We start from the raw sequence: 144179 nt of genomic DNA on the forward strand, positions 1-144179 counted from the left end.
TCCTGTCTTTCGTGTCCTTGGGCAACCGCCGTTCCGGGACTTGCCGAACAGCTGGGCTCCTCCAGGACAACGCCTCTTGAATGCCTCAGCTGTTCGGGAACGTCGCCAGTAATCGCAGGGCTCTCCAGGATAACGACTCTTGAAACCACAAATCGATCCACCGCTCTTCTTCACGCCAGGTCCTGCTTGCTCGGGCAAGGTACGCTGGGTCTTAGACAACTTCCCTCCCCGAGCTCACGGTTCCTTGTGGCAGACCTCTTTCGCTTGACTCTGACAGACCCGGCTGGCGATTCGCCAGGGTGTGGTCGTGACAAACCGAGTTGGAAACCAAACGCTTTGACTTCGCCGTGTGATTTGGACTTTCCTGATGTCCCAATCCCGAACCTTTCGACGTGGCGATCTTGCTCGCCTTGTGGCTCCCTTGTAGTTCACTCGGTTGACTGACTGTTAACTTTGGAATTTTGACTGATCTTGATAGTTTGACCCCTCGTGATCGACTGATCCTTGAACCTTTTTGGTTGAATGGGGCGACCTGCGTACAACAAATCAATCAACAACAAGCAGCTTCGTAGTTGTGCTTTCCAATTTTTTCACGCAATAATGAGGCAAATAATGTTGATGCGCTGCCGCGTTTTTAGGTGCTAGAGACATGTGGCCAAGGTTGACGTAATTCCTTATAAAGGCTGTGTACTGCGACTTCAGATCTAAATTTCTAGCTAATTTAGCTTCGAGTGTCTGAAACCGAAGGAGCGCACGAATTTCCAAGAACTAGTTGTAACTAGTTTCGGCAGAAAGCAGAACCGAATATTGGCCAGATTCCAGCCGAGTGTACTGTTGTTGAAATAGCTGCTCGCAAAGAGCTTCCTCCTTCGATATCGACTCTGAGTCCGGCTGGGTTCCTGGACTGAAGAAACTAAAGATGAGCGCGTAGACGCTCCTACCTTTAGACACCCTGAGATGATCCAGCCTAGTCTGGTTTTCTGAAGGACGGGTAAATGGTTTCTTAAACGAATTTGTCCAATACAAAGCAGCTCGAAAAATAACGTTGCTCCAATAAGCAAGTCGATGCGCCGACTTTTGTAAAAGAGATAGTCGGCGAACTCGAGATTTTCCTGTGTCCCTTTCGTGGGTAATTTAAACAAAGATGAAACCTTTTCGCTTCTTTATACCGCTGAGGGGCAGTCAATCCTAAAAATTGTGAGCATTTTGACATATAATGTTCCTTGTACTCGCAAAGGGTAGCCGCCGTATCTGGTAGCCGGCAGGCCACCATGTATAATTGTCGCTGCAATTTGTTAGTTATTCAACTCCACACAGTATATTTACCAGCGCCGTTCTTAATTTACTTACGGGGACTAATGCAGGGTCAACTATACGCCTTTTTAGTTCGGTCACGACGTTGATGATTGCTGCCTGCGTTCGCTTGATGTGTCCCGCTACTAGTGTTAGATCTGATATTTGTGCGAGATTTCCAGTCCTAATGGCATTTTCAAACTACATTAAGTCATTACTAGTTTTCATGATGTTCCTTAGCGGATGTGTGTTGTACACTTCCTTTGCCATGATCTGGCGGATAGTGTCTTCCATTTTGGGAATCTAGCACCCAAAACGGCCATTAACGAGTGTTTCAAGGTGGCATTAATTTATGACACCTTTTAAAGCGAATTTTTAACAAAACGTATGCGATGCCGGAACAGTGCTGAATAAAAAGCTGAGAGTTTTTGTTTTTATGTAAGTGTTTATTTCTGCAGCGATGCGACTGAGTTCCGAAAACGATAACGAGCGAATGCAAGATGAGCGGAGATCAGCGACTGAACGCGCTTATCTCATCTTATCCATACGTGCACGCATACAAAATAGATAATTCAGGAATCCTTTGTTTACATTCTTGTTGTCAGTGATGCTGACCAAATAACAAACAATCAGTGATTTTACTTCAATTAAGTGATTGCTCCTGACATGCTCCCCCCGTTGGAAGAGCCATACTTCGAAGTGAAGTGGTTTCAAGGGGCAGGACAGTTAACTTCCTCGTTGCCCTTTGCCATTTGCTTCGCTCCTGCAGCAACGAAAAGTTGATGGTGCTCCAATTGCGCCGGAATATTTGCTGCATTTGGCACACATGTCAGACGTCAGGTTCGTCCATTGAGGTAAATGTAGACCAAATGAGAAAGTAAGCAGGCGTCAAAACGTCGATGTCATCTGGGTTCTCTGAAATGGGAAAGTGTGGCTGTGAGTTTAACATTGCAGAAAATTCACAAACTAAGGTGCGCAGCTCATGAAATGTAAGTAACGACTTTTCAACAACGATTTCAAAATGTTATTTCGCGGATTTTACCGCGCCTTCCCACAAGCCTTCAAAGTGTGGGAAACTTAATTTCCATCGAAGTAAGGGAACTCCAAAACTCGCTGCTTTGAGAATCGCTGAGGAACAACTGCCGAGGCTCAATAACCTCATTTTCGGCTCCCACAAAATTGGTTGCGTTGTCCGACCAGATCGTTTGAGTCTTCCCCCCTCAGGCTTATAAATCTTATTAGCGCTGCAATAAAAGATTGAGTTGAAATATCCTCGACTTCTTCCAAGTGTGTAGCCTCAATGACGAAACAAAGGAAAATGGCTATGTAGCATTTCATAGGAGGCCTGTTCCTGACCTCCGACAATGAATTGAATGGGTTAACAAAAATCAACTTCAGCGATTACAAATGGGCGTTTCGGCTGAACACGATCCTCTAAGAGCAGCACCATGATGTGCTCTACTAGTTTGAGCTTTAATCTGAAGCATTGAATGCACTTGCTGATGACAGCAGAAACCGTTTTTCGTCCTCCAATAGGCCAGAACCTGGCTGAGGTTACGCGATGAAACTTTGGGAGAATCATTGGGTGCTTGGCATCGAAATCCAGCTGAGAACTTTGAAGGCGTACGCCTTCATCCAGAAATGGGTTCAAAGAAAGAAGTCTGCTCTTTGGCGACAGCTGCATCTTCGAAGTTAGGGCCATATGCTTCTCGGCAAAGTGCACACGCTGAATCCCTTTAATGAGCAGATGAGTACCGCCTTTAATTTAATCGACTGTAAGAGGTTATGCCTAACCCGATCTTTGCTGCGCGTTAGATGGAACCGATATATGTACCCGAAAACTCTCAGCAACTCTTTGCAACTATACGAAATATCCATTTCCTGTGACAGCACCAATGCGCTGCGTCGACGCTCAGGGTCAGGGACGCTCGACTGAAGGTGCGCTTTCAGAGCCTCCAGTTCATTCCTTTAGTTCTCTCTTGTATCTGTGAAGTCCTGCTTGAGACAAATATGTTAAAGTCTGACGGAGGTTGACGAATCCATGCCAAAACGATTTTAGAATCTGACCAACAATGAAGCGTGCACGCTGAAGGAAAATTCAGAGATGAGCTTGGACAATAAAAGGGCTGCGGATAACTTTAGCTTCGGAATGGTGAGGGTCTTCAAGAGCGTAACTCTTGAGCGCCGTAAGCGGCCAAGCTTGCGTCACAAAATCCTTGTACTTCGCAGAATGAGTAATGCTGCAAAATAATCCGTGGAAACTTCCAGTAAGCTACTTTTGCGATCTGTGACATGTGCGCCAACAAAGGCGGGTGTAGTGACTGCGGTAAGGACTCTTCCCAGTCAAGCTTATCCTTCCATAGGACCTGCATAAAAATCTTTAGCTTGGTGATGATCGGGGCCATTAATCTAGCGATGGTCGACAGTATGCAGCGCTTGGTTGCGGGCTAACCTGTCCACCCGCTTAAGAAGCTGAGGAGCTAATTATCCGATAGAGTATCCCAAGCCAAACCCAACGCCTTTGTATCATCCGCCGCGCTTTTATTCCATTTAGCGCCGCAGGCTCGTTGGAGCACCATTTGGTAATCGGAAAATGTCCCCTGTCCAAGAGTTCCTTAACTTGTTGACGAATTTCAACAACCTCTTCATAACTGTCTCCTCCTGAGATTAGATCATCAACGTATAGGTTTGTGCGTATGATCTTGGCTGCAATTGGAAACTCCGCTTCATCATCACAGGATAGCTGCTGCATTGTACGAATTGCCAGAAAAGGCAGCAGGCTTAGTGCCGTACATTTGGTGTCAAGCGAGTATACTTGAAGTTCGTCTTCGGGCCTATAGCGCCATAAGATGTATTGAAGAAACTGGTGGAGATACGTAATTCGAAGCTGATTTGTTGGTCTGCTCGCTACGAGATTCGTGCTGCTAGCTCCTAAGATTGTATGTTCGTCCCACCAAATTTATATAACGTGACTGCCCCGTAGATCAATGAGAAAACACAGGGTTCAAATGGTAACAGTGGGTTTTATTCTCGATTTATTAATACAGCGAGTGTGTGACTGGGCTGGCCTCGGTACCTCCACGCTCTGGTTCTACTGGCTGATGATGTTCCTCGTCCTGGCCTATCGACGCGTTGACTTGACGACTGCTGGCTCCTGTGTCTCGAGATGTTCGTAGTGGCCGCCTCTGATCGCTTGCCGACGCGCTGCCTCGGGGTCGATTGTCGCGCCTTAGACTCGCAGAGAGTTCGGCCTTGCGGGCTTAGGGAAGCGTCACCGTTCTCAGACTAGGATAAACCAGCCTTGCTCTCCAGAGAATCGCCTTTCGAGGCAATACCTGTCCCTTGCTCTGTCCCGGACGGTCCCGCTAGGTTGTTGCTCAGATCGCGCTGACAGTCAAGGCTAACGCCAGAAAGCTGCCTAGCAGTTCACTTTGCTTTATGAGCTCCGCGCGGCGATGGTGACGTGGCTGCCGGTGATGTCTGCTGGCGTCGCTGCCGATGTCCTCTGCGCTGTTTCCTGTCTTTCGTGTCCTTGGGCAACCGCCGTTCCGGGACTTGCCGAACAGCTGGGCTCCTCCAGGACAACGCCTCTTGAATGCCTCAGCTGTTCGGGAACGTCGCCAGTAATCGCAGGGCTCTCCAGGATAACGACTCTTGAAACCACAAATCGATCCACCGCTCTTCTTCACGCCAGGTCCTGCTTGCTCGGGCAAGGTACGCTGGGTCTTAGACAACTTCCCTCCCCGAGCTCACGGTTCCTTGTGGCAGACCTCTTTCGCTTGACTCTGACAGACCCGGCTGGCGATTCGCCAGGGTGTGGTCGTGACAAACCGAGTTGGAAACCAAACGCTTTGACTTCGCCGTGTGATTTGGACTTTCCTGATGTCCCAATCCCGAACCTTTCGACGTGGCGATCTTGCTCGCCTTGTGGCTCCCTTGTAGTTCACTCGGTTGACTGACTGTTAACTTTGGAATTTTGACTGATCTTGATAGTTTGACCCCTCGTGATCGACTGATCCTTGAACCTTTTTGGTTGAATGGGGCGACCTGCGTACAACAAATCAATCAACAACAAGCAGCTTCGTAGTTGTGCTTTCCAATTTTTTCACGCAATAATGAGGCAAATAATGTTGATGCGCTGCCGCGTTTTTAGGTGCTAGAGACATGTGGCCAAGGTTGACGTAATTCCTTATAAAGGCTGTGTACTGCGACTTCAGATCTAAATTTCTAGCTAATTTAGCTTCGAGTGTCTGAAACCGAAGGAGCGCACGAATTTCCAAGAACTAGTTGTAACTAGTTTCGGCAGAAAGCAGAACCGAATATTGGCCAGATTCCAGCCGAGTGTACTGTTGTTGAAATAGCTGCTCGCAAAGAGCTTCCTCCTTCGATATCGACTCTGAGTCCGGCTGGTTTCCTGAACTGAAGAAACTAAAGATGAGCGCGTAGACGCTCCTACCTTTAGACACCCTGAGATGATCCAGCCTAGTCTGGTTTTCTGAAGGACGGGTAAATGGTTTCTTAAACGAATTTGTCCAATACAAAGCAGCTCGAAAAATAACGTTGCTCCAATAAGCAAGTCGATGCGCCGACTTTTGTAAAAGAGATAGTCGGCGAACTCGAGATTTTCCTGTGTCCCTTTCGTGGGTAATTTAAACAAAGATGAAACCTTTTCGCTTCTTTATACCGCTGAGGGGCAGTCAATCCTAAAAATTGTGAGCATTTTGACATATAATGTTCCTTGTACTCGCAAAGGGTAGCCGCCGTATCTGGTAGCCGGCAGGCCACCATGTATAATTGTCGCTGCAATTTGTTAGTTATTCAACTCCACACAGTATATTTACCAGCGCCGTTCTTAATTTACTTACGGGGACTAATGCAGGGTCAACTATACGCCTTTTTAGTTCGGTCACGACGTTGATGATTGCTGCCTGCGTTCGCTTGATGTGTCCCGCTACTAGTGTTAGATCTGATATTTGTGCGAGATTTCCAGTCCTAATGGCATTTTCAAACTACATTAAGTCATTACTAGTTTTCATGATGTTCCTTAGCGGATGTGTGTTGTACACTTCCTTTGCCATGATCTGGCGGATAGTGTCTTCCATTTTGGGAATCTAGCACCCAAAACGGCCATTAACGAGTGTTTCAAGGTGGCATTAATTTATGACACCTTTTAAAGCGAATTTTTAACAAAACGTATGCGATGCCGGAACAGTGCTGAATAAAAAGCTGAGAGTTTTTGTTTTTATGTAAGTGTTTATTTCTGCAGCGATGCGACTGAGTTCCGAAAACGATAACGAGCGAATGCAAGATGAGCGGAGATCAGCGACTGAACGCGCTTATCTCATCTTATCCATACGTGCACGCATACAAAATAGATAATTCAGGAATCCTTTGTTTACATTCTTGTTGTCAGTGATGCTGACCAAATAACAAACAATCAGTGATTTTACTTCAATTAAGTGATTGCTCCTGACATGCTCCCATACTTCGAAGTGAAGTGGTTTCAAGGGGCAGGACAGTTAACTTCCTCGTTGCCCTTTGCCATTTGCTTCGCTCCTGCAGCAACGAAAAGTTGATGGTGCTCCATTTGCGCCGGAATATTTGCTGCATTTGGCACACATGTCAGACGTCAGGTTCGTCCATTGAGGTAAATGTAGACCAAATGAGAAAGTAAGCAGGCGTCAAAACGTCGATGTCATCTGGGTTCTCTGAAATGGGAAAGTGTGGCTGTGAGTTTAACATTGCAGAAAATTCACAAACTAAGGTGCGCAGCTCATGAAATGTAAGTAACGACTTTTCAACAACGATTTCAAAATGTTATTTCGCGGATTTTACCGCGCCTTCCCACAAGCCTTCAAAGTGTGGGAAACTTAATTTCCATCGAAGTAAGGGAACTCCAAAACTCGCTGCTTTGAGAATCGCTGAGGAACAACTGCCGAGGCTCAATAACCTCATTTTCGGCTCCCACAAAATTGGTTGCGTTGTCCGACCAGATCGTTTGAGTCTTCCCCCCTCAGGCTTATAAATCTTATTAGCGCTGCAATAAAAGATTGAGTTGAAATATCCTCGACTTCTTCCAAGTGTGTAGCCTCAATGACGAAACAAAGGAAAATGGCTATGTAGCATTTCATAGGAGGCCTGTTCCTGACCTCCGACAATGAATTGAATGGGTTAACAAAAATCAACTTCAGCGATTACAAATGGGCGTTTCGGCTGAACACGATCCTCTAAGAGCAGCACCATGATGTGCTCTACTAGTTTGAGCTTTAATCTGAAGCATTGAATGCACTTGCTGATGACAGCAGAAACCGTTTTTCGTCCTCCAATAGGCCAGAACCTGGCTGAGGTTACGCGATGAAACTTTGGGAGAATCATTGGGTGCTTGGCATCGAAATCCAGCTGAGAACTTTGAAGGCGTACGCCTTCATCCAGAAATGGGTTCAAAGAAAGAAGTCTGCTCTTTGGCGACAGCTGCATCTTCGAAGTTAGGGCCATATTCTTCTCGGCAAAGTGCACACGCTGAATCCCTTTAATGAGCAGATGAGTACCGCCTTTAATTTCCTCGACTGTAAGAGGTTATGCCTAACCCGATCTTTGCTGCGCGTTAGATGGAACCGATATATGTACCCGAAAACTCTCAGCAACTCTTTGCAACTATACGAAATATCCATTTCCTGTGACAGCACCAATGCGCTGCGTCGACGCTCAGGGTCAGGGACGCTCGACTGAAGGTGCGCTATCAGTGCCTCCAGTTCATTCCTTTAGTTCTCTCTTGTATCTGTGAAGTCCTGCTTGAGACAAATATGTTAAAGTCTGACGGAGGTTGACGAATCCATGCCAAAACGATTTTAGAATCTCACCAACAATGAAGCGTGCACGCTGAAGGAAAATTCAGAGATGAGCTTGGACAATAAAAGGGCTGCGGATAACTTTAGCTTCGGAATGGTGAGGGTCTTCAAGGGCGTAACTCTTGAGCGCCGTAAGCGGCCAAGCTTGCGTCACAAAATCCTTGTACTTCGCAGAATGAGTAATGCTGCAAAATAATCCGTGGAAACTTCCAGTAAGCTACTTTTGCGATCTGTGACATGTGCTCCAACAAAGGCGGGTGTAGTGACTGCGGTAAGGACTCTTCCCAGTCAAGCTTATCCTTCCATAGGACCTGCATAAAAATCTTTAGCTTGGTGATGATCGGGGCCATTAATCTAGCGATGGTCGACAGAATGCAGCGCTTGGTTGCGGGCTAACCTGTCCACCCGCTTAAGAAGCTGAGGAGCAAATTATCCGATAGAGTATCCCAAGCCAAACCCAACGCCTTTGTATCATCCGCCGCGCTTTTATTCCATTTAGCGCCGCAGGCTCGTTGGAGCACCATTTGGGAATCGGAAAATGTCCCCTGTCCAAGAGTTCCTTAACTTGTTGACGAATTTCAACAACCTCTTCATAACTGTCTCCTCCTGAGATTAAATCATCAACGTATAAGTTTGTGCGTATGATCTTGGCTGCAATTGGAAACTCCGCTTCATCATCATAGGATAGCTGCTGCATGGTACGAATTGCCAAAAAAGGCAGCAGGCTTAGTGCCATACGTTTGGTGTCAAGCGAGTATACTTGAATTTCGTCTTCGGGCCTATAGCGCCATAAGATGTATTGAAGAAACTGGTGGAGATACGTAATTCGAAGCAGATTTGTTGGTCTGCTCGCTAAGAGATTCGTGCTGCTAGCTCCTAAGATTGTATGTTCGTCCCACCAAATTTATATGACGTGACTGCCCCGTAGATCAGTGGGAAACACAGGGTTCGAATGGTAACAGTGGGTTTCATTCTCGTTTTTTTAATACAGCGAGTGTGTGACTGGGCTGGCCTCGGTACCTCCTCGCTCTGGTTCTACTGGCTGATGATGTTCCTCGTCCTGGCCTATCGACGCGTTGACTTGACGACTGCTGGCTCCTGTGTCTCGAGATGTTCGTAGTGGCCGCCTCTGATCGCTTGCCGACGCGCTGCCTCGGGGTCGATTGTCGCGCCTTAGACTTGCAGAGAGTTCTTCATTGCGGGCTTAGGGAAGCGTCGTCGTTCTCAGACTAGGATAAACCAGCCTTGCTCTCCAGAGAATAGCCTTTCGAGGCAATACCTGTCCCGGACGGTCCCGCTAGGTTGTTGCTCAGATCGCGCTGACAGTCAAGGCTAACGCCAGATAGCTGCCTAGCAGTTCACTTTGCTTTTCGCTCACCGCAGACGAACCTTCCACCCGGCTTCACCCTAATGCTTGACGTCCGCGACGCTCCTGCTCTCTCCAATGAGCTCCGCGCGGCGATGGTGACGTGGCTGCCGGTGATGTCTGCTGGCGTCGCTGCCGATGTCCTCTGCGCTGTTTCCTGTCTTTCGTGTCCTTGGGCAACAGCCGTTCCGGGACTTGCCGAACAGCTGGGCTCCTCCAGGACAACGCCTCTTGAATGCCTCAGCTGTTCGGGAACGTCGCCAGTAATCGCAGGGCTCTCCAGGACAACGACTCTTGAAACCACAAATCGATCCACCGCTCGTTCTTCACGCCAGGTCCTGCTTGCTCGGGCAAGGTACGCTGGGTCTTAGACAACTTCCCTCGCCGAGCTCACGGTTCCTTGTGGCAGACCTCTTTCGCTTGACTCTGACAGACCCGGCTGGCGATTCGCCAGGGTGTGGTCGTGACAAACCGAGTTGGAAACCAAACGCTTTGACTTCGCCGTGTGATTTGGACTTTCCTGATGTCCCAATCCCGAACCTTTCGACGTGGCGATCTTGCTCGCCTTGTGGCTCCCTTGTAGTTTACTCGGTTGACTGACTGTTAACTTTGGAATTTTGACTGATCTTGATAGTTTGACTCCTCGTGATCGACTGATCCTTGAACCTTTTTAGTTGAATGGGGCGACCTGCGTACAACAAATCAATCAGAACATCCCGAAGTGGACTTCGCTGAACCATCGAAAACAACTAGCAGCTTCGTAGTTGTGCTTTCCAATTTTTTCACGCAATAATGAGGTAAATAATATTGATGCGCTGCCGCGTTTTTAGGTGCTAGAGACATGTGGCCAAAGTTGACGTAATTCCTTATAAAGGCTGTGTACTGCGACTTCAGATCTAAAGTTCTAGCTAATATAGCTTCGAGTGTCTGAAACCGGAGGAGCGCACGAATTTCCAAGAACTAGTTGTAACTAGTTTCGGCAGATTCCAGCCGAGTGTACTGTTGTTGAAATAGCTGCTCGCAAAGAGCTTCCTCCTTCGATATCGACTCTGAGTCCGGCTGGGTTCCTGGACTGAAGAAACTAAAGATGAGCGCGTAGACGCTCCTACCTTTAGACACCCTGAGATGATCCAGCCTAGTCTGGTTTTCTGAAGGACGGGTGAATGGTTTCTTAAACGAATTTGTCCAATACAAAGCAGCTCGAAGAATAACGTTTCTCCAATAAGCAAGTCGATGCGCTCACTTTTGTAAAAGAGATAGCCGGCGAGCTTGAGATTTTCCGGTATTTTCCAATCGGAAGCGTTAAGGTCCAAATGCGGGTGATAATCGGTAATTAATTGGGTAACAGCAGTTGCGACCGACGCGCTGTAATTTGCGTTACTGAATTGTGCAAAAATATAATCCGATTTATTCGATGCTAGCGAGGATATGGAAATGCTTGAGCGATGGCTTTTAAGTTGAAGTTGATTGGCGAAACGAGAGGTGACGAAGCTAATTTGAGAGACATGGTACGAATACGCCAGAGCTGTTTTTGACATATACTATGGCGGTAGCAAGCATTATTTGGAGACAAGGCTACAGGTGCTGTTTTGGACAGGGCTGAAGAAACTAAAGACGAGATATGTGGTGGCATTTAAGGTCCAGGCTGCGGAGAGGGTGCAATGGGATTCGATTCCATATGAAGAAGGGTATGATGCTTCTGGTGGCAGTTCGTACAATTGCCAGACCTGCATTGCTGTAAGCTGTGTCCCTTTCGTTGGTAATTTAAACAAAGATGAAACCTTTTCGCTTCTTTATACCGCCGAAGGGGAGTCAACCCTTAAAATTGTGGGCATTTTGACATATAATGTTCCTTGTACTCGCAAAGGGTAGCCGCCGTATCTGGTAGCCGGCAGGCCACCATGTATAATTGTCGCTGCAATTTGTTAGTTATTCAATTCCACACAGTATATTTACCAGCGCCGTTCTTAATTTACTTACGGGGACTAATGCAGGGTCAACTATACGCCTTTTTAGTTCGGTCACGACATTGAGGATTGCTGCCTGCGTTCGATGTCCCGCTACTACTGTTAGATCTGATATTTGTGCGAGATACTACTACTACTAGTTTGGGCTTTAATCTGAAGCATTGAATGCACTTGCTGATGACAGCAGAAACCGTTTTTCGTCCTCCAATAGGCCAGAACCTCTGCCGTAGAGCGGCCAACAAGCTCCGCTCTCCCGCACGAAGGAACTTGCGATGGAAATAATTAATAATGGCTCAGGTTACGCGATGAAACTTTGGGAGAATCATTGGGTGCCTGGCATCGAAATCCAGCTGAGAACTTTGAAGGCGTACGCCTTCATCCAGAAATGGGTTCAAAGAAAGAAGTCTGCTCTTTGGCGACAGCTGCATCTTCGAAGTTAGGGCCATATACTTCTCGGCAAAGTGCACACGCTGAATCCCTTTAATGAGCAGATGAGTACCGCCTTTAATTTCCTCGACTGTAAGAGGTTATGCCTTACCCGATCTTAGCTACGCGTTAGATGGAACTGATATATGTACCCGAAAACTCTCAGCAACTCTTTGCAACTATACGAAATATCCATTTCCTGTGACAGCACCAATGCGCTGCGTCGACGCTCAGGGTCAGGGACGCTCGACTGAAGGTGCGCTATCAGTGCCTCCAGTTCATTCCTTTAGTTCTCTCTTGTATCTGTGAAGTCCAGCTTGAGACAAATTTGTTAAAGTCTGACGGAGGTTGACGAATCCATGCCAAAACGATTATAGAATCTGACCAACAATGAAGCGTGCACGCTGGAGGCACAATTCAGAGATGAGCAAGGACAATAAAAGGGCAGCCGTTCCGGGACTTGCCGAACAGCTGGGCTCCTCCAGGACAACGCCTCTTGAATGCCTCAGCTTGGCGTTTCTGGCACTCGGGATTTTGGGATGTTGCTGTTCGGGAACGTCGCCAGTAATCGCTAGGCTCTCCAGGACAACGCCTCTTTAAACCACAAATCGATCCACCGCTCGTCCTTCACGCCAGGTACTGCTTGGTCGGGCAAGGTACGCTGGGTCTTATACAACTTCCCTCCCCGAGCTCACGGTTCCTTGTCGCAAACCTCTTTCGCTTGACTCTGACAGATCCGCCGGGCGATTCGCCAGGGTGTGGTCGTGACAAAGTTGGAAACCAAACGAAACAATGAAGCGTGCACGCTGGAGGCACAATTCAGAGATGAGCTTGGACAATAAAAGGGTTGCGGATAACTTTAGCTTCGGAATGGTGAGGGTCTTCAAAGGCGTAACTCTTGAGCGCCGTACGCGGCCAAGCTTGCATCACAAAATCCTTGTACTTCGCAGAATGAGTAAATCCACGATCTCGTATTGGCAGAACGCCGATTGAAGATACGCGAGATAGCTGAGACAGTATCCATGTCAAAAGACCGCGTGGGTCTTATCGTGCATGAAATTTTGGGCATGAGAAAGCTGTCGGCGCGATGGGTGCCGCGTTTGCTCATTCCGGACAACAAACGCAACCGTGAGATAGCGCAATCCGAAGCAGTTTCTGCGTCGTTTCGTGACCGCCGACGAAACATGAATCCGCTGGTACACACCAGAGACCAAGGAACAGTCGAAACAGTGGACTTCGCCCGGCGAACCTGCTCCGAAGAAGGCGAAGACTGTCTTATCGGCCGGAAAGGTGATGGCGACCGTTTCTTGGGATTCACAAGGTGTGATCTACAACGACTACCTGGAGAGGGGCAAAACGGTCACAGGGCTGTACTATGCCGAATTATTGGGCCGATTCGCCGCCTAATTGCAGAAAATACGGCCCCATTTGCCGAAGAAAAAAGTGCTCTTCCACCATGACAACGCACCGGCTCACACTTCCGCTCTCGCCAAGGCCAAATTGGGCTACGAACTGCTACCCCATCCACCATATTCTTCAGATTTGGCCCCGTGTGACTTCGTTTTGATTTCAAACTTGAAAAAGTCACTCGCTGGACAGAAATTTGAGTCGAATGAGGAGGTCGTCGCCGCCACAGAGGCCTATTTTGCAGACCTCGAGAAAACGTGTTTTTCAGACGGGTCAAAGAAGTATGAGCATCGCTGGGTGAAGTGTATCGAGCTAAAAGGAGATTATGTTTAGAAATAAGTCGCCACTTTTCCAAAATTTTCGTTTTTCTTTTGGAGGCTAAGTACTTATCGCACCACGTGTTACGTGGGCGTATTAGTGCCCGAGTCCTGACAAGGACTTGGGCCGAGGGAGAGGCGTCCGATGTTCAGGCACCATTTGCCGGCATAAGCTACGTCGTATTCGGTTCGTGGGATCTTGGTAAGCCTCTCTCCTCTCCAACATAACGAGAATAAATAGTAAAAGTGCCTGGAAAATAATATTAGTCACAAAGTTCGTCAGTCATCAGTCCACACTGCCCAGCAAGCTTAGCTGTCGCTTGATCGCAATACGATCGGGCTGTGTTTTGGCCATATTCCCTCCCCTTCACACATTCGTGTGCCAATGGATCGTAGCGGGCCGCGCAATACGATCCCCTATTGTCAAGGTTGTCCGTCGAAAGTTATGTCATTGTTCTTGACCTACTTCACTCCTCGCGTCAGCACACCCCCTTTGTTATAGTTCTAGCACGCCATGGTTTTCAATTCTTTTTCACATTATAAATTTATTAAATAATATTTATGTCGGCGTGTGCCGGTGTTGAATAACATAATATTGGTTAATTCATATAGGGATTAAATTAATTGACAATTACTGTATTAGCGGAAAGTATAGATTTTACCACCTGTGAAGGTGCACACATCAGCAAAATGCTGACTATTTACGACTACAAACGTCGCTCAGAGGGCTCTTGCAATTATCAAATAACTACAAGGCTGATACTCGCCGCTGCAAAAGTTTATAGTTTTCTATAAAACTGTAGGATACTGCACGAATATTTATATATGTATGTTTATAAGAAAGGAACCGTGTCCCGACAAACTTACCCCCTCTTTAAATCCTGGGCGATGAGATCTCGACGCTCCGGATCCTGGGCTTTGGGAAAATATTATGTTGGATATATATATATAAATATACGTGCACCAAAATACGGCTGTTCTTAAATATATCAATTCACTTAAACACAAAATATATATATATTATGCTAGAGGCATGCGACTTCTTCAACGGCTGGGGGAGATATTCGTCCTTTCTAATTGTTTATCATGATTCGCACTTTGTCTATTGATTCGGTTGGTTTAAATATATTTCAATGCATGTTTGAATGCTTGATTTTCAATTCTTATCCAATTGTATTATTTGAGGATATTGGTCCTTGGTTATGCATGAGTTCACTTTAGCTTTGGTTGGCTCGATTAACACATTTATATTGCATCACTACTTTCTCCGACGTATGCTATTGGTCGCTACGCTCTGAACGGATGGTTCCTACAGCTGAACAAATTTCAGGAGCATGGAGATCACGGATACTGCGTCCACAAACATCGCAGTATGTCGGATGTCTTCCTTATTGTTGATCTTCTCCACGTTCTTTGATGGCAATAGCGGCGCTGGTTCGACACAAGATTATTTCGAGCTGCAATTGTGTTCTCCTCAAGGACTGTTGGATATGGTGGCTGGTCCTGGTGGCAGAAGACTCCATGGACGACTGCCCCAGGGAAAGTCGCCTTCCCTCGAAGCTGCCGGCTTCCGTCAGCAAGACACCCAAATGGATTCTCTCTCTTTTTCTATTTGTCTAAGGTCTTTTATACCAGACTAGAGCTTTTTCTTGGCTGCGGGTACGGATCGGATAAACTAGGTGTTCCCACCTAGAATTACTGTTTCTTGATATCTGCTATCTTGGCAGTCAACGGCCGGCTGTTGCCCTTTGCCAGCTACCGGAGTATGGTTACCAATAGGTCGATAGTGGCCGTTGTTCTGGTCACGCGACACCCGAGAATTGCCGAATTGCTTTTTCTTCTGCCTTTACCAGTATGAGTCTGGTTAGTCACATGCACCCCTCCCCCTGGCTAAAGATTCGTCGTTGTTTCTCTATGTGAATCTTTCTATGTGGAGGGCGTACGTAACACACCCTCTTACATTTTACATTTACATTATACATTTACATTTGTTTAAAATCCAGTAGAAAATAAATCACATTTTAACGCCAAAATAATGCAAAATAATCCGTGGAAACTTCCAGTAAGCTACTTTTGCGATCTGTGACATGTGCTCCAACAAAGGCGGGTGTAGTGACTGCGGTAAGGACTCTTCCCAGTCAAGCTTATCCTTCCATAGGACCTGCATAAAAATCTTTAGCTTGGTGATGATCGGGGCCATAGTGGCCGCCTCTGATCGCTTGCCGACGCGCTGCCTCGGGGTCGATTGTCGCGCCTTAGAAGCTTAGAAGCTTAGGGAAGCGTCGCCGTTCTCAGACTAGGATAAACCAGCCTTGCTCTCCAGAGAATCGCCTTTCGAGGCAATACCTGTCCCTTGCTCTGTCCCGGACGGTCCCGCTAGGTTGTTGGTCAGATCGCGCTGACAGTCAAGGCTAACGCCAGAAAGCTGCCTAGCAGTTCACTTTGCTTTATGAGCTCCGCGCGGCGATGGTGACGTGGCTGCCGGTGATGTCTGCTGGCGTCGCTGCCGATGTCCTCTGCGCTGTTTCCTGTCTTTCGTGTCCTTGGGCAACAGCCTTTCCGGGACTTGCCGAACAGCTGGGATCCTCCAGGACAACGCCTCTTGAATGTCTCAGCTTGGCGTTTCTGGCACTCGGGATTTTGGGATGTTGCTGTTCGGGAACGTCGCCAGTAATCGCTAGGCTCTCCAGGACAACGCCTCTTGAAACCACAAATCGATCCACCGCTCGTCCTTCACGTCAGGTACTGCTTGGTCGGGCAAGGTACGCTGGGTCTTATACAACTTCCCTCCCCGAGCTCACGGTTCCTTGTCGCAGACCTCTTTCGCTTGACTCTGACAGACCCGCCGGGCGATTCGCAAGGGTGTGGTCGTGACAAAGTTGGAAACCAAACGCCTTGACTGCGCCGTTTGATGCCTTCCGGACCTCAGCCACTTGCGTCTCAATTTGGAGTTTCCTGATGTCCCAATCCCGAACCTCTCGACGTGGCGATCTTGATCCTTGTAGGTTTCCCACGGCGCTGCATCCGGTGATTCGCCTTGTGGCTCCCTTGTAGTTTACTCGGTTGACTGACTGTTCACTTCGGAATTTTGACTGATCTTGATAGTTAGACTCCTCGTGATCGACTGATCTTTGAACCTTTTTGGTTGAATGGAGGGACCTGCGTACAACAAATCATTCAGAGAACATCCCGAAGTGAACTTCGCTGAACCATCGAAAACAACAAGCAGTTTCGTCGTTGTGCTTTCCAATTTTTGCACGCAATAATGAGGCAAATAATATTGATGCGCTGCCGCGCTTTTAGGTGCTAGAGACATGTGGCCAAGGTTGAGGGAATTCCTTATAAAGGCTGTGTACTGCGACTTCAGCTCTAAATTTCAAGCTAATTTAGCTTCGAGAGTCTGAAACCGAAGGAGCGCACGAATTTCCAACAACTAGTTGTAACTAGTTTTGGCAGGAAGCAGAACCGAATATTGACCAGATTGAAATAGCTGCTCGCATAGAGCTTCCTCCTTCGATATCGATTCTGAGTCCGACTGCGGCTGGGTTCCTGAACTGAAAAAACTAAAGATGAGCGCGTAGTTGCTCCTACCTTTAGACACCCTGAGATGATCCTGCCTAGTCTGGTTTTCTGAAGGACGGGTAAATGGTTTCTTAAACGAATTTGTCCAATACAAAGCAGCTCGAAGAATAACGTTTCTCCAATAAGCAAGTCGAGATTTTCCGGTATTTTCCAATCGGAAGCGTTAAGGTCCAAATGCGGGTGATAATCGGTAATTAATTGGGTAACAGCAGTTGCGACCGACGCGCTGTAATTTGCGTTACTGAATTGTGCAAAAATATAATCCGATTTATTCGATGCTAGCGAGGATATGGAAATGCTTGAGCGATGGCTTTTAAGTTGAAGTTGATTGGCGAAACGAGAGGTGACGAAGCTAATTTGAGAGACATGGTACGAATACGCCAGAGCTGTTTTTGACATATACTATGGCGGTAGCAAGCATTATTTGGAGACAAGGCTACAGGTGCTGTTTTGGACAGGGCTGAAGAAACTAAAGACGAGATATGTGGTGGCATTTAAGGTCCAGGCTGCGGAGAGGGTGCAATGGGATTCGATTCCATATGAAGAAGGGTATGATGCTTCTGGTGGCAGTTCGTGTAAGCTGCATTGCTGTAAGCTGTGTCCCTTTCGTGGGTAATTTAAACAAAGATGAAACCTTTTCGCTTCTTTATACCGCTGAGGGGCAGTCAACCCTTAAAATTGTGGGCATTTTGACATATAATGTTCCTTGTACTCGCAAAGGGTAGCCGCCGTATCTGGTAGCCGGCAGGCCACCATGTATAATTGTCGCTGCAATTTGTTAGTTATTCAATTCCACACAGTATATTTACCAGCGCCGTTCTTAATTTACTTACGGGGACTAATGCAGGGTCAACTATACGCCTTTTTATTTCGGTCACGACATTGAGGATTGCTGCCTGCGTTCGATGTACCGCTACTACTGTTAGATCTGATATTTGTGCGAGATTTCCAATCCTTATGGCGGCGCCATGATGTGCTCTACTAGTTTGGGCTTTAATCAGAAGCATTGAATGCACTTGCTGATGACAGCAGAAACCGTTTTTCGTCCTCCAATAGGCCAGAACCTCTGCCGTAGAGCGGCCAACAAGCTCCGCTCTCCCGCACGAAGGAACTTGCGATGGAAATGATTATTAATGGCTCAGGTTACGCGATGAAACTTTGGGAGAATCATTGGGTGCCTGGCATCGAAATCCAGCTGAGAACTTCGAAGGCGTTCATAAGACCTCCTTCATCCAGAAATGGGTTCAAAGAGAGAAGTCTGCTCTTTGGCGACAGCTGCATCTTCGAAGTTAGGGCCATATGCTTCTCGGCAAAGTGCACACGCTGAATCCCTTTAATGAGCAGATGAGTACCGCCTTTAATTTCCTCGACTGTAAGAGGTTATGCCTTACCCGATCTTAGCTACGCGTTAGATGGAACCGATATATGTACCCGAAAACTCTCAGCTCTCAACTCTCAACTCTTTGCAACTATACGAAAAATCCATTTCCTGTGACAGCACCAATGCGCTGCGTCGACGCTCAGGGTCAGGGACGCTCGACTGAAGGTGCGCTATCAGTGCCTCCAGTTCATTCCTTTAGTTCTCTCTTGTATCTGTGAAGTCCTGCTTGAGACAAATATGTTAAAGTCTGACGGAGGTTGACGAATCCATGCCAAAACGATTATAGAATCTGACCAACAATGAAGCGTGCACGCTGGAGGCACAATTCAGAGATGAGCTTGGACAATAAAAGGGCTGCGGATAACTTTAGCTTCGGAAAGGTGAGGGTCTTTAAGGGCGTAACTCTTGAGCGCTGTACGCGGCCATGCTTGCATCACAAAATCCTTGTACTTCGCAGAATGAGTAATGCTGCAAAATAATCCGTGGAAACTTCCAGTAAGCTACTTTTGCGATCTGTGACAAAGACGAGTGTAATGACTGCGGTAAGGACTCATCCCAGTCAAGCTTATCCTTCCATAGGACCTGCATAAAAATCTTTAGCTTGGTGATGATCGGGGCCATTAATCTAGCGATGGTCGACAGAAGAAGCTGAGGAGCAAATTATTCGATAGAGTATCCCAAGCCAAGCCCAACGCCTTTGTATCATCCGCCGCGGAACTTTAAAGTCTTCTCCCGATCCGACGCTTTGACTCCATTTAGCGCCGCAGGCTCGTTGGAGCACCATTTGGGAATCGGAAAATGTCCCCTGTCCAAGAGTTCCTTAACTTGTTGACGAATTTCAACAACCTCTTCATAACTGTCTCCTCCTGAGATTAAATCATCAACGTATAGGTTTGTGCGTATGATCTTGGCTGCAATTGGAAACTCCGCATCATCATCACAGGACAGCTGCTGCATTTAACGAATTGCCAGAAAAGGCAGCAGGCTTAGTGCCGTATGTTTGGTGTCAAGCGAGTATACATGAATTTCGTCTTCGGGCCTATAGCGCCATAAGATGTATTGAAGAAACTGGTGGAGATACGTAATTCGAAGCTGATTTGTTGGTCTGCTCGCTACGAGATTCGTGCTGCTAGCTCCTAAGATTGTATGTTCGTCCCACCAAATTTATATGACGTGACTGCCCCGTAGATCAGTGGGAAACACAGGGTTCGAATGGTAACAGTGGGTTTTATTCTCGATTTATTAATACAGCGAGTATGTGACTGGGCTGACCTCGGTACCTCCTCGCTCTGGTTCTACTGGCTGATGATGTTCCTCGTCCTGTCCTATCGACGCGTTGACTTGACGACTGCTGGCTCCTGTGTCTCGATATGTTCGTAGTGGCCGCCTCTGATCGCTTGCCGACGCGCTGCCTCGGGGTCGATTGTCGCGCCTTAGACTCGCAGAGAGTTCGGCCATGCAGGCTTAGGGAAGCGTCGCCGTTCTCAGACTAGGATAAACCAGCCTTGCTCTCCAGAGAATCGCCTTTCGAGGCAATACCTGTCCCTTGCTCTGTCCCGGACGGTCCCGCTAGGTTGTTGCTCAGATCGCGCTGACAGTCAAGGCTAACGGCAGATAGCTGCCTAGCAGTTCACTTTGCTTTTCGCTCACCGCAGACGAACCTTCCACCCGGCTTCACACTAATGCTTGACGTTCGCGACGCTCCTGCGCTCTCCAATGAGCTCCGCGCGGCGATGGTGACGTGGCTGCCGGTGATGTCTGCTGGCGTCGCTGCCGATGTCCTCTGCGCTGTTTCCTGTCTTTCGTGTCCTTGGGCAACAGCCGTTCCGGGACTTGCCGAACAGCTGGGCTCCTCCAGGACAACGCCTCTTGAATGCCTCAGCTTGGCGTTTCTGGCACTCGAGATTTTGGGATGTTGCTGTTCGGGAACGTTGCCAGTAATCGCTAGGCTCTCCAGGACAACGCCTCTTGAAACCACAAATCGATCCACCGCTCGTCCTTCACGCCAGGTACTGCTTGGTCGGGCAAGGTACGCTGGGTCTGGGACAACTTCCCTCCGCGAGCTCACGGTTCCTTGTCGCAGACCTCTTTCGCTTGACTCTGACAGACCCGCCGGGCGATTCGCCAGGGTGTGGTCGTGACAAAGTTGGAAACCAAACGCCTTGACTTCGCCGTTTGATGCCTTCCGGACCTCAGCCACTTGTGTCTCAATTTGGAGTTTCCTGATGTCCCAATCCCGAACCTCTCGACGTGGCGATCTTGATCCTTGTAGGCTTCCCACGGCGCTGCATCCAGCGATTCGGCTTGTGGCTCCCTTGTAGTTTACTCGGTTGACTGACTGTTCACTTTGGAATTTTGACTGATCTTGATAGTTAGACTCCTCGTGATCGACTGATCCTTGAACCTTTTTGGTTGAATGGAGGGACCTGCGTACAACAAATCATTCAGAGAACATCCCGAAGTGGACTTCGCTGAACCATTGAAAACAACAAGCAGTTTCGTCGTTGTGCTTTCCAATTTTTGCACGCAATAATGAGGCATTTGCCTTGATGCGCTGCCGCGTTTTTAGGTGCTAGAGACATGTGACCAAAATTCAAGCTATTCAAGATATTAAAATTTCAAACTCTCCAAAACAAATAAAATCATTTTTAGGCCATTATGGATTTTATCGTAAATTTATAAAATATTTCGCAAAAATTGACAAACCAATGACTCTCTGCTTAAAGAAAGGAGAAAAAATAAATATAAACGATCCTTATTACATTGAAGCGTTTGAACAATTAAAAACTTTAATAAGTAGCGATCCAATTCTCATATATCCAGATTTTGAAAAGAAGTTTGATCTAACTACAGATGCAAGCAACTATGCATTAGGTGCTGTACTATCCCAAGAAGGGAAACCCATTTGTTTTGCCAGTAGAACTTTAAATGAACATGAGTTAAATTATGCAGCTATTGAAAAATAATTATTAGCTATTGTATGGGCGACTAACTATTTCCACCCCTATCTCTTTGGAAAAAGTTTTAAAAAATGCTCTGACCATAAACAACATGTTTGGTTACACAATATAAAGGAACCTAACATGAAATTACAACGTTGGAAAATAAAACTAAGAGAGTTTGATTATGAAATAAAGTACATTAAAGGTAAAGAGAATCACGTAGCAGATGCTCTATCTAGGATTACAAAAAAGTAATCAAAAGATAACCAAATTGAAGAGGTATTTCAAAATGAAGATGATGTAGATACTACTGCAGCAACAGTGCGCAGTGCACAAGATAATGGTGATTGCATACAAATTACCGACGAGTTAACGTTTTTAATCACCAACTTATATTTGAAAAGGGAAATCAAGACACTAACGAACTTACTCACTACTTTAACAAAACTATTAATAAAATTATTTACAGTGACATGACTGAAACTTTGGCGAAAGACATAATTATAAAATTTATATGTGGACACAATTTTATTATGTACATTAATAATGACGAAGACTTTGCAATTTTTCAACGAGCTTATATGAAAATAATTAAACCAAATACTGGTACGAAATTAATAAAAACTTCAGTAGTACTTCCCAACTTTCCCACATATGCAGACTTTCATGAAAAAATATTAGAAATACATGAGAAAACAATACACCAAGGTATTCAAAAGACTTATGAGACTTTTGAAACGAAATACTACTTTCCAGACGCACAAAAACTTATTCAAGACATTATTAATAAATGTAAAATTTGTAATTTATGCAAAGCAGAGCACAGAAAAGTTGCTCTTCCGTTTGAAAAAACTACAGAAACTAAAAATGTTCGCGATAAATATGTTATAGACTATTACTTAATTGACCAACGTAAATTTTTAACATGCATTGATATTCATTTTTTTTTTTTTTTAAATGCTTTGCTAATTTATTTATTGAATCTTCTCCCTTTGGATACTAACAATAAGTGTATCAAATCTTAGACTAATTAATCTAACTCACAGTCATATGACTGATGTTGTGCTAAAGGGGCCCGAAAGTTATAGCTGGCTTGGCAGGTCGTTGCGTTGTAGACGCGATCGGCTGGAAACCCAAGTCAAGCCTCTTGCGAGGCGATTGGGGTGCACAGAGAGTTTTTCGTTGTAGGACGCTTTTTGTTTGTCTATTTCATCTTTAACGGTAAGAATGCTTAGGACCCTGTGGATGTTTTGGTTGCGAATATACCATGGTGCCCCAGTGATAGTTCGCAGGATTTTCGATTGAACGCGCGTTCCCCCATAGCTGGGAGCCATATTTTCAGATGGGCTTGAGAGTGGAGTTGTAGAGCAAAACCTTGTAGTCCAGACGCAGGGGCGAACGAGCGTTAAGAATCCAGTGGAAGCTGCTGGCCTTTAGTTTAAGATGTACTTTTTTGTGTTCGATGTGTCTTCTCCAGGTTAGTCGTCTGTCAAGGTGGACGCCGAGATACGTTACATCGTTGACTTGGGGAATCTGCGTATTATTTATTCAATAATAGTGGAGGGCATGTTTGCGTGTTGAGAGTAAACGTTATGTGTTTACATTTTTGTTCATTTATTTTAATCCGCCAATCAGATAGCCACCTCTCTACTACGAGGAGGTGGTTTGCTAGCTGTGTTGTGGCTAGGCCTGGGCACCTCGAGCGACTTAAAATTGCGGTGTCGTCAGCGAACGTAGATGTTGTTAGCTGCTCGTTCGTGGGAATATCCGCTGTGTATAGGAGGAACAGAGTAGGCCCTAGCGCGCTTCCTTGCGGGACTCCAGCTTTGATAATGTAGTCGTCGGATGTTGTTGTATTGCACCTTACTGCGAAGGTCCTGTTGTATAGATACGACTCAAGAAGCTTGTGAGTGTAATCAGGTAAGTGTGTTTTGATTTTGTGCATGAGGCCAACTAACCATACTCGATCGAAGGCTTGAGATACATCGAGGAATATTGCGCTGCAGTATTCCCGATGCTCAAAGGCTGTGCTTATTTCTGATGTTATTCTGTTAACTTGTTCGATTGTTCCATGGTTTTGACGAAATCCAAATTGATGAGCAGGGATAACATTGTGTGCTCCTAGATATGGTGTTATGCGAGTTAGAAGGCATTTTTCGAACAGCTTAGACAGACACGAATTGGTCTGTAGGATGACAGAATTGTGTGGTCTTTTCCGGGCTTCGGTATCATAATGATAATAGACTTTTTCCATTTTTTCGGATAGTAGCCGAGAGTTATAATCCCATTGAAGAGCTTACAAATAACCTCAATGGCAGAGTTTGGAAGTTCAATTAACATTTTTGGGGTTATTTGGTCACCGCCAGGGGCCTTTTTCGGTTTCAGTTCCCCAATGACTTTCGCGATCTCCTTTGGCTGAAACAATGGTGGTAGGGAAATAGATTCAGATTCGATTTGTGGTAGGAAAAATGAACCAGTGGCAGGGTTCGGCTGGAAGACGTTTCTTAGATGTAAAGCAAAAGTTTCGGCTCTATCTTCGTCGCTGCGGGCCCAGATGCCAGATGAGTTTCTTATCGGAGTGACTGTTTCGATTGGAGAGCTCAGATTTGGGTGAGCCCTCCACAGAGGATGTTTTGTACTGGTTGGCGATAGTTTTTTAATGTACTGCAGCTGTGCATTTTCTGTTTCTTGCTTTAGAGCTCGATTTAGTGAGCGAGTGGCTTCCTTAAGACGTTGTTTTGATGACGGCGATCTGTTGGTTTGCCAGGCACGTCGCAGGCGCCTCTTTTCTAGGACTAACCGTTCAATTTGCAGATTAGTTTTGAAGTGGTTGGTTTGCGCGTCCCTGCCTTGTGGTGTTGAGATAGTGGCTGCCTCCACGAATACTTCTTCAAGAGCATCGGTAGAGCAGTCGATGTCCGCTTCGATGTTGAAGTGAGGGGTTAATTGGATGTGTGAGCTTACATACTTTTTATATTTTAACCAGTTGGTTCTGTGCGACGTCAGCCTGAGGGGGTGATCTGTGGTTTTTGTGCTTTGAAGAAGAGTTATTAGTACTGGCGAATGGTCTGACGACAGGTCCGAAAGCGCTTTGGCGCTTATTATATTGCGGGGAATGTTTTTTGTCACCGCAAAGTCTATTAGGTCTGGAACTTTCCTGGGGTCTGTTGGCCAGTATGTGGGGCTGCCAGGGGAAACATAGTCTAATTTGTTGTTCGGTTTTATGATTGCATTGTATAATTGCCTTCCTTTGGGAGTCACAAGTGCGTGTGTTTGGCATTATAGTCTTTTGCAGCTATAAAGCGGTCTCCAAGCAAGTTGTAGAAGTCCATGAATTGTCCTTCAGAAATTGTAAAGCGAGGCGGTCAGTAGACAGCGGCTATGGTGAGGTTTCCGTTGCCTGACTGCACTTTGATAGTAGCTTTTCCTAGCTTCCTCCAGGTATTTCGATACTGCTCGGAAATGTTCTTCAGATTTGGTCTGAAGCTTGGTTTCATGGATATCCCCTTTTGTGACCGGAACAACATGAAAGTTTCCGTCCCCGGTCAGCGCAACAATTTTGTTGACCAGGGCGTTCGAGATTTTCTCCCTAATGTAAATTGGTGGGGGCTTAGGTTTCGGTTGGGTCTCCTGAGCCCGTCCTGATTAATTTTCTGCTAGAAGCGCAAATTGATTGCTGTCGGATCTCCCGGGTAATATATCTTCTACTTGGATACGGTTTATTTTTGACTTGTTACCTACCGCGGTGTTCTGCGGGCTAATCTTACGCTTGATATGGATGTACCGATCTAGTCCGGTCTGTATGGCCGGACCCGCTTGCTGAACTTTGTTTTGGTTTTGATTTGTTGTTGTGGTTTTTGTTGTCGTAGTATTTAGAGCTGCGGTTGCAGTTGATTCCGAAATAATAGTCGTAGCTGTGGTTGTCCTTGGTTTTTTTGCCGTAGCTGTAGTTGCTGCTGACAAATTTAGTGCGGATGCGCTATATTCATTAAAAATTCATTTCTATTATTGAAACAAAAACCACAGATTGGATTGAAAGTAAAAAAGCTCTTTTTAAAATCTTTAACATGATAGGTAAACCGAAAACCATTAAAATGGATCAAGATCCTGGCCTAGTATCTAAATCATTACAAAATTGGTTACAAAAAGAAAATATTAATATTGAAATTACAACTAGCAAGAATGCTATAGCCGATATAGAAAGGGTACATAAAACAATCAATGAAACACTTAGAATTATTAATACACTTACGGACGCAACATACGTTTATAATCACGAAATAACCCATGATACCACAGGTAAAACTCCTGCTGAAATATTTCTTTATGGAATAAAACCAAGCAAAAATATGCAAAAACAAAAAGAATATAAGATAGATAAAATTAATAAAGACCGCGAGGAACATGAAGTAGATCTGGAATACACTAAAGTCGAAAAAGAAATGAAACGTAAAGCTAAATTAGTAAACCCATTCAAAAAGACAGGAGCGTTAGAACAAAATGACGAAAAGCACTGGCAAGAAACTAATAGGGGTCATTAAGTATTCCTTAAATATATTCCTAGAATACATTTAAGATTTACAAATGAGTTTACAATTAACAAGAGTTGGAATATTTAATCCTAAAATACTTAAACATGAAGAGTTAGAGAACATAAACGAAGAAAAATTACTATCAATCAACACTTCAGCTTGGTTAAGCAGTCAAACTAGAAATTTTTATTCTAGCCCATATACCCACTTCATTTAAAGAAATACAAAAATATAGAATTTTTAAATATCCAGATAATATGGGCGGACAAAATGATATAAATGATAATTACGAATGTTTTGTAAATGACGAAAAGAAAGTATTTTACTTGGAAAATTCACCAAATTCATTAGCAAATATATTAGACCAAAAATTTATAATCACTGATCAATGTATCTCTCAAATCCTTACTAATCAATTTGCTAAATGTCAACACACTTTTGTATCAGAAAACAAGGAAGAACGCTATAGTCGAGTACCTCGACTATCAGATACCCGTTACTCAGCTAAAGGGACCAAAGGGAAATGGAGATATGCAAGCAGCAAATCGAGATTTAAATACGCCATTTACCGGCGGTAGACAGATTTAAGCGTTATGGGCGTTAGAGTGGGCGTGGCAAAATTTTTTGGATCAATCGATAGGTATTGACGAGACCAATACTTTTCAGTTAAAATTTTTTATCTGGCATGAAAACCGTTGCCCTCACAGGTTTGGGCGGTTTGTGGGCGTTAGAGTGGGCGTGGCAATTTTTTTTCGGGTCACTCGATAGGTATTGATGAGAAGAATACACTTATGTTAAAATTTTTATTCTAGCATCAAAACTGTAGGAGCCACAGTTTTGGGCGGTTTGTGGGCGTAAGAGTGGGCGTGGCACATTGCTGAAACAAACTTGCGCTGCGTAAGAAGCTCAGGAATCTGCACGCCAAATCTCAATAGCCTAGCTCCCATAGTTTCCGAGATCTCAGCGTTCATCCGGACGGACAGACAGACGGACATGGCTAGATCGACTCGGCTAGTGATCCTGATCAAGAATATATATACTTTATGGGGTCGGAAACGCTTCCTTCTGCCTGTTACATACTTTCCGACGAATCTAGTATACCCTTTTACTCTACGAGTAATGGGTATAAAAATACAATTGGCCCTGTTTAAGTGATTAGGGTAGCTAGAATTAGACCATGAAACAGAACTAAAAGTAGATTGGAAGAATTCAGCAAATAAATCTGCAATTTCGGGATCCGTAGATGCCTCAATAGAGTTTAATCGTACGGATGATGGCAATGCTGAAGACTTTCGCTTAGCATTGACAAAGTTATAAAATTGCCTAGGATCCTTTGAAAATTCAAATTTACATCGGTTCAAATACATGGAATGACTGTTAAGTACATTAAAATTAGTACGAGCCACCACATATCTTGAAAAATCGGATGGCCTATCCGACTTTTTATAGAAGTTTGTTTTTAGGTTTCTAAGTCTTTGCAACTGATTGGTAAACCAAGGTGGCTTGTCTATCTTAGGAGGAAAACTATCAGGAACACATTCACAGAAAAAAGCGTTTAGGACACTATAAAATAGTTCCGTAGCACTTTCAATATCCAAGCAATTATATAAATTTGTACAGTTATATTGTGAAATCAAGTTGTTGAGTTTACTAAAGTCACATTTACGAAAGCATCTACATTTATTTGGAGAAAGTGAAGGAGAGAGGGTATCAACGCCGGGAAGACAAATTGTAAGTTCTAATGTGGGATGATACTGGTCTTCAGGCACAACTAGTGGGCCAATTCTAGATACAGTGACTTCAGACGGATCTAAAACAAATACAAGATCTAATTGTCTGTTTAGTGAATTACGTATAAAGCTAAATTGTTGTAATGATAATTCTAACAGACCGTCAACGAAATCATGGTCAGATAAAGGGGTAGAGACAAGTGAGTCAGTGGAAAGGGACCAAGAAATGTCAGGGAGATTGAAATCACCCAAAACAATTAAAAGATCCCTTTCGGAAAGATGAGATAAACCAGTTTTTATTACAGACAAAAGTTGCTCATAAATTGTTAATTCGGAACCAGGTGGAATATAAGAACAAGTTATATAAATAGAAAAAGATTTCAAAGAAACTTTAGCACCAACGAATTCTATGTCATTGGGATTAAGAAAGTATATTCTCTCCGATGATAAAGTAGAGGTAACGACAACCAGCACCCCCGATCAGTTCTATACGTATTAAAATTTTTGGACAGAACTTCGGAGTCTGATATCTCCGGTTTCGGCCAAGTCTCAGTAAAGGCCAGAATGTCTTCAGAAAAGGCAGAGGAGTCAGCATAAAGCTTAGGTCTCTTCCCCTAACATTTTGATAGGCCAAAAATAAACTGCTCAGTTTTTTGGCGCAGGTACAGTCGTGGAAGGCCTATTATTAGTTCTCCGTCTGTTTGGAACCAATTCTTTAATGACCAATTCATCATTAAGCCAAAAACTTTTAGAATTTAGTACATTAAATACTTTCGGAGGAGCAGATATTTTAAATGAAGATATCCTACGGACATATGGAAATTTAAACTCCTCCACTGCGATGTTTTGAGATGGGAATTCCTGTTGTATAAATTCCAAAACATCTGCAGATGTGGTTTCAGGTGTTAAACGAGACACAAATAATTGCTTCCTATATGGAACAACCGAGAGGCTCTTTCTTCCACCACCAGCAATCTGAACATCGTTCGTCGAGACAAGGGACTCCTATAGAGCTAACTTCACCAGTAGGCACAGAAAGCTGCGTAGGGCTTGACCCCTTAGGCTGACTAACAGAAACAGGGACTCCTCCTTAATAAATAATAATAATAATTGGTCAGCGCAACATAGCCATCCAAATCACGGTCTATTTCAACGCATGAGGCACAAGTCCACGAAAAACCAACACGCAGATCAATAAAATCTTTTACTCTGCCAACAAGTCCAGTACATTTTGGATGTATGACTGTATTGCAGAGACGACAGTAAATAAAAACGTCATTAGGTGACGATCCAAACTGACAGTCTTTCTTGGAACAAAAAAGAGCCATTTTAAAGTATTTAAATTTAAGAAAAAAAGTTATTTATAAAACCAAAGAATCAAAAGAATTATAAATACCTCACTTAATTTGACACTGGGATCAAACAATAAAAATGTAGACACACAAAAACACAAAAGTATAAGAGCGCGAAGAGATTGCGAAAGCGAGAGAGCGCGACAGAGTGGCTGTCGACTGAGCGTGGCTTGCGAAACACAAACAAAATATACACGTCAACAGTTGAGACGACAAGAAACGGGAGAGAGATTACAAGAAAGTTATGGGAAACAACAACAAAAGCTATTGAAACAAATGCACCGCAGCGTACAGAAGTTACAATAACAAAATGCACAGGTTAAAAACAGAGTTAGGTTTTGCTAAAATTGCTACAATAAAATAGACAATTAAACATAAACAGACGATTTAAAACAGAAGCACGGCTGGTTATGTTGGACTAAGACACAAAGCAAGGCGCCAGTAACACAGATATTAATGACAAATTGACAAAAATCACAGAGCACAAGATAAACTCAACCGGTCACAAGCGACGCTAAATCGACTATTATATCGATTATATATAATAAAATTGAATCTGGTTTCTGCTTGCAGTCAGACACGCCAACGTTCATGAGTTACTCTCTTCAGAACATGTCCTTGGACCGAATATACTCAGTAAACGATTTAGGTGTTCTCCTAGATCCTAAACTTAAATTTGACTCCCACATAACCTCTACTGTAAATAAAGCTATGAGTGCTCTTGGGTTTATAAAGCGTTGGTCTAAAGAATTTGATGATCCATACACTACCAAATTATTATTTACCTCACTTGTCCGTCCTTATTTAGAATACTGTTCTTCCGTTTGGAGTCCTCAGTATCAAGTGCACATTGACCGTATTGAGTCCGTACAGAACAATTTCTTCTTTTTGCCTTACAAGGTTTGAACTGGGATCAAAACGTCGGGTTGCCTTCTTACTCGAGTAGATTGCTATTAATTAATTTGCCTACTCTAGTAAGCCGTAGAATTATGCTTGGTACTATTTATACCCGTTACTCGTAGAGTAAAAGGGTATACTAGATTCGTCGGAAAGTATGTAACAGGCAGAAGGAAGCGTTTCCGACCCCATAAAGTATATATATTCTTGATCAGGATCACTAGCCGAGTCGATCTAGCCATGTCCGTCTGTCCGTATGAACGCTGAGATCTCGGAAACTATGAGAGTTACAATACTGGGATTAGGCACGCAGATTCCTGAGATTCCTGCGCAGCGCAAGTTCGTTTCAGTAGAGTGCCACGCCCACTCTAACGCCCACAAACCGCCCAAAACTGTGGCTCCTACAGTTTTGATGCTAGATAGAAAATTTTAACTGAAATGTATTGTTCTCATCAATACCTATCGATTGACCCAAAAAAAAGTTTGCCACGCCCACTTTAACGCCCACAAACCGCGAAAACCTGTGACGCCCACAATTTTCATGCTAGATAAAAAAATTTTAATGAAATGTATTGGTCTCGTCAATACCTATCGATTGGTCCACGCCCACTTTAACGCCCATAACGCTTAAATCTGTATACCGCCGGTAGGTGGCGCATTTTAATCTCGCTTTGCTACTTGCATATCTCTATTTAGCTGAGTAACGGGTATCTGATAGTCGAGGTACTCGACTATAGCGTTCTTCCTTGTTTTATGAATAATCTTATCAGAGGCGATATTGATTCTGTAGATTTGGTAAGCCGCCTAAGTTTCAATGTTCCTGTTAGACTAATGCGAAACTACCATCCTATCAACTTGCCACGATGTTCATCAAATTTTAGTCAGCATGAGCCCTTTCGCGTTCTATCTAATAATTATAACAATTTATATCATTTAATTTGTTCCTCAAATTCTATCCCTGTACTAAAAACTAAAATCTTAGCTCATTTGCTTTAATCTTGTTGATCTATGTTTTGTCCTGTCTTTATTTGTTCTATGTACCTTCCTCGCGAACCGTACTTGCCCGAAATAAAAATGGGCCCGCGCGTAACAAGCACGTGCTTGGTGTCGTTTGGGCCACTTGTTTGTACTGCTCTTAGTGCATCAACGTTCAACAATACAATCTTTCTTCACAGGATTTGCTTCTTCTTCCAGCGTCACAGGAACTTCAGCTTAATCCAGCTTCATAGGATTCGCTTCTTCTTCCAGCGTCACAGGAACTTCAGCTTATTCCAGCTTCACAGGATTCGCTTCTTCTTCCAGCGTCCCAGGAACTTCAGCTTCATCCAGCTTCACAGGGTACGCTTCTTCTTCCAGCGTCACAGGAACTTCAGCTTCATCCAGCTTCACAGGATACCCAGCTCCATCCAGCTTCACAGGATACTCAGCTTAATCCAGCTTCACAAGATTCGTTGTTTCCAAGACACACAATATATCTACTTCATTCATTGAGGAAACAAGTCACACAAGAATCGATTTACACAATCGATTACTAGACACCCAAAACGATCTGCAAGGGAAAATCCAACAGCTCATTAAGAATTATGGCAAGGATTCTGCCGACCGACGCCTCCGAGACGGCTATTATTCCGGTAAGCTAAATCAGTTAAACGATCTCTGGCAGCAGTTTTGCGACCTAGATGAAGAAGTCCAGCAAGCTGCATTACCCACTGGAAGTGAGTACTCTTCACGATTAGTAGCACTTAAGGAGCTGGTCGAAAAATATCAGAATATCTTTCTGGACAACGTGACGACTGGAAGCGGGCTTCCGAAGGCCCCCAGACGAACTTCGGCCAACATCAAGCTTACAACAAGAGATCAAGTCAAAGGAGATTCCGCAATTGACACGGTGATCCGACAGTTGCAGAGAAGATGCAACGAATTGGAGTCGTCATTAACATTAGCCTCGAACGCCCCAACTGTCACCCCAGCCCTACAAAGGCACCTGGATCTCCATTGGGCGTTACTGAGGCAAGCCCACGACGAATTGGATAGCACACCTGGGGCCGCAGCTCTGGCAGAAGCAGAGCTAGCCCAATTCCACACATTATACGAGGAATACGAAATGAACCTGCTTCGAGAAAACGACTCGCCAATGAGCCTAAACGGCGAGTATCTAGACTGGCCACGGTTCCATGATCTCTTTGTGGAATTGGTACATAATAAACCATATTCGGCCAGTCAAAAACTACATATACTACAGAGTTCGCTTCGTGGTGAAGCGAGAAACGTGTTGACAGACACAGCCTTCTCACAGGGTGGCTATGACGACACCTGGTTGCGGTTGAAGGCCAGGTACCAGAACGGCAAAATACTAGTATTCGCCGCCATAGCAAAAATTATTGACCATACGCCTATAGACGGTTCCTCGCGCCAACTAAGGGCATTACATGACACTATAAAAAACTCAATGAGTACTCTTCAAAACCTCGATATCAGCACAAAATCCTGGGATCCAATCCTGTGTTTTCTTATCAGAAGAAATCTAGACCAGCAGTCTCTAACTGCTCTAGAAAATTCAGCGGATGCACCAACGGAAATTCCAACGTTATGGAGTGTACTGACGTTTATTGAGCGGCGCGCTTGCATGCTGGAGACGATAAGCGCTCAACCTACATCAACACTACGCCATCAGTCAGTTCAAAACGAAGAGAGCTGTAAGATTTGTCACCTAGGACAACATAATCTTAGAGCATGTAGCCGTATCCAGCAAATGGACCCCAAAGTACGGCGCCAAGCCATTATTCAAGTAGGAGCATGCACAAATTGTTTGTCTACAGCTCATAAGGTTGAAAACTGCGGATCACCGACAAGCCACAGGACTGGAAGGAATTGAGGACCCTACTTATCAGCGAGTTCAACAGCGCAACACCTCCACATCGAATGATAGCAGAACTACGTGAGACTAAATATAAAAATAGCTTATGTAAATTTGTTGAAGAATTAGAAGAACAGACAAGTAGAATTTGTTGTAAACTGACCAATAATCCATCAAACACAGTCCTAGTTTCGAGGACAATGAGTGATACATTAGCTGAAGTGATTCGTGAAAAATTACCAATCAAAACTTTTATTATGTTGAGTAAATTTGATATTTCGTCTCCTCTTAAATTAAAACAAGCTGCCCAAGCTGTAGGAATCTTTGAAGATAAGCCCATAAATAATCGTTCGTATATGTTCCAAAACTCTCAGGAAGATGATGAAGTTAAGTTTAAGATTTTAAAACATGCAAAACCCAACTATCATTCAGATAATAACCAAGGGGGTAGATTCCAAACTAACAATTATCAAAACAAATATAACAACAACCAGCAGAGACAGAATAGGTTCGACTCAAATAGAAATTGGGGTAACAACAATAATTCTAATAATAACAAGGAAGAACGCTATAGTCGAGTACCTCGACTATCAGATACCCGTTACTCAGCTAAATAGAGATATGCAAGCAGCAAAGCGAGATTAAAATGCGCCACCTACCGGCGGTATACAGATTTAAGCGTTATGGGCGTTAGAGTGGGCGTGGTAAATTTTTTTTTTTAACCAATCGATAGGTATTGACGAGATCAATACATTTCAGTTAAAATTTTTTTATCTAGCATGAAAATTGTGGGCGTCACAGGTTTTCGCGGTTTGTGGGCGTTAAAGTGGGCGTGGCAAACTTTTTTTTGGGTCTATCGATAGGTATTGATGAGAACAATACATTTGAGTTAAAATTTTTATTCTAGCATCAAAATTGTAGGAGCCACAGTTTTGGGCGGTTTGTGGGCGTTAGAGTGGGCGTGGCAAACTTTTTTTTGAGTCAATCGATAGGTATTGATGAGAACAATACATTTCAGTTAAAATTTGTATTCTAGCATCAAAACTGTAGGAGCCACAGTTTTGGGCGGTTTGTGGGCGTTAGAGTGGGCGTGGCACTGTGCTGAAACAAACTTGCGCTGCGTAAGAAGCTCAGGAATCTGCACGCCAAATCTCAATAGCCTAGCACCCATAGTTTCCGAGATCTCAGCGTTCATCCGGACGGACAGACAGACGGACAGACGGACAGACGGACGTGGCTAGATCGACTCGGCTAGTGATCCTGATCAAGAATATATATACTTTATGGGGTCGGAAACGCTTCCTTCTGCCTGTTACATACTTTCCGACGAATTTAGTATACCCTTTTACTCTACGAGTAACGGGTAAAATGAATCTGTAAAATATATTGAGCCTAACATCATTATTACTTATAATTTAAATTTACTTATAATTTAAGCAAATTTAAAAAAGCTAAAATGCAAATACTCTCTCCTCATTCCAGGGAAATTGACAGTATTGATTCTGATAATGAAATTGATCATGATAGTGTCATGGACGAAAATACCATTGATAACAGCTCAACAAATTAGCATTACACCCATTACTTCGAACAACGGTTATTTACTTCTGAACACAGGGACTATAAAAATACCTCTAAAATATGAACATCATATAATTAAAATAAATCAAACTAAAATATTTGAAACATATCAGGAATTTATAAAATACGAAAACCAATTTAAAAACGTACCAGACATTGCCTTAACATTGAAACAATTAAAACATTAAATTAAGGGAATTACTTCATCATCGAGACAAAAACGGGGATTAATTAACTTTTTAGGGACAGCTCACAAATACCTATTTGGAACATTAACTGAAGATGATAAAAAAGAGTTGGAGGATAAACTACAAAACTTACAAGAAATGGTAATTGAAAACAAAGAATTTAATGAAATAATTCAATTAATAAATGAACAATCAAAAGATATAAACAAACTCGTAAAAGATATACAAGAAGAAAAAGCTTTGTACATTTTTAGATATTCCTTAAATATATTCCTAGAATACATTGAAGATTTACAAATGAGTTTACAATTAACAAAAGTTGGAATATTTAATCCTAAAATACTTAAACATGAAGAGTTAGAGAACATAAACGAAGAAAAATTACTATCAATCAAAACTTCAGCTTGGTTAAGCAGTCAAACTAAAGACACTTTTATTATATACCCACTTCATTTAAAGAAATACAAAAATATAGAATTATTAAATATCCAGATTATATGGGCGGACAAATTGATATAAATGATAATTACGAATATTTTGTAAATGACGAAAAGAAAGTATTTTACTTGGAAAATTCACCAAATTCATTAGCAAATATATTAGACCAAAAATTTATAATCACTGATCAATGTATCTCTCAAATCCTTACTAATCAATTTGCTAAATGTCAACACACTTTTGTATCAGAAAATGAATCTGTAAAATATATTGAGCCTAACATCATTATTACTTATAATTTAAAAGAGACACAAATTAATAAAGATTGTGAAGTGTTCAACAAAACAATTCAGGGAAACAATATAATACAATTAGGTCAATGTACTTTAGAAATAAGAGACATTAAGATTACAACTTCAAAAATTATAAGAGAATACAAAATTATATTATCTAGCACTAATATTACTTTATATGAACCAATACGATTGTTAAAACTTAAAAATTCTATTACCTATCAACAAAAACAAGAATCAATTTATAAGTCGATTGTTTTTACCACATTTATAATTATACTTTTAAGCATTACTACTTACATCATATTTACCTGTAGGCGACTAGCCAACAAAAAAGAAATTTCGTTTAAATTCAACAAGGATGTTGAATCTTCTAAAGGAGGGGCGAGTGAAGTATACGCAAATACCCTGGATACCAAACCCAACATACAACCTGTATATCCCTAAATACCCATTATTCCAATTGTCAATAACATAAGTCCAGAGCCTACTATCGCAATTATTCAAATCAATCCGACATAAACATTTAACCCCTCAGACACAAATCTTTCCCACGCCTTCGATCGACGGCACTTCTCACGCCCTTATCGACGACGAGACATAAACAATATTCAAACTCTTAAACAAAGGATCCAGCCTGAAAACCAATTCGTCAGCATAAAAGCTTTGGCCAATCCGAATTAATTAAACAAAAGATGCAGCCTAGAAACCGTTTCATCGAGCCACAGATTTGACCAATCAAAAATCTTAATCAAAGTCCACTTTCGCTGCTCGCGTCGCTGTCACCGTTAAGAACCATAGTTATAAGAATAATGCATTTTGTAAAATCAGTTTAAGATTGGGAATCAAACTTGAAAGAACTTAACCAATAAAAACTCCGCTATATATTAAAATAAAAATCGGTTTTTTTAATATATCCTGAAACAAAAAACATAACTCATATGTAATATATTGTTATTGTTATTCGCAGCCATCTTAAGCACGACATAAATATAAAGGGTATATTTTTGTACAGTATTAATAAGAATCATTTCTTGTTTTAGGTGCCGAAGTTTCTTCGAGTGCCTTCAGTACATAAATAATGATGAAATTAAAGACGCCATCCCACCGATTGGGCTTCGTGTGCTTTTCAGGGTTGACGGAGTGGAAGGAGGTTTAAATAGAATATTTTTATGTTATTTAAAGTAAGCAATTTTTAATTCCCAAAATAAGTTTAGGTAAAGTTTATATTTATTAAAAAAAATTGAAGTAGAATTATCATTTAAGATCGTACGTTGTAAAAATCCATCAAGAAACTACATTTATAGTTTGTCCTACTTTGTAACGCCTCCCTCCATGTGTATAGACTATATAATGACATTATATTGTAAAATATATATAAATTGAAATAATTTAGCATTTTTATTGAGAAAGGATTCTGGAACCGAGATCGATGCGATGTTGGAACCAAGAACGGTTCTTCCCGAAATCGAGATCGATGCGATGTTGAAACCGAGAACGGTTCTTTTTGAAATCGAGATCGATGCGATGTTGAAACCGAGAACGATTCATACCGAAATCAAGATCGACCATTCTCAAAAGCCCGTTCGCAAACCGAGAAGAATTCGAAGACGATTTTATGATTTTTAGTATGAGTCGATCTTGGCTCACTTTTGAGATCGAAAATACTGAAATCAAGAACGCTGAAAACGGGTTTTTTTCTGAGTGTATGTATGCAGGTATATGCGAATACCGTGTAAAACGATGCAAATTGATTTTGTGTGTGTGGCCCTAACACCGACTTGTGTAAGAGGGGCTTATAATATTTAAAACGTTATTTAATATTTGCTTAGCTCTAACACACGTTCACGATCAAGTCGGGGTCACAAATGTTTCAAGAAGGCATTAATTTATGCCACTTTTCTAAGCGAATTTTAAACAAAACGTATGCGATGCCGGAACGGTGCTAAATGAAAAGCCGAGAGTTTGTGATTTTAACTAAGAGTTTATTTCTGCAGCGATGCGTTTGAGTTGCGAAAACGATAACGAGCGAATGCAAGATGAGCCGAGAGATCAGCGACTGAATGCGCTTATTTCAGCTTATCCATACATGCACGCATACAAAATAGATAATTCAGGAATCCTTTGTTTACATTCTTGTTGTCAGTGATGCTGACCTAATAACAAGCAATCAGTGTTTCAACTTGTATCAAGTGACTGCTAAACATCTGTTATTTTGCATCTGAGTTATTGTAGACTGAAATACTATTCCTTGAATCCGTTGCATGATCTTTTGAAATGCCTTCGCATTGTTATCGGTCCTGCTTGTCGTTGGCTGCCTTGTCTAGTTATTAATGCAGCATCCATGCTGTTATTTTTAACAATAAAATAAGCGGTCAATGGTGGTTAACCTCAGTTGTCCAGTCGGCGACCTTAGTTTATAAAACAAGATACTTGCTTACATTCCTTTGTTGTTGTTGTTGTTCTGTTGTCCATTGCCCCGCATTTATTAGTTCGTACAACCGGTAGATTCTGTTCGCCACGACGGTGTGAAAAACTGATTCTATTGCGTTTATCCATTCTTGAAGCAGTCCAATATATTATTTTATTGATCTTTATCCTCAGATCCCCTTCAATCCTTGCTGCTAGTTCTTCAACCAGCAAGGCCGCACCCAGCTATAACCTGGGAAATTTTTGTTTCGTGCCACGCGACAATTTGCACGGCGCTGACAAAATGCTTTACAGTGGTTTGTGTCCCCCTTGTCCAATCACGTGCCCCAATCCAGCAATTTCTGCCATAACCGTTGCATATATATATTTTTGCCGCCATAGTTGTTGTGCACAATAACCATAAAGAATCAAATATTTTTGCTAGGTCGGAACACATATTTCGAGTGTTCGAATGGTGTTACGCGTCCTTGGAGTTTATTTTCCTTGGTGTTTCATATTATCCCTTAAGTTGTTATCGTATAATTAGAAAATTTGCTCTTTGGAATATATTTAAGTAACTCTACATAATTGGAGCACCACTTTCTTGTTTTCAATTTTGCTGACCCAAGGATCTTACAACTTTTTTTCTCTTTGCTTCTTCTAGCGTGTCAGCTCCGGATCATGTGCATAGAGGTCCTGTTAAATGGCTGACGCGCCTAGTTGCTGCCCTGCCGGTGCTATTTGTGCTAAATGTTGCAAGCATTTTTTTGCCAGGTAGGGTGCACGTTCTTGCTCTTACCCCTTCACATAGTTGATTAAAGTTTGCAAAAAAGTTTATTCAAAAACTAAAACTCTTTTGGTTGAGTTCTACTTTGCAAAACGATCTCAGTTTCCTTAAAAAAATTTCAAACGACATGATCTCACATCATGATCTTTCGCCGCTTTTATTAATGGTCACCTACTGCCGTGGTCAAAAATGCCAGCATTGTTCCTTAAGTGCCGGCTGTTGCGGCTTATCGCCAACAAATTTTTGCCAAAAGTTGCAAGAACATTTTTATGAAATAATAATATTTTTTTTTTTAATGTCGGCCAAGGTCCATGTCGGGAACATAGCAACAATGCCTTACAGCTTACTGCAATTTAAGCAAGAGAGATCGTTCGACTATTCGAGTTCTTCGACTATTAGGTTACCCGTTACTCAGCTTACCAACTTGAAAATAAATATACTTTTAACATTTTACGTACTTTACATTTTTTTATATATATATATTACGCTTTCCATTATTATCTACTGGCTAATGCCGAATTAAAGTTGCGCTGCGCAAGAATCTTTGGAACCTGCGTGCTTTATCCAGAAATGCTAGCTTTTATAGTTGCCAAAATCACAGCGTTCAAACGGACGGACAGACGGACTCGGGTAGTGTTCCCTATCAAGAATATATATATATTTTATGGTAACGGGTACAGCCTGTGCCGTACCACAGCGGTTGCCACACTCACATCGTCGAGCTGCCCCGTTCAAATTACTCACACAAACAAGAAACAAAATGTCAATGTTCGACAATGTTAACGAATTCACGACCGAAATGAAATGAAGAATACTAATTGATTACAAATTAGATAACCATTTCGAATTCGCAATGATCATTAATTTTTAATTTTTGAACGATAATAATAATTATTTCTGAGTTTTATAAATATTCCTGCAGTTCCACAATATAATATATAAGCGCCCAATCATCACGAAGCCGACTGCGACGTCGGCAGAGCAGCCAGCGACGCCGGCAGAGCTGAGCACAACGGCGGCAAAGCGACGCGCTCTCAGTCGGGGTCAGCAAAGAGAATGCACAATAACCCTGCAAGCAAAAGGGCGATATTTCTATCGCCTGTCGTCCAGGAGTCACTTCTTAGTAACTTCTGCGCGATAGAAAGATGATAGTACACATTTTACAAAAACAAAATATACACGTGTCGCGTAGAAGTAACTTTTTACTTTTTACAAAAACAAAAAGACACTTCTGCGCGAGAAAACGGCGATAGAACACATTTTACAAAAACAAAATATACATATAACGCGTAGAAGTAACTTCTAAGTCACTTCTGAACGATAGAAAGGCGATAGTACACATTTTACAAAAACAAAAAGGGTCGGGATCGCGAAAAAGTAACTTCTGAGACACTTCTGCGCGATAGAAAGACGATAGTACACATTTTACAAAAACAAAATTAATGGAAAAAAACAAGCCATAAAAATACGTCGCGGTAATTTTTCGTTACCCCTTTTTTTCTGAAAATTTTTTGGTTCCTTTTGACCTACGCTATTATTTTTCGTCCGAGCGTCATTTCGTTGCGCAATTTGTCTGTGTACAGTGCAATTTTGTATCAATTTTGTGCGTTTTAAAAATATTGCTTTGTTTTTTCTAAATGTTATTGATTGCTTAACATATTTAAATATCCCCCTCAACAAAGGGTGCGAAATAACGTGCTTATCGTGAGCTGTACGATTATTTAAAGCTATTTACGGACAAGCTAGCTGTGGACATTACTTGGCGTGTAACTGCGGATCCAACGATTCTCAACATACTTCATTGTAAAAGGTAATGTCTTCTAGTTTATTCTTACCTTGACTGAACCAAAAATAATTTTTGTTTCTGTTTCCTTTAGAAATGGTTATTAATAAAATTCTTATGTCGACGGAGCTGGACCTAAATAACATTGATCAGCAAAATTTCCTACATGCCAGTGACCGTGTATACAAGCGGACAAAGCCCTTATACACAAAATAAATGCAAAATATTGAAAGTATAAAATACTATGTTTTTATTAAGTTTTTCCAATTGGGAAAGACTCTTCTAGATATCTTCTACAAGCAAATGTAAAGTCACTTCGGAGTGACTTCCAGAAGTGACTACGGCGACACTTTTAGAAGTTACTTCGGCGATATCGCATTCGGATCGCGGAGGTGACTCCCGTCGGGAAGAAATGTGCCAATTCGGCGGCACTTCTATGAGTGACTTCGGCGACACTTCCAGAAGTTACTTCGGCGATATCGCATTCGGATCGCGGAAGTGACTCCCGTCGGGACGAAATGTGCCACTTCGGCGGCACTTCTCGGAGTAACTTCGGCGACACTTCCAGAAGTGACTTCGGCGACACTTCCAGAAGTAACGCAGAAGTGACTTCGAGAAGTGTCGCCGAAGTGGCACATTTCTTCCCGAAGGGAGACACTTCCGCGATCCGAATGCGATATCGCGGACGATCGTTTTCATCTTCTAGAAGTCACTTAATAGTGCCTTCCGCGATAGAAAATGCTTGCAGGGAAGTACTTTTGGGCTCTCCCTCTCCCATTTCTCAGCTGGAAAAATGCGGGTGAAGGCAAGGAGGCCCAGCCATTAAAATATCTCGACTTTCATGCACCCTTGCCTTTTGAGTAATGCGACATTTTTCGTAAATGTTAAAACAACCAATTAAAATAATAGGTTTGGGATTTAAAATATTTGTACTTCTTAAAAAAAATGTATATGTTTATTAATATTATTTATTAATATGTGAAGTTTTAAAAATATATATTTGTATTTACGATTTGCATAGTCGGTTTTATAGACATAATAAATACCCTGCTTTTATGAGCAAGGTGCATAGACCAAACGGGACATGCCAAAAAAACCAAGCAACAACGGAATAGCGGAACCGTTGTGGTTGTTGCTTGTAGTTTTTCTGGAAAACACGCGCCTTTTTTCGTCTTTTTCACTTGCGTTTACTTATGTGAAGGAGTTAGAATTAGCCGCGATTAACGTAGTTAAACGAAATAAACCAGTGGTTTAAAAGTGAAACCTATACGATTCGCAGGGAAGTCTGTCGCAAGCCAATATTTTTGTAAGCAGTGAGAGTAAAAATAAGTTAATGTATATTAAAACAAAGGATAATGTAAGACTCCCAAAAAGTAGCTGTGAAAAATATTAATTTTTGACGTGAAAATCAACAAATGATGCATACTCGTATATGTAAATAAACAAATAAATGAATCTGTGAAAGAATTGTAAAATCTTATTGAGTGCATAGATCAAAAATAAGAGAACTTTGTTTTTAAAAATTATGTTTGTGGTTAAAATTCGTTAAAAAATGAATATTAATAACATTAAACCACAGCTTATACTTTTATGTACGTTAGCAAACATGGCTATTTAAATAAAAGTCTCAACTTTTAGTCCCTGGAAAAGTGTTAGTTTTCCCGCAAATGCAAAATAAAAAAAAATTAATATGTAATACAAAGATATATAAATAATGTGTGGTATGTTTTTCTTTATAATTTTTTACAAAAAAAAATATGAAATCGAGTGACCGAAAACAAAAATTTCAGAATTTCTTCTCTTGTTTTCTAAAATTTAGGCTTAAGTTTATTTGTAAGTTTAATTTTTAAAAGACTTCTGTGATTTTCTTTTAATGCCAAAGATAACATTTTCTTTATTATAAATAAAACTTACAAATAACGATTACTTTCGGTCACTCGTTTTTATTCTCGTCTCGTTCTATTTCAAAACTAATTTTTCTTCTAATACTAGATGCAATCGCTCTGGTGGAGCCCTCGGAGCCTCCCAAAAAGGCGCTGCAGAAGGCAATGCGGTGCGTGAAGAATTTGAGCTGCACCAAAAAAAAGGCAACGCCGGCCCCAGATGCTGGCGAGGAGGTGCCAACGACTCCGTTAGGACCGGGAACCCCCGACCCAACATTTTAAAATAAAGATCTAAATAAATAAAAAAAATATATATAGAAATTAAATAAAGCTGTAAATATATTTGCTGATACGCGATGAAAAGGTGCCTAACATGTGCTTTATTGCTGCTTAAACGAGCGCTCAACGTGTGCTGGACGTGTGCTTTTTCTGCTGCTTAAACGAGCGTTCAACGTGCTCTAGTTTTTGAGCACTGATGAACCCTAGGACAAGCCTATGTTAATTTAAGCTCTCATTTTCATAGAAATTGTGCGCTCATTGAGCGCTCAGTGATTGAGTACTCAATAAGCGCTGAATGGTACTGCAGGGTGAACACGACAAAACGGAATTGGGACAACCAGAACAAAACAGAACAGAAAAAAAAAACGGTTTCGCTCTGATCGCAAGCGAGCTCATTCAAGAACCCATAGATCGGTTGCTCTCTGAGTCTTTTAGTAAAGAGTCGAGAAACGGTCGACAGTTATTTGCGAGCTCTGGTGGAAACTTAACAAAAAAGTTCGCCTTCAATGGCTGAGATTCATGGGTAGTCCCATAAATATAAAGAAACAGATATACGAGTATATATAAAGTAAGTGTGAGGCTGGAGGTTTAACCATCCGCACATGCATTTCAAACATGGTGCAATATCAATCAATTAAATTTAATTGGCTCTAAGTGCAATGTAATCACCTTTTTTCGTGTCAGTACACCAAGTGGTCTTTTGTTAGATAGGGTAACGCATGTGGACGACCTTGGTGTCTTACATTGTCTACCATGGTTAATTAGGATTCGTTCATAATAATAGCATAAACTAACTAAATGTAGCTGGGTCGCGTAGAATGGAATTTTTCAATATAAAAAACGGAAGTCGTTTGAACCCAACATTTTAGTTTTTTTACTACGTCCAGTCTCAAAAATTTGAATACAGCAACATGCTGAAGGCAACTGAGGGCCGCGCGTTCTACAGGCTGGAGAATGTAGTGGTGCGCGTGTATAAAGGAGACGCCAGAAGTTGGCTCCTAAAGACAGGGGTAGCCCTGGAAACGGTATGCCCATCATCGTCAGTGGGGTAGCACGCCATCCAATTTCCACGCCCAATTTAACGACCACAAACTTAATAAATCGCAAATATGAAAGATGACATCTCGGAAACTATCATAGAAAGAGAGCTGGGATTTCAGATTTAGATTCCGTACCCTTGTACGCAACGCCAGTTTGTCACGCCAATATGCCACACCCACTCTAACGCCCATAAACCGCTAGTAATGCTAGTAAAAAATGTTTAACGCCCATAACGCTTAAATCTGACTGCCGCCCACATACCCATAAATTGAGATCGCGGTTAGGTGGCGCATTATAATCTCGCTTTCCTGCTTCCATATCTCCATCTCCCTTTGGTCCCTTTAGCTGAGTAACGGGTGAAAATAGCCACAAATGGTAATGACCTCATTTATATAGAATCGACAACATCGGCAGGGACAGAGGCAGCGATGGAGCAACGCGCTGTTATAAATAGCAATTGGTAAACCTAAGTAAAGTTAGTTTTAATCCAACTCAATAAAAAAGTTTTTTAACAAAAATGTAAACCATCTTTTAACTTATATAAGTTATAGGGTCGGAAACGCTGTCTTTTACCTGTTACACACTTTCCGACAAATATTTTACTCTACGAGTAACGGGTATACAAATCGGACTACTATATCATGTATCTGCCATAGGAACACCTTGTCCCTTTTTAAGAAACTGTTCTTAAAAGTGGTAGGAAGGATTTTAACACCATTTTGCCATCTTAAAATTATTATAATAAATTTAAATAATTTAAAAAAATGTACAATTTTTAATTCCGCGGATTTAACACTAAATTAACCAATAATATATATTTGCCTCTTTCTTTCTCTTCGCCGTAATCCCTATACCCCATTTCGTTTACTCCATTTCACCTCCTTTGCAATATTACACCATTGTCCCTGTGCCTAGTCGTTATTATCATTCTTTTTAAAACGATTTAAATTATTATTATTTATGGACATGTCTGAGGAAAACCCGTTAGCTACGTATACATTTCTTTTCAATTGATTTAAGCATTTTGAATCACTTAGCAGCCAAATAAATTTGTTTGTAAATTAAAATCAATTTTTTCCGATTGGAAAATGATGATTAAATAAAAAATAGATTTTAATCGGAATCAAACCACTTTTTCCGTTAAAAAAAAAAACCCACAAATACACACTCGCAAGAAGTAAACGAATTCGTATTTCATATTTTCGTATTGTATTTTAACGATTGAGATTAATGAAGTGCTCAAAGCAAAGAAGACGTACACCTGTATTTGGCGATCTGACATCTCTATCAGCTGAAGAAAAAACAAGAGAAATTGCTTTAGTTTATGGCCTCCACTGTTAGATACCCTTCACTCAGCTTAAGGGAGTGCGACAGGGTTGGAGATATGCTCGATTGATTGCAAAATATTGATTATTCTTTGGTTATATTTCAATAATTTTGGGCATGTAGGTAGATATTTGAAAGTGTGGGCTCTAGACGGGTTTTAGTGTTGTAGTCGTTTGAATCTGCATGCAAAGTCCCAACATTCTAGCTCTTATAGTTTCCGAGATCTCAGCGTTCTGACAGACGGACGTAGCTAGATCGACTCGGCTAGTGATGCTGATCAAGAATATATATACTTTAAAGGGTAGGAAATACTTCCTTCTTCCTGTTACAGACTTTCCGACGAATTTAGAATACCCTTTTACTCTACGAGTATGAATTCGGTCCACTTTTTATTTTACGCATTTAAGATATGAAACTTTTTAGTAATTTTGTTGAATTTTTTTAAAAAACAAACTTTTTTTGGTTCAATCGATAGGTATTGAAGAGACCAATACATTTCAGTTACAATTTTTTATCTAGCGCAAATATATATATATATATTGTGGGCGCCACAGTTTTGGGCGGTTTGTGGGCGTAAGAGTTGGCGTGGCACATTGCTGAAACAAACTTGGCCTGCGCAAGAAGCTATGGAATCTGCATGCCTAATCCCAATTTTGTAGCTCCTACAGTTTCCGAGATCTCAGCGTTCATACGAACAGACGGTCATGGCCAGATCGGCTAGTGATCCTGATCAAGAATATATATACTTTATGGGGTCAGAAACGCTTCCTTCTGCCTGTTACATACTTTCCGACGAATCTAGTAAAGCCTATAAATACCCTGCAGTTCCACAATTGAGTTAAGCGCCCAATCATCACGAAGCCGACTGCGAAGTCGGCAGAAAAGCCAGCGACGCCGGCAGAGCTGAGCGCAACGGCGGCAAAGCGACGCGCTCTCAGTCGGGTCCGCAAAGAGAACGCACAAAAAGTAATTTTGGGCTCTCCCTCTCTCGCCATGTCTCAGACGGAAAAGTGCGTGTGATGGGAAGGAGGCCCAGCAACTAAAATATATAGACTTTTGTGCACCCTTGCCTTTTGAATAATGCGACATTTGTTCGTAAATGATAAAAGAACCATTTAAAATAAAAGGTTTCTGTTTTAAAATATTTGTATTTCTTAAACAAATTTATAGGTTTATTAATATTATTTAATAATATGTAAAGTTTTAAGAATATATTTTTATAAACCGAATTGCATAGTCGGATATGTCTATAAATACCCTGCTTTTATGTGCAAGATGCATAGACCAAACGGGACATGCCAAAAAAACAGAACAACAACGGATTAGCGGAACCGTTGTTGTTGTTGCTAAGTCTGTCGCAGACCAATATTTATTTAATCAGTGAGAGTAAAAACAAGTTAAAGTATATTGAAAAAATGGAAGATAGAAGATTCCCAAAAAAACACGTGGCGGAAAAAAAATAGCTGTGAAAAATATTAATTTTTGACGTGAAAAACAACAAACGATGCATATAAATAAACAAATGAATGAATCTGTGAAAAAATTTGAAAATCTTATTGAGTGCTAAGTTCCTAGGGACCAAAAATAAGAGATGTTTGTTTTTATAACTTATGATTTTTTGTATTAATAACATTAAAGCACAATTTTTATTTTTGTGTAAGTAAACGAACATGGCTATTTAAATAAAAGTCTCAAACATCTCTAATTTTCCGTCCCTGGAAAAGTGGTATTTTTTCCGCATCTGCAAAATAAATAAATGATTTAATAAATAATAAAAAAAATACATAAATAATTTTTTACAACAAAATAAAATAAATCAAGTGACCGAAAACAAAAGTTTGCAAATTTCTTCTCGATATTTTTTTAATTTTCTTATATTTTTAGACAAAGCTTGTGGTAAATCTATAAAAAAAAATGGAAGGCTAAGTCGTTCCATCTTAAGCATATTATCCGAGGAACTTGTTCTGTCCCACAACTTGGAGGGGGGCAAAACAAGAAGAGGCTCAGACTACCCAAATTTCGCCCGTGCCTTATTAAGTAAGTTTTTGTTGAGGCTGAAAACTATTGTTTGTAAGTTTAATTTTTAAAAGACTTCTGGGATTTTTACATTGAATGCCAAAGATAACATTTCTTTTATTATAAATAAATCTTACAAATAACGATTACTTTCGGTCACTCGATTTTATTCTCGTCTTGTTTTATTTTTAAAACTAATTTTTTTCTAATACTAGATGCAATCGCCCTGGTGGATCCCTCGGAGCCTCCCGAAAAGGCGCTGCAGAAGGCAGTGCGGTGCGTTAAAAACTTGAGTTGTACCAAAAAAAAAGGCAACGCCGGCACCAGATGCTGAGAAGGAGGTGCCAGCGACCCCGATAACACCGGAAACCCCCGAGCTCAAATTTTAAAACAAACAAAAAAAAATAAAAACAAGGAAGAACGCTATAGTCGAGTACCTCGACTATCAGATACCCGTTACTCAAAGGGAAATGGAGATATGCAAGCAGCAAAGCGAGATTAAAATGCGCCACCTACCGGCGGTAGACAGATTTAAGCGTTATGGGCGTTAGAGTGGGCGTGGCAAATTTATTTTTGGATCAATCGATAGGTATTGACGACACCAATACATTTCAGTTAAAATTTTTTATCTAGCATGCAAATTGTGGGCGTCACAGGTTTTCGCGGTTTGTGGGCGTTAAAGTGGGCGTGGCAAATTTTTTTTTAGGTCAATCGATAGGTATTGATGAGAACAATACATTTCAGTTAAAATTTTCTATCTAGCATCAAAACTGTAGAAGTTACAGTTTCGGGCGGTGTGTGGGCGTTAGAGTGGGCGTGGCAGTCCGTGCAGGAATCTGCACGCCAAATTTCAATAGCCTAGCTCTTATAGTTTCCGAGATCTCAGCGTTCATCCGGACGGACAGACAGACGGTCAGACGGTCAGACGGTCAGACGGACATGGCTAGATCGACTCGGCTAGTGATCCTGATATATGGTTATGTGGGCGGTAGATAGATTTAGGCGTTATGGGCGTTTGAGTGGGCGTGGCAAACTTTTTAACATTTCTTTCTAGCATGAAAATTGTGGGCGCCACAGGCTTATGCGGTTTGTGGGCGCCACAGGCTTATGCGGTTTGTGGGCGTTAGAGAGGGCGTGGCAAACTTTTTTTAGATTAGTCGATAGGTATTAACAGGACAAATACATTTTAGCTAAAGTTTTTCATCTAGCATGAAAATTGAGGGCGCCACAGGTTTGTGCGGTTTGTGGGCTTTAGAGTGGGCGTTTCCGAGATCTCAGCGTTCATCCGGACAGACGGACATGTCTAAATCGACTCGGCTAGTGAAATCACCCAAAACAATCAAGAGATCCCTTCGGAGAGATGAAATAGAACAGTTTTTGTTGCAGACAAATGTTGCTCATAAATTTTTAAGTCGGAACCAGGTGGAATATAAGAACAAGTTACATAAATAGAAAAAGATTTCAAAGAAACTTTAACACCAACGAATTCTGTCAATGGGATTAAGAAAGTATATTCTCTCTGATGTTAAAGTAGAGGTAACGGCAATCAGCACACACACACACACACACCTCTGGACGCTGGACCCACGATCTCATTCCCGTCTTGAGTCCTTGGCTGAAAAGGAGACACGGGCAGGTGGACTTCTACCTGACCCAGATCCTGAGTGGGCACGGATGCTTCCGGTCGTACCTGATGAAGTACGGACACGACACGAGTGACGGATGCCCATCCTGCGGCTCTGGAATCGAGGAGAACGCACGCCACGTCCTATTCGAGTGCGTGGTTCGTAGAGGACAGGACCGCCCTGGAAATAGCGACCGGTGTCAGCACTAGCCCCAGCACGCTAGTGCCAACCATACTAAGAGGCCAAATAAAGTGGAACGCGACGACCAAATTCGCCGCGTCTGTAATGCGAAAACTCGGGATAGCTGAGAAAGAGAGGAGATGCCTGGACACATAAGCTGCCGCGGTTGTGCAAAGCATTGCTTTGCGGCCGTACCGCACAACATATGCAGCTTACGCCCATCTGTCTTCTAAATGTATATTTATTAGTTGTAGAAATAAAGTAAAAAGGAATACAAAGAAAACCACCCCCCACGAAGAGAGAGATCAGTTTAATACCAACTTCAGAGTCTAATATCTCTGGTGTCAGCCAAGTCTCAGTAAGGGCCAGAACGTCTTCAGAAAAAGCAAAGGAGTCAGCATAACATTTGATAGGCCAAAAATAAACTGCTCAGATTTTTCGCGCAGGTACTACCGCGGAAAGCCTATTATTAGTTCTCCATCTGTTGGGAACAAATTCTTTAATGACCAATTTATCATTAAGCCAAAAACTTTAAGAATTTAGTACATTATTTACTTCAGGAGAAGCAGATATTTTAAATGAAGATATCCTACAAACAAATTAAAGTCTTCCACTGTGATGTTTTGAGATGGAATTTCCTTATGTATAAATTACAAAGCTTCTGCAGATGGGATTTCAGGAATTAAGCGAGACACAAAAAATTGCTTCCTAAATAAAACAACCGAGAGTCTCTTCCATCCGCCATCAACAATCTGAACATCGTTCGTCTAATTGTCGAGAATATTGACTCCTATAGAGCTAACTTCACCTGTAGGCACAGAAAGCTCCGTGGAGTTTGGCCTCTTAGGCTGACTAGCGGGAACAGGGACTTCACCAGAGCTTTCGGTACCTATGGGTACTGCCGGCAGCGAAGAATTAGGCCCCCAGCGCCGGTGGATGCCGACATAGCTGCCGTTACCGATTGGTTAAAAATACTCGAAACTAAATTGGGACTCGGGACTGATGCCTTTACTCCCAAAGATATTAAAGAAGCTGTCTTATTGCGTTTAGGTGATTCAACTGACATTTTTTTATTATCAAGGTCGGTCTTAAACTCTTTGAAATCAGCAACTACGTTTATAAGCTTTTTTAAAAGTTTCTTAAAGCGATCAGTGGTCAGCACCACGTAGACATTCAAATCACGGTCTATTACAACGCAAGAAGCACAAGTCCACGAAAAACCAACGCGCAGATCAATCCTTTACTCTGCCAACAAGTCCAGTACATTTAGAATGTATGCAAAGTCGACAGTAAATAAAAACGTCATTAGGTGACGATACAAACTGACAAACTTTTCTTGAACAAAAGAGACCCATTTTTTTAAGTTTTTAAATTTATATATTAAAAATGTGAAAAGTTATTTATAAATTTTGAAATAAAAAAATGCAAAGAATTGTAAATACCTCACTCATTTTGACACTGGGATCAAAAAATAAAAACGTAGACACAGAAGTATAAGAGCGCATAGAGACTGCGAAAGCGAGGGAGCGCGGTACGGTACCCTGCAGTTCCACAATTGAGTTAAGCGCCCAATCATCACGAAGCCGACTGCGACGTCGGCAGAGAAGCCAGCGATGCCGGCAGAGCTGAGCGCAACGGCGGCAAAGCGACGCGCTCTCAGTCGGGTCCGCAAAGAGAACGCACAAAAAAGTAATTTTGGGCTCTCCCTCTCTCGTCAAGTCTCAGACGAAAAAGTGCGCGTGATGGGAAGGAGGCCCAGCAACTAAAATATATAGACTTTTGTGCACCCTTGCCTTTTGAATAATGCGACATTTGTTCGTAAATGATAAAAGAACCATTTAAAATAAAAGGTTTCTGTTTTAAAATATTTGTATTTCTTAAACAAATTTATAGGTTTATTAATATTATTTAATAATATGTGAAGTTTTAAGAATATATTTTTATAAACCGATTTGCATAGTCGGATACGTCTATAAATACCCTGCTTTTATGTGCAAGATGCATAGACCAAACGGGACATGCCAAAAAAACAGAACAACAACGGATTAGCGGAACCGTTGTTATTGTTGCTTGTTGTTTTTCTGGAAGGCACGCTACTTTTTTCGTCTTTTTCACTTGGGTTTACTTATGTGAAGGAGTTAGAATTGCACGCAATTAAGGTAGTTAAATAAAATAAACCAGTGGTTTAAAAGTGATACCTATACGATTCCCAGGTAAGTCTGTCGCAGACCAATATTTATTTAATCAGTGAGAGTAAAAACAAGTTAATGTATATTAAAAAAATTGAAAATAGAAGATTCCCAAAAAACACGTGGCGGAAAAAAAATAGCTGTGAAAAATATTAATTTTTGACGTGAAAAACAACAAACGATGCATATAAATAAACAAATTAATGAATCTGTGAAAAAATTTGAAAATCTTATTGAGTGCTAAGTTCCTAGGGACCAAAAATAAGAGATGTTCGTTTTTATAACTTATGATTTTTTGTATTAATAACATTAAAGCACAATTTTTATTTTTGTGTAAGTAAACGAACATGGCTATTTAAATAAAAGTCTCAAACATCTCTAATTTTCCGTCCCTGGAAAAGTGGTATTTTTTCCGCATCTGCAAAATAAATAAATGATTTAATAAATAATAAAAAAAATACATAAATAATTTTTTACAACAAAATAAAATAGATCAAGTGACCGAAAACAAAAGTTTGCAAATTTCTTCTCGATATTTTTTTAATTTTCTTATATTTTTAGACAAGGCTGATGGTAAATCTATAAAAAAAATGGAGGGCTAAGTCGTTCCATCTTAAGCATATTATCCGAGGAACTTGTTCTGTCCCACAACTTGGAGGGTGGCAAAACAAGAAGAGGCTCAGACTACCCAAATTTCGCCCGTGCCTTATTAAGTAAGTTTTTGTTGAGGCTGAAAACTATTGTTTGTAAGTTTAATTTTTAAAAGACTTCTGGGATTTTTACATTGAATGCCAAAGATAACATTTCTTTTATTATAAATAAATCTTACAAATAACGATTACTTTCGGTCACTCGTTTTTATTCTCGTCTTGTTTTATTTTTAAAACTAATTTTTTTCTAATACTAGATGCAATCGCCCTGGTGGATCCCTCGGAGCCTCCCGAAAAGGCGCTGCAGAAGGCAATGCGGTGCGTTAAAAACTTGAGTTGTACCAAAAAAAAGGCAACGCCGGCACCAGATGCTGAGAAGGAGGTGCCAGCGACCCCGATAACACCGGAAACCCCCGAGCTCAAATTTTAAAATAAACAAAAAAAAATAAAAATTACAACTGAAATTTTATTTGCTGCTAAGCGCTCAACGTGTGCTGAATGTGCGCTTTTTCGCTGCTTGAATGAGCGCTCAACATGTGCTGAACGTGCGCTTTTTCAGCTGCTCAATCGAGCGCTCAACATGTGCTGAACGTGTGCTTTTTCAGCTGCTCAATCGAGCGCTCAACATGTGCTGAACGTGTGCTTTTTCTGCTGCTCAAAAAAGCGCTCAAGAGGGTGCTCAAAAAAGCGCTCAATGCGTGCTATTTTTTGAGCACTGATGAACCCTAGGACATGCCTATGTTAATTTCAGCACATAGCTCCATACAAATTGTGCGCTCATTGAGCGCTGAGTGATGAGCTTTTTGCAGTGATTGAGTGCTCAATAAGCGCTGAATGGTACTGCAGGGTAGCTATCGACTGAGCGTGGCTTGCGAAACACAAACAAAATACACACAACAGTTTTAACGAAAGGAAATGGGAAACAACAACAAACTGCACGAGCAGCATAAAGTTACAATAACAATTGCACAGGCTTAGTCTTAATTAAAAATTCATTTTTGTTAAAATTGCTATTATAAAATTAGACAATAAACACAAAAAACAAATTTAAAACTTATAGCGGTTTTAATTTTACAAACGGTATGCATGGTACACCATAATGTATCAAAAATATTAGCATTTATTTTTTGGCTTTTAATCAAACCAAAAGCGAATTTCAATAAAAACAAGAAAGGAAGTTAGCTTCGGCAAGCCGAAGCTTATATACCCTTGCAGCTATAATTATTAAATTTAAAAAAACAAAAAATTATATTCCCAATAGTATAAGATAATATGTGAAAAAACACCGAAGCTATAATTTGTTTCATATTATTTTTCCACCAATTTTACGACCGTTCCTATGGCAGCTATATGATATAGTCTTCCGATTTTGATAAAATTAAATTCGAAATTCAAAACTAAATAAAAAATGTTATTTCCAAGCTTAGGAGGTTATATGCTAAAAAACACCAAAGATATAATTTTTTTTAATTTGTTTTTCCTATTATTCCTATGGGAGCTATAAGACATAGTTGTCCGATCCGGCTGGTTCCGACTTATATACTACCTGCAAAAGATATAAGACTTTTGGGAAAGTTTCAGCCCGATAGCTTTAAAACTAAGAGACTAGTTTGCGTAGAAACGGACGGACATGGCTAGATCGACTCGTCTAGTCATGCTGATCAAGAATATATATACTTTATGGGGTCGGAAACGTCTCCTTCACTGCGTTGCAAACTTCTGACTGAAATCATTATACCCTCTGCAAGGGTATACAAATTTATCACACAAGGGAAATTGTCTTATGTTAAAGTTAGACCTATCAATTTTAACGAATTAACTTCCGAGTGAAAACTGGAACAGGTTGGTATACTTTATAGGGTCGGAAACGCTTCTTTCTGCATAGTCACATAGTTTCCAACGAATGCAAAATACCCTTTTACTTTTGCGTTTTTTATTCCGACTTTGATTAGTTTTTCTTCAATACAGTACGCAAACTAGAAGACTTTTGTTAAAAAATAATTATATTAAAAAATATTTTCGCTTCAATAATTTAACAAAATAACCAAACAAAATACACTGTTTTTATTATTTATACAGTTTACAATTTAATTTTACGTTTAAATATTTTACTTCAAAGCCCTAAAAAACAATTTGGTATTTAGACTAACTTAGAAATAGAAAATACAGTGTTCATATATTTTGCAAATCGTTTGATTTAAAGTGTATTTTTCTTGTATTCCGCAAAACATGAATTGATTTCCGTTTTGATTTGTATGTATACATAGAGATTTTTTGAATATAGTTTCTATGTTTAAGCTGTAATTATACACACAAATATTTATTTTTGAGTTTCCCTTAGCGTGAGCAAAATGCTATTAATAAATAATTATTTATAATTTTCGCATGTCTCAGGTTTGTCTTTTACAAACTTATTTGTGTTTCGGAAATTGTACTTTGATGATTTATTTTCATTTCTGTAAGCTAGTCTATATATTCCTAGGTTTTTAATAATTGTTTAGGTTGGTTTGCAACTCTTGTTTTTTTTAGTTTTGTTGAGTACAAATGTTAAAAAAAAATTTTAAAACACATTTTTGTCTTTCTTTATTTTGCGCTTAAAAATATGTATTTGGAATTAGAGCGAAGGTTTCTCATTTTTTTGTAGTGAGTAAGGGATTAGGAATATAGTAGAACTTACTTGTATACAAGAATTAAGAGGAGTTTACCCATATGGAATTAAAGAAAGCTTTGAGTTGATTCTTTTTGTGTTTAAATATCAATGGCTCCTCTCGTTGTTGTGCTGTGAATTACAATTATTTTGCTCTGATCTTACTTTTGTAAATGCCGACGAAAATTCTTTCTGCATTGGAAGTCTGCCTGCAGACGTTTTCTTTTAATAGAAAAAGCCACTCCTACGCCGTGGGAAAAGTGTTTAAAAATAATTCAACTAAATTAAAATATAAATCTTAGGCCTCTAAGTAAAAGTGAATTGTAAGTTAATCGAGGATGTATCTAAAATCTCATTGGGGGAAATTCGGAAATTCGTCCGATGAGATTTTTGCTACAGTCATATAGGTCATATACGCAAATCAAAGGGGTTTTTTTGCTGCTCCACTGAATGGTAAAACGTGATTGGACTGGCCGTGTTTTATTGTTGGTTAAATTAAAAACCAGAACGATTAACAAGTTTTGGCAACTCTATAAGCTGAAAGTAAATAAATAAATAAATTTAATTAAAGTCACATTTGCTAGCTTTTTTTTGAAAACGGAACAAATTGATGGAGCCCAATGATTGTAAAACAATACAAATAGCCGAAAAAGAAATAAAAAAAAATTTACTATATTTGGAAAAATTAACGGTAACTTAAGGGGATCATAAATGCGGGGGCTATATTTTCGCAGAGATAATAATGTGTTCTTTCAATCCTCTATAATAAGTAAAAATTTAAGGAAATTAAAAAAAAAATTGTTTTAGTGTCTAATTATTTAGAAACACACATTATGTATATGACAAATTAGTAAAAAGTTATGGGCAATTTGAACTTTTTAAAATGAAACTAAACCTCTTACAAAGTGAAACAAAAAACGAGGAAGAACGCTATAGTAGACTGCCTCAAATATTATAGATACATAAACCGGTTTCTAATCAATTTAATTTATTGAGTAATGTTTCGATGAAGACATAAAATCAAATGTACACTGAAAAAATCTTCAAAAATGTGGACGCCAGCCAGATTATACCAGATTATATGGAACAAACAAACAAACTTCCGGGATCCCCTAGAATGTGTGTGCTTACACCCTTTTAATCTAGTAACTGGTAAGAATCGTTCGTCTTTGCAATTATATTTATTCCTAAAATAGTATTCAATAATGTTGCTCAAAACTTAATGCAGTGTTCTAAAACCCTGTGAAACAAAAACGGCGTACTTACAATTAATTAAATACGAATGTAGCAGGTCAATCATGTTGATTTATTATTGATTCATGGGTGGCATGGGGCATATGGTACACTTGGTGCTATCCATAAAATTTGGCGGGCTATCTGTAAAACAAATAAGAGAATAAAAAGGTGGTGTTGATCATTAGCCTTTTCAAGGTCAATTTGTGAAAAATATCCCAAGTCCCAGTATCGCCCTTTTTAGAAAGACCTGACTCGACTCCCGCTTTGCATTTGCTTTTTTACTGGATACCGATCTGGTATTGGTTTCAGTTCAGCTTACCATGCATGTGGTTTAGGTGTCTACTGCCAGTATTGTCTTGGTGGGGGCTGTAGAGACAAGCCAGGGGAGGCAAATTGTATAGCGGTGGAGGCGGAGGTGGCATGGCCAATAACTGCTGTTGCTGGAGCTGCTGATATTGGCTGCGGATGTGCATGTATGCTGTTGCCGTCGGCGGTCTAGAAAGCTGAATGGCAGCAATGGGCTTGGTCGGTCGGGGTGTGAGTGTGCTGGGTGGAGTACTTGTGCCCTGACATGGACTGTTCATGTTGAGGGTGACCGCGTTTTTCGATATTTGCTGCAGCAACCGGCAGTCGGCTGCAGTATAGACCGGTGGGGATGGCTCGTTTTGCGAGCTGCACTGTGGCTGCTGGTACTGCAAGTGATAATGATGCTGCTGGTGCACGTAACCGCTGTCACAAGACGAGATGGAACCTGTTGGGTGTGAAATTATGGTAAACAATATGTCTCAGACGGCCGTGAAATGGTGACCGTTTTTCAGGATTCATTTCATAGCTCCACGAGGCGCGAGTATGCCTGAGTTTAAGAGTGCGCTTTTATACAGCCGACAACCAACCAAACCCAATCCAACCACCAAAAACTATATTTTTTCAAATGCAAGCAGGGAACAGAGTCTTTAGTGCAATTATCGATGTATAAATGTTTGTCGACGAAAATGAGGATACAGAATATATATGAACCCCGATTTCTGAGTATAACAATAAAGAATTTTATAATCATAAAAAATATTTCAGCATTAAGACTTGCCATTAAATGTAGTTGCACTTCATTAAAAATGCTGCTTATAACTATACTACTACGAATACTAGTTATACGTATGCCAGTGTTGGTGAAGGTACTTCCGTTTTTATCTAGGTAAGGTAAAGGTATAAAATATTCCCAGTACCTAGGTAAAGGTAAAAATGTTTTTATTTTTGGTTTCTTCCTATTTTATTTTGTTCTTAATTGTTTTTGTTTATTTGACTTTTTCCGCCATGTCAATGATTCATTACTGGGTTTGTGCTTTAAGCCTAGTACTCAGATCGACGAAAACCGCGAACTAACCATAGGAGTGAGCAAGAGGCAAATATGCGGCTAACGCTTTTCGTCGGGTCTGTTTAAGCTAAAAAAATACCAGAAAAAATACCAGATTTCGCGAGTGAATTTTCGATGAACGGCGTTAGCCGCGGCCCAATGAATAAGAAATTTAATGGCGGTGTTCGTGCAAAGGCGATGTGGAAACTAAAAATTAAAAATGGAAGGAAAACCCGAAAATCGGATGCAGGAGGTTAGTGCAGGTCAAATAGGACGCCAAATCCAAGCTTATGTCCTTTATTGTGGGATTTCACCGACAGGAAGCAATTCCACAAAAGGGGCACATTTGCAGAATAGTTACAATTTGAAACGAAACGTAACTATAACGTGCATGTGGCGGACTTAGTTTTTTTAATGTTGCAGTAGGAATCTATGTAAAAACCTTAAGGGGTTTTGTTAGTACACTTGTATAACGAAAAAAAATGTCGATTTCTGGGAATATTTTATAAAAAAAAATATTTCCAGAACGGTTAATCTGAAATCGAAAATTTAAAAACATTTCGTTAGTTTATTTGTGTCTCGTCGCTGAAGAATGTCGATTACAGCGAAAATAGCAGAAGTTTGAACGAAAAATGTACTTTTTCCATGTTAAAACAATCGTTCTTTGGCTTTAAAATATCAAAATTGATTACAAAAAAACCTTTGTTCAGCGAAAAGAATTTTTTTTGATAAGTAGCATTTTTGCGAAACCGAGTTTGTACTTTTTGCAATGTAAGCAAAGAAACATACATACATACATACATCATATTTTGCTTATATGGTGTGTGTGAAAGTTTGTTTTCATATGTAAAGAAGGTTAGTATATTTGTTTAAGAAATTAATAAAAAAAAAATTACTTAACATTGAACGTTTTTATGCGACACAGCCGAATTCATTTATTTATTTTTTCTCAGCTGATAGAGAGGCCAGATGACCAAAAACAGATGTACTGACTTCTTTGCTTTGATAACTTCATAAATGGCATTCGTAAAATAAAATACGACTGAACTGGATTGCCGCTAAGTGGAGAAGCGGCATGTTAAAAAAAATTGCGTGATATCTTGAATGCGTAAAATCAAATTCATGCATTTATTTATTCTCAGCTGATAGAGATGCCAAACGGGTAATAATAATATTATATATTATATTTAAAACGGGTGGTTTGATTGCTTTCAGAATTTCATAAACCGAAGTCGTTAAAAAAAAATTACAAAAACTAATTTCAATTGCCGGTTAGTAAAGAAAAATCCTATTAGGAACAGGTCGGATTTGTTTACTTCTTACGATTGGCGTTGACACCTAATATGCGAGCGTGTATTTGTGGGTATTTTTTTTTAAACGGAAAACGTTGTTTGTTTTTAATTAAAATCTAAATTTTATTTAACCATAAATTTCCATTTAATCGGAAAAATTGATTTTAATTCACAAACAAATTTATTTGGCTCCAAAGTGCATTCAAAATGCTTAAATCAATTGAACAGAAATGTATACGTAACTTACGGGTTTTTCACAGACATGTCCATAAATAATAATAATTTAAGTCGTTTTAATAACGACGAGTTGCTTAAAGCTAAACAACAAAAAATGATCACAGGAGACCTGGGCAAGGGGACTATGGGGTAACATTGCAAAGGAGCAAAGCAAAAAGGTGATAAGGGGAAGGGTGATAACGGTTTAGTTTATTGAGTGTTAAGTCCGAGGAATTAAAAAATGTACCTTTTAATAATTTATTTTACCATTTTAAAATGTTGTTAAAATCTGTCCTACCACTTTTAGGATCAGTATCTTAACCGCAAAGTCGCGGCGAGAAAACTAGTTTGTAATAATTGCTTTGCCTTGCGCGCAGCTGAAACTCCTAGTATTGGTCAGCATGAACGGCCACCTCGAGGTATTTCTCTTTTTCGGCGCTGGAGGTGGAGAGACCTACACTCATGGAGCGTCAAATAAAGGCTCCCCGAAGTAAATTAGTAAAATCCAGTAACTAGTCTGAGTGCGAGGGTAAGAATAGCTGAATGAGAAGGAAGAGAAACATCCACGGGTCTAAGTAAGAGGGAATATGGAGCCTTGTGCGGTGTCTCGTGTCAGCCGGGTTACCGTGTTGCGCTTGCGAGCAGCTTTCTCTGCGCAACGCGGCGGCCTGACTGTCCACGAGACGCGCTAGAAAGGATCCATTTCGGCCACCCTCTTTCGGGTCTATGTGGGTTTCTGAGCGGTGCTTGTGTCAGCTACGTTGCCGTGTTGCGCTTTTAAGCAGCGCTGGAAAGGATCCCTTCCGGCCTCCCACGCGGACATGGTACACGCCATTATACGGAAACGGACGGCTTTATATCCTTTGGGTAATCGAGTTGCGCTGGCCGGTCCCTGGCCTAGGAAAGGTCCTTACATTCATTAGATCATATTGTAAAGCTAAGCTCTGCGAGCTCTTTATATCACAGGAATAACTTAAAGTCATTTGCGTACATAATGTAAAAGGGATCGGACCAAAGTAACTTCCTTGTGGTACATCTAAAGCAGTGGTCGGCACACACATACCATCACAAGTTTGCCTTGCATTAGTGTGAGTGTAACAAACACGAAGTTTGCGCGCGGCGTGCTGAAGCGAGACGTTTCTCTGCTTTGCACTGAGATCCTCTGCCGCAGCAACAAAAAAGCGCGCCGAAGTTGAGACAAAAATGACCCGAAGACCCATGCCGAAGTCACACGAACATGTACGTTATACGTGAGCGAGCAGAGGATGGGCAGAACACTTCCCTATGCTCACTAGATAGGCCGCTGCCGACCACTGATCTAAAGTAACTCAGATTACGTATTAAAGAGTGTTCTGAAAAAAAATTTAAATACTCTTGTAGTTCTAATTTCTGGAATAGTATCACGTGGTTTACAGAATTGAACGCTTTATTAAAATCAATCACCAAGAAAATTTGTTCTAAAAGCAATTATTACAAACTAGCTTTCTCGCCCCGACTTTGCGGTTAAGATACTGTTCCTAAAAGTGGTAGGACAGATTTTAACAACATTTTAAAATGGTAAAATAAATTATTAAAAGGTACATTTTTTAATTCCTCGGACTTAACACTCAATAAACTAAACCGTTATCACCCTTCCCCCTATTACCTTTTTGCTTTGCTCCTTTGCAATGCTACCCCATAGTCCCCTTGCACAGTTATTTAAAAGCAATGTTGGTATCTCTGGTGCGCGTGAACATTTAAAACTATGTTGGCTTAGATTTTAGCTTAATGTATTTAATAGTGGAAACCTTAGCTCGCAAATAACTGTTGACCGAAAAGGTCATACTCTCTCGCTCTCGCTCTGAGCAAGAGCCTCTTGCTGCCTTCATTTATGTTTTCTGATGAGCACTTTTCGTTGAGCTCTTTGTATGTCGCTCTTTCAACGAGCATTCCGTAAAGAGCGGAACGAGAAACGCTCGCATAATAAGGGTCAGCAAAAGACCGATTGACCGAAAATTTCAAAGCAAACGGTCTTGACATTTACTTCCGTTGTTGTAAAAAAGAAATAATATAATTTCTTTAATAAAACAATTTAAATTTATTTTCAAATATTTCAATTTACGATCGCAATTAATATATTTCGTCTGCAAAGCAGACGCTTAACGATTTGCTTGCCTATGCGTGTGAATGTAAACCAATACATACGCAAAAGACCTTTTGCTTCACTGCCCTGCAGTTCCACAATTAAGAATAAGCCTCCAATCATCACGAGCAGCGGCAAAGAGACGCTCTCTCAGTCGGGGTCCGCAAAGAGAACGCACAAGAAGTACTTTTGGGCTCTCCCTCTCTCGTTATGTCTCAGCTGGAAAAATGCGGGTGAACCCAGTCGTAAGTTGCGGAACGTGTTTTAAAAAAACATAGTTCTGGGGCGTACCTTTTTTACGCAAAACAGCACGCATGCAAATTTTCCAAGGCAAATGTGCGTGCTGGGTGCATTCTATTGCGGTGCCTTCTAGAAGTTTTTCAGAATAATGCATCCAGAAGCATATTCCGAAAGAAAAAGTTCTGGGTCGTATCTTTTTTACGCAAAACAGCACGCATGCAAATTTACCCAGCAAAATGTGCGTGCTGGGGGCAGTCTTTTGGGTGCCATCTGGGTGTATTTCAATATAGTGCGTCCACGTGCATTTTAGTGGGAATGTAAAAAAACCAAACTCAAACCCAAAGGTTGCCGATGCCCATTTTTTTACAATCGTCCTTTTTCGGAACTGTTCTCTTGACAAACAAATAATAAAGACAAAAGGGAACATGCAAGGAAGCGAGCGGTTTTTCTTGTCTCTTGCATTTCTCGTCAGTTGCATTTTTAGTTCTGAAAAGTGAAGTTCGTGCCACGTGTTTTGAAAAAGTTTGTTGCTTTCTGCCACCAATTTTACATCAATATTTTCACAGGTAAGTAAAGTGTAGATAATTTAGTTCAATATGAACACAATAAAATAACACAGTACATGTACACTGAACATTCAAACTAAAAACATATTAAACAAATAAAATAATAACTATTTGTGTGTAAATTGTACATACAAAATAAACATATTGTATATTTGTAATGGATATACACATATTTCAAAATATATAATATTCAATTTGCTTTATATTTTTCAGAATCGCAAAAAATGAATGGGCACACCAAGGACTGAACTGCGTAAATGACAAAAGTACATAAACAAGAAGGAAGCACCAAAGCACCGTACAGAAGGGGAGTTACTCCGATTAAAAATTAGTTGCGTTCTTGAATATTGAAATGAAAATAAATATGAAATTGAAATCCAGTTTTATGTATTCCTGGGGAAAATTAGGTGCATTCCTGGGTCCATGTTACAGGTGCATTAAAAAAGAATACACCCAGAATGTGTTTACTATGTTGCTTCCAGGTGCATTAAAAAAGAATACACCCAGAAGGTGTTTAGTATGTTGCTTCCAGGTGCATTAAAAAAGAGTACACCCAGAATGTGTTTAGTTTGTTACTTCCAGGTGCATTCCAGATATATGCTTCCAGAAGCATGCAACGGGTGCATTATTTTTTGTCCCGCACCCGTGTAAAAAGAATGGACAGACTCATCACTTCCGGAACACCTTTTTGATGCCATTTCATAATGAAAGAACGCATGCTGGAATGCTGTCATTTACGACTGGGAAGGCAAGGAGGCCCAGCAATTAAAATAGCTAGACTTTTGTGCACCCTTGCCCTTAAAATAATGCGACATTCTTTCGTAAATGTAAATACAACCAATTAAAATAATAGGTTTGGGTTTTAAAATATTTGTATTTCTTAAAAAAAATGTATATGTTTATTAATATTATTTATTAATATGTGAAGTTTTAAAAATATATATTTGTATTTACGATTTGCATAGTCGGTTTTATAGACATAATAAATACCCTGCTTTTATGAGCAAGGTGCATAGACCAAACGGGACATGCCAAAAAAACAGAGCAGCAACGGATTAGCGGAACCGTTGTTGTTGTTGCTTGTTGTTTTTCTGGAAGGCACGCGAATTTTGTTTAAGGAGTTGCGAAGTTTAAAAAAAATAAATTATTTGTAAGTAAAACACGTCAAGCGGGTTTGGTGGGTAAAAATCAACTGAATATTCTTTATTGATAATGTTTTAAAGAAAACTTAATTTAGGTTTACAGGAGTGCTTATTAGGTTTTCTTACGAATTATTCTGGTCGACATGTGTAAGATCGTTGGCCTCTAGTTAGCCTGAATTTAATAACGATCGATGAACTATGCATTTCCTGTTTACTGTGTTATATTGCTTATTTGGATTTAATATTTTCTTAGAACTTATTTTGGTTGGCATGTGCCAGATCGTTAACCTGTGCATTTCCTGTTTGCTGTATTACTTTAATATATTGTTTATTTAGCATTTAATGAGTTAAGCAATTCTTGTACTTTATTATTAAGAGGTGGTAAAGAAGAAATTGGGTTTTGGACATATGTGGGAAGTGAAGTGGGGTTATACGTAACTCGCGCCTTTTTTCGTCTTTTTCACTTGCGTTTACTTATGTGAAGGAGTTAGAATTACCCGCAATGAACGTAGTTAAATAAAATAAACCAGTGGTTTAAAAGTGGTACCAATACGATTCGCAGGAAAGTCTGTCGCAGACCAATATTTATTTAAAAAGTGAGAGTATTTTATTTATTTATTTATTCTCAGGCTAAAAGGCAATTGAGAAATTACCTATAGCCTATGCTTTTCATTGTAGCTATAGCTACTGTGGCCTTAAGCTACGTTTGTTATATTACAATTTAAATTTTTACATTTCGACTATGTCTAGATTTTAAATTCCATGGTATAATTTTATTGCCTTTAAGAAATTCATGGAAGCTATGATAAAAAGTGAGAATAAAAACAAGTTAATGTATGTACAGTTTGTCAAATAATTCTTTGCAAAAGGAAAAATGTCATTAAAATTCATTTTAAAGTTGTATTTTTATTAACAAGAATAGGACTTATTTAATTTTTTCTTTTATATTATGGTTAAGGTGCTTAATATCTACAACTATGAATAAAAAACAGAACATATTTCAGCATGAAACTTAGGAAAAAACAACAAAAACAAAAATTCAGAACATAATCAGTTGTCAATTAATTCTTTGCAAAATGTAAACAGTAGCTAAAGAAAGACACAAAACAAAGTAACGGTAACTAAATTTCGAGAAAAATGAACACGTTCGTTTTTGTTATGTTCTTATCTCCCATGATCATTTCGAATTAACTATTAACAAGTGCACAAGTGATCCTAATCCGCTGTTTAAACAATGCCTGGCAAAAGAGTTGATGAAAACCTTATTCAATTAGTTTATTACAACTATTACAATAATAAAACGGCAAAGGAATTATCAACTATGTTTGATATTAAACTAAGGACAATTTACAACATAATTAATCGAGCGGAAAAACAAAACCGTCTGCATTTAAACAATTCTCCAGGCAGGCCACCAAAGCTTACCAGACGAGACCATTCAAAAATTTTGAAAAATATTAATAATAATCCGCAAACTACACTTAGGCAGTTGGCTCTGGACTTAAAAAATGATTGCAACAAAATAGTGAGCCACGAGACCATCAGAAAAGTTCTCAACACACACAAATACTCTTCCCACGTAGCCAGAAAGAAACCTTTGCTTTCTGCTATTAACATCGATAGGCGGCTAAAATTTTCTATTGCCAATGCTAACAGGCCGGCGGAGTACTGGAATGACGTGATTTTTTGTGATGAGACCAAAATAATGTTGTACTATCATGATGGACCCAGCAAGGTTTGGAGAAAGCCCAACACAGCCTTAAAACAGAAGAATATCATACCAACAGTGAAGTTTGGAAAGCTATCCGCAATGGTTTGGGGATGTATTTCATCCAAGGGCGTCGGAGAACTCCTAATTTTTAACGACATTATGACCAAAGAATTTTATTTGGATATTTTGAAAAAAGAATTGACCAAAAGCGTCGTTGATTTTGGCTTCATTAACCCTCAAAACCCAAATAAGCTTCAGTACAAGCTTTATCAAGACAACGACCCCAAGCACAAATCGTGGATTTGTAGGAACTGGCTGCTGTATAACTGCAGCAAAGTAATTGACACTCCTGCCCAGAGTCCTGACTTGAACCCAATCGAAAACTTGTGGGCTTTATTAAAGAAGAAGGTGGCTAAACGCGGTCCGACCAATAAAAATGCTTTGATCAAAGCGATCCATGAGGAATGGAAGAAAATACCTGAGTATTATGACTTAAATCAACTTATTCAATCTATGCCTCGTCGCCTGAATGCTGTCTTGGATGCCAAAGGACACCACACTAAATATTAGAAAAATAACGGTTATATTTTATATGATTTCGTTTCGAATTTAACCAATGCTTACATTTTGCAAAGAATTAATTGACAACTGATTATGTTCTGAATTTTTGTTTTTGTTGTTTTTTCCTAAGTTTCATGCTGAAATATGTTCTGTTTTTTATTCATAGTTGTAGATATTAAGCACCTTAACCATAATATAAAAGAAAAAATTAAATAAATCCTATTCTTGTTAATAAAAATACAACTTTAAAATGAATTTTAATGACATTTTCCCTTTTGCAAAGAATTATTTGACAAACTGTATATTAAAACAAAGGAAAATAAAAGACTCCCAAAAAGTAGCTGTGAAAAATATAAATTTTTGACGTGAAAAAAACAAGAAATGATGCATATATGTAAATAAACAAATAAATGAATCTGTGAAAGAATTGTAAAATCTTATTGAATGCATAGTTCCTAGAGATCAAAAATAAGAAAAGTTTGTTTTTAAAAATTATGTTTGTGGTTAAAATTCGTTAAAAATGAATATTAATAACATTAAACCACAGCTTATACTTTTATGTACGTTAGCAAACATGGCTACTTAAATAAAAGTCTCAACTTTTAGTCCCTGGAAAAGTGTTAGTTTTCCCGCAAATGCGAAATAAAAAAAACTAATAAGTAATACAAAGATATATAAATAATGTGTGGTATGTTTTTCTTTATAATTTTTTACAAAAAAATATATGAAATCGAGTGACCGAAAACAAAAATTTCAGAATTTCTTCTCTTGTTTTCTAAAACTTAGGCTTAAGTTTATTTGTAAGTTTAATTTTTAAAAGACTTCTGTGATTTTCTTTTAATGCCAAAGATAACATTTTCTTTATTATAAATAAAACTTACAAATAACGATTACTTTCGGTCACTCGTTTTTATTCTCGTCTCGTTCTATTTTCAAAACTAATTTTTCTTCTAATACTAGATGCAATCGCTCTGGTGGAGCCCTCGGAGCCTCCCAAAAAGGCGCTGCAGAAGGCAATGCGGTGCGTGAAGAATTTGAGCTGCACCAAAAAAAAGGCAACGCCGGCCCCAAATGCTGGCGAGGAGGTGCCAACGACTCCGTTAGGACCGGGAACCCCCGACCCAACATTTTAAAATAAAGATCTAAATAAATAAAAAAAATATATATAGAAATTAAATAAAACTGTAAATATATTTGCTGATACGCGATGAAAAGGTGCCTAACATGTGCTTTTTTGCTGCTTAAACGAGCGCTCAACGTGTGCTGGACGTGTGCTTTTTCTGCTGCTTAAACGAGCGTTCAACGTGCTCTAGTTTTTGAGCACTGATGAACCCTAGGACAAGCCTATGTTAATTTAAGCTCTCATTTTCATAGAAATTGTGCGCTCATTGAGCGCTCAGTGATTGAGTACTCAATAAGCGCTGAATGGTACTGCAGGGTGAACACGACAAAACGGAATTGGGACAACCAGAACAAAACAGAACAGAAAAAAAAAACGGTTTCGCTCTGATCGCAAGCGAGCTCATTCAAGAACCCATAGATCGGTTGCTCTCTGAGTCTTTTAGTAAAGAGTCGAGAAACGGTCGACAGTTATTTGCGAGCTCTGGTGGAAACTTAACAAAAAAGTTCGCCTTCAATGGCTGAGATTCATGGGTAGTCCCATAAATATAAAGAAACAGATATACGAGTATATATAAAGTAAGTGTGAGGCTGGAGGTTTAACCATCCGCACATGCATTTCAAACATGGTGCAATATCAATCAATTAAATTTAATTGGCTCTAAGTGCAATGTAATCACCTTTTTTCGTGTCAGTACACCAAGTGGTCTTTTGTTAGATAGGGTAACGCATGTGGACGACCTTGGTGTCTTACATTGTCTACCATGGTTAATTAGGATTCGTTCATAATAATAGCATAAACTAACTAAATGTAGCTGGGTCGCGTAGAATGGAATTTTTCAATATAAAAAACGGAAGTCGTTTGAACCCAACATTTTAGTTTTTTTACTACGTCCAGTCTCAAAAATTTGAATACAGCAACATGCTGAAGGCAACTGAGGGCCGCGCGTTCTACAGGCTGGAGAATGTAGTGGTGCGCGTGTATAAAGGAGACGCCAGAAGTTGGCTCCTAAAGACAGGGGTAGCCCTGGAAACGGTATGCCCATCATCGTCAGTGGGGTAGCACGCCATCCAATTTCCACGCCCAATTTAACGACCACAAACTTAATAAATCGCAAATATGAAAGATGACATCTCGGAAACTATCATAGAAAGAGAGCTGGGATTTCAGATTTAGATTCCGTACCCTTGTACGCAACGCCAGTTTGTCACGCCAATATGCCACACCCACTCTAACGCCCATAAACCGCTAGTAATGCTAGTAAAAAATGTTTAACGCCCATAACGCTTAAATCTGACTGCCGCCCACATACCCATAAATTGAGATCGCGGTTAGGTGGCGCATTATAATCTCGCTTTCCTGCTTCCATATCTCCATCTCCCTTTGGTCCCTTTAGCTGAGTAACGGGTGAAAATAGCCACAAATGGTAATGACCTCATTTATATAGAATCGACAACATCGGCAGGGACAGAGGCAGCGATGGAGCAACGCGCTGTTATAAATAGCAATTGGTAAACCTAAGTAAAGTTAGTTTTAATCCAACTCAATAAAAAAGTTTTTTAACAAAAATGTAAACCATCTTTTAACTTATATAAGTTATAGGGTCGGAAACGCTGTCTTTTACCTGTTACACACTTTCCGACAAATATTTTACTCTACGAGTAACGGGTATACAAATCGGACTACTATATCATGTATCTGCCATAGGAACACCTTGTCCCTTTTTAAGAAACTGTTCTTAAAAGTGGTAGGAAGGATTTTAACACCATTTTGCCATCTTAAAATTATTATAATAAATTTAAATAATTTAAAAAAATGTACAATTTTTAATTCCGCGGATTTAACACTAAATTAACCAATAATATATATTTGCCTCTTTCTTTCTCTTCGCCGTAATCCCTATACCCCATTTCGTTTACTCCATTTCACCTCCTTTGCAATATTACACCATTGTCCCTGTGCCTAGTCGTTATTATCATTCTTTTTAAAACGATTTAAATTATTATTATTTATGGACATGTCTGAGGAAAACCCGTTAGCTACGTATACATTTCTTTTCAATTGATTTAAGCATTTTGAATCACTTAGCAGCCAAATAAATTTGTTTGTAAATTAAAATCAATTTTTTCCGATTGGAAAATGATGATTAAATAAAAAATAGATTTTAATCGGAATCAAACCACTTTTTCCGTTAAAAAAAAAAACCCACAAATACACACTCGCAAGAAGTAAACGAATTCGTATTTCATATTTTCGTATTGTATTTTAACGATTGAGATTAATGAAGTGCTCAAAGCAAAGAAGACGTACACCTGTATTTGGCGATCTGACATCTCTATCAGCTGAAGAAAAAACTAGAGAAATTGCTTTAGTTTATGGCCTCCACTGTTAGATACCCTTTACTAAGGGAGTGCGACAGGGTTGGAGATATGCTCGATTGATTGCAAAATATTGATTATTCTTTGGTTATAACTTTTTAATAAGTGGTCCGATTTCAATAATTTTTGGCATGTAGGTAGATATTTAAAAATGTGGGCGCTAGACGGGTTTTAGTGTTGTAGTCGTTTGAATCTGCATGCAAAGTCTCAACATTCTAGCTCCTACAGTTTCCGAGATCTCTGCGTTCATACGGACAGACGGACAGACGGTCAAGAATATATATACTTTATGGGGTCTGAAACGCTTCCTTCTGCCTGTTACATACTTTCCGACGAATCTAGTATAGCCTTTTACTCTACGAGTAACGGGTATAAAAACACACCCACATACACACACACCTCTTATTTTGACATTGGGATCAAACAATAAAAATGTAGACACACAAGAACAAAAAAGTATAAGAGCGCGTAGAGCCTGCGAGAGCGCGAGAGAGTGGCTACCCTGCAGTACCATTCAGCGCTTATTGAGCACTCAATCACTGCAAAAAGCTCATCACTGAGCGCTCAATGAGCGCACAATTTGTATGGAACTAAGTGCTTAAATTAACATAGGCATGTCCTAGGGTTCATCAGTGCTAAAAAAAAAAAATAGCACGCATTGAGCGCTTTTTTGAGCACCCTTTTGAGCAGCAGAAAAAGCACACGTTCAGCACATGTTGAGCGCTCGATTGAGCAGCGGAAAAAGCACATATTCAGCACATGTTGAGCGCTCGATTGAGCAGCGGTAAAAGCACACATTCAGCACACGTTGAGCGCTAATTCAAGCAGCGAAAAAGCGCACTTTTAGCACACGTTGAGCGCTTAGCAGCAAAAAAAATTTCAGTTGTAATTTTTATTTTTATTTTTATTTGTTTATTTTAAAATTTGAGCTCGGGGGTTTCCGGTGTTATGGTCGCTGGCACCTCCTCCTCAGCATCTGGTGCCGGCGTTGCCTTTTTTTTGGTACAACTCAAGTTTTTAACGCACCGCATTGCCTTCTGCAGCGACTTTGCATCTAGTATTAGAAAAAAATTAGTTTTAAAAATAAAACAAGACGAGAATAAAAACGAGTGACCGAAAGTAATCGTTATTTGTAAGATTTATTTATAATAAAAGAAATGTTATCTTTGGCATTCAATGTAAAAATCCCAGAAGTCTTTTAAAAATTAAACTTACAAACAATAGTTACTTTCAGCCTCAATAAAAACTTACTTAATAAGTAAGTTGTGGGACAGAACAAGTTCCTCGGATAATATGCTTAAGATGGAACGATTTAGCCTTCCATTTTTTTATAGATTTACCTTCAGCCTTGTCTAAAAATATAAGAAAATTAAAAAAATATCGAGAAGAAATTTGCAAACTTTTGTTTTCGGTCACTTGATTTATTTTATTTTGTTGTAAAAAATTATTTATGTATTTTTTTTATTATTTATTAAATTATTTATTTATTTTGCAGATGCGGAAAAAATACCACTTTTACAGGAACGGAAAATTAGAGATGTTTGAGATTTTTATTTAAATAGCCATGTTTGTTTACTTACACAAAAATAAAAATTGTGCTTTAATGTTATTAATACAAAAATCATAAGTTAAGTATAAAAACAAACATCTCTTATTTTTGGTCCCAAGGAACTTAGCACTCAATAAGATTTTCAAATTTTTTCACAGATTCATTCATTTGTTTATTATATGCATCATTTGTTGTTTTTCACGTCAAAAATTAAAATTTTTCACAGCTATTTTTTTCCGCCACGTGTTTTTTTGGGAATCTTGTATTTTCAATTTTTTTAATATACATTAACTTGTTTTTACTCTCACTGATTAAATAAATAATGGTCTGCGACAGACTTACCTGGGAATCGTATAGGTATCACTTTTAAACCACTGGTTTTTTTTATTTAACTACGTAATTGCGTGCAATTCTAACTCCTTCACATAAGTAAACGCAAGTGAAAAAGACGAAAAAAGACGCGTGCCTTCCAGAAAAACAACAAGCAACAACAACAACGGTTCCGCTAATCCGTTGTTGTTCTGTTTTTTTGGCATGTCCAGTTTGGTCTATGCATCTTGCACATAAAAGCAGGGTATTTATAGACATATCCGACTATGCAATTCGGTTTATAAAAATATATTCTTAAAACTTCACATATTATTAAATAATATTAATAAACCTATACATTTTTTTTAAGAAATACAAATATTTTAAAACAGAAACCTATTATTTTAAATGGTTGTTTTATCATTTACGAACAAATGTCGCATTATTCAAAAGGCAAGGGTGCACAAAAGTCTATATATTTTAGTTGCTGGGCCTCCTTCCCATCACACGCACTTTTCCGTCTGAGACATGGCGAGAGAGGGAGAGCCCAAAATTACTTTTTGTGCGTTCTCTTTGCGGACCCGACAGAGAGCGCGTCGCTTTGCCGCCGTTGCGCTCAGCTCTGCCGGCGTCGCTGGCTTCTCTGCCGACGTCGCAGTCGGCTTCGTGATGATTGGGCACTTAGCTCAATTGTGGAACTACAGGGTATCGACTGAGCGTGGCTTGCGAAACACATACAAAATATACACGACAACAGTTTAAACGACAAGCAACGGGAGAGAGATTACAGAAAGTTATGGGAAACAACAACAAAAGCTATTGAAATAAATGCACCACAGCGTACAGAAGTTACAATAACAAAATTGACAGTTTTTAGCCTGTCAGGGTTTGGTTTTCTTAAAATTGATACAATAAAAATAAAATGCTGCAAATAAACACACGATTTAAAACACAAGCACGGCTGGTTAAGTTGGACTAAGTCACAAAGCAAGGCACCAGTATCACAGATATAAATGAGAAATTGACAAAAATCACAGAGCACAAGATAAACACAACCGGTCACAAGCGATGCTAAATCGAAATATTTTTTGTTTACATTATCAAAAGTATATTTTCCAATTGGACAATTAGAAACAAAACTTATTTGTTTTTAATGAAAGTGTCTATTTTGTGTAAGTTAGGACACTTTGGACGACGGGAAACTCGTTTTGCTTACCACTTTTGCATAAACCGCTTTCGGCTAAGTATATTACTTCAAATTAAGGGGATGTATGAAAGTGTTTTGTTATAGTTGTAACTTGGACTTTACTTTACATTAAATGTATAATTTAATAAAAAAAAATTTTTTATATTTTTTTTTCTATATCCGTCGCCTCCGTTGTGAATTCCTTTCGGAACCTGAAATGTTACGCAGAATTCACAACACACTCCGTTGTGTTTGTTTAACGACGGTAAGAAGAACTATTGATTCGACTTCGACAGCCAGTTTTTCCTTAGTTGTGATAATTAAACAATACTGTCATAAAACAGCTCTTTAAACATCAAAAATATATTTATATTATGTTTATGCCAGTCATATTTTGTTTCTTCATTAAATGATTTTGTAGTTTGTTTATGCCAGTCATATTTTGTTTCTTCATTAAATGATTTTGTAGTTTCCTATTTAAACATACATAAACTAATTTTTCTTAAGATTGTATAATTCGATAAACCTAGTGAAGATGTTGTGAATTTACGTGGTGGGTTCTGTGTTTCTTCTGTAAGGACAGGTCCTTGTCTTTGAAAATGTGTACAAAACGGAAAGGAGCTTCCACATTTGGGAAGCTCCCTAAAGTCTCGTTGCACGTTGCATATTTTGTCGCTGTATTCCTCAAATTAATAAGACTATACAATGGCTAATCGTTTTAATTTCAAGTGCCAATTTTTTTTTTAATACGAGTCGTAGCACAACCCCCAACTTTGAAAATCGATTACAAGAGAATCATTGTTGATCACGCAGTTAATTCTTTATATACATTTAAGTAATAGCGGTCCGACAAGAATAATTTTTTTGAAAACTAATAAGATTTGTTTAAAAAATCACTTATCAAAGTATTACAATATATTGCCTCCCTGTACCGTATCAAAATGAAATTATTGATTTAGTTAGTTAAAACTCTTTATTTTTGGAAACCCAAACTCCAAAAACTTGAATTTTTTAATGGAGGAGAAAGAATGCATAGTCATAGACATCTGTTGCTAAAAATTATAGTATTGACAGGCCTAGAGAGGGCTTGCATTTTCGATATGATCCTCAACGGCGACTTCAAACCAGTGCTTTTAGTCTCTGGATAGTTGGTAACACTTATCCTTGACGACCCCACAAAGAATTATGCATCCATATAAATCGCATATCTTCCTAATGTTGTGCACATTTGTTTTGCACTTTCGGTTGAAGATTCACCACTTTGGAAGTTCACTCTCAGTATTTCCCAATTTTTTCCAGGGAAAACTTAAAAGTCGAAATAATAGGTAGTTTAAAAAGCCACAGCTAGATGGGCCACCCTGTAGATATAGGGCGGTGGCACTACTTTTATTTTTACCGCAGCTGTCTATTACGATGTCTTCCTTAGGCCAAAACTCTGTTGAAAAACAATCCTACAATTATTTGGAGTTTGGGGCTCGAAAGACAAAGAGTTACACTTAGTGTGTGTTTTTACTAAGTAACCAAAAATCCGTTCGCCTAAAATGGCGGTTTAAAAATGGCTAAGTATTTAGAAACAATTAACGTACTCTACAAGCATACTTAGCATACGGGTTTAGTAGCAGGTAATACCATAAATTTAGTTGCTATTTAACTACTGTTTTGATGCAGGACACTTACCGGAAGTTCTAGATTTGCGCAACGGTAAATCGCGAAATGTAGTTACACTACTGCTCTCAAGGGATAGATCAACCGAGGGTAGTGGCTGCGGCGGGACCGGAGTGTCCGAGTGCGATCGCTCATGGACTGCGCGAGCGGGTAATATGTTGCCTGGGACCGGGATAAATAACAAAAAAATTATAAGACAATGTCTAAAGAATAAAATCTATTGAAAATATTTGTTTATCCACCTACCTCCCGATGCTAGACGTCTATGGGAACAGGGACTAAGACTCGAAGTGCAGTGCGAACTTGGCATGACACTTGGCGCTGGCGAAATCACTCCCCCAGCCGACAGTGTGCTGAAACCATGCGCTGGATGCATATGATGTAGAGGCGGAATAGCTGCACCAATAGCGGATCCGTATCGCGGCACAAAGGGTTGGTGTGGGCGGATTTTTGAGGATTCTGACAAGGATAGCATCTTCTTGACTGCCTGCGGCGATGCTGTGCCGAACTTTGGACCGTTGTTGTTAGTCTGTAACCTTTGATGGTCGCTAGTGGAACTCGCCGAACTTGTTGTTGAAAGAGTAGGCGAACTTGGATGCCTCTTACGTAACGAAAGTGAGGAATTTGGTGCCGAACTGGAGCTGGTATGCGAGTAAATGCTCAGTTGATCGCCAGCATTGAGGTTAAAGCTGCCCCCGCCCCCGCCACCTCCACCGGCGCTGATGCTGCCTCCAACTCCGCTTCGGTGTGAGGTGTTGCCCTGCGAGACGGTGCCCGAGTTATTGGACCCGTGCGCCGGTTCGCATTCTAAAGAACATTTGTGCAAAAAGTCCTCGTCACAGAGAATTTTGAGACTGTTGAGGTATGCCTTTACCCGACGCACCATTTGCGCTTCCTCAAACATCTTCTTGGGGTTGGGCGCCGCCGCAGACTTCTTGCGCCGCTTTATAGTTGCCTGACCGGCATTGGACGCGATAACTGTGCCGGCGGCAGCGTTGCTCTGCGAGGCATTCATTTGATTCAACGAGAATAGGGCGGTAGATGGAGATTGTCCTTTGAGCTCAAGGATGGACAGCAGATCGTACGGTGAACTGCACATGTGGGTAAGCAGACGTACCTCCTTGGCCAGCATTCGCAGTTTCTCGAAGTTGATTAGACCGTCCACTGTTGTATTATTTCCCAGGTGGATAAAGGTAAGATCCTTTTTGACTATTGGATAGAACGGGATGATGGGGTGCTGAGCCAGCAATTCGGCTGACACTAGTTGCCGATACTTGCTCATGTTACGCGAAGGATCCATCAGGTCTTGCAGGTCGTTAAACAACCTCTGGTATTTGGAAGGCAACTTTTCCCACGTTTGACGCAGCCGTGACACAGCGCCGTGTCCCAAGCCGGAAATAATTGCGAACATAGAGTTGAAATTTCGGCACTCCTTGCAGTGACGCGCAATCTTGATGAACTGCTTGACTATCTTCATGCGGCGAACAATGTTGTGCTCGGCGCAAATCTCACTCACCACCCAAAACATTTCACGATTGACCAGTTCAGCAAATTTGCTAAGCATGGGCACTCCGTAGCGAGACCTTAACTCGAACAATTCGTCCACATATTCAGTGGACTCGATCTGACGAAAGTTAGCGAAGTCCTGTAGAGTCAGTTGAATGGCTAGTTCATACGCGTTCAGCTGCAGGAGGTGCACACTAGACTCGCGAACTAGCTCTAACGCCAGTTCGTCCGGAACCAACGGCTCGGTACTATCGTTTAGTTTGAGGTAGTAACGTGCCGAAAAGCTGATTCTTTCCGCCAAATTCTGCAGCTGATCGGGGAGCCGGCGCTGCTTTACCATCCCTCCATCGCCTACACTGACTTCGCATAGCGAAAAATTTGAACTGGGATCGTGTATTCCAAACTCCTGCAGTGTCAGCATTACAACCTCGTGGGCCGTTGTCTCCTTGTAGATGAGCACGTACTTGCATGTCTGGTCTGCCTTATAAACCTTTAGCACGTGTTCCGGGTAGTCGGGAAGGTGGTGAGAGTGTGTCGAGTTTGTGGTTAAAGTACTGCATACAGACGGCCGATTATTGTGGGCACCCAGGTAGTTTACTACTTGTCCCTTTCCGCGATCACTCCCTAGAACTTCACTGCCTCCTTCATAATCGAGGCTAGTTAAATCCGGATTTGATTGCGACTGGTAGAGTCGGCCACTCCCATTGATAGTGCAGCCATTAGTTGATGCAGAGAGTTTTGACTTGCGATTGTTTTGCAGCGTATCCGGGCAATCATTTAGGCTGTTTTCGTGATGTTGTTTATTCAGCATATTTATTTTTGCCAGGGCCTTCTGCAAACGCCGTTTGGGCGCCAAAGTCATAAAACCCCCCTTTGTGTCCTGCTGATCCGAATTTGAGGGGGTACAGGATCCCGACGACTTTTTAGAAGAGCTGTTGCTAACGGTTTGCAGAAGCTGCTGCATGAAGTTGGAGGCCATATTTCCGCTCCAACTCACAGGCGGTGTTTGCGGTGGAGCGCAGTCTGGCTGGTCAAGTAGCATATCCACCGAACTTAAGCGTACCATGTGCGCCCGACTTGACGCGCTAGCGCTGGATAATTCGTCGGTGGTGCTTTCAGAGCGACCGTGCAGCCTAGCAATATCATTGACACAGATACGGCGTGGGCTTCGCAAAGACTTGAAGCTGCCGCTGCTTGCGGAAATACTTCCAGATCCAGCGGATCCACCATGCTCCAAAGCCTGCATTATCTCCTTAAAACCAAGCAGATTGCTTTTCACGCTGATACTCAAGTGGGTTGTACCCGTGAGGATATCGAGGGCTCGCTTGCTAGTCACATGGTCCAGCGACTGTCCATTTACTTCGTGAATCTGATCTCCACGCTTAAGTCCAACATCTTGGGCCTTAGAACCCGATTCAACGTGTGAAATGTATATGCCCACGGTTGCGCTTCCGGTAGCTACGGCTACGCCTCGAAGCTCATAGCCGCCTACAATGCAGAAGTTCAGCGGCTCGTCACGTGAAGATCGAGTAAGGGTACAGTTGCGCATTCGGGCCTTCGCGGCGCATGCTATGTGCAAAAGGCGTAGTTGACTTAGCAACTTCTTTCGCTCGAGAAGAGTTTCAAAGACTTCTAAAAACTCCATCATCTCATAGTCCGCCTCAAAGTCGGTAAAGTGGTTGTTCACCCAGAGAAGCACCACGCGAGTTACGCGATCTCGCAGTTCTTGCGTCTTGTGCGCGTCCACCTCATCTAGGTCAAACCAGTGCAATAACTTGCTGGTCACCTCTAGCGGCTTACGAATAAAAATGCGGTGTGTGAGCAAAAAGTCTTCCACGTACGTGGGATCGGTCATTGAGTTTTCTTCGACCAGCTGCTGTAGCAGTCGATCCGGAGTTCCACGAATAACCACGTGACCGCGTTTCAAATGTAACGAAGCCGAAGATCCTGTTGTCGATCCGCCACCGCCAGCAGAGTCACAGCCGACTCCGATGGTTCGGAGCTCCGTGACCATAACCACGAGCCCAAGCTCGTCTTCATGCCGCCGTGTATTCTCCTCACCTTGATGCTGAATACGGTAGTAATCCGTTTGGGTGATGCACACAAACTGACAGTCGTCGCACTTGGTTCTCATCACACCTCGGTGGTACAGCTTGTCCATCGTGGGAAGGATGCCAAAGGAGTCTCCCATCTGCAGTTCTTCATGGCTGCCATTCGCATGTTCGATTTCCACCGCCCCGTTAATTAGCACCGACCATGAGTCTAGTTCTTCACCATCTGACATGACTACGGTTCCTGCCTTGTCCACCACGGCGAATACCATCACGGAACAGAGCGCTCGTCGTACCGCCAAAGTGATATTTGTAAACGCCTTCAAGCCCTGCGTAAACTCAAGCAGCACTTCCACGTCCTCCTCGCTACGTTCCGCCGGGTCCTTTTCCAGACAATCACGCACTGCATCGCGAACAGTTAGACTCTACATCGACGTAAAAGATAATGGGGATATTCGATTAAAATGAAGATTGCCATATAATGGGTCCTAATTATACAGGTCGACAACAAAAAAGCCCAAGACTGAACGCTATAAGATCTAAAAGGGTTTTACCTTTGGACTACGTTACCCAACTTAGAAACTTTTCATCACGTCAAAGTTTCCAGAAAATTGGTCAAAGTACCAAATTTTCGGGTTTTACGCAATTTTAGTTGTTATTAACTAAGAAAGAAAGCTAACTTCGGCATGTCGAAGTTTCTATACCCTTGCATGTCGTTCCCGTGGGAGCGTTGTATGTTGAAGGCTTTCCGATTTTCAGAAAACTAAATACTAATTACAGAAACTTTAAGATAATATCCCATTTTACTTTAATACTGTATATGTTTACCAAAAATGAAAAATATCGCTCTTCATATTATTTTGACATTAATTATCCGATCGTTTCTATGGCAGCTATATGATAAAGTTGTCCGAATTTTTATACATTTTATTTGAAACTATGAATTAATAAAAGATTGATATTCGCAAGACTAAAAAACCACCACAGTTATCATATTTTTTTACATTTTTTATATATATATTATTTTTAACACTCCTACGGGAGCTATAGAACAGTCGTTTCGTCGATCCGACTTATATACTACCTGCAAACGAAAATAGACTTTTGGTAAGGTAATGCTGTTGTCTGCCTACCCGAAAGTACCACCCCATCAACCCCTGACCCCTTCAACCGCCGAAAATAAAAAGGTGGGAGGTCGAAGGCGGCGCCACCGCTAAGTGCAACTTTTGACTTTTGCCGGGCAACGTGCAACGTGCAACATGCGTGCATGTAACGCATCACGTGTGCGGAAAACCGAACTTTACCCCAATAACACTGGACGAAAGAGTTACTTTTCAGGAATATTTTATTGGACCGATAGGAATTGACAAGTCCCATACATTTCAGTTAAATTTGTATTATAGCATTAATATTGTGAGCGCCAGTTTTTGGGCGGTTTATGGGCGAGGCAATATTTTTTTTAGGTCGATCGATAGGTATTGATAAAATCCATATACACACCTGATCATATTAATAGGTACACACATCAACTCTGACTTAAAGGTAACAAAATAAAGATTTATTCATTGTTTCAAACTTAATATTTGTTCTCATTGGTTCTTAAACTATTTGTTTTTAATAAAATAAACTTATCTGTAACATAGGATAATAATATAACATAAAAGAGATTCTTTTTGTGTTTCAGATACGTTTTCAGTGTGATCATAATAATAGGTACACTTCATGTGTTGGTAAGAAAAAAAATATTAATTTCCATTTTGTATTATTTTTTTAGGTAAATTAGTATTTCCTTACTTAGTATCCAGTGTATCCACCTCTATTTTTGGCCACTACTGCTATTCTTTTTGGCATACTTTTAATAAGAGCCTGGCAGGTCTCTACTGGTGTCTCATACCACAGTTTTTGGACACCTTCTGATAATTTTTGTTTATTTGAAAATGAATGCTTCGCCAATTTTTTTTTTAAGCCTCCCAACAAGTTTTTAAGGGTGTTAAGGTCGGAGGGTTGTCTTGGCCACTTCAGAACGTCAACTTTTTGGTCCTCGAAAAATGTAGATAACAGCCTTGATGTGTGTTTTGGATCATTATCTTGCTGAAATACCCAACGTAATGGCATATTTTCCTCAGCATACGGTACCATAACTGTTTCCAATATGGATTTGTACTCTTCAGCATTCATTTTGTTCGTAGTCTGATAAATTGGACCTACGCCATACCAGGAGAAGCAACCCCATACCATTATATTGCCACCTCCATGTTTGACTGTTTTTTTTTTGTAAACCGTGGATGGAATTCCTTTCCGTTGGGGCGTCGAACATTCCTTTCAGTCATTTCCAAACAAATTAATCTTGGTTCCATCGCTCCATAATATGTTTCTCCGTTTTTTCTCCCCGGTGCATCCTACCCAGTCTTTGTGGTCCCTTGCAAAAGTTTGCCTCATGGTGATATTTTTTTGCGCATAAGTGGGACTTTTCTGGAAATTCTTCCTGGTAGGTTGGCATCTTGTAGTCGTCTTCGGATAGTTGGAGCACTAACTGAATTCCCAATTTCGGCTGCAATAGCCTTCGATGACTTAAATGGGTCCTTTTTGCTCAAAGTTACTATGTAGTGGTAAGGGTTTTTGTTGATTTTAGTGGCCTTCCACGGGTTTCCTGTCTTGGTTTTCTTTCTAATGCATTTTTAACAAAATTATTAGACCTGTTCATTAGTTTGGTGATGGTTCGTAAAGATTTGCCTTCTTTTTTCAGACTAAGAACCAATCGAGCTTCTTCTTTAGTACAATGAGAATTTCGACCCATTTTTTCTAAAAAAAAAAATAATTATTTAATTCTCGGTATTGACAGGAGCTATACTTAATTTACCTTTAGTTACCAAATGATCACTGATTACAAAATAATTCACTCGATACTTGTGAGAAACGGAGACTGTACCTATTATTATGATCAGGCGAAATGTGTGGTGGACTCGCAATTAATAGAAAAGCTTTGATATACGGGGCGTTCCCTCTTTCAACTCTTTGTCACAGTTTGGCCAGACATTGACAACAACAAAAAACCAAAAATTAAAAAGTTGTCAACACTAAAAGTACCAAAAAACAATTTATAATTAAAAAATTCCAATGTGTACCTATTAATATGATCAGGTGTGTATATATCAGTGAAAATTTTTGTTTCTAGCACTAAAACTGTAGGAGCCGGTTTCGGGCGGCTTGTGGGCGTTAGAGTGAGCGTGACACATTAGCGTAATAAACATGCGCTGCGTTCGAAGCTAAGAAACTTAATCCAGAAATCACAACTCTCCACCTTTTATATTTTCGGATATATCAGCGTTCATATGGACGATTTTTTTAAGTTTTTTCAGTCCCAGATAACGAAATTTAGTTTTCTCGGTCGTCAATGTGAGAACTAACTTTGACAGGCGCTCTGCTAAATAATTTTCGACTCTATGAAATGACAGCAGATTTTACAAATCCTACTAAGCTGAAATTTTTTAATCAACATAAGCATAACCTAACAGCCGCAATAAACAAAGAAAGCTCAATTTTGTGATCGATAGCACTTTGTCATTGCTTATCGTTAAGATAAAGTAAGTCGAGAAAACTAACTTGCTTTTTTGACAAGATTATGTTCTTTAACTTTTTTGGACAGTTAAATATTAAGGACTTTGTTAAGGACTTGAGAGCACGATTGTTTTTTTTTAATCAAAAATCAAGCACAGGACTGACATACACAAAAAAAGAAAAGCACCTCAGTGATCTTCTTTGGATGATCTTTGCTTTTTGATGTTTTTTGTGTCTTTTCATTAAACATATTTTATTTAATAATCTCTGTAAGACCCCTATAAACAATTAATTGGAATTTTCCCTCTGATGCAAGAATAACAAAGAGTCAGCAGAGCTAACTCTTGAACAGGCTAAATAAACCTGAGTAGTAATGCAAGAAATCTATTGCAGTAAGCTTAAAGGTTCAACTTTGTGATTTCAATTTCATTAGAGAAATCGTTTCAAAATGTAATCGCATCTTAGCATTCACAATTGATTATCTTGTATAAACTTAATTCGGTAAATTAAATTACAACAAAGTTACCATTTTGAAACCATTTATACCGGGTTATTCCTTTGTAGCAAGTGTAACTTTATTGATTGACATTGACATTGATGATGAATGGGACAATAAAAAACCACATACACTTAGCAATTTGGCTAAGGGGGAGTTTAGAATGAAATGCTTTGTGTTGTTGCATAAATTTGGAGAAGGCATTAAGAAAATTAAATTTCGATTTAATCGCATTTTAGCATTGATATCTTGTCTTCAGTATTTTAGTTATCATTAATTTTCCACCTGGATTAAAATTATCATACACTTTCTTTGTTTCAATCAATTTTTTTTTTAATTTTTTAAGTTTTTTAATTATTTGTGATGACGAATAACAAAATTAGCTTGTAATTTAAAATTAGTATGGCACTTTGAAGGAATTGTGCATTTCTGTTTTTGAAAAGGGAGGCTCTGTATTATAATGAATTTTAATTAAACGAATCACATACCTCACCATACATACATATAACACATGCCATGCAGCGGAACAAATTAAAGTTTTTTGTTTTATAAATCAGCAGCTTGTCAAAAATTCAAAGATTTAGACTTAGCAAAACATAAAACTGAAAAAAAAAAAACAAATTAAAAAAAAATTGGTGGTATATTTGCAAGTTAAAACTTTTACCAACATCTTAAGCTGCACGTTTTTAAATCCCGAAATCCCCAATAAGTACAGACATCAATAGCGTTGACATTGGGTAATACTTAAATTTATATACATAAGAATACATAGGGATTTCTTTAATGACATCTGTGACATGCCGTGAGACATGCATTCGTGGGAATTTTTTCCACCAGCATCCATTCGATAGTGCAAGAACACCTGGCCGTAAGAAAGGTATCTTCTCATTGAATCCCGCAAAATTTGACAATCGCTCAAAAAAGACTCGTGTGGACTGGTATAAATAGACGTTTAAGAGCCCAAAAAAAAAAAACAGAAATCCACCGGTGAGTCTTCGAAGTCCAGCCAAATTCAAAGTTGTTCGGGGAAAAAGCTCTTCGAAGCAAATGGTCGCCTGTTTCCTCGGTAAAACTGGTCATGTGGCGACTTTTACGTTTGAGTGGTACACCACAATTTGTTTGCCTGAAGTCTTCGGAGAAATCCGAAAAACGAATAGGGGAGGAGGGATCTTTTGTTTAACGTATAACGACACCGTACTCAACGCATGTTCAATTTCATAGTCAAAATCTTGTAAATACATCGCCCATCTAGACACTCTCCTTCTTCTTCATGGTTATGGTAAAAGTGTTATAGTCCGTAACAATCTTTAACTTCTTCCCTAGAACCTAGAAGTCTTTTATAACCGCAAGTACTTCAGGTTCCTAAGAATGATATTTTTCCTCGCACGGCTTGCTTTTACGGCACATGTACAAAATTGGATGCCACAAGTTATTACCGAAATCTCGTTGAAGCAAAACGGCTCCAAATTCTAACTTAGATGCATTGGTATGAACTTCTGTTTCAATCGAGTAGTTATAAAGCTTCAGAACTGGTCAAATGATTAATGCATCTTATAGCTTCTTAAATTCTGCTATGTGCTGGTCCTGAGACTCGAATTTACCTCTTTGCGCAACATGTCAGACACCTGTTTGGCAATTACGGCATATCCTTCTATAAGCCCACGAAAGTGCGAAATCAATCCTAAGAATATTTAGACTCCTTTCATGTCGCGCGGGATCGTAACCATGGTACCATTTTCTACGACACAGCCGAAGAAGTTTAATTTGCGCTTCAACACCTGACATTTACTTATATTTATGGGCAATCCATTCCCTTGTGAAACTTCCAAAACTCGCTTTATAATCACACAATCCATCTTTTCATTTAATTTGCGATAATCGCAACACAAGCGCTTCTTCACGTTCTTCCTATCTACAAGCATCACTGGCGAAGTGAACTCGGATGTACTAGGCTGGATATTCCCTTCCTTTAGCCATTCTTGAACCTGGTCATCAACAATTTTCTGATCGCAATAAGTCAAACGTCTCTGATGTTTGAAAACAGGTCACTCGACTTTCAACAAGATCTTCACCTTAATTGGAGAAGTTAGATTTCTTTCTGGTTTGTATCTATCAATCAATGACTCCACTTCAGAAGCTAATTCTGGACTCAGATGCTCCAAATCTACTGACGAAACTGACATAGTCTTTCGTGCTGATCGTGCACATACTCTCCAATTCGCTAATTAGCTGCAAACAAGTAATTTCCCCTGTTGGTCGTTGGTCTTGGTAATGTCAACGCAGTGTAAGACTTTTGTGCCTAAGATCGTCATATCGTCATCCAGTATAGCTTCACGAACACACGCCTACGCATCACACGACATAGGGATACCCACAACGAAACACTCAACCAGGCCCTCTTTTTCCAAACAAATGGGTTTTTGCAATTTCCATAAGTGCTTAAAGGAACTCTTGCAAGGATTCACCCTTATGCTGCTGTCGTTTTCCCAACCTGCGATGAACTTCTGCTGAGAATAACTATGATTAAAGTAAGAGTATGGCGGTGCGTTGCCTGTTTTCACTCACGTTGCAACTGGGCATCGAGTACAAAAAGGGAAAGATATTAGATTAGAAGGAGAGATTACTTCTAGTGGTCCCTTTCTTCACACTACTGCATCCCACATCTAAAACAATAATTCCAGTTGCAATGATGCAGAAGCCGAATTTCCAGATGCGGTTTCAAAATGAGTTTTATTTTGAGGGAAAAAATATTTTTGAGGCGTATTTAAACGTCTATCTATTCGTTATAGTTAAAATTTACCATTGGAGATAGTTCTGCAACTATAAACATAACATTTTACTATTTTAAACTTTGTGAAATTTCCACGAACCAAGCCAAATTTTCTATGATATTTGAGTGCTGATGAGTAAAAGTCCGATACAAACTAATTTTCTATCACCTATAGGTTCCGCGATATAGTTAAGAATTCAACAAACTAAAACCTAACGTTAAAAACAAAAGATTCACAACACTGCCTAGGGAAATAAATCAGTACTAAAATTCAAATTTGAGATGCAAAGCCGACCCAACTTTGCAAATTAGAAAGTCAAAATAAAATATTTCTCCATGGATTGTTTGGTTCGGTTGTTTAAAATGACTCGATTTGTATTCGGATTATTTAGTTTTTACGATATTAGACGCCTTAGTCACAAAATTGTTAACAAATTACACATTTTCAAAGCTCGCAATATAATCAATGTAGCCTATTTATTTAATTGGCAAAATAATAGGGAAACATTATAGATGTTAACTAAAACATATATCACCTAGATTGGTTGTTCGAAGCCGATGTTGCTTAACATGACCAGCATCCAAATCAAGCAGTAGCCAAGTTGGAAACAGTACCAGGCGACCAGTTGCACCCATTGCAGATGAGAAGTGCTGATCAGCATTTAATATTTAATGTCAACGCATTATACAGTTTCAGGCGTGCCAACTGCGCAAACTGTTAACATAATCATAATGAACTGACCTATTTGATAAAAGTAATAAATCAGTTATCAACGCAAATTATAACTGCACGGTTCTACTTCCTACATCCGGGAACGCGGCTCGTAATACTGCACTATCTCAATCAGCAGCTAACCTTCGTTAGCTTTCCGTGCCGCCTGTGGTCCGGTATCACAGTAACCATCGTTACCATTTTCATGCCATCAAAAGTATCATAAATATTTAAAAGCATAAGTGTTTTGATAAAAAAAAAAGGTAAATAAAATCATAATTTTAACTTACGTCTTATAAACTTTTGGCATCAATGGAAAGGTAATTTAAATGCCGTTTGAATGATACAATACATTTCTTAACCCATTCAGTATTTATTGAAAAGGACGAATTTGTGTAAATCTACTTTTAAATCTACTTTTTAAACTTTTTTTCTCGAAAAAAAAGTATAAAAAAAAGCAAAAAGTTTCTTCAAACAAAAATAATAGTAACTGCAAAAAGAATTTTTCAAAAATCATTTTGCTTATATTTTTTATGATTTTTTGAAAATGTTTAGAAACATGAATTTGGGCCATATTTTTGTTTTTTTTTCATACAAATTTTTTCCGACATTCTCACCTTTAAAAAATCATAAAAAATAAAAGTTTAAGTTTTCAAGTCGAGGAAAAAGTTTAAGAAGTAGATGTTTACAAAAATTCGTTCTTTTTAATAAGTACTGAATGGGTTAAAAAATGTATTGTATCGTTCAAACGGCATTTAAATTAACTTTCCATTGATGTCAAAGTTTACAAGAAGTAAGTTCAAATTATGAGTATATTTATTTTTTTTTTTTTTTGTCAAAATACTTATGCCTACCAGTGTATTTTACTTCCTTTATGTGATCTAGGGGTCCAATTCTACTAGGAACTACCATTTTGTATACACTATTGTTATTAGAAGAAAATCTCGTTTACACTTTTACAAAATATTATATTAACAAATGTGGCCCCTAAACCGGTTTTAGCGTTATGCGAGTTTTTTGAGCGTTATAAACTGTGAAAGAGTCCCTAGAATCTGCATTCCTAATGCCAACTTCTAAAAAAATTCAAAAAAGTTTATCCAGTGTGGGGAAAATAATGGTCAGTTCTTTTTTTAATGAGTCAAATGTTCACTTGCTCACTTGCCCACTTGTTTTGCAGCTTAGTGTAGCCTTGGAATATTTGCACTTATCCTGTTGGGTTCCTAGGTCCTCAAAATGGCTCCAAATTTTGCTTTACATTTTAGATCACATCATATTGTGTTTCTTTATTTGCTTATATCCTAACGCTTCAAGCAAATACAGATGCTCATTGCGTTAGTCCCATCGATTTTAGAATTTTTATACGACTGAAATTAGATTAAATTATATTATTTATTATAATTACTAATTTAGAAAAGAAAATATACAAAAAAAAAATATTTGCGATTTTTTTTTTGTTTACTTTAATAAGTTTGAATTATCTTTAAATTTGCATATACTCATTAAACTTACGGAGAAACTTAGACGCGCTTCTAATTGTTTTGAAAGCATGAGATAGATTGTTCCATAGCCGAATCGCGTTTATACAGAATTGCCTCTTTGAGCCCAACGTTTTATATCTGTGCTGGTAGCAGTATCTGATACAGATACACAGACTTACTTACTTTTTGTTTTTAAAAAATAAAACTAGTGTTTTAAAATCAATAATTGCAAAGTGTGTTCGGTACGACGGAGATTATACACTGTTCACTCATTCAGTTTAGAGAACTAATCTTTTTTGATCACTCACTCATAAGCAACCCAACACTAAAAGACAACCCTTATGTAATAAATATTATGTCGTCTTTTATATAATTCCCACATAATCCTTTTTTTTAACCGACAAATGTATTTTTTTCTGTTTACGTAATATATTGAAATCTCTTTAGTAGGCTTTGTGAAAGCAACCTCTGTCGGCTTGACCATTTTTTTATGCAAAGCAGCTGTCCCAACTCAAAGTTTTCAGAACAAAACAAGGAAGAACGCTATAGTCGAATACCTCGACTATCAGATACCTGTTACTCAGCTAATGGGACCAAAGGGAAATGGAGATATGCAAACAGCAAAGCGAGATTGAAATGCGCCACCTACCGGCACTAGACAGATTTAAGCGTTATGGGCGTTAGGGTGGGATTTGCAAATTTTTTTTTTTGGATCAATCGATAGGTATTGACGACACCAATACATTTCAGTTAAAATTTTTTATCTAGCATAAAAATTGTGGGCGCCACAGGCTTGGGCGGTTTGTGGGCGTTAGAGTGGGCGTGGCAAACTTTGACAACTTATATGGGAATCCTTTATCTAATTTAGTTCAATCAAGTTTTTGTTTTACATTAAAGCTTCCAAAATGTGCTCAATGATTTTTCACTAGCCTTTCATCTCAGCTCAAAACAGGATCAAATTATGAAGCTCAGTCTCTGGTTGTTTCACTCGTGTTAGGTGTCTGAACGTTTCTAGATCAGAAGCACAAGTAAGTGTCCCAAAATAACAGTTGGGACCTGTGTCAAAAAAGCTTACATTCACTAAATGAGCAATGTTTTTTAACTGGAATTACGAAGTGTCTTTCCTGATTTTGTATATATTGCCTTACAATTTAAAATATCTTAACGAAAATTACATACAATTTCAATTACAAATGTGTGGCCAAAAAGAACTTTGCGAGCTTACCTATATAGAATACATTTTGTTTTGTGATATAATTTTTGAATATCAGTTTATACATAGGTAAACGGCCATAACTAAATATATGTACCTTATAGACCCCGAAGCGTTACTGTTTTCTAAATACATTTAACATGAAAATACACTTTTTCCAGATTCTATAAAGCCAAGTGACACAGAAAAACAGGATCTCAAATATAGCCAACAGAAATGCCCAGTGTCTGAGCGAGACACTTTGAAACAAATAACACATTGAGAGTGTCTTTCGATTCCATTTTTCTTAGGGTTGTGAGGTAACTGATCTTTTTCTGACACCTAGTAAAATGAAGACACGTTTTGGGAGCTCTGAGTTTTGTAGAATTTAAAACAAGTAAATAAACTTATATAGTTGTCATAATTTAAGTCTGACTTGAGCTTGGCTTATAATTGTTTTAATACACGTTTTGTCACTAAAACATTACAAAACAAGCAGGAACGCTATAGTCGAAGTTCTCGACTATCAGGTACCCGTTACCTTAGCTAAGGGAAGGTCGAGGAAGATGGACACGTGGTAGAAGACGGATGAACATGGCTTAGTTCGACTCGGCTAGTGATCCTATAGGGACGGAAGCGCTGACTATACGCTTTTACTCTACACAGAACGGGAATAAAAAACAAGGGAGAACGCTATAGGTCGAGTGCCTCGACAATTTCGTTACTCTGCTAAGGGGAGCACAAGAGAGATGGCGATATACAAGCAGCAATGCGACTTTTCCTAGACTGCAGGGCGCCTCCTAGCGGCGATTACAAAACTTGAAGATAGATGTTGATAAAAAGAAATTCCATTTCCACTTTTACAAAATCTTTGAATATGTGGGCGCCAGACGTTATGGGCGTTAGATTGGTTCGATAGGTTTTGAAACCTTTTATGTTGAAGTTATTATTCTAGCACCAAAACCGTAGGCGTATTGAGGGGTCTATGTGCTATATAGTGTATATGTTTTTGGTCAATTGACAGGTATGTACGAAACCAATACCGTTGGTAAGTATTTAACATGTAGAAGGAAGCGTTTCCGACTCTATAAAGTATGTACATATTTTCTTTATGAGGATTACTAGCCGAGTAGATCTAGCCATGTTCGTCTGTCTGCCAGTTCGCTTAAAAAGCAATATTTCTATTACATATACATAAGTCAAAACGAGCCGGATCGAACAACTATATTCTATAGCTCAATATATCAACATAACATTTTAAAAAAAATTTGCTTTATTGTTTTTTGACATATCAACTTCTACTGTTAAGAACATCATTCTTTTAATATTTCAGCATTTCAAACAAAATTAAAAACAAAAAACAAAAATTGGACGAATTTATCGTATATCGGAACGATCGGATAATTAATGGGAAAGTTATTATATCTTCATTATTGTTCGGAGCAGATCGCCAGCGCCTAGTCATGCGCGCATAGGTGTACGACGGCACCTGCAGCGCTCTCTGCTTATCTTTCGCCTTCTTTTTTATACCACTAAAGCTGTCGTTATCTATTCAGCAACTACTTTGTAAGCCTGCATATGTCTATATGAAGATCTTGGAGCCAAGCTTTTTTCACATTCACAGTCCGTCTGCCGCTCCGAATAAACGCTATACATTTTAATATAACCTATTCGTGCGTTATTAATTATAAATATAAGGGTGGCATATTTGTTGTCTTCCCCATAAACATTTGGTGACCCCGACGTGATAGCAGTTTTTATCGGAGTCTGCAGCTCGGTCTCGCGATTGTTTAATATAGTTTAAACAAACGCTTTGTTTCGCTGTCGTTATCCTGCATTCGGTCACAAACATACGAACATACATACATACATATGTGCATATAAAAGTGCACAGCCGGCCGTTTGATTTTTTGTACATTTTGCGCTGTGAAAAAACACCAAAGCTGTGTTGTGCAAACAATTCTTAACAAAGTGAATCGCATTTAATCTATATATATATGTACATATAGCCATACATACATTCGTTTGCCAGTTACATAATCCGCTGTTGCTAGGCAGGCAATTTATCGGTGTTCACGCCAAAAGGGCGTTTAATTTCAGGAGGCAGTGTCGAGCGGCAGTTTTATCCAGATGTCTACATCTCGCGCGCTCGCACTGCCGTCCGCTCTCCCTCTTCATCTCTCCCCTAAGTCTCCGCTCTGCTCTGGAGCGCTTAAGTTAAGTTAGGCTTAAGCAGTTCATGTTTCAAAGTGTACTAATAAACACCTACGCACGTCGCGTAAAAACCCAAAAGTACCCGCGTATTTTTATGCGTACCACTCGATCTTGGGGCTTCAATTATTTCATCGATCAAGCCGCACCGCCCCAACAATCGGCAAGAACAACAACAACCAAGTTAAAGGTTCCGTTGCATCTCGGCGACGCTTGTTAACCTTCACGTTTTCGCGGCAAAGGGTATACGGTGTTTTGTGCCTCTAACGCGGTCGGACATTTTATTTTATTTCATTTTCATTTCATTTTTTTTCCTTTCTCGTGATTGAAAAATGTCTGATACGGAAAACTCGGTTCGGGCTCAAAATGAATCCACAAGTGACGTCGACTACTACCGAGTCAAAGCCCAATCTATTTTGCGGCAAATGAGCTCGATGAAATGCTATTTAAACGCTGATGCGGTTAATCAGTTTGACGAAGCTGATTTGCTGGCGCGAATGGAATGGATCAATTCCTTAAACAAGGCATTTGATTCTGCGCAGACATCGTTGGAAAGACTGGATTTTGCAGAGATCTCGAGCGACCATCGGATTGAATTTGCTGAAGTCTTTATGGATGTGAAGGCGAAACTAAGCCGAGGCTTGGCGGCTCATCGCAATTCACAATTGCCGGCTTCAACCGCTGCAAATTCAACATCTATTGACATCACTAATAATGCTGATCTTTCTTTTCGATCTAGGAAGCCTCGGTTGCCAAATTTGGAAATTGCTCGTTTTCATGGCTCCTACTCTGAGTGGCCGGATTTTTTTGCGACTTTCACTACGGTCATCGGACATGATGATGAGCTAAGCGACATTGAAAAATTACAATATTTGCGTTCGAGTTTGGGCGGCGTGGCTCTGGAAACCATACGTTCGCTCGAACCCTCGAATGCTAATTTTAAAAAGGCTATGAATTTGCTGGTTAATCGATTTGATAATAAAGTTTTACACTTTCAGGCACATGTTCAGGCAATATTCGGTTTAAAGGGTGTCGAGAAGGGATCTTCGAAGGGTCTTCGGGAGCTGAGCGATTGCATGAATTCGCATCTGCGAGCAATTCGAACCCTGGCCAATACGGACCAATTTTGGATGGACTTTTAATTCACATCATCACTCGGAAACTGGATCAGAGGACGCGGGAAAAATGGGAAGAGGATTTGTCAATCACTGAGCTGTCTACCTGGGATGCTATGGAGTCGTTTTTGGAAAAGAGGTGCAGGATGATGGAAAACTTGGATCAAGCCTTGGTAACTCAAACACCAGGCCAGCAGGTGGGAAAAAACTTGCACAAATATAACCAAAATACACTTATTGCATCTGCTACTAACTCAAATCATTTGACATGCTTATTTTGCGATGTACGGGATCATTATTTGCCAAAGTGTTCTCGATTTTTAAATTTGAGTCCGAAACTTCGATATAGAGAAGCAAAGAAGTTGCACCTTTGCCTCAACTGTTTGCGCAAGGGGCATAGTTTGCAGCAATGCAAGTCGACTCACTGCAAGTATTGTTGCATGAAGCATCATTCATTATTACACATGAACCATGACCCATCCGCAACATTAACCTCATTTTCATCTCCATCATGCGACCCATCCTCGAGCTCTCAGCCATTACCATCTACTTCATCAGCATTAGTACCATGTTCGCATACATCATCGCATCATGATCATCATTTACCAAGCCCTCCACCCAAAACCTTAAATATTTTGCCGATCGACTACGTGTTGCTTCCAACTGCTATTATCTACGTCAGAAATAGATTTGGAGCATTTATGCCATGCCGAGCAATTTTAGATTCGGCCTCCCAGCTAAACTTCATAACCTCTCGCTTAGCTAGCCAACTAAACTTGAATCACAGAAGATCGCAAACGTCGATTTCTGGGATAGGAGAATCTTCCATGATCTCTGATAGGAGTGTCGATATTCTTGTGCAATCACGGGATGCAAGCTATCGTGCGGCATTCACAGCGGTTGTGACTCACAGTATTACTGATTATCAACCCCATTTCAATATAAATGCAACATCGTGGAGGATACCGCAAAACATTTCACTCGCTGACCCTAATTTCAATCAATCACAACGAATTGACCTTTTACTCGGCGCTGGGTTGTTTTTCGAAATAATTTCTATGGGACAAATTCATTTGGATAGGGCTTTGCCAACTCTTCAGAACACCAAGCTTGGTTGGATAGTCTCTGGAGGGTTATCATCGAACATGCCAACTCATAAATCGGTTTTACAAGTCAGCATCAAGGACCCAGCTGATCATTCCGATGACACACTTTCCGCCATTGTAAAGCGATTTTGGGAAATTGAGGACTTCACTTCGTCTAAGCCATCTTTATTGCCGGAAGACTTGCGATGTGAGCAACTTTTTACTGAAAATTGCATTCGACTTGGAAACGGCCAATACTCTGTTCGTCTCTTGACCATTTCCGGATTCGAATCTTTAGGTGATCCTTATTGCTTGGCTCGTCGTCGTTTCAAGAGTTTGGAAGCTAAACTAGATAGAAACCCAGCCCTGAAAGCTCAGTATTCAGCATTTTTGAGGGAGTATATCGACCTAGGTCACATGTCTCTTGTAACTAAGGAACCGCCAGAAACACAATTCTTTTTGCCCCACCATTGCGTACATAAGCAGGAGAGCACGAGTACGAAGCTTCGTGTCGTTTTTGATGGATCTGCTAAATCAACTTCTGGTAGCTCTCTGAACGACTTACTTCTGGCAGGACCAACAATTCAACAAAAAATCTTCAATATACTGCTTCGCTTTCGATTTTTTAAAGTTGCCCTTTGTGGAGATATCTGCAAGATGTACCGTTGCGTGCGTGTCTCGTACCCGGATGATTTCTTGCAGTGCATCGTTTGGAGAGAGAGCTCCAGGGAAGAGTTGAGTGTTTTTAAATTGAACACGGTGACTTATGGAACCAAGCCAGCTGCCTTCTTGGCTATAAGGGCCATGCATCAACTCTCTTACGATGAGGAGGAATCATTTCCTATTGGAGCTAAAATTGTTCGTAGAGATTTCTATGTGGATGATTTAATATCTGGTGGGGACTCAGTTGAGGAGGTGAGAGAATTTCGTCGTCAGGTGAAGGAACTACTGTCGCGAGGCCACTTTCCAATTCGCAAATGGTGTTCGAATGAGTCAGCAGCCCTTGAAGGAGAGTCTGAATGCGACAAGGAGCAGTTAATCAAATTTCACGATGGATCGGATGTCGCCAAGGCATTGGGGTTAGTCTGGGATCCATCTTCTGATCAGCTCCTATTTCATTTTTCTCAACTGCCAACCAATCAACTACCCACTAAGCGGGTTGCATTGTCGACGATTGCCAAATTCTATGATCCACTCGGTTTAATAACTCCTATTTTCACAAAATCTAAGATTTTTCTGCAATCTCTATGGAGTGCGAACGTGGATTGGGATGATGCACTGCCAGAGCCCATTCTTTCGTCATGGGGGGAGTTGACCTCACAGTTATCGGTCGTACAGAACTTAAAATTCCCACGATTCGTACTGCAACCAAGGGCTTCCGTTGAGTTGCATGGATTCTGCGATGCTAGCATGTCAGCTTATGGAGCGTGTCTATACTTGCGATCGGAGACCAATGGAGAATCGAAAGTCCATCTGCTCTGTGCCAAGTCAAGGGTAGCTTCATTGAAGGCCTTAACAATTCCAAGATTAGAACTTTCCGCAGCGCTTTTATTGGCTGAGCTAACGTAAACGCCAAGGAAGCCATAGATTTCGATTGCACCTTTCATTGCTGGTCGGACTCGTCCATTGTGTTGGCGTGGATTCGGCAACCTCCGAGGGAGTTTAACGTTTTCGTATCAAACAGAATCGCGAAAATTCAGGAGATGACGAAAGACATGTCTTGGCATCACGTTCCTACAAACTTGAACCCGGCAGACGTCGTGTCGCGAGGATGTACCCCAAGAGAATTGTTGGAACATTCCCTTTGGGCTAACGGGCCTCCATTCCTTCTGCAAAGCTCGTCAAATTGGCCGCCCCTGCTAGACTCAGTAAAGGATCTTCCAGAGCGCCGTTCTGTGGCTCTAATTGGGGCCGTTTGCATAGACAGTTCATCAAACTGCAAATTCCTCAACTCTTTTGATAAGTTGCAGCGCGTATTTGCATACATTTATCGATTCATTTCAAATTGCAGAGCCAAATCTGCGTCGTTTAAAGGTCGACTTTCGGTGGAGGAGATCAACTCTGGAACTGTACTTCTTCTGAGGAGCATCCAACAGGTTAACATGGCGAAGGAGAATGGATCTCTTAGCCAGGGCAAGCCGTTTCCACAGAAAAGCAAGCTGGTTTCGCTTAGGCCTATACTCGGCTCCGATGGGTTACTTCGCGTGGGTGGAAGGCTTCAGAACGCAAACTTGGACTACGATACGAGGCATCCGATACTGTTGCCCAAGGATCATCCAGTCACCAAGGCGATCATCGTTTATTATCATGAGAAATATTTGCATGGAGGATCGCAGGCGCTGCTTGCCGCATTACGGCAAAGGTACTGGCCGATTGGAGGCCGCAAGTTCGTCGCCAGCGTTATCAACAAATGCGTCCGATGTTTTCGAATGAAGCCTGTTACTTGGTCATGGGTAGCCTTCCAGCAAATAGAGTGCAGCCTAATCCAGCTTTTCATACCACAGGAGTGGACTATTGTGGGCCATTCTATCATAAGGCAGAGGCCAGAAATAAGGCACCCCACAAGTGCTATATCGCCGTCTTTGTCTGTTTTTCCACGAAGGCTGCTCATTTGGAAGTGGTCCAGGATCTCACGACGGATTCTTTCATCGCAGCGCTGAGGAGATTCATCAGCCTTAGAGGCAGTCCGCGTACCATTTGGAGCGACAATGCTACAAACTTTGTCGGTGCAAAGAGAGAGCTTGCCGAGCTAAAAGAGCTCTTTTTGAGCGAGCAGCACACAGCATCGATATCTTCCGTCTGTTTAGCTGATGGGATCGATTGGAAGTTCATCCCTCCGCGTGCCCCGCACTTCGGTGGTTTATGGGAGGCCACTGTGAAGTCAGCTAAATTTCACTTCTACAGAGTCGTCGGTGCATCCATCTTAGCCATCGATGAATTAAGAACTCTTGCACATGAGATTTCTGCCATCCTTAACTCCCGTCCACTCTGTCCAATTTCAGAAAATGCTGAAAGCCTTGAGGTGCTAACACCGGCGCATTTCCTGAAGGGTTCCAGCTACACTAAGTTTCCTGAGCCTGGCATTACTCATCTCCGCGAAGACCGCCTCAGCAGATGGCAGCGGGTTACCCAGATGCAGCAGTCCCTACTTCAAGAGAGGAGCATCTAACATCAAGGTTGGACGCATAGTTTTGCTTAAGGAGGACAACGTTCCACCCTTGAGATGGCAGCTTGGGTGCATCCAGGAAGTCATACCCGGCGGGGACGGAGTCATCAGAGTAGCTATGGTCCGTACATCTACGGGTCTGATCAAGAGAGCCGTCGCCAAGCTAGCCGTTCTGCCCATCGATTCCGAGATAGTTGGAGCCTTACCTCTTCCAACGGGGGGAGTATGTTCGGAGCAGATCGCCAGCGCCTAGTCATGCGCGCATAGGTGTACGACGGCACCTGCAGCGCTCTCTGCTTATCTTTCGCCTTCTTTCTTATACCACTAAAGCTGTCGCTTATCTATTCAGCAACTACTTTGTAAGCCTGCATATGTCTATATCAAGATCTTGGAGCCAAGCTTTTTTCACATTCACAGTCCGTCTGCCGCTCCGAATAAACGCTATACATTTTAATATAACCTATTCGTGCGTTATTAATTATAAATATACGGGTGGCATATTTGTTGTCTTCCCCATAAACAATTATGTTTTATTATATTCTCTTCTAATCCGGCATTTTACATTTTTTGTTATTCAAATTGGTAGCAGATCTCGCACTGCAGAACCAGCAAAATCACGAAATGTAAGTTTGTGTATTTATGCAGCAAGCTTTGCTGCAAAAAAAATAAAACCAAGCTGATCTTGCCAGAATTCTCAAGTTTCTTTCAATATGCCCCAAAATACCTAACTACATGCGCCAAGCAATTATGGCACCGATCAAAAAGTCCGAAGCTTTGTACTCTAATTAGGCATTAGATGAATGCGCTGTATATTACTTTCGTCCATAAAACCTTCCTAAAGGGGTGACACGCTCTATTTTTCAATGAATATAACATATTACTGTTGCAAAAACTAATATTACTTGTTGAAGTAAAACTCAATAAATCTAAAGAGCTTTACATTGTTCCAAAAAAGGGGCGGTGCCACGCCCTATTTTTTTCTATTTTTAATAAATATTAACCAATTTAACCCGATGCAAAAACAGAAGTCAAATATCTTGCTCCGCTCATGAATTATTAATTTTGGCCAGAAAAATTGCTCAAATTTCCCATAGTGCACTGCTCCGGATAATATGAAAGAGCAATCATAGCATTGAAGACACGCGTAAGGAACGAAATAACTGCCTCCTGCACGGTTTTAGGCACTTTCCCGTCAAACTGTCATGTCCAGGTCCAAGTCCTTGTTCGACTTTAGTTGCTTAAATTGGTCTTTAACTTCTTCTGAATCAACAGGCAGAATTTGGGAAGCATCATAAAAAGCTTCTGTAACTGCAGTCTCTTCATCTGTGCAAAAGGCTTAAATCTTTCTTCTAAAGAATCTGCGAATTTCTTAGCTATATCATCATCTTTATTTGCCCAAGTACCATCCAACCGAAGCAAAGGGAACTTCTGCTTATGCCCGCGAGTGCATTTCCTACAGCTCAAAGCCTCGATCAGCATACGGATCGATAGTAACCATCATAAAGAGCTTTTCTTAATAATGAATCAGCCCTTTTAAAAATTGCTAAGTCTTGTGGATGGCGCCAATCCAGCGTCGCCCTAGTGATCTCTTCTGCCTAAACAGAGTCGTTATTCCAGGATTTAAAAGGGCATTATTTGGCTGTGCACTATGGGGACTTTCCCCTGTTCTTTTTTTTTGCATCATTTTTCATTCACAAGTATTTAAAATTGCGAAAAGTGGATGTTATCAAAGTAAGAACAGATCAAAATGTTATGTTACAAGCCGGAAATGTTAACTTAACAAGCCACTGTAAAAATAACATATGTTAAACTCAGCTGCTGCAAGCTAACAGCACGTGTTTATGTTGAGCTTAATTTTTTAGTGGAAACTAAAATCTTGAACGACAAAACGTAAGTCCTTAAAATTTGAAATGGATATTTATTCTGCATAAAATTAATATATTACTTATTTTTGTGTATTTTTAAAAAAAATTATAAATATATGAAAACTAGGAAATTTTGAAAGAAATTCCCACTTTGAATAGGGTTTACAAAAAATGTTAAAATGTTTCGTGAGTGTCTTGGACCATCTTGTAGAGTGATTTATTTCCAATTTATGGAATCCATTCTCAATCTACCTTTTTTGCAAAAATTAAAGGAGAAAGCGTGAATGTTCTCCGTAAATGGTTCGATACTTTGCCAAAAATGCCATTTAAAAATGGACAAGTTCACTATTGATGGACAAGATCGCTTGGATTTAATTGAAAACGAAAGAAAAGTAGAGCCGAAATGGAAATAATTTGAACCTCCAAATATAACATTTTCTTTAAAGGTACAAAGAGGCCAAAAAAAAGAATGCCACAGCCCCCACAACGGCTCAGAAGCATAATTCTAGGTTACTGGTACAAGCGGCAAGCATAGCTGCTCATCGATCTCGCTACCATACTTTAAGTACTTGCCTTCAGTGCAGCGAAGTCCAAAACCATTAAGAAGTTGTAAAGCAAACCCCTAAGACAAGCTGCGCGATATATCGCTGCGGAGGTTTTGGCTTTAATTCCAGATCAAGGTTCCGCAAAAGATTATTAATGCACAATTTCAGAGTAATTAAACCTAGACAAATTCGAAGAACTTTTCCATAAAACTGGAGCATTTATTGTTAACAAGTGTCCATACACGCAACCGTTACCGCGACCCTGACCACTAGGCTGTACTAACATGCAGAACTCATGAAAATTACATTCGTTACGGCTCCAAAAAGACCATGTACTATCAAATATTTCCTTTAACTATCCCTGTCCGAAAGGGAACTTTTGAAGATTTAGCAAAACAACACATAAATGAAAAAAAAAAAATAAAAAAGCTATATTTGAGTGCCTCCACAACTACTACTAACCAACTTCAAAATAAATATGCTCTTTTTTATTGTATTTACTGGCTTTGACGACATTGACGATTTTCTTGCTAGATACGGGCTTAAGGTCATTACTTATAAAAATTAAAAAAATTTTTAACCTTTGACAATGGGTGTGCCACCAGGTGTTGACCCGGATGTTTTAATGTACCTAGATTAAAAACAGTGTGCATCTTAAACAAGCTATCCCTGCCTCTTATCCGACTCTCCCCTACTGTAGATCATTCTCTTAGCATAGGTGGGGGCAGTAGCTCAGGGTGCTTTTTCATTTATCGTGACTGTGGTAGAATGTTTTCGCTTACAGAATGCTCTGCCCCAACATAAACTATAGTATTCTCCCTTTAAAGCCTTGTCCTTTCTCCTAAAAAAAGTACATACATACATCTTAGGGTTGTCCATATCGTCCGACATTCTTTTATTTTCGACCCTCTCTCCTCCACTGAACTCCATTAATTAATTTTTCAAACATCAATAAATCGTTGGTCCACAAAAGTTGCCTTTTAACTGATAACTTACATCCATGCTTTCCGCCAGATCCTCCTCGTCAGAGTCGACCACGGACTCCACCAAACCAGAAAGGTCAATCTCCTCGGCCTCCAGCGACGAGGCATAGTTCGAAGCCATTGTATCGCTGCCGCTGTACGCCGAACTAGTGTCACTGGAGTGCGAACCTCGGTTGCATTTTTGGTGCAGTTCTGGAAGGTTAATTGTCGACGAACTGCCTATCGCCGCTTCCGAACCTGATGTGCTTGTAGTAGGATACTGTTAAAAAAGGACACTTAATTTCAAATACAATATACAAATCTTAAAGCTCTCACATGATGTCTGATATGGTAATACGGATCCATGAGGCGTAGCTTTTGCTATGGATGCTGCCTAAGACATGCCAACTCCACCTCTTTAGATGTGATATGTGCTTAGACTAGACTGCGCATTCAACTGAAAAGTTAGAAAAGGTCATAAGAACACCATAATACAAAACGTTTGGTCTTCCTTAAAACTTAAAGTTAACAAAAACACCTCTTGACAATGTAAAAACAAGGGGTTAAAAAGAAGGAAAGCTAAAGTCGAGTACCTCTAATTCAGGAAAATAAAGTTTACACTGAAAAAAATCTTGGGAATCACAAACTTTTGCGACCTGTGGGCTTAAGAGTGGTCGTGACACTCTGTGGAAAAAACATAGGCACTAGTAGAGTATCAGTACAAGTCAAGTTTTGATTCTAGTATTTCTAGCTCGACGCGGCTAGTAACCCTGATCAAGAATATATATACTTTATAGAGTCAGAATCGTTTCGTTCTACTTGATACATACTTTATTTCAAAATTAAAATATGTGTCGCTTTGTTTGTTGGATTGTCTGTTTGTCCTAAGTGCTGTTTTGGGGTCCTGGAATAATTTTTAAGCTTCTGAATCACTAACGCTATAGACTTTTGCAGTATGTCGTTACAAAGGTATTTTTAAATGCAATGCACTTCTTCTTAACGTAATTTGTCAAAATACAATAGTTTTTAAACAAGAGAAAAGGCTACAGTCTGCGAGTAACTAGTATAATTCCGAAAAGTTTGTTACATAATTTTTTGGCTTATTTCTGTTTAAAAAACAATTTCTTGTAAAACCAATAATATCTAAAATACAGTGGCGGACTAAAGTCTACATACGACAGCCTTTTTATGATTTTACCCACTTCTATAACTTCTACAGGAAAAAAAAACATGATGCAGTCTTATAACAAGACCCTTGCAGAGGGTAATTTGATTTCAGTCAGAAGTTTGCAACGCAGTGAAGGAGACGTTTCCGACCCCATATATTCTTGATCAGCATCACTAGACGAGTCGATCTAGCCATGTCCGTCTGTCCGTCCGTTTCTGCGCAAACTAGTGTCTCAGTTTTAAAGCTATCGGGCTGAAACTTTCCCAAAAGTCTTCTTTCTTTTGCTGGTAGTATAGGTCGGAACCAGCCGGATCGGACAACTATATCTTATAGCTCCCATATGAACAATCGGAAAAAACAATTTTAAAAAATTATATTTTTGGTGATTGGAAATAACATTTTTAATTAGTTCTGAATTTCGAATTTAATTTTATCTAAATCTGACGACTATATCATATAGCTGCCATAGGATCGATCGCAAAATTGGTAAGAAAACAATATGAAACAAATTATAGCTTCGGTGTTTTTTGAAATATTATCCTATACTATTGCAAATATAATTTTTTGTATTCTTAGGAATTTTAAATTAAATTTAATAAAAATCGGACGACTCTAACATATAGCTGTCAAAGAAACGGTCAGAGAAATAATAAAATAATTATTTTTAAAAAATTTTGCTTAGTTGATTTTGATTGTATTTTTTATACCCGTTACTCGTAGAGTAAAAGGGTATACTAGATTCGTCGGAAAGTATGTAACAGGCAGAAGGAAGCGTTTCCAACCCCATAAAGTATATATATTCTTGATCAGGATCACTAGCCGAGTGGATCTAGCCATGTCCGTCTGTCCGTCTGTCTGTCCGTCCGGATGAACGCTGAGATCTTGGAAACTATGGGAGCTAGGCTATTGAGATTTGGCGTGCAGATTCCTGAGCTTCTTACGCAGCGCAAGTTTGTTTCAGTAGAGTGCCACGCTACTCTAACGCCCACAAACCGCCCAAAACTGTGGCTCCTACAGTTGATGCTAGAATAAAAATTTTAACTGAAATGTAATGTTCTCATCAATACCTATCGATTGACCCAAAAAAAAGTTTGCCACGCCCACCCTAACGCCCATAAACCGCCCACAAACTTCAAAAAATCGTAAATATGAACGTGGATATCTCGGAAACTATCAAAGATAGAGGATAGGGATTTCAGATTTAGATTCCGTAGCCTTATACGCAGCGCAAGTTTGTTACGCGAATATGCCACGCCCACTCTAACGCCCACAAACCGCGAAAACCTGTGACGCCCACAATTGTTATGCTAGATAAAAAATTTTAACTGAAATTTATTGGTCTCGTCAATACCTATCGATTTGTCCAAAAAAAAATTTGCCACGCCCACTCTAACGCCCATAACGCTTAAATCTGTATACCGCCGGTAGGTGGCGCATTTTAATCTCGCTTTGCTACTTGCATATCTCTATTTAGCTGAGTAACGGGTATCTGATAGTCGAGGTACTCGACTATAGCGTTCTTCCTTGTTTTTATTCTGGGATATAAAATATTTTAACTTGTCAGCATTACGAATTTAATTTTACACAAATATCTCTGGCAACAATCCTTAACAATTTAACATGGTGTTAATAACATTGATTATTTCTTATAACTGCAAGGGTATACAAGCTTCGGCTTGCCGAAGTTAATTTCCCTTGTTTTAAATGTTATTACTATACGATAACCGAAATTTCAATTGTATTTAACTTAAACTCTTTAAGTTTAAAAAAAAAACTTTAAAACGGGCCTGACAAAAGTGAACATACGATTTGTCCCAAACCAATTTCGAACTTTTTTCTCCATAATTTTCCGAACGTGCGCTATAACTTTTAAGTCCGGGCTTTGTGGCGGTGAACATAATTGTCGGGGAGCGTAATACAGCAGCCAATCCTTCACGATATGCGCCGTATGTTTAGAATCTTTATCCATTTGGAAGATCCAGCTATTACCGACGCATAATTTGTCCAAAGATGCTTTCAAATTATGTTTTAATATGATCTTCTATTGAAAACGATTCATAATGGGGGGCCAAAGGATAGAATTACGCCAAGAGAGGATAACAGCAGCACTGATTTAAAGACCTAGCGAGTAGTCGTTCAAGTTTGACGGTAAGTTCCTGGGCAAGTAGAGTGGTCCGCCAACACACACGGTCTGCACCTAGACATGATTCCCCAGCGACGCTGGAATTACGTAAGGAAAGGGCTTTGCAGTGGTTCATTTTCAACAAGCAACGGAGAAGCTGGGCAGAATTCATAGAGTTTTTCCACCTATTTCCTACCAAGAGACTTTTCACGAAGCTTACGGATCGAGACATGCTGACGACTATGAGGCCATTCAATTATTACCCGACAGAAGACCTCAACATCATAATAGGGAATTGCACCCCGATTCTAAGGATCTCCCAAACAGCATACAAGGTGTCGGACCTGGATACGCTAATAATATTAGCCGACGAGTATGAAGAACTGGAACCCTAGCACCAAGTCGGCAACCCCAATGCAAATCTCGTGTAAAAGGTGCGAAGACTCCGGCGATCACGAACCACGAGGGAATGGCCAATGGACACAGCCATACCAATGCCAACGGCTTCAGTCATTAAACGCTCAAAATAATGTCCAGTGGTCACCACACCAGCAGAGGCAATCACAAAACACCGTATGAAGGCCACCAAACACCACTCAGAGACCACGAAAAACAACCCACATCACAGACCCGCAGAAATCCCACACTTGTTGTTCTGCTGGGTGTGCGGAAAGTGGGAGTCAGGTACGTCGAGTGCTGCCAACTATCGGAGAATGGTCAGCGTTCTCAGCCGCAAAGAGGCGTGCAGGGATAGCAGGGTGCTACCTCTCCAAACTAACTGGCAAGCTTATCGAGGAGGAGGAGCAGTTGTCCGTATCGGTGACGGTTAGTGGAAACACCTACGAAACCACAATCGACACCGGGGCAACGGCAAGCGAAGAGTTGGCGGACAATCTTCCTGATCTAGAAAAGATAGCATGGACAAGACGGCAAGTTAGAATGCAGACGAAAGATGCGGCGGGAAAAACGAACAGCTGGAGATGTTAGTTAAACTCACCATGAGCCTGCTGATTTTACAAGGAGTAGTGGATTCGATGGTGTTGGGATGGAACTTCCTTACACAAGTCGGAGCCGAAATAAAGTGTGCTGGACATGAGATTTTAATACCAGCCACCGAACCGATGGATAGCTCGAGGAAAAGCTATTGGTAGCAGTCGTTCAACGGACAAGCGAAGAGAACGATACTACGAAATTCCTAGACACAGAGCTAAAACACTTCAACACCATGACAGATCAAAATAAATGAAGACAAGCCAAGCTAAAATCCAAGGGGAGGGAGATCAATGCAAAAATGGAAAAGCTTCACCAAATGGGTTTCATAGAGCCCATCATCAAAATCGTGATAGTGAAAAGGAAGACAGGAAAGTGGAGACTGTGCTTCGACTTCAGAAAGATCAACGCGAACTCTGTAAGGGATAAACTATATCCTGATGCAACTAAGGAAAACGCTGTACATCAGCAGCTTAAATCTGGCAAATCCCACTGGAAGAAAGCATCAGGCAGTACACGGCTTTTACAGTGTAAGGCAAAGGTCCATTCCAGTGGAGGGTAATAACTTGTGGGCTCCACTTGGCGTCTGCAACCTTTCGGCCGGTTTTGGACTAAGTAATTGGCCCGGAAACCTCACCTCACGCCGTATCTGGAAGGTTTCCACTTTAAAATTGTAACCGACAATATGGCTCTGAACTGGCTTGACAGCATAGAAAGCCCTTCAGCAAGGATCGCCAAATGGGTTCTGGAGTTGCAACGGACGAGTATGAGATAGCGTCAGGAAAGGTCAGCTAAACGTGGCGGACGTTTTGTCAAGGCAGCCATTACCGAAAACGTTACAAGGAATATGGGGACATCGGCGGTGGAAGCCTCGGTAGGATGAAATTGTATTCAATAAGTGCGCGAATAGATAATAACCTGCAAAAGTACCCGGACTACGTGATGGAAGGCGAAACTATATATGAAAACATTCCACATGGAGCGGGAAGCGAAGATATCGCATCATGAAAGATGTGCGTTTGAAAATCGCTGCGGGAAACGGTGCAATAGGAAAACCACGATGCACACTCAGCGGGGCACGTAGGAAGCCGAAGGACAATAGCACGGTTGGCAGCCCAATATGGGCCAGGTATGCATAGAGATGCACGACCATGTGAGGAAATGTGAGACTTGCACGAGATTTAAGCCGAATCAAATCCATGCGGCTGGCTAAATGTTTAACAAAGTGCCAGAGAAACCGTGGGCTGCGCCCCAAGAAAATCCAACAGAGCGAGCAATCAGGACGATGAAGACCACGATAGTGCCGTTCGTAGGTCCAGAGAAACTGGGACGAGAAGTGGACGGAGATTAGGCTAGCAGTGAACACGAGCATATCGGAATCCGCTGGTTATACCCCGTCGTTTCATTCCCATTGGGGAATTGCTGGACTCCACCATCACGAGCAACTTGGAAGCTTAAGTACAGCTGGAGGGCGCGCTGGCATCTATGGAGAGGAGGAAAAAAGGCCACTCGCTAAGGGACATTGGCTTTTTCCTTAGATATGATTTAATGCAATAGGTTTCAGGTCTTGCCAAGAAGGGCATAACTGGAGGTTGCTCATTACCTTTAAAAAAGCATAGCAATATTTATTTTAAAGATGAGTCCGATTGCTGGGTTCCGAGCCGTCGGAAGGCTTTTTGGTCCTGCAACAGTGTAGTTCAATAAAATCACGACACGCCTAGTTTAAAAATTACCTAAGCCCGTAAAAAATACTGAATAAAACACTGAGATAATTAATTGATTTGCGTTTGCGGTCCTATTTTCTGCTGAAGCGAGTTGTAGCGACTTTTCCCGTCTCTTTCTAGCAGGTTTGTATCTTATGGAAGAAAAAATCGCTGAAGCGGAACCCCCTATGCGCAAATAGGCTATAAGCGGCGATTAAGAAACGGTGAAATTTTCCTGGCATTATTGTTTACGTTTTCGTAATGAATGTTTCAATTTGTAATTGTAAATTGTTAGAGTTGCACCGAAAAAACATCGCCTTAGTATTGTAAAAATCATTTAAATTCAGTCAAACTTGGATGGGGAACTAAATGGGAAATTTTCGGAACGACAAAACCTTATGGACCATCCGTTCAACGCAGAGGATATTAATCAAAAAAATAAAAACACAGAAACGTGAACAAAATAAAAATCTTTCGTTAAATGTATGACTCGACCCTATACAAGGTTTGAAAGTATTTAAAAGGACATATCACGAAAATTGCATCAGCAAATTATCTGTTTACAGTGGCCTAAGCACCTCTGAATCCTCCCATAAAAAAGTCCTTCAAAATTATATTATCAATAACGTTGTTCACAGAGCGTGTTCTCAAATGCCGTATTTATAGACCGGTGGGCGTTTGTTAAGTAACAGTTCTGGAAAATTGCGCTAAAAAGTTATCCACAATTTTCGAGAAAATAGCCGCGACGTAATACTTCGATAACGACTTACTCCATAGGCTTTTTATTTATTTAGATTGTGAAAAATTATCTGCTAACATACGCTTAACTGGAGTGGGATACAAAACATGAATGTAATAACAAATTTAATAATTCGAGGTGTCTTAATATATTAGTCAGTAGAATGCTAATACCAATTTCTAAATATAATATAATATTTAAATGTAATAATATTTTATTTTCACTCGTTACCCACTTTTATAAAGAGGTATAATGTGGGACTCGTTCCAAAACATACTATGGTTACCACAGGCAGGCAAGAAAAAGAGACTGGTAAACTAAAACAAGAGAAAACGCAATAGTCGACGGTCTCGACTACTCGACTCACACACACAACCTAGGTGGCGGCAATAAAATTTCGAAAGCAGCCGATTTTCTGTATGAATATATGCGTTGGTAATGATCGGCGACGGAGCTAGGATGTTCAGCGACGTACGAGGTTCGGAGGGCGGTAAATTGTCGGTCCGATCCTTTTGGAATCCAGATCTCGCTTGCCTCCAGAAATTTCAAAATTCAGACGTAATATTTTGCCATGAAAAACAGGCAAAATAAACAGAAACGAGTGACTTTTCCAACATCGTCAAGGTGCAATGCTAAGTGACAATTTAAGAGAGCGTTGTAATCAAGGAACAAGAACACTACTATGATTTTTAGCTTGCTGAGTCACTATGTAATTTTGTTTAAATTAATCAATAAAGTCATGTTTTCACAAATTCGGCGTTTAACAGTGAGAATTCCAATTCTCCGATGGATTTGATCATCTTAATGATGGAATACATGGTAAAAGCACACCTGATCACTCCACTACTACATCTCCAGGCTTCATCAGTCAAAAAGTGGCTTAGCAGTCGAGTCTAAACGCATAAGAGAAGCGAGCTTGACTATGGTAAGGGTGCTTCGACTGATTTCACGTTTGGACGAATTGTAAAGCGGTTTCGTGTTCTTCATTGCAAGGTTAACTCGGAACTATTTGAATCTGAGGAGTCAGACTCTCCTGGTCAAAAACATTCAGGTCATGGAAACGGATTTGCCTTCTTATCTAATGATGACATTGATACCCACCTCCCTAATAATCGTATGGGCACGCAGTCTACCCCCTACCCCGTGTGACAAGTAATCGTACAATAAAACCTACCAATGGAGGTGGAATTTCCCAAGATTCTAGGGAAATTTCTGGTACTGCTATTTCTTTGACTAAAGCACCCAAATCTGACCCCCGACCTCCCGCCTTTGTGATAAAGGGTGTTACTGATGTCAAACAACTTATGAATCTCATCAAGGTTGCTACAACAAATATAATTGAAAAGTGATCGATCTTTCAGGATCGTAGTCAAAGGCATACATTCATCAAGATTAAAAACACTTTCTGCATCCACAGCTACAGTATCGACCGATGCGACCAACAACGCGAAGACTTCTACACTACTAACATCACCGACCAATAAACCAAGAACACCTATTGTAAATTGCAGTGCCATTATCGGCAGCAATAATATTAGCAAAAATCAACCAGCGGGAGCGACTACCCAGACTGGGATGGATCACCACTTTAAAATGAAACATAAACTTAGCCCTCAAAATAAAATGAGTGGTATGGAGCCAAAAACAAACCGCATTAACATAGGCAACGATATACTTGTTGAATCCAACAAAATATTCGGTCTTCTGGCCGAGTCTGAGAATAATCAACCCGGACATGGACAAAAGGTTAAACAAAATAATCCCCCGCCAATATATAGTTGGGGACAATAATTTGTATGTCACTAAGGAAAAACTCATGAAACTAAGCTTCAAACGAAACTTTAAGATCATTTTCGACCAGTGACAAACTACTTGGCTGACTTACCATTTAAAAAGCAGGAAAGGATTGCGGTAGTACTAAAAGACATAGAGTCCGACGTGACGCCCACGAAAAATGTTTTTAATATTACAAACAGGAAAAAAACCGCATCCAATCTTCAAGGTCGAGCTTGAGCCAGAAGCCAGAGTTATGAAGAAAAATCAAATCACTAGATTTACAATCTTTAGATCCTTTAACATCGCAGGATCAGGTAGAGGAGCCGCACACAAAAAACCAACTTTTGCAATGCCAGGAGTATGCTCAGTCTACGTAGTTTGTGGAGACTACCACAACTGCAAACCCTGCCCGCCTATTAAACAAAACCCTAAGCCGAAAAAAATGCGCAAGTTGTGGGAAGAACCATACAGCGAACTACAGGGGTTGCCCAATTTACAAGGATCTAAAGAATAGAATCAGATAAACAATATATCCTTCTACATTTTCAAGCAACTCCTGATATCTTCTTCGCTAAAGCATATACATCCTCCTTTTGACCGTTAAACACATACAAGGGCATCTCAAGTTGCTCGCATCTCAGCAGTTCAAGTAATCGATGGCCTGCCAACTAATCTTAATGTGGCACGCTTACGGCGCCTCACGGCATCAGCTTGAATTAGCCCAATTCCTCTATAAAAATCATATCGATGCCATGTTATTGTCAGAAGCGCATCTCACAAAGTAATACAAATATTGAAGTAAACGGTTAGACATTTTAAGATACTGATCATCCCGATGGGAAAGCCCACGGCGGTTCTGGAATTTTGAATAGGGATCTCATCAAGCACCTCTTTCACCAAACGTTTGCTACAACCTAAAAACAACGAAAACATCTCGCGAAATCTCATAAGTGTCACATCGCTTTAGGATCTATCATCGGACCAGTCGCCTGCATTAACGAATCTTAACCAAAGCCCTGAAATAATTGCCCACCCTTTCAAGCTAACTTCGCACAGAACCAACTGACTTAAATACAAAAAGTATATAAGTACCCATATTGAACTTACTCTACACCTTAACACGGAGGCGGACATCGACTGCTGTGCAATAAAAAAAAGCAAAAAAATCAAAACAGCTCGTTACGGATAAGAGATACATGGATGCAACGGCTGCGTGCGGTTGCATAGTTGAGAGTGCTCCGAAGTTGACTCGTTTAAAGTCAGTGTGGCGACGGTCGTTACCTAAAAAGCGAACTGTGTATAGTGTGAGTCACTCCGGGACTAGAGGTACGTACCAGGGCACTGTTCCGGCGGGGCTTCCGAACGTATCCCCAAGTCTTGGACTGGTGAGGCTGCTGTCGGTTCGTGGGCCAGGGGGGATCCTCTCCCGTGCCCATCGAGTGAGAGTCTTTCACCCCGCCTTCCGAGGGAAGAGGGGACCGACTGAGTTGCAGCGGCATTTAGGAGGGGCAGCAAGCTCGCCGACACCTTCGTCAGCCCATGTTGATGAACTGATCGCATATACTGAGGAAGTGAAGGAAACCCCTAAGATGACGTGATCCTGCAAGCCCAGCAAACTCGCAGAGGACAACGCCGGCCAAAAGGAGCAAGGCCTCCCACGAGGCATCCTGCCTGGATGATCTCTTGGAGCTGGGGCAGCTTCTGCAGGAGATATCCACCAAGATGATGGACAAGACGGCGCGCCATATAACGGTCGCCACAAGGGAGACGTTCGTGCGCATGAAAGCGCTTCACGCTTCACGCTCAATTGGCTCCACCATCCACGCACCCAACACAGCAGAAAAGCGCCAAAGCTCCCAGGAGCACCCGCTTGAACCCCACAAAAGGGCCACAAGTAAAATCGTGAGCCCCGTAATTCCGGTCGTTGGGTGGGAGGTGATCAAGAAAAAGCCAAGGACCACGCGTCGCGTCTGACTCGACGCTGTCGTTGTCCAGGCGAACGGGAAATCATACAGCGAGGTGTTAGCCATGGTGAATCGAAGGGAAAAGAAACAGTTGTCGGACCTGGGAAGCTGTGTATCCAAGGTACGCCGCACCATTAACGGCAACCTACTGCTCGAGGTGGCCAAAGGCAGCGCAGAAACCATGAAAGATAGCATCGCGAGGGTGACGCTGCGTCGCCCAGTTCGAGCCATGTCGGACGAGACTAAACTGCTCGTATTGGAGATACGTGACATCGACTTCATCCCGACGGAGCAGGAAATCTGCGCTGCGATTGCGAGACAGTATGGCATCGATGCGGAGCGCATCAGAGTCCGGAGTCTGCGCCGAGGCTACGCGGAGTCGTAGTCGGCAGTGATCATTTTGTCCTACTCCATGGGGAAAGCCGTCCTTCATCGTGACGAGGTGAGGATTGGATGGACCATCGGCAGGACCCGGGAAAGAACAGGCCCCCAAAGATGCTTCAAATACTTGGAACCCGGGCATATTGCAGTCAACTGCAAGAGCCTAGTGGATAGGAGCATAAGATGTGGTGAGCAAGGGCACAAGGCAGCCAAGTGCAGCAAGGAGCCTTCATGCTTCATCTGCTCTGCGGAAGGAAAGAAGGACACCAGGCACCAGGCAGGAAGCAGATTCTGCTCAGCCACAACCAGCGGGACAGGGAGACCTCGAGCGAAATGCAGTTGATCCAGCTGAACCTGAACCACTGCAGGGTCGCGCAGGACCTTCTGAAGCAGACGGTGCGAGAACTGGGCTCTGAGGTAGCGATACTAAGTAAGCCCTACAGAGTGGAAAGAAGTAACGATTAGGTCCCGGATCGCACAGGGAAAGCGGCACTGTGGCTCTGAGGAGTGGGTGCACCACTCAGCGGGACACGATGGCAGCAGAGGGGTTCGTCCGAGCGAACGTAGGCGGCACATGGCTCTACAGCTGCTACCCGGACCCCACTCTATCACTGACGTCCTTCAGCAGGATCCTGGTCGAACGTAGCAGCTACCTGAGAGGACGGAGCAACGTAATGATCGGAGCCGACTTTAACGCCTGGGCCGAGGAATGGGGCTCCCTCTATACCAACACCAGGGGACGCACCATCCTTGAAGCTATTGCGTCGCTGGACATCGTCCTGTTGAACAAGGGCTCCCAGCACACCTTCAACAGAGCTGGGGTTGGTTCAATCATCGACCTATCGTTCTCGAGCAGCTCCTTATCCCGTAACACACGCTGGAGGATAGGCGAGGTGTTCACGGCCAGCGACCATGAGGGCATCCTGCTGACAGTTGACGGTCCACCGTGCCAAAGTCAGCCGACGACCAGCCCAAGAAAAGCCTACCGCCAAGACACCTTTAGGCCACACACCTTTGCCAGTACACTGGAAGGATTGGCTGCCTCTGAGTTGGACTCGGCAGATGAAGCAGCGAACAAGTGGCAGCTAGACTCGAGGAAGCCAGTAGCGTAAGACCTATCAGAAGCACTACGCGCCAGTGTACCGGTGGAGTGAGGAAATCGCTAGATTGCGCAGGACCTGCCTTCGAACCAGGAGGTTGGTCCAAAGGGCGAGATGCACCGCAAAACCTCTCAGCATGCGACTCGAGCTACAGGAGTGCAAAGAAAGTACTCGAACTGGCGATGCGGGACAGCAAGAAGGGAAGCTACCTCAAGCTCTGCGACGAGCTGGAAAACGACCCATGGGGAAAAGCCTATAAGACGGTGGTCAAACGTGTGAATGCCGGCAATATTTCGCCTACTGACCCGGCGGTCCTGGAAGGTATTGTCCAAGTGCTGTGTCCAGAAGGTCGCCCCATTCCTTCCTCCGATGGACGCGATAAGTTGGGAGCCCGATATGTCCGGTCACGAAGACGGAAATATTATCTGTGGCAAGAAACTTAAAGAACAGGAAGGCAACTGTGCCGGATTTGGTCCCAAACAGTGCAGTGAAGACCCTGCTATCCCTCCACCTGGATGCGGTAGCATCGCTCTACAACACGTGCCTGATGGAAATGACCTTCCCCGTCAGGTGGAAACGCCAAAAGCTCCTGCTCCTGTCAATGCCAGAGAAACCAGCGGGAAAACCCTCTTCTTATAGACCCATCTGCCTGCTGGACGCTTTAGGCAAGGTCTTTGAAAGGGTCATAGCAACGAGACTTAACGCTGCTACGTAGGATGCCGGTGGACTCGCTTCCAACCAATATGGTTTTCGGAAAGGAATATCGACACTAGACGCGATAAAAAGGGTCACCAACATTGCTGCTAAGTCCATCGCTGGTACCAGATGGAAAGGTGGGACGAAGAAGTATTGTCTAGTGGTCACGTTGGACATACGGATAGCATTCAACTCAGCCGATTGGGGGAGGACACTGGAGTCACTACGGTCCTTCAACATACCGGAATACCTGTTGAATGTAGTGCACAATTGGAACACGATGTATGACAGAGCAGCACCGCTGCCGAGCAGCACCGACACAGTTGGCTTTGCAGATGATGTCGCGCTGGTTGTGGTGGCCAAGAAAGTTGCTGCCAAGGAAGCAGCTGCAAGCTGCGCAATCCGTGCAGTGGAGGAGTGGCTCTCAGTGGCGGGTACAGAGCTGGCCTCACACAAGTCAGAAGCGTTGCTTATATAAAGCAGGAAAGCAGTGGAGTCGGCGCATATCCAGATCGAAGGTACTACGATATCATCTCAGCGTGCCATAAGGTACCTGGGAGCCATGCTGGGCACCCGCCTCTCCTATCGCGATCACTTGGAGTATGCAAATAAAAAGGCAAGCGAGACCACATCTTCGCTCTGCAGAACCCTGCTGAACACCAGGGGACCGAAGCAGGACAGACTTAGGCTCCTCGCGACCGTTGTCAAGTCGCAGTTGTTTTACGCTGCTCCAGCAAGGGTCGCTGGACGCACCAGCTCATCCCCAGCACAGAGCCATGGGTAAATAGGAAGCACGGCAAGGTAGATTTCTACCTCACGCAGGCGCTTAGTGGACATGGTTGCTTCCGAAGCTTCCTTAAGAGCTTCGAACACGACACGGAGGACGGTTGCCCAGAGTGCGGCAGTGGGATTGCTGAGTACGCTCAGCATGTTCTATTTGAATGTCGCCGCTTGGGCTATGATCGCCAAATACTGATGGAGACCACCGGGGCAAGAGTTCGGCCAGAAACTTTTGTGCCCCTCATGCTGCTGAACGAGGTGAATTGGGTAGCGACGGCAGCCTACGCAGCGAGTATACTGCGAACGCTGCGTCGCATCGAGAATGAGAGAAGTAAAGCTACAGCCAAGGTGGCTACCATTGCGCGAAGCAATACCTTGCGGTGATACCGCGCAACCACGGCCCCCTACTCTTGTTGCTTGTACTTATCTTAGTCTGTATATACGTGTAGGTAATAAAAGAATATAAAAAAAACAAGGAAGAACGCTATAGTCGAGTACCTCGACTATCAGATACCCGTTACTCAGCTAAATGGAGATATGCAAGCAGCAAAGCGAGATTAAAATGCGCCACCTACCGGCGGTGGACAGATTTAAGCGTTATGGACGTTAGAGTGGGCGTGGCAAATTTTTTTTAGGTCAATCGATAGGTATTGAAGAGAACAATACACTTCAGTTAAAATTTTTATTCTAGCATCAAAACTGTAGCAGCCAGTTTTGGGTGGTTTGTGGGCGTTCGAGTGGGCGTGGCACTCTGCTGAAACAAACTTGCGCTGCGTAAGAAGCTCAGGAATCTGCACGCCAAATCTCAATAGCCTAACTCTTATAATTTCCGAGATCTCAGCGTTCATCCAGACAGACAGACGGACATAGCTAGATCGACTCGGCTAGTGATCCTGATCAAGAATATATATACTTTATGGGGTCGGAAACGCTTCCTTCTGCCTGTTACATACTTTCCGACGAATCTAGTATACCCTTTTACTCTACGAGTATCGGGTATAAAAAGAAACGCCTGCGACGAGCACGGCAAGCCCGCCACACTCAAAAAAAAAATTCATGAAAGCAGCTTTCCTAAAACTAATCGTAAACGAGAAAAGAAAATTGCACAACGGCGGTACATCGAGAAGATGTTGTAAAAGTCCGAAAAAGGCTCTAGGCGGTGAGTTAATAACACAAAACATGATCATCTTACTAGCTATCTGTGCTATTAAAGTCAGTTGTAATCTCTTTAATGGTATCACAAAACTGTATAATTTTTTAAAAAAATGAAAAGGGCCTATCATTATAAATCCCGAGAAGCCAGAGAAAGAGCTTACAAATTCAGCATCGTACAGGCCAATAGGCCTAATGTCTTGTCTGTCAAATCTGTTCGAAATTTGCCTTTTCACCCGAATAGAGACATTTCCCAGAGCACAAAATATCATAGCAGCACATCAATTTGGCTTCCTGGAAAATCACGGAACTATCGAGCAAGTTAACCGATCAGAAATCCGTAGTGCATTCGAACCGCGTCTGGCTTGATGATAACATACTCATCAGTTATTTGAGTCTTATCGATCGTTCGCTGTAAGATGCAGTACAACTACTTCCGGCGTTTAGAACATAAAAGCTGAAGTTCCACAAGGAAGCGCATTCGGGTTAACTTTTTTGTCCTATACACATCTGACGCGCGGCTAACTACATCTACATTCGCTGACGACACCGCAATGCTAAGTCGCTCGAGTTGCCCAACTCGAGCAACAGCTCAACTCTCTAATCATCTCTAATTAGTTGAGAAATGGCTATCAGAATGGAGGATTAAAATAAACGAGCAAAAGTGTAAGCATATAACATATACCCTGAATAGACAAAAGTGCCCTCCGTTTACATTGAATAGTAGTCGGGTCTCGGTGTTCACCTTGACAGACGACTAACCTGGCGGAGACATAGTGAATGCAAGAAACTTCAACTAAAACTGAGAGCCAACAATCTTCATTAGCTGATTAACCCAGACTATGCCCAGACTTCAAGGTTGTACTCTACAACTCCACACCCTCCAATGCAAGCAGCAGCAATATTAATATTAAATCACTGGGGCACCTTGGTATGTTTGGAACGAAATCATCCACAGGGATCTAAGTAAAAGATTAAATATTAGTTTGGCGAAAAAGTCTTGCGGTATTTTAGCTAGTTGTCGCTGCAAGCCCGTAGTTCTAGTTTTATTCGTCGCATCGGGTCATGCAATACCTTTTTGGAAAGCTCTTTTCACGCGCTCACACGTATTTGATTGATTGATTGTTGTTTTTTTTTTAGTCGTGAGTTATAGCTTCGCAAACATGGAGCAAAAGAAAGAAAATACGTCATATTTTGCAGTACTACTACGATAAAGGCAAAAATGCATCTCAAGCCGCAAATAAAATTTGTGCAGTTTATGGACTCGACACAGTTTCCATGTCCACCGCACAACGATGTTTCAATGTTTTCGTTCTGGTGTAGGGGTGGTAATGCGACACTCTCTGGAACGCCTGTCGTCGAAATTTACCATAAAATCGCTAAATTGGTCGAAAGAGATCGGCATCGACGCATGCGAATCGCTTCTGAATCGTAACAAAATCAACCCGTTATTGAAGCGTATGGTGACTGGCGATGAAAAGTGGGTCACTTACGACAACGTAAGGCGCAAACGGTCGTGGTCGAAAAGCGGTGAAGCGGTCCAGACGGTGGGCAAGCCTGGATTGACGGCCAGGAAAGTTCTTCTGTGTGTTTGGTGGAATTGGCAGGGAATCATCCACTATGAGCTGCTCCCCTATGGCCAAACGCTCAATTCGGACCTGTACTGCCAACAACTGGACCGCTTGAAGGCAGCACTCATGCAGAAGGGGCCATCTTTGATCAACAGGGGACAACGCCAGGCCGCACACATTTTTGGTGACGCGCCAGAAGCTTCGGGAGCTCGGATGAGAGGTTCTTTTGCATCCATCGAATAGTCCGGATCTCGCACCAAGTGATTTCGACCTGTTTCTGTCCATGGCGATCGCGCTTGGTAGTCTGAAGCTGGCCACAAGAAAGTCCTGTGAAAATTGGCTGTCCGAGCTTTTTGCCAATAGGGAAGCTAGCTTCTATAAGAGGGGCATTATGAAGTTTGTATCTCGTAGGGAACGCATCATCGAACAAAACGGCGCATATTTGACTTGAATCGCATTATTGTAACCTATTTTATGAACAATTGAAAATTCAATAAAAATAGCGCGGTACTTTTTTGACAACCGAATATATAAGCAACAGGCGACCTAACTTAACTAACTAACTTCCAACCGAACCCGTCTTCGACGAAACGATGTTGCAGCTCAGGAATAATTATAATGGTCTACATTTAAGTTAGTTCCAGTCGAAATGACTATTATTGATATAAGATTCAATGCACTTTTTTTAAGGTCAATCAATACAAATTTTTTTTCTAGCTTGAAAACTGTGAGCATGAAAACGCTTCCTTCAACCGGTTACATACTTTTTCTCGAACACAATATACTTTTTTACTCTACGAGTAACGAGTATCAAAAGGCGTTTGTGTTTTATGTATCAGTCATATAATCGATCTACTTTACTAAACGCCTTTTAGCTATTTATAGCTGTTTTCCCGCTAACCAACAACTATCGGCCAATAACTTACAAACTTACATACGCATAGTGACGAAAATAAAATAGGAATTGGTTTGGCAAAAAGCATGAATTGCATACAATTTTATATTGACAGACTGCTTTTACAGTGAGTCACAAAAGTATTCGTAGCGAGGTACCCTACGAATAATTACATGTTTTTTATTGAACATGAAACAAATTTAAATTTTTATTTATTGTTTAGCGTAACGCACATACAAAAACTAACAAAAAAAATTTTTTTTTAATAGCTCCATTGCTGTTTTTTTTTTTAAATCCATCTGATCCAAACATATTATATTTAGAATCGTCAGTGAAAATAACATTTCTCCAGAACTCAACGTGATGATTTTTGTAGGTTTTAGCGAATTCAAGTCTCTGAAGGCGTAAAGCACGGTGGAGGATGAGTAATGGTTTGGGGTTGTAATGGGGTCTGCAGGCGTCGGGAACATGGAATCCATTGACGGAGTTATGAATCACAAAATGTATATCGAGATCCTTAAAAGGAACTTAACGCAAAGCGCAGATAAGCTTGGAATTGGATCATCTTTTCACTTTTACCAAGCCTATGGCTGCTGTATAATGTTCCGCACCTGCTTAAACCACCTCCGCAGAGTCCCGACCTAATCCCCATAGAGCACGTATGGAATAAACTTGAAAAAAAAACATAAGGGGTCGCGTGATTCGCTATAAAACGGATCTAAAGGCAGCGCTACAGGAGGAGTGGAACAAAATGGACCCGTCTTATCTGGAAGCATTACTTTCACCCATGCCAAGACGACTTAACGAAGTCATTAAAATGAAGGGATACGCCACATGGCATCCGTACTTTTTTTTTTTTATATAAAGGAGTTATTGTTAACTAAAGTATAAACCGTCTGCTGTATCATGAATTAAGTGGCACACTGTAAAAGCAAACCCCGAAAAAACAAAATTTGTTCAATCCCTATCCACGCAAGCGCAAGTTTCCTATGTTTTACCGGAATATCACTATCACTTATTTGTTTGAAATCTCAGAAACAGTCGCTTTGCTCTTGGATAATTTATTTCCGCCGCACTTCCCTTACCATAGCAACGGGTATTTCATGTTGGAGGCTAAAGCGTTCTGACCGGATTTTTGTTGTAACGCCGTGAAAATTCTCTATTCCCTCAATATAAACTTTTTTTTTTTTCCGTTTAGCCCATTGTATTGCGTATTGGGTAGAAAAATATGCAAAGTCTTATACAAAGGTTTGAAATCTGTTTCGATAAAACAAAAATATTGCTGAAATTTTTAAAATTTTTCTTCTTTTTATTTTTTTTGTTGCTCAGTTTTCTGCCCGTACTTCTTTTTCCTATACAAACACAATGTGCTAATAAATGGAATTCCAACGCGTCGGCAAGCACGAAGTGGCAGATGCAGCAATATTTAGTGGGAGTCAGTACAACTTATGTATAAAAAGTTAAAACGATCGTCAGAAGGTATTAAATAGTGCATTCAGCGATACGAACTGCTTGCAGGTATACAATACGTGGAAGCATGCGCTTGCTGGCGTGTTCTCTGTGTGCGCGTGTAAGAGGGCGAGAGCAAAGCACAAATATATTTAAAAAAAAGTAAACGAAAATAATAGGCGATTATCCCGTTGGATAAGAGATTTAGCATAAGAGCGTAGCTCAATCGAGAAGTAATTTTCACTGCATCATACACACACGAACAATCAACATCTCACACAGACATCATCCATGGGCGTGTTTGTGCAGATCAATGGGTGTACTTACTAATTTACGCACTCATCACAGCTGCAGCAGCAATTTCCCACCTGTCCTTTTTTTGCTCACATACTTTTGCATAAATAAATTCAGGCAACCTGTGTGCGTCCTCGTATTGTGCTGGGCATTTCATTCACTAACTCAACTTTGCAAGGAAAAGTTCCTGGAGCTCGGCCAGTTTTGCCAAACTTTCCTTTTTGCTTTGTGGACAATATTTCTGTTGTTATTGTATGAAATTTTGAAGCTATTTTAATTAAGAAAAAAAAGATGGAAACTAAAAGTCCGACGCGTCTCACAGTATGACCTCGCAAATATACCGAGTTCTTCGATACGAAAATATTTTATGTCCGTCAAATTAGCGTCGGCCTGTTAGCGACGAAAATGGAATGGTGGAATTAGGAACATGGGGGATCTTTTTATACCCGTTACTCGTAAAGTAAACGGTACACTAGATTCGTCGGGAAGTATATAACAGGCAGAAGCGTTTTCGACCCCATAAAGTATATATATTCTTGATCAGGATCACTAGCCGAGTCGATCTAGCCATGTCCGTCTGTCTTTGGCATAAAGATTCCAGAGCTTCTTGCGCAGCCCAATTTTGTTTCAGCAGCGTGCCACGCCCACTCTAACGCCCACAGCCCCCCCAAATCTGTAATCTGAAATGTATTAGTCTCGTCAATACCTATCGATTGATCCAACATTTGCCACGCCCACAAGCCACCTAAGCCTGTGACGCCCGCAATTTTCATGCTTTTGTTTTCAGGTTGTGACAACATGCACGGTATATGGGTAGATTGGGGATCGTCTTAAGCAGGCTTCGTGAAAATTTCATAAAAATTAAACCCACAGTTTTTGAGAAAATTGATATACAGTGGGGGGTGTTAAACACATACAATTTTTAAATTTGTCGTTTCCCACTGTCCACGCCAACGAGACTACACGCACCCATGACATCAACCATCAATATATAAATATATAAAATCTATGCAAACTTTAATTAATTCATACAACTCTCACAGAAGTTGTGCCAAATTGCACAGTGTCGCATTCGAAGGGACTTAGTTTGAGTTAATTTCTGAATTAATTACAGGCAATTCAATCCCACTGTTTTCGAGAAATTCAAGTCTTTTTAATTACGGCTTTTCCCAAGCGGTCACACTGTCCAGGGCAGCGAGAAAGCGTATGCACCTGTGACATCAACCATCAAAATATAAATATTTGCTATGCAAACTTCAATTAATTCATACAACTCTTACAGATGTTGTGCCAACTTGCACGGTATCGTATTCGAAGGGACATTATTTTACATAGATGTCTGTCAATTTTGCGTCGGCCTGTTAGCAACGAAAGTGGAATGGTGGAATATGAAAAATGGGGGCTGTTTTTATTTTTAAATTTTCTAGCTGCTTGACACAACCACTGTAAGAGCTGGAATTAATTATTCCGAAATTGTATGGAATCGTGTGTTCCCATAGAGTAAATGTGTTGGGAAGTAAAAATGGACGGTGGAACCAAGCAAGAAGAAGGCAGTTTTGAAACCTCTTGATTTTCTCGAAATTTGTGGTTTTAATTTTGACTTAATTAAATAATACATTTGTTTAAAAAATGCCCTTTCTAATGAGGTACCGTGCAAGTTGGCACAACCTCTGTGAGAGCTGTATCAAATTAAAAAGTTAGCGTCTGAAGATTGTCATGGCTAAGCTATTTGCATTGTGGTTCAGTATCAGTTAACACCCCCACTGTAAAAGAAATTTTTCAAAAACCGTGTGTTTGATTTTGATATAATTGTCACAGAACACTCCTTATATGATCACCAATCTGCCCATATACCGTGCATATTGGCACAACCTCTATGAGTGGAGCCGTAGTAAATTTGATATGTGTCCCGCTTTTTTAACATTTACAAATAATATCGATTTTAAATATTTCGACATCCCGACAACACACCCAACATGTGCGAAGCAACAGCAATAGTGGTGAGGTTCAAGTTCAAGACAAAAACAGTGAGTAAGAGCGACGCAGATAAGGAATTATACCCTTTTCACACAGCGCATTTTCTTCCTAAAGCCTAGTACTCAGATCGGCTAAGAGTTTCACTAGTCGAAAAATCTTATTCTTTGTAGTGTGACCAAAGTATTCAAAGTTCACCCGGAATGCTTCTAGAATGGTCTTACTGTCAAGCAGCTGGGTTTGTTGACAAACGGAAAACAAATTAATTGGAGCAATTTAAAAAGAAGAGTCTGCTAGTGCACAAATAAATTAAAATAGAAATAAATGGAATGTTCAACGAATGTTTTTATTTATGTAAATTAGTAGTTTAAAGCTTCCTTCTCGTCCCACGGATGCTTCGCCACCTTTACCGCTTCACCGCAGTACAGCTCCGAGTCCCAATAGGCATATTGGACCTTAAGGAAGTGGGAGAACGGGGTTGATCCGCTGATGCTGCAGGAAGTCGCCCAGCATCCTGACAGTGGCTGGTTATGGCTTCTCCAACTGTTCCTTAGCGGGCGCCCTATTTTTCTCCTCCCTATAGAAGCCAGCGGGTCCTCCGCTTAAGCTGCCAAGTAGCTGGTGGTGGTGGTGTCCGGAGTCCTAATGGAGAGGTCGTCGGAGATCGTATTACTGGTGGCTCTGCTAAAAAGATACTTCTATTAGTTAAACGCAACCAAATTCTTTTGGCCAGATCCTACTTTCTTTGCGAGAACGCGTTCGGCAGGATGTCCATGTAGAGATCGAAGTCCCACTCGGCATGTTCCTTTCCACTGGGATTCTCTAGTGGATCTCCTCTAGCACTTTAACTATTCTGGGAATTTGCCTCATTGCTTCCTGTCTGTAAAATCCCTCAATAAAGGGCATAAGCTTGGATTTGGCGTCCAATTTCAACTGCACAGACCTCCTGCATCCGATTTTGGGGTTTTCCTTCCATTTTTAGTTTTTAGTTTCCTCATCGCCTTTGCACGAACACCGCCAAAGATTAAATTTTAATTCATTGGGCCGCGGCTAACGCCGTTCATCGAAAATTCACTCGTGAAATCTGGTATTTTTTTATTTTTTTATTTGATTACCGCGCTGAAAAACAGACCCGACGAAAAGCGTTAGCCGCATATTTGCCTCTCGCTCACTCCTATGGTTAGCTCGCGCTTTTCGTCGATCTGTGTACTAGGCTATAAGAAATACGCGTGCTTGAAAGAGACGGAAAAAAGTCGCATCAATTCGCTTCAGCGGAGAATGGCACCAAACACTCATGTCGGTTCAGTATTTCAGTATTATTCAGTATTTTCTTACGAGTTTAAGTAGTAGTTCAATGTTTATCTAAAGATGTAGCCATTTGACGGCGCATCCATCTCTTAAAATTGTTGCCTTAAATGTAGGATATTGTTATGATCCTTGCAAGGGCCTGTGTTGTTTTCGGGCTTTTCGCCGGGCTGATGTCAGGGCGTGAGTCCCCGAGCCCTACCCACCGAACGCAATAAATATAACGTCGATTTCTCAACAGAAAACCAACATTACAAAACACAGTAAACTGCACGTATACATTCCAAATTTAAATAAAAAAAAAACAAAACCACTCGCAACATACTCATTTGGCTTCAACCGCTTTGGTCTCTCCGATGTCCTCGCACAGCCTGCTCGCATATTATCGGCGGATATTTTGATTGATTACATAAACATTAACCACACAAAACTTCACTAACACACACTTGCAGAAATTTGTTTTGCTAATTAGTTTGCGGAACACATTTTGGTAAAAATATAGATATATATATAACGTTTTAAAAAATATGTAAATAAATAAAGCACAAACAAATATAGAAGGAAAAGCCAATAAGCACGGCCGCACTCCTCACCACTCACCTCAAGGGTTTCTCGATCCAGCTTTCCAGCTTCTTCCGGACTGATTTTCGGGCACAATCCAATTTAATTTATTTTTACTGGCGCGCTGCTGCAACTGCGCAGCCGACTATTTCGTTGCAAAAAAAAAGATAATTCTGTTTGCACTTCTTGAACAATCCTAAAAAAAACCTGTACAGCGCAGCAGCCAAAACGCCCTTCCTCGACTTTCAACTTCTTCGATCTGTTCTTCCCTTATCTCTTCGCTAAGCTGTGGAGTCAAATCTCCGTTGTTCCTGATTCGAAAACCCCGGGAAGATACCCGGGTGACCATCATTCCTTGCCCAATGGACAAGTTGGCAGGTCTACCGGCACTGCTTGCTGGCCTGTTAAAAAAAAAATGGCAGGACTTAACCGATTTTTGATGACCCTATCGATTACCTAAAGTGGCCACAACAACCACACTGAAAAGAATAAAACTCGTAAACATTGAATTGGCAGTGAAAAACTGGCCTAAAAAAAAAAAATAAGACCAACCAGGTGCTGACAGATGTCCACACAGGGCCTTATTGGATGCCTTTTTTAACGCCCAACGAGGAAACCTGACCTGGAAAGACGACCATCTGTTCTGTCCCTTGCCCTGTAGGAAGATTTTTACTCGTTCAGGAATTCTGCGTGAGCTGCAGAACTATGCACATTATTGGCTTCAGATTTATATTTATTTTCCATCGATGGTTAAACATATCTTTTTATCCTTTCGTGCTCTGTCCTTGTTCGCCTCGGTTTCCTTCTTCACTGCTTTAGGTCCTTTGCATGTGGCACTCCTCCCGACGTTCATGTCCTTGACCTCGTACATATTGTTTCCAATCGGTCTACGTATCCTACACTTCAAAAACTTCCGAGCAAATTTACCGTTAAAGTTCTTGCTAAAATCGCTCAAAACAAAGTTTCTTCGATAAACCTCTTGTCCTGGCTTGAACTTTACTTCTCGCGTCCTTCGGTTGAAGTATCGTTCGCTAGACTCATGTGCTTTATGCAAGTTTTCCCGGATCGTGTCTCTCAGCAAATCAAACCTATCTTCCCGTCTTTGGTTCCTTATCTCACTATCCTCTAAGGATTGCAGCTTCCTTGCCAATCGATAATTTCCCCCACTTGTATGCATGTGCTGTCCAAACAGTGCGAAATACGGTGAAACCTTTGTAGACTGATGGATTGCGCTTCTCAGAGCTGCTTTGATCTCCTGCAGGAACAAATCCCAGTCGCGATGATCCTCCTCCAAGTATGCTCGAATCGCGTTGAGCACGGACTGATTCACTCTTTCCGCTGCGTTTAACGAAGGGGAATACATCGCTGTTTTCGTGTGCCACGATTCATTGCCACGAATTGCTTCCCTTTGTCTGAATGGATTATCTCCCAAGAGTGTTAAAGACTTCCTTAGTCAGGAATTTGACAGCAGCAGTCGTGGTCTCCTTCATTGCCTTCAAAAACACAAGTTTTGAGAAATGATCCACCACTACATTTATCTTGCTGAAGTCCGGATGTCGCAAAACAGGTGCTGTCATGAGCGCTTCCTGCAGCTGCCCTATAGCTTCCTTGGCCTCCTTTGTCATCTCAAAATTTTTTCCCTTTTTAATTGTGTCTGTCAGCGGGGCCGTTTCTGCAAAGTTTTGGACGAACCTCCGAAAACATCCGGCTGTTCCTAGGAATGGTCTAACCTCCTTGGCACTTCTGGGGATGGGCATGTTTTTGATAGCCTCCAACTTTCCAGGATCAGTTTTCAGAATTCCTCCGCCAATAACAAAACCCAAAAACCGCAGCTCCTTGAAGCAAAAGTGCGACTTCTTGAGTCCTATGGTCAAACCCGGTCAGGCAATGAGAGACTTCCCTCAGAGTGTCCAAGCGCTCTTCACAATTTGGAGACACTATCAACATTCATCCAGATACAGGAACACCTTTTCCCTTAGCCTTTGCGGTATTACTTTGTCCATCAGCCGACAAAGGCGCTGGGCGGCATTGGTGAGACCGAAAGGCATCATGACAAAGTGATACAGAGGGCGTCCTGGTACGGTAAGGGCTGTATAACTCCGGCTGCTTTCTTCCATTTCGATTTGCCAGAAAGCATGATTGAGGTCGACGCTAGATATAAATTGTGTCGTGTTTATCCTGCTCAAAATTCCTTCTGTAATCTGCTGAGGATATGCTTCCTTGACGGTCCTCTGGATGAGCTTCCTAGCATCCAAACATAGGCGATTCGGGCTGTCGCTCTCTTCTATGACCCCTAAGCCAAGCATCTCATCGATTTCTTCGTAGATTAGCTGTTGGACTGCTGGTGAAACCGGATAGTGGCGATCTTTGACTGGCGTGGTGCCTGGCGTGGTGCCTGGCGCGGTACCAGCTCTATGGGGTGCTTCAATTTTCCAGTTCGCCCCAGTCCATGCTCCTCGAACGACAGAAATTATTTTTGGACCACCTCCAGTAGCTGTTGTTACCCTGCATTCAGCTCATGCGGTTCAGGCACAGCCTTTCTCGGCGGCTTCTCCACTTCTGTATCGGCCGAGATCTCTTCGACTCCAAAAACTTTCCGCGTTACGTGGAAACTTTTCCAAAAGTCCACTCCCAGATACAGTTCTTGTTCCAATGCAGAACATAGAAATAGATCCATGTTCACTGTGATTTTTTTGAACGTGACAGGCACAGTGATCCTTCCCAGAATATTCTGTGTAGATCCACTTGCGGTTTTTCCTTTTCGTGGAACGGTCGCCATGAGAAGTTTAACTTGTGGACCAGCTCCCTACATCCATATCACAGTACACTCAGTGATTCTCCCGAGTCCAGCAATCCACTCACCGCGCATCCCGCCACTTCGACTACCGCATACGGACTAGGATCTTTATTGCCGTTATCCAGCGTTTTCGCTGATTGTTGTAGTTTCCGCCTTCCTGTTTACGACTTCCCAGCCAGCTGATTTTCTCCAAACAAACGATGCCGTACTTCTTTATATCGCCGTACTCTCTCTTGTTGGGACATATAAATCTTGTTACTTGGATTTTCTTTGTTGGAATATTTTTCGCTATGTTTAGTTTGGTAGGCGTTCTTCTATCTCCGCGGACTCCCTCGTGGAACGCTGATTGCCCGCTGATCCTGTGTTCCGGAAAGCGTTTCCCTGCTGGGAACATTGCGACATTGAGGCGTTAGCGTGTCTGCAAATCCACACTTGTTGCAGAACTGATCGATTAATCCTTCAGCTCCTAGCTCTGCCTGGCTTGCCTCATAATTGTTTCCCTCCGCCATGTTCGACAGAAAGATTATAAATTTTTACCCCAAACGAAATTATTCTTGTACTCCAACGAAATATAGACCCTCAAGATGAAAGCTAAAAAAAAATACGAGCAATTCGACGGATTTCCAATCAAATTCAATGTGCAATGGAGGAATTAAGTTCCCCGGACTGTAAGTGAAGTGTGTGCAACTAGAAATACATTGTTGCCGTATATTTATGTCGAGTATAAACAACAAACATTGCTCCCTGGCTTCGTCAACTATCAAAATAATCAATTTCGATTGATGATTTGTAGTTAAGAAGCGCCAGAAAACAAATAACATAAAACTAATTAACTTCTTTTCCTCCAGCCGGACTCATCCTATGTCATCCCAGATGCCACCCACTACCACATTTCCGATAATCGAGGTCATCCTGAACTTTCATCCTATCGCAACAGAGGACTTTAGCTACTTCGCATCCGGTTGTCGGATGCCGCAGCGTTTTTCGACTCTCAGAAAAGGAAAAATCAGAAATACTTTTACTTTAATTTCATAATGTTCCCTAAAGCGGTTACCTCTTTTAACTAATTTTATTTATAAGTATATTTATATCTAGCCATAACAAGAAGCAATGCATATTTTAACTATATAGATTTCCTAATCGACCGTATGTTTATGTTCTGTACGCTGTTACTTTGTCATTCGCGCGTATTACACATTCTTTTATGTTTGTATAATGTCGTTGCTGACTTCCCCCTTTTACCTGCCAGTTTTAAACTATCTGACATAGTCGTCGGCCACTTTCTGTCTCAGTCTTATTCATTCATTTCTAACACTTATCATTTAGATTCTATATCTATACTTAAATATGGCTATATCACAGACTTATATCACATACGATTTATTGTTCTTTATATCACCGATCGCAAGTCAACTCCTTTCCTAATTCGGGTTGACGTCGTGTTTGTGTTTCAAGAACATATACCTTAAATGATTATATCCAACCTTATTGATTGTAGGGCCATCATCATCGGGGGATATTAACAAATTCATGATTGATTACTTAAACAAAAACAATAAAAAACTTCACAAACACACACTCGCAGAAATTGTTTTGCTAATTAGTTTGCGGAATACATTTTGGGAAAAATATAGATATACTCGTATATATACAATTTTAAATAAATAAGTAAATAAATAAAGGACAAACAAATATAGAATAAATAAATAAATAAAAAATTTTAGAAAACACAATTATACAAAATCCTTAAAAATCCAAAAAAAGAATTACTGAAGACTACTGGCTTCTAGAATTTACTGGGTCGGTCGAGCCTAGAAGAAAAAGCCAATAAGCACGGCCTCACTCCTGGACGTCAACCATTCACCTCAAGGGTTTCTCGATCCAGCTTCCCAGCTACTTCCGGCCGATTTTCGGGCACAATCCAATTTAATTTATTTTTACTGGCGCGCTGCAACTGCGCAACCGACTTTGTCGTTGGAAAAAAAAGATAATTATGTTTGCACTTCTTCAACAAACCTAAAAAAACCTGAGCAGCGCAGCAGCCAAAACGCCCGTCCTCGACTTTCAACTTCTTCGATCTGTTCTTCCCTTATCTCTTCGCTAAGCTGTGGAGTCAAATCTCCGTTGTTCCTGATTCGAAAATTCCGGGTCGTTGACCAGGAAGATACCGGGGTGACCAACATTCCTTGCCCCATGGATAAGTTGGCAGGTCTACCGGCACTGCTTGCTGGCTCGTTAAAAAAAAAGTTGGCGGGACCTAACCAATTGTTGATAACCTAAAGTGGCCACAACAACCACACTAAAAAGAATGAAACTAGTAAGCATTGATTTGGCAGTGAAAGATTGGATGCCTTTTTAAGCGCCCAACGAGGAAAACCGCCCACGAGCCTGACCTGGAAAGACGACCATCAGTTCTGTCGCTTGCCCTGCTGAACAATGTACATTATTGGTTTCAGATTTATATTTATTTACTCTTCCAGATTTCGATCGATGGTGAAACATTTCGTCCTATCCTTTCGTGCTTCGTCCTTGTTCGCCTCGGTTTCCTTCTTCACTGATTTAGGTCTTTTGCATGTGGAACTCCTCCCGACGTTCATGTCCTTGACCTCGTACATATTGTTTCCAATCGGTCTACGGATCCTACACTGCAAAAACTTCCGAGCAAATTTAGCGTTAAAGTTTCTTTGAAAACCTCTTGGCCTGGCTTGAACTTTACTTTTCGCGTCCATCGGTTGAAGTATCGTGCGCTAGACTCATGTGCTTTATGCAAGTTTTCCCGGATCGTGTCTCTCAGTAAAGCAAACCTATCTTCCCGTCTTTGGTTTCTTATCTCACTGTCCTCCAAGGATTGCAGCTTCCTTGCCAGTTGATAATTGCTCCCACATGGATTGCGCTTCTCAGAGCTGCTTCGATCTCCGGCAGGAACAAATCCCAGTCACGATGATCCTCCTCCAAGTATGCTCGAATCGCGTTGAGCACGGACTGATTCACTCTTTCCGCTGCGTTTAACGAAGGGGAATAAATCGCTGTTTTTGTGTGTGATTTGGTAGCTCTGGGTCATTTCCACAAACTTCATTGCCACGAATTGCTTGTCTTTGTCTGAATGGATTATCTCAGGGACCCCAAGTGTGTTAAAGACTTCCTTAGTCAGGAATTTGACAGCAGCGCTCGTGGCCTCCTTCATTGCCTTCAAAAACACAAGTTTTGAGAAATGATCCACCACTACATAGGCTTGCCCACCCGTTGACCTGGGGTATTTTCCGATAAAAGAAGTGGGGATACGTAACCGTTTCTTCTCCAATGCCGGGTCCTGATGCCTTATTAGTGGATTTTATCTCCGCGCACACCGTGCAATCTTTCACAAACCTACGGACTTGAGCCACCATTCCGGGCCAATAAAATCACTGCTTCAAGACATTAAGAGTTTATGCTATCCCTCCGTGAGCTTTGTATGGGCCGAGTGTGCTTGCTCGATTAACATCGGAGTCAGCGAGCTCGGCACCCATAGCTTCCAGCTATGGTCTTCGAGCTCCAGACTGCCACAAGCCGGATTCCTTTTAAAAATGAAACCATCCACCACTTTAATATCCGGCAATTACTCCTTGTTGGACTCCTTGTCTTTTCGCAACTCCACTTAGTCAGGCTAAACGTCATTCTGCTCAATCTCTCTTCGCGACAGCGTATCCGCTACCACATTCTCCGAGCCTTTCCGATGTATAGTTTCATAATCAAACGCTTGCAGCTTCAGCGACCATCTTGCCAGCCTGCCACTAAGGTTCTTAAGTGACATCAGCCATTTCAAGCTTGAGTGGTCAGTAATCACCGTGAACTGCATCATTTCGATGTGTGGTCTGAACCGTTTTATTGCTAACACCGCTGCGTAGCACCCCTTCTCCTTCACGCTAAAGTTCCGCTGGCAAGAAATGAGCTTCTGGGAAAAGAAATCTATCGGGCGTTCGCCTTCATCATCTTCTTCCTGAAAGAGCACATCCCCTACTCCATAATCGCTCAGTCATTAGCGCTTCCTGCAGCTGCCCTATAGCTTCCTTGGCCTGCTTGGTCATCTCAAACTTTTTCCCTTTTTAATTGTGTCTGTCAGCGGGGCCATTTCTGCAAAGTTTTGGACGAACCTCCGAAACCATCCGGCTGTTCCTAGGAATCGTCTAACCTCTTTGGCCCTTCGGGGAATGGGCATGTTTTTGATAGCGCAGCTCCTTGAAGCAAAAGTGAGACTTCTTGAGTCCTATGGCGAAACCCGCTTCTTTCAGGCACTGAGAGACTTCCCTCAGAGTGTCCAAGTGCTCTTCAAAATTTGGAGACACTATCAACAAGTCATACAGATACAGGAACACCTTTCCCTTAGCCTTTGCGGTATTACTTTGTCCATCAGCCGACAAAGGCGCTCGGCGGCATTGGTGAGACCGAAAGGCACCAAGACAAAGTGATACAGAGGGCGTCCTGGTACTGTAAAGGCTGTATAACTCCGGCTGCGTGGAACGGTCGCCATGAGATGTTAAACTTATGGACCAGCTCCCTACATCCATATCCCAGTACACTCAGTGATGCTCCCGAGTCCAGCAATCCTCTCACCGCGCATCCCGCCACTTCGACTACCACATACGGACGAGGATCTTTATTGCCGTTATCCTGCGATCCGATTGCCGTCGCTGTTTGTTGTACTTTCCGCCTGTCCTGTTTACGACTTCTAAATCGCTCTCTGGCCTTCTTGACCCTCCTTGTGATGACCCCTATCCCAGCAAGCTGATTCTCTCCAAACAAACGATGCCGTACTTCTTTATATTGTCGTACTCTCACCTGTAGGGACATATAAACCTTATTAGTTGGATTTTCCTGGCCTGACTCGTTCTTTGTGGAATCCTTTTCGCTATGTTTAGTTTGGTAGGCGTTTTTCTATCTCCGCGGACTCCCTCATGGAACGCTTCCGGAAAGCGTTTCCCTGCTTACAATTGGGACATTAAGGCGTTAGCGTGTCTGCAAACCTGCACTTGTTCTAGAACTGACGTATTTTAGCGACGCCGCACGGTTTGAAGAGGTGTCCCGCCTTCTGACAGTTCCAACATGTCATTGTTTTCTTGGCCGCTCCACTATAGACGGATTCAATAATTTAATCGTTGTGTTCCATAGAGTCCTGATTTCTTTCATCCACCGGTAAGTCTCGGATCTTGTCGACTCTTTCAATTCTGGTTTCTTGTCTTGGTCGAGGTACCGTTGGGACTCGGTCATATCGCCTTCCATATTCCGGACGAAATGCCCTTTCATTCCTCCAGCAAGTGCTCCAAAGTAAATAATTAAACCGTATATACCCATTGCTTGGACGCGGGCTGGTACCAGGGCAGCGTCAAGGTGGTGGCCTGCGACAGTCAGCGGCCGGCTGACATGTATAAACAGGCGACGAGCAAGCGCGGCGAGGTATACGAAGGGGCGATCATCGTTGCGCTTGACTGGTGCGATGTCCCCAGTAGACCCCGAGCCAGGATCTGGCTTCCAGCAGCGATCAAAGCGCCGGAGGACATCCTCTTCATGTTGCAAGAATGCAACCCGCACCTCCCCACGAAGGACTGGAAAGTCGTCAGGGTAGAGGAGCATGAAGGAGATGTCAACCAGGCGGTTTTGGTCCTGAACAAGAAGTCAGTTGCTCCGATCGAGACTGCTCGAGGAGTGCTGAACTTCGGGCTCAGTGCGATACACATCAAGGTGTATAAGGGCGACTCCAACGCCGTTAGCAGCTCTGCCGGCAACCCAGCACTTGCTCAGTGCTTGCTGAGGAGTTGGAGGCACCTGGTGGGCCGGAGGACAGCTACTCTACCGATTCGTCGCTAAGCAGAGAGATGAGAGCGCTCGGACCGGCAATCGAGGACGTAGACCTCAGCGACACAGAGGAGGCCGACGTCACTGTGGTGGAGGTTGAAGCTGTATATGTCACTAAGACTTCTACAAATAAACCTTCACCACAGTAAAGCAGCGTCTGCTGCACTTCTGCTTCGCCTGACCGAAGGCGGAGCAGACCTAGTCCTCGTACAGGAACCTTGGGTAGTAGGAGGCAAGGTTGCTGGACTAGGAACAAAGGAATACAAGCTTATGCTTGACCCCAAAGAAGGTAAAATTCGAACCTGCATATTAGCCAAAAGGCATCTTAGTATATTTCTACTTCGCAATTACAGCAACGGAGACAACACCGCAGTAAGCCTGGAGCTGCAAAGTGGCTCTATAAGGGTTCTATCGGCCTACTTGGCCTTTGAGAAGGAAAACCCCCTAGATGCGCTGGTCGGAGGACTGGCAGAGGAATGCGAAAAGCTCAAGAACGGATTGGTAATAGGCTGTGACGCCAACGCCCATCTTTTTGATTTTATTCTAAATTCGAACCTATTCTTATGCAATAGGGGCAATGTCCCTACTTTCATAACTAAAGCGTTCCAAACGATCATAGATCTAACTTTGGTATCAGATTCACTCGTAGGCGCAGTCAAAACCTGGGCAGTCTCTGACGAGCACTCCTTTTCGGACCATAGATTCATAGAAACTGTATTGTCCCTTGATTCGCCCTTGCCGGTCAGCTTCGCTAACCCCAGACGAGCCGACTGGCACAGGTACAAAGAAGTTCTGACAAATATCCTCCCCATGGAACCGTCAGAACACATCACAAACCCACAGGAGCTGGACGAAACAGTATACAAATTCACAGAGGAAACCCACAGAGAAACCAAGAGGAAGGAAAAACTTCCCTGGTGGACCCAACAACTATCTATCCTCAGAACCAACTGCAGATGCCTGTTTAACAGAGCAAAGCCGGGAAATGAGGACACTAATTTGCTGAACTACAAGTATGAACTAGCCTCCTACAAAAAGGCCATTAGAAGAGCAAAACGAACGGCATGGCAGACCTTCTGCTCTGACATAGAAAAAACAACTGATGCCGCAAAGCTCAGGAAAATACTCTCTAGGACAGCCGCGCCTTTGGGCTATCTTCAAAAAGCAAATGGATCATGGTCAGACTCCAGTAAAGAGTCCTTGGACCTGCTCCTAGACGCTCACTTCCCGGGGAGCCAACAAGCAGGTCATCCTCCTGAAAGAGGAGCAGGAGAGGGAATCGAATTAGATCCACTAATATCTCTCACAGAACTAGGGGTTGAGCCGCCAATGGTGAGGCTAATCCATAAATTGCCGATAAGCAGAATGGTCACAGCCACACTAGGGACCTCAACCCAGACTAGACTAGTGAACAGAGGCACCCCGCAAGGAGGTGTACTATCACCCCTCTTGTGGAATATCGCAGTAAATAAACTACTGCGGATTCTGGAGGGAGGAAATTGTAAGGTCGTGGCATACGCAGACGACGTGGCCATCATTTTTATTGGAAATATCCAATATCCAAATATGACCGCTAAACTTAAAATACTATCGGAATGGACGATAGCGAACGGATTTGGGGTAAATCCCTCGAAAACAGAACTTGTTCTATTTACAAATAGATACAAAATTCCACAACTTAACCCACTCATTTTAAACAATTGTAATCTCTCTTTTAGCGATCACGCCAGAAACTCGGGGCTAGTACTAGATAAACGCCACAAATGGGGTTTAAAGAACCAAGAGAGAACCAAAAAAGCGACCATTGCACTTTACTCCTGTAAAAAAGCAATCGGGCTAAGATGGGGCATGTCCCCAAGAATAGTTAACTGGATATACACAGCGGTAGTCAAGCCAATCCTACTGTTCGGAGTGGCTCTGTGGTGGATCGCCTTGCACAAACAATGCATACTGACTCCTCTAAACAAAGTACAGCGAATGGCGGCTTTGTGTATTAGTGGAGCCCTTCGAACCACCTTGAATGAAGCGCTGAATGCGATCTTGAACCTCCCTAGCCTGGACTTAGCAGGCATGGAAAGGGCCAAATCGGCAGCTATTCGACTGAGGGACACAGGGCAGTGGAAAGCCAAATTTTATGGCCATGCTAAAATTCTCCAGCATAATAAATCGATTCCGAAGATCACGGATCTATGCAAATCCATTGAATATAGTCACACACCCTTTGAGGCCCTGATTCCTGATAGAGAAGAATGGGAACAGGGCCGACTGGGCACGACGGACGCAATCTGTTTCTATACAGATGGCTCCAAATTAGAAGGACACGTTGGCATAGGTGTATACTCCGAACAATTAGATATCAGGAAGTCATTCAGGCTCCCGGACCACTGTAGCGTCTTTCAGGCGGAGGTCCACGCTATAAAAGAAGCACTAACCTGTTTAGGGAACTTTAGCCTCCAGAGAGGACACCTAGACATATATAGTGACAGCCAAGCGGCTATTAAATCGATCTACTCGACAAACACCATCTCCCGTACAATAGCAGACTGTCTCAGATCTCTCCATGAGAATGCGAATCAGTTTACTATCAGCCTAATATGGGTTCCGGGTCACCGGGACATCGTAGGCAACTGCATAGCGGACGAATTAGCCAGGCAGGGCACCACCAAGCCTCTCCTCCCAGGAGAGGAAGATGTCGGTATGCCCATGACTACTTGCAAGCTAAACATAAAAAGCCACTGCAACACACTAGCCAACACCCAATGGCAAAACGCACCACACTGTCGCATCTCTCACCAGACATGGCCTGTGATAATCAACAAAAAAACCTCGGAGTTACTCAAACTCAGCCGCACAGAGTGTGGCATGTTGATTCGAGCTCTTACAGGCCACTGGCTTGTTGGCGCACATGCCGGCAGGCTAAAAGCCCCGCAAAATGATTTCTGCAGAAGCTGTAGGGATGAGGAAGAAGTGGAAACGATAGAACACCTTCTCTGCTCCTGCCCAGACCTATGCAAACTCAGACTGAAACACTTAAGAAGCACATAACACACAAAACATAAGTGCCTTTATTAAATCTTCCGGGTGGAAGACATGCTGATCAGCTTAACACAGGCTGAAACTACTAGAAACGGGACCCTAGAGAAGGAAACACGAGATCACGCGGTATCACAATGGACCCATTGAGGTCTAAGTGTGTCGGACTATAGTCCGACAGCCGCCCTAACCTAACCTAACCTATACCCATTGCTTGACTGGCTTAGATAGATTCCTCTTTATGATTCTAAGTATCCAGCACTGATCTACCGTATTGTACACTCTGGCCAGAAGAGAAGATTTTCTTATCGCCGCAAAATAGTCATCAAGTAACTCTCCGGGTCTCTGCTTCCACTCGGCAATGTCCTGGTTACGGTCATAGTCGCTTCGTTTGTCGCTGAAACGACACTCCATGGCCTGCCTCAACTCTACCCAAGACTTTGGCGACCTAGTGCGGATTAACAACCAGTACCGTTCCGAAGCATCCTCAGTTAAGAGTCGAGGAAAATCCCTCATCAGCTCCGGCCAAGGCGTTGCGTATTATTGCTGTAAATGCTCTACCCTAAAAAGGAAGTTTTCTGCATTTATGCCCGCACGATTGCCTGAGAAACTAAATCCCCACTTATACATCGGCGCATATTGACGATTGACAATTGCGGGTCGTCCATCTGGTAACTCTGGCTGGCTACCCCTGCAATGACCGTATCTACACGGGGCTCCTGGATCGGCGCTTTGGGATCTGGCCTGGTTGTTTTTTGTCCTTGTCCCGGATTGTTATTATGGGCCCTGTGCTGACGCGAATCCTAGGTTTCTTGCGCAGTTTGTCCTCCCTTGCGGTCGCATTTGGGACAAAAACGTGGAATTCTCTGCGACGTTTTGCCCAAAGTTCTGTTAAGAGCTCCTCGCTGGATAGTCCTGACCTGATCGTATCTGCAGGTCAGATTGCTCATCTCCATGTAGCCCGTTCCTTTTGTTGCTCTCCGTAATCAGGTTGATTTTTGAGTACCTCAGCGGAGCACCTGAACCGGTTGACGACGTCGTTCAGGATGCATCCCGAAGGTCTAATTTCTTAACCAAGTCCGCGAATCCGGTCCGCAGGCATTATTCGATCCGGACGTCCAAGAGGTGTGTCATATCAACCATTATCTGTTCCTGGGAGGCCGGGATCATACCTTGGAATTCCCTGCGACTTTGGGATCGGTGTGCTTCGGCGTTCTCCAGATTGTATTGCTTTTGAAGGGGATCTAGTTGGACATGTGAAAAGGTCACATATGGAGTAGCTGTTGGGTCCAGATTTAGATTCCTTGGAACGATTCCCCGTTGCTGTACGCTCAATCGGCCCCCTTCAAACCCTGGTATCAATCCTTCAGCTCCCAGCTCTGCTGGTTTGCCTCATAGTTGTTTCCCTCCGCCACGTTCGACAAAAAGATGATAAATGTATACCCCAAACGAAATTATTCTTGTACTCCAAGGAAATATAGAGGCCGCAGTTAAGAAGCGCCAGAAAACATATAACATTAAACTTATTAACTTCTTTTCCTCCAGCCGGACTCATTCTGTGTCATCCCAGATGCCACTCACTACCACATTTCCGATAATGGAGGTCGTCCTGAACTTTCATCCTATCGCAACAGAGGACTTTAGCTACGTCGCATCCGGTTGTCGGATACCGCAGCGTTTTTCGACTCTCAGAAAAGGAAAAATCAGAAATACTTTTACTTTAATTTCATAATGTTCCTTAAAACAGTTACCCTTTTAACTAATTTTATTTATAAGTATATTTATATCTAGCCATAACAAGATGCAATGTATATTTAAACTATGTAGATTTCCTAACCGACCGTATGTATATGTTCTGTCCGCTGTTACTTTGTCATTCGCTTATTACACATTCTTTTATGTTTATATAATGTCACTGCTGACTTCCCCATTTTCCATGATCGCGATATGCCAGTTTTAAACTATCTGATATAGTCGTCGGCTACTTTCTGTCTCATTTTTATTCATTCATTTCTAACACTCATCATTTATATCCTATATCTATACTTAAATACGGCTTATCACAGACTTATATCACATATGATTTATTGTTCTTTATATCACCGATCGCAAGTCAACTCCTTTCCTAATTCGGGCTGACGTCGTGTTTGTGTTTCAAGAACATATACCTTAAATGATATAGGCTTGTCCGCCACTCCAACATTATTGATTATAGGGCCATCATCATAGGGGGATATTAGCAAATTAATGATTGATTACTTAAACATTAACCACACAAAACTTCACTAACACACACTTGTTGAAACTTTTTTGGCAATTAGTTTGCGGAACACATTTTGGGCAAAATATAGATCTATATATAAAATTTTAAATAAATTTGTAAATAAATAAAGGACAAACAAATATAGGATAAATAAATAAATAAATCAGTAAATACCTAAAAAAAACAATACTATAAGAATCTTTAAAATTACAAAAAAAAAATACTGAAGCCTATTGGCTCCCGGTGTCACCACTTGGGAGGCGTGTCGGTCTTCTACGACGGAAATCCAAGACCTGCTTATGCAACCGTCTTGACAAAATAAAAAAACTGAGGCTGCCAGGTAAGGGCCACTCCTCACGGGACTTCCAATTGGAGTTTGGAGACTGAGCCAAGTCGGTCGTCTTGACCTGGCTAATCCCTTCCAGAATTTACTGGGTCTGGTCGAGCCTAGAAGAAAAAGCCAATAAGCATGGCCTCACTCCTGGACGTCGACCTCTCACCTCAAGAGTTTATCGATCCAGCTTCCCAGCTTCTTCCGGTCTGATTTTCGGGCACAATCCAATTTAATTTATTTTTACTTTCGCGCTACTGCAACTGCGCAACCGACTTTGTCGTTGCAAATAAAATGATAATTCTGTTTGCACTTCTTGAACAAAGCTAAAAAAATGTGCAGTGCAGCAGCAAAAAGGCCCTTCCTCGACTTTCAAATTCTTCGATCTGTTCTTCTCTTATCTCTTCGCTAAGCTGTGGAGTCAAAACTCCGTTGTTCCTGATTCGAAAATTCCGGGTCGTTGACCAGGAAGATACCCTGGTGACCATCATTCCTTGCCCCATGGATAAGTTGGCAGGTCAACCGGCACTGCTTGCTGGTCTGTTAAAAAAAAATTGGCAGGACCTTATCGATTGTTGATAACCATATCGATTACCTAATGTGGCCACAACAATATAGCCAAAGAACCGTATGCGAGGAAGGTGTTATAAATACTTAAACTTAAACTCCAACTTGTGAAAAATTCTCGTGCCGTCACTGTTGGCTCACAAGAGTCCTTAGTCAATTTTCACTTAGCCTGCATGAATGGCGCTGAAAACATTCCGCAAGTTAGTTTAACTTGTATTTACTTTTGAATGCTTATGCCGAAGCTGTTTGCTTCAGCGATTCCCTATGTGGTCAAGAATCCGCTTTAAATCGCTGTTTCTGTGTGCAAAGGCTATTAAGCATAGTACTCAGATGGACAAAGAATTTTAGTAGTCCAAAAATCGTATTCTTGGTAGTGTGACAGAGGTTTTCAAAGACTCGCAATGCATGCAGAATAGTCTTACTGCCAAGCAGCTCGGTTTGTTGACGAACGGAAAAGAAATCAATTGGAGCAATCTATAAAAGTCGAATCTGCTGATGCAGAATGCTTTAGGAAGGAGCATGCCGAGTTTGACTTTCTTCCGTGCATGAAGTTCCTGCCGGACGTGTCCTCTCAAAGAAACTAGATTCTTTTTTTCTTTTTAGCAGAAGCACAATTAATACGATCTTCGATGAGCTCTCCATTGGCTTATTGGGAATCTGAGCTGGACTGCACATGGCGTGGAGAAAATGCCGAAGCTTTCGCGAGACAATAAGAAAGCTTTAAACTACTAATTTACATAAATAAAACATCACTTGAATATTTCATGTATTATACCCGTTATACTATATTCGTCGGCAAGTATGTAACAGGAAGAAGGAGAAACGTTATATAGATCTAGCCATGTCCGTCTGTCCGTATGAAAGCTTTGTTCTCGGAAACCTTAGACAGACAGTATGAGCTTGTAACCGTTCATTTGGGCTTAAGAATGCCCCTTCCGTACTTCAACAAGATTTTAATTGTGCTTTAGGTGGTCTTGTTTATTCGTATGTCGTCGTTTACATAGACGTCATAATGGTGGTAGCAGGTACTAAAGATGAAGCTTTTGAAAGACTTAAGGTAGTTATGCAAGCCCTTACTAACAGTTGTTGAAAAATGTGTATGCATTAACCTCCAAAAACATATTGTTCGAGTGGAACCTGGAGCACGAGCAAATTCGAGAAATAGTAATTTCCATCTTGACCAATGAACCCGAACTCATTATATTCGACACACTTTTTATGATTGGGCTGCAAACTGATGCAGGTGCTGACGGCTACGGTGCAATTTATTTGTTTTACAGTTTATCATACGAGTTGGAAACGCTTGCAGTATATGTCTCTACACTGTCTACACGTTGCAGTGTATACGGAGTGTAACTCGCTCAAAGCTTCCAAAACGTACGCTAAATTAACTCCTAGAGTCCAGGCTTGTAAATTCGACCATAAGGAGTTTATTATGGTTAACGTTGTTGCATTTTTTAAGTTCTGCTATTTGTTTCACACAACTAAACTAGACTCTGAAAGATGCACCAAGTTAGGAAGGTTTTTAATATCGATTTCTGGAGTGCCTTTCCGTTTGATAGCGGATGAGGGACATAGCTTTGCTATGACTTTTGCTCAGCACAAAAGATAGATTGTCATTTGATCGCATCTGGTGCCAGGTCAAACGATTGTTGAGTTCTCTGAAATCTATGCTAACTGCGATTGAAACAGGCAAGGGATCCTGGCTTCTAAATGCACTCCCAACAGGGTAACGAAAGTTAGTCTTTAGAGTTACTTATTGGAAAAGAAGCTTATACCGGTAGATATAGAGAGAAATATAGCTAAGCATAACATGGAAAAAAATGCCAAATATGAGAAGTTAAGATTCGATCAATAAAGACACTATTGTTAGGCATAAAGTCGGGGATCATGTCCTACTCAGGAATGATGACCGACATCAGACAAAATTAGACCCCTTTATTATGTTTGAATCGGAAAGAAAAATGCTAAGTTAGATTTGAATAGATGGAGAAGACGGATTCTGGGACATTTTGCATATTAATTACTAATAATAAGTATATAAACCCCCCCCCCCTCACTAATTAGCATATTAATGGCCCCCGCCCCCTCATTATTGTACGCGTTCTAGGACAATTATCGTAATCCATAAATTAACTGATTTTAATGGGTTTAGATGTCATAGAAAGGTCACGATCATGTCCATAAAGAGTTTACTTAATAGGCACCACCCATACACCCCCATGTGAGAATAATGATCAAGTGACCTTTTTCCTCATTATGAGCAACTAATATTTAACAGGTGTTGTTGTGTACGTGAGAAAGGTCGCACACTTTCCCCACATCCCCATGTGACAATACTGATCAAGTATCTTTTTTCCCCTTTATGAGCAATTAATAGTCAACATGAGAAAGGTCGCACACCCAAAGTATCCAAAGGTTGTTATATTAGAGGGACATGTCAAATTATGTTGGGGATGTGATCACGTTTATTATTGCCTCATTATCACGTGAGAATATTGATCAAGTGACCTTTTTCCTCATTATGAGCAACTATTATTTAACAGGTGTTGTTGTGTACGTGAGAAAGGTCGAACCTTTTCCCCACATCCCCATGTGACAATACTGATCAAGTATCTTTTTCCCGCTTTATGAGCAATTAATAGTCAACATGAGAAAGGTCGCACACCCAAAGTATCCAAAGGTTGTTATCTTAGAGGGACATGTCCAATTATGTTGGGGATGTGATCACGTTTATTTTTGCCTCATTATCACGTGAGAAGAGTCGCACACTTTCCTCACACTACCATGTGACTACTGATCACATTATCTTTTCCTCATTGTGGGCAACTAATATTCAACAGGTGCTGTTCTGTGAAAGATTATCTCCTTACCAGAAGTGTGTCACCAATAATAGGAACGCACACAAGACCTACCCCGGTCATAAACTTCATTTACCGTCATAAAAATCACATACCCAAGACTCAAAGCGTCGGGTCACTGATAAGAGCATACATCGCAGGAACATTGACATGGGATGAAATCAGAACTGTGTAGAATCTCTTAAGAACCCGACATACCTTAATCAAGAAAATATTTTCAATTCTCCATACCTGTAGTTTTAACTACAATTAAAATGTTAAAAGCATATTTTGTAGATTATTATAATATTTTGCCATTTGTTTTATTATTGTGAACATGTTTCGTTATATATAATTAAATGTATATTATATTTTTGAAGTTGAAGAAATGAAGTATGTAGTCGAGTTTTTTATCAGGCTCCGAGAAAAGTTCTGCTTATTAACCGCGCCATAAAAAGCACAAACTTACTGCCAAACGACGAAAAAACGCAGGATCCGCAGTGGACCAGCGCACCTTACGAGAATCAGCACTTTGTTTTGCAGAAAGCTGAACTCATTTTCGGCGAAAGTTATGAAAAAACCCGGAAAAGGCAGGAAAGCTCGGACGTGTTGAACCGGCGTGGGAAGAAGTAAACAAGTTTAGAGGTGGTAACCATCTGCTGGTCGCAGCCGCAGTGAGTTGTCTAACACTTAACGAGAACGTCGGGTAGCGGCCACCGTTGAAGGGCGCCAGGTACCTTTTTATTAAAATATAGTATTCTGCTAGGCGGGTAGATAAAAGGTTGTAGTAGTCATGTCGAGTTCGGATGAAAAGGATACCAGCGGAAGTCGGAATATGTTCCAAAACATTGCAGGAGGAGCATCCTTGAAGGATCTGACATTAGCTACGTTGAAACTGTTATCACTGGATCACCTTCGCGTAGACGTCCGCGTCCAGGATCAGGAAAATGGTGGCAGGCCGATGGATCCGCTCATCCGCGAGCGGTAGCTCCCGAAACTTTCGGATAACGCTCTTACTGAGCGCACGGATAGGAGTGCGGATCCGTACGTTTGAATTGTCGCTGTGCAGATGATCTCCTCTCCCACGTTGGTTGTCGGCAAACGAAACGCGGAGACCAAGGATGAGTCGATGGAGCTTGTCGGGGTGCGGCGGAGTCGAACGTCTTCTCACCGGTCTCGACGATCACCAAGGCAGTTGGGAGGATTGCAGGTCAGATTGCTCATCTCCATGTAGCCCGTTCCTTTTGTTGCTCTCCGTAATCAGGTTGATTTTTGAGTACCTCAGCGGAGCACCTGAACCGGTTGACGACGTCGTTGAGGATGCATCCCGAAGGTCTAATTTCTTAACCAAGTCCGCGAATCCGGTCCGCAGGCATTGTTCGATCCGGACGTCCAAGAGGTGTGCAATATCAACCATTATCTGTTCCTGGGAGGCCGGGATCATACCTTGGAATTCCCTGCGACTTTGGGATCGGTGTGCTTCGGCGTTCTCCAGATTGTATTGCTCTTGAAGGGGATCTAGTTGGACATGTGAAAAGGTCACATATGGAGTAGCTGTTGGGTCCAGATTTAGATTCCTTGGAACGATTCCCCGTTGCTGTACGCTCAATCGGCCCCCTTCAAACCCTGGTATCAATCCTTCAGCTCCCAGCTCTGCTGGTTTGCCTCATAGTTGTTTCCCTCCGCCACGTTCGACAGAAAGATGATAAATGTATACCCCAAACGAAATTATTCTTGTACTCCAAGGAAATATAGAGGCCGCAGTTAAGAAGCGCCAGAAAACATATAACATTAAACTTATTAACTTCTTTTCCTCCAGCCGGACTCATTCTGTGTCATCCCAGATGCCACTCACTACCACATTTCCGATAATGGAGGTCGTCCTGAACTTTCATCCTATCGCAACAGAGGACTTTAGCTACGTCGCATCCGGTTGTCGGATACCGTAGCGTTTTTCGACTCTCAGAAAAGGAAAAATCAGAAATACTTTTACTTTAATTTCATAATGTTCCTTAAAACAGTTACCCTTTTAACTAATTTTATTTATAAGTATATTTATATCTAGCCATAACAAGATGCAATGTATATTTAAACTATGTAGATTTCCTAACCGACCGTATGTATATGTTCTGTCCGCTGTTACTTTGTCATTCGCTTATTACACATTCTTTTATGTTTATATAATGTCGCTGCTGACTTCCCCATTTTCCATGATCGCGATATGCCAGTTTTAAACTATCTGATATAGTCGTCGGCTACTTTCTGTCTCATTTTTATTCATTCATTTCTAACACTCATCATTTATATCCTATATCTATACTTAAATACGGCTTATCACAGACTTATATCACATATGATTTATTGTTCTTTATATCACCGATCGCAAGTCAACTCCTTTCCTAATTCGGGCTGACGTCGTGTTTGTGTTTCAAGAACATATACCTTAAATGATATAGGCTTGTCCGCCACTCCAACATTATCGATTATAGGGCCATCATCATAGGGGGATATTAGCAAATTAATGATTGATTACTTAAACATTAACCACACAAAACTTCACTAACACACACTTGTTGAAACTTTTTTGGCAATTAGTTTGCGGAACACATTTTGGGCAAAATATAGATCTATATATAAAATTTTAAATAAATTTGTAAATAAATAAAGGACAAACAAATATAGGATAAATAAATAAATAAATCAGTAAATACCTAAAAAAAACAATACTATAAGAATCTTTAAAATTACAAAAAAAAAATACTGAAGCCTATTGGCTCCCGGTGTCACCACTTGGGAGGCGTGTCGGTCTTCTACGACGGAAATCCAAGACCTGCTTATGCAACCGTCTTGACAAAATAAAAAAACTGAGGCTGCCAGGTAAGGGCCACTCCTCACGGGACTTCCAATTGGAGTTTGGAGACTGAGCCAAGTCGGTCGTCTTGACCTGGCTAATCCCTTCCAGAATTTACTGGGTCTGGTCGAGCCTAGAAGAAAAAGCCAATAAGCATGGCCTCACTCCTGGACGTCGACCTCTCACCTCAAGAGTTTATCGATCCAGCTTCCCAGCTTCTTCCGGTCTGATTTTCGGGCACAATCCAATTTAATTTATTTTTACTTTCGCGCTACTGCAACTGCGCAACCGACTTTGTCGTTGCAAATAAAATGATAATTCTGTTTGCACTTCTTGAACAAAGCTAAAACAAGGGAGAACGCTATAGTCGAGTACCTCGACTATCAGATACCCGTTACTCAGCTAAATGGAGATATGCAAGCAGCAAAGCGATATTAAAATGCGCCACCTACCGGCGGTATACAGATTTAAGCGTTATGGGCGTTAGAGTGGGCGTGGCAAAAAAGAATTACTGAAGACTACTGGCTTCTAGAATTTACTGGGTCGGTCGAGCCTAGAAGAAAAAGCCAATAAGCACGGCCTCACTCCTGGACGTCAACCATTCACCTCAAGGGTTTCTCGATCCAGCTTCCCAGCTACTTCCGGCCGATTTTCGGGCACAATCCAATTTAATTTATTTTTACTGGCGCGCTGCAACTGCGCAACCGACTTTGTCGTTGGAAAAAAAAGATAATTATGTTTGCACTTCTTCAACAAACCTAAAAAAACCTGAGCAGCGCAGCAGCCAAAACGCCCGTCCTCGACTTTCAACTTCTTCGATCTGTTCTTCCCTTATCTCTTCGCTAAGCTGTGGAGTCAAATCTCCGTTGTTCCTGATTCGAAAATTCCGGGTCGTTGACCAGGAAGATACCGGGGTGACCAACATTCCTTGCCCCATGGATAAGTTGGCAGGTCTACCGGCACTGCTTGCTGGCTCGTTAAAAAAAAAGTTGGCGGGACCTAACCAATTGTTGATAACCTAAAGTGGCCACAACAACCACACTAAAAAGAATGAAACTAGTAAGCATTGATTTGGCAGTGAAAGATTGGATGCCTTTTTAAGCGCCCAACGAGGAAAACCGCCCACGAGCCTGACCTGGAAAGACGACCATCAGTTCTGTCGCTTGCCCTGCTGAACAATGTACATTATTGGTTTCAGATTTATATTTATTTACTCTTCCAGATTTCGATCGATGGTGAAACATTTCGTCCTATCCTTTCGTGCTTCGTCCTTGTTCGCCTCGGTTTCCTTCTTCACTGATTTAGGTCTTTTCAATGTGGAACTCCTCCCGACGTTCATGTCCTTGACCTCGTACATATTGTTTCCAATCGGTCTACGGATCCTACACTGCAAAAACTTCCGAGCAAATTTAGCGTTAAAGTTTCTTTGAAAACCTCTTGGCCTGGCTTGAACTTTACTTTTCGCGTCCATCGGTTGAAGTATCGTGCGCTAGACTCATGTGCTTTATGCAAGTTTTCCCGGATCGTGTCTCTCAGTAAAGCAAACCTATCTTCCCGTCTTTGGTTTCTTATCTCACTGTCCTCCAAGGATTGCAGCTTCCTTGCCAGTTGATAATTGCTCCCACATGGATTGCGCTTCTCAGAGCTGCTTCGATCTCCGGCAGGAACAAATCCCAGTCACGATGATCCTCCTCCAAGTATGCTCGAATCGCGTTGAGCACGGACTGATTCACTCTTTCCGCTGCGTTTAACGAAGGGGAATAAATCGCTGTTTTTGTGTGTGATTTGGTAGCTCTGGGTCATTTCCACAAACTTCATTGCCACGAATTGCTTGTCTTTGTCTGAATGGATTATCTCAGGGACCCCAAGTGTGTTAAAGACTTCCTTAGTCAGGAATTTGACAGCAGCGCTCGTGGCCTCCTTCATTGCCTTCAAAAACACAAGTTTTGAGAAATGATCCACCACTACATAGGCTTGCCCACCCGTTGACCTGGGGTATTTTCCGATAAAAGAAGTGGGGATACGTAACCGTTTCTTCTCCAATGCCGGGTCCTGATGCCTTATTAGTGGATTTTATCTCCGCGCACACCGTGCAATCTTTCACAAACCTACGGACTTGAGCCACCATTCCGGGCCAATAAAATCACTGCTTCAAGACATTAAGAGTTTATGCTATCCCTCCGTGAGCTTTGTATGGGCCGAGTGTGCTTGCTCGATTAACATCGGAGTCAGCGAGCTCGGCACCCATAGCTTCCAGCTATGGTCTTCGAGCTCCAGACTGCCACAAGCCGGATTCCTTTTAAAAATGAAACCATCCACCACTTTAATATCCGGCAATTACTCCTTGTTGGACTCCTTGTCTTTTCGCAACTCCACTTAGTCAGGCTAAACGTCATTCTGCTCAATCTCTCTTCGCGACAGCGTATCCGCTACCACATTCTCCGAGCCTTTCCGATGTATAGTTTCATAATCAAACGCTTGCAGCTTCAGCGACCATCTTGCCAGCCTGCCACTAAGGTTCTTAAGTGACATCAGCCATTTCAAGCTTGAGTGGTCAGTAATCACCGTGAACTGCATCATTTCGATGTGTGGTCTGAACCGTTTTATTGCTAACACCGCTGCGTAGCACCCCTTCTCCTTCACGCTAAAGTTCCGCTGGCAAGAAATGAGCTTCTGGGAAAAGAAATCTATCGGGCGTTCGCCTTCATCATCTTCTTCCTGAAAGAGCACATCCCCTACTCCATAATCGCTCAGTCATTAGCGCTTCCTGCAGCTGCCCTATAGCTTCCTTGGCCTGCTTGGTCATCTCAAACTTTTTCCCTTTTTAATTGTGTCTGTCAGCGGGGCCATTTCTGCAAAGTTTTGGACGAACCTCCGAAACCATCCGGCTGTTCCTAGGAATCGTCTAACCTCTTTGGCCCTTCGGGGAATGGGCATGTTTTTGATAGCGCAGCTCCTTGAAGCAAAAGTGAGACTTCTTGAGTCCTATGGCGAAACCCGCTTCTTTCAGGCACTGAGAGACTTCCCTCAGAGTGTCCAAGTGCTCTTCAAAATTTGGAGACACTATCAACAAGTCATACAGATACAGGAACACCTTTCCCTTAGCCTTTGCGGTATTACTTTGTCCATCAGCCGACAAAGGCGCTCGGCGGCATTGGTGAGACCGAAAGGCACCAAGACAAAGTGATACAGAGGGCGTCCTGGTACTGTAAAGGCTGTATAACTCCGGCTGCGTGGAACGGTCGCCATGAGATGTTAAACTTATGGACCAGCTCCCTACATCCATATCCCAGTACACTCAGTGATGCTCCCGAGTCCAGCAATCCTCTCACCGCGCATCCCGCCACTTCGACTACCACATACGGACGAGGATCTTTATTGCCGTTATCCTGCGATCCGATTGCCGTCGCTGTTTGTTGTACTTTCCGCCTGTCCTGTTTACGACTTCTAAATCGCTCTCTGGCCTTCTTGACCCTCCTT

The 144179-nt window shown here is 41.4% G+C and overlaps 2 protein-coding genes and 2 long non-coding RNA genes across 8 annotated transcripts; 3 read left to right on the forward strand and 1 right to left on the reverse strand.

Moving 5' to 3' along the window:
- Positions 1-6896: 6896 nt before the first annotated feature.
- PDZ-GEF (PDZ domain-containing guanine nucleotide exchange factor) lies at positions 6897-116691 on the reverse strand. Of its 3 annotated transcripts, XM_070998392.1 has the most exons (8): positions 116382-116691; positions 97905-98025; positions 97603-97848; positions 73103-76838; positions 72869-73018; positions 55768-56199; positions 55479-55589; positions 54124-54749 (listed from the first exon to the last, which is right to left on the reverse strand). In XM_070998392.1, exons 2-7 carry the CDS (start codon positions 97932-97934, stop codon positions 55522-55524), a joined length of 4662 nt encoding a protein of 1553 aa, XP_070854493.1. In that variant the 5' UTR covers positions 97935-98025; positions 116382-116691; the 3' UTR covers positions 54124-54749; positions 55479-55521. The 3 variants fall into 3 exon arrangements, with proteins under 3 accessions (XP_070854494.1, XP_070854493.1, XP_070854495.1); XM_070998394.1 differs by lacking the exon at positions 55768-56199 and having other exon boundaries at positions 116382-116690; XM_070998393.1 differs by lacking the exons at positions 54124-54749; positions 55479-55589; positions 55768-56199 and adding an exon at positions 6897-7001 and having other exon boundaries at positions 116382-116690.
- LOC139354127 (uncharacterized) lies at positions 42906-49012 on the forward strand. Its single transcript, XR_011605206.1, has 3 exons — positions 42906-43106; positions 46790-46942; positions 47137-49012. It is a non-coding gene; the product is annotated as an uncharacterized lncRNA (long non-coding RNA).
- On the forward strand, positions 50270-52023 carry LOC139354126 (uncharacterized). Of its 3 annotated transcripts, none has more exons than XR_011605205.1 (3): positions 50726-50939; positions 51477-51661; positions 51823-52023. It is a non-coding gene; the product is annotated as an uncharacterized lncRNA (long non-coding RNA). The 3 variants fall into 3 exon arrangements; XR_011605204.1 differs by having other exon boundaries at positions 50740-50939; positions 51477-51628; XR_011605203.1 differs by having other exon boundaries at positions 50270-50939; positions 51477-52023.
- LOC139354269 (uncharacterized) lies at positions 108945-109523 on the forward strand. Its single transcript, XM_070998489.1, has one exon. It carries the CDS (start codon positions 108945-108947, stop codon positions 109521-109523), a length of 579 nt encoding a protein of 192 aa, XP_070854590.1.
- Positions 116692-144179: the final 27488 nt, after the last annotated feature.

Source organism: Drosophila suzukii, assembly GCF_043229965.1.
Source record: "Drosophila suzukii chromosome 2 unlocalized genomic scaffold, CBGP_Dsuzu_IsoJpt1.0 scf_2c, whole genome shotgun sequence".
NCBI lineage: Eukaryota > Metazoa > Arthropoda > Insecta > Diptera > Drosophilidae > Drosophila > Drosophila suzukii.

Bases quoted from the DNA above. Each gene is read 5' to 3' on its own strand.
- PDZ-GEF (XM_070998392.1), bottom strand. From the start codon at position 97,934: ATGGATCCGTATTACCATATCAGACATCAT. The intron at 97,849-97,904 runs GTGAGAGCTTTA...CTTTTTTAACAG, and splicing joins ATTACCATATCAGACATCAT to TATCCTACTACAAGCACATC. The intron at 55,590-55,767 runs GTAAGCTGAACT...TTTGTTTTACAG, and splicing joins ACACCTAAACCACATGCATG to ATAGCCCGCCAAATTTTATG.
- LOC139354269 (XM_070998489.1), top strand. From the start codon at position 108,945: ATGGCAGCAGAGGGGTTCGTCCGAGCGAACGTAGGCGGCACATGGCTC.